Source organism: Phoca vitulina, unplaced genomic scaffold, assembly GCF_004348235.1.
Source record: "Phoca vitulina isolate PV1807 unplaced genomic scaffold, GSC_HSeal_1.0 scaffold21, whole genome shotgun sequence".
Classification (NCBI taxonomy): domain Eukaryota; kingdom Metazoa; phylum Chordata; class Mammalia; order Carnivora; family Phocidae; genus Phoca; species Phoca vitulina.
The window spans coordinates 21,234,326-21,367,882 of NW_022589724.1; the positions used below are offsets into that span (position 1 = coordinate 21,234,326).

The 133,557-nt window shown below is 46.9% G+C and overlaps 4 protein-coding genes across 12 annotated transcripts in view; 2 read left to right on the forward strand and 2 right to left on the reverse strand.

Moving 5' to 3' along the window:
• The window catches only part of MORN5 (MORN repeat containing 5), a 28,731-nt gene extending 25,796 nt beyond the window's left edge, over positions 1-2,935 (forward strand). The window contains exon 5 of the mRNA XM_032419081.1: positions 2,754-2,935. Within this exon, the coding sequence (XP_032274972.1) occupies positions 2,754-2,833 (80 nt within the window). The 3' untranslated portion in view covers positions 2,834-2,935. The remainder of the gene's footprint in view (positions 1-2,753) is intronic.
• Positions 2,936-4,519: 1,584 nt separating this feature from the next.
• Positions 4,520-30,490, reverse strand: LHX6 (LIM homeobox 6). Of its 5 annotated transcripts, none has more exons than XM_032418741.1 (10): positions 30,463-30,490; positions 28,417-28,488; positions 27,841-28,023; positions 27,383-27,504; positions 18,363-18,583; positions 15,230-15,330; positions 14,912-15,007; positions 14,524-14,698; positions 11,334-11,437; positions 4,520-6,715 (listed from the first exon to the last, which is right to left on the reverse strand). In XM_032418741.1, the coding sequence occupies exons 2-10, from the start codon at positions 28,483-28,485 to the stop codon at positions 6,695-6,697; spliced, it is 1,092 nt and encodes a 363-aa protein (XP_032274632.1). In that variant the 5' UTR covers positions 28,486-28,488; positions 30,463-30,490; the 3' UTR covers positions 4,520-6,694. The 5 variants fall into 5 exon arrangements, with proteins under 5 accessions (XP_032274632.1, XP_032274629.1, XP_032274631.1 ...); XM_032418738.1 differs by lacking the exon at positions 30,463-30,490 and adding an exon at positions 29,645-29,859; XM_032418740.1 differs by lacking the exon at positions 30,463-30,490 and adding an exon at positions 28,803-28,928.
• A 9,071-nt stretch (positions 30,491-39,561) lies between these two features.
• Positions 39,562-61,268, reverse strand: RBM18 (RNA binding motif protein 18). Of its 2 annotated transcripts, none has more exons than XM_032418273.1 (6): positions 61,174-61,268; positions 58,126-58,254; positions 50,074-50,200; positions 46,813-46,899; positions 45,022-45,107; positions 39,562-41,609 (listed from the first exon to the last, which is right to left on the reverse strand). In XM_032418273.1, the coding sequence occupies exons 2-6, from the start codon at positions 58,236-58,238 to the stop codon at positions 41,450-41,452; spliced, it is 573 nt and encodes a 190-aa protein (XP_032274164.1). In that variant the 5' UTR covers positions 58,239-58,254; positions 61,174-61,268; the 3' UTR covers positions 39,562-41,449. The 2 variants fall into 2 exon arrangements, with proteins under 2 accessions (XP_032274164.1, XP_032274165.1); XM_032418274.1 differs by having other exon boundaries at positions 58,126-58,244; positions 61,174-61,256.
• MRRF (mitochondrial ribosome recycling factor) lies at positions 61,180-115,413 on the forward strand. Of its 4 annotated transcripts, none has more exons than XM_032418269.1 (7): positions 61,180-61,397; positions 66,159-66,370; positions 73,785-73,940; positions 77,010-77,128; positions 82,926-83,017; positions 102,901-103,060; positions 112,381-115,408. In XM_032418269.1, the coding sequence occupies exons 1-7, from the start codon at positions 61,204-61,206 to the stop codon at positions 112,456-112,458; spliced, it is 1,011 nt and encodes a 336-aa protein (XP_032274160.1). In that variant the 5' UTR covers positions 61,180-61,203; the 3' UTR covers positions 112,459-115,408. The 4 variants fall into 4 exon arrangements, with proteins under 4 accessions (XP_032274160.1, XP_032274162.1, XP_032274161.1 ...); XM_032418270.1 differs by lacking the exon at positions 61,180-61,397 and adding an exon at positions 61,462-62,503 and having other exon boundaries at positions 112,381-115,409; XM_032418272.1 differs by lacking the exon at positions 61,180-61,397 and adding an exon at positions 71,843-72,018 and having other exon boundaries at positions 66,284-66,370; positions 112,381-115,413.
• The last annotated feature ends 18,144 nt before the right edge of the window (positions 115,414-133,557 follow it).

Genomic DNA, 133,557 nt, shown 5'->3' on the forward strand with positions numbered 1-133,557 from the left:
CCCCCCCCCCCCCCCCCCCCCCCCCCCCCCCCCCCCCCCCGGCAGTTGTGCCCAGGGTAATAATTTACAATTGATTAAAGAGTTTGCGGGGTGTTTTTTTTTTCCCCATCTTCCCCCCCTTCCTCTCCCCCCTCCCCTCCTGCCAAAAAGGGGTGAAATTATCTGAGAAGGTGAAGATGTTCTCAGACAATCATATTAACATATTCCAACAATTGCAATTTGCAAAATAGTAATCACAACTCCCGGGCTCTGGGAGGCATTAATCAAAGCTGCAGGTTTAATTCCATTTTAAATATTGATGAAACGTGCTTCGGCAGCCTCACCCTGGCGTGGCGGGGCCAGGGGAGCCTCGGCGTAGCGCAAAGGAGGTGGAGGGAGGGTTGGTGAGCAGCTGCTGGGAGGGGAGGCATCTGTGATTCAAATTGGTGGCTGTACCGCCAGGTAGAGAGCGAGAGGGGTAGTGAAGAGGCTGTTAAGTCCATTGCTGTCAATTTGTAACGATCAGGGAGGGGCCTGAGGGCTGGTTTAGCACAATAAACCCAGTTTGTCTGGTTTCAGGGGTTAGCACTGAAGAGCTTGCAGCTGCACTGATTCGAATAGCCCAGAGACTTCAGAACTGTAATTATCAACCAGGCTGCTCGCGGTGTGGCAAAAGTGGGCTTCACCAGCGCTTAACTCCTTGTGTGCCGCCGCTGTCCCCGCCCCCGGGGTTGACAGCCACGCGTGGATTCCCCGGCAGCCTCCCCGGGAGAAATTGAGGCCCACCAGCTGCCCAGGGCAGTCCTCGAAGGCAAGAGCGTGCCAGGCGTCAAGCCTCTTTCCTGGGGTCACATACAAAGGAGGAGTGGGAAGGAGGCCGAGGAGGCTAGCTCTGTGGGGGCAGCCTCGCCTTCTGGCACCCTTGTCACATCAGCCCTGGCGGGGAGGGGGGGGCGTCAGGCTTTGGAGTCTGATGGGCCTAGGTTTGAATTCCACTGGCTGTGGAGGTGAGGCAAGGCTCGTCACCTCTTTCAAATGGGGGTAACCTCCCCTACCCTCCTGGGCTATCACAAAGACTCCACAAGACGGGTGTTTGTAAAGCTCGGAGCACACAGTAGGCTGTCAGTAAGGCTCCATCTCTCTGAGCCTGGGCCTGGTGCTTTCCCAGAAGAGGAAGGGGGCAGGGGGATCTGATTGGGAGGGCAGGATTTGGGCTAGCCCTCCATGTTCGAGCTCTCGGGGGTGGGGTGCCCTTGATCTCTGGCTACCGCCATGTGTCCCCGAGGAGGACCCGTAGTCCCGTGCTCCCATCCCTTAGGCGGAGGCAGGTCAGGAGAGGACACTAAAGCCGCTCCAGGGTTGTAGCCCTGAGGAGAACAGCTTGAGGGTAGGGGTTTGGGCTAGTTCTCTTTGTCCCCAGGGCCTGACACAGAGGTGAGGCAGGAATGAGGCAGGGACAGCCTAAGAACTCAGGCTTAGCTGGGAGCCTTGGTTCACGAAGCGCAGGCGCGACTCCAAGACCCTCCCCCTCGACGTTCTCCCAGGAGTCCGGGAAGGGGTGGGCCCAACAACGTCTGTCCTGGCAATATTTCTGGTAACTGGAGGTAGCACCCTTGGGTGTCCTGCCCCGGAAGGGCGGATAGTAAAACATCACAGGGAAGCCACCACAGAGTATTAGGCAGCAGTAAGAGGTAAAGGACTAGATGTACATTGAGCAACAAGAATAGATCTTGAAAATGTAGTGTTGAGTGAAAAAAGTAAGACACAATGAAATTCACAGCACAATGCCATTTATGGTGGTAAATTAAAACCACATTCGCACACAAAGCAACAGCACACATTTTACAGAGCTGCATGCATTTTTAGGGGTATATATCCCACCATTCAAGTGGGTCTCTGTCAGGGCTCGGGGAGGGGCTGGGTGTGGGTGTGGGGGATAATGGGGGAAAATAAGTCAGTCCCCAGAGAGATGACTGTGGTGTGGGGGATGGGGGGGGACCAAAGACTGTGTTTCACTCCCTCTCTCCGAGGTTTAAAAAAACAGCACAAGCTTTGTAGTCAGACCAACCTGGGTCCACATTCTGGGCTCTCCCGCGTACTAACCTGTGGCCGTGTGCCGGTGACTTGACCTCTCTGAGCCTGCTTGTTCATGGGCAGAATGGCAGGATTGCTGCCTGCAGGTGCTCACGGGGGTTAAAATGGGGGAGATCAAGGAGCACAGGGCCGACAGGAACATCAGTTCCTTCTCTCTATTCCCCACTGAAAGGACCCGAGTCAACAGAGGTGTCAGGTTCCCCTGGGGAGCCACAGGTTCTTAGAAGGGTCTACAATGGGAAACCCAGAAAGGAAACGAAGAAGAGCTGAGGGCTCCGGCTCCTGCCACTACCGGCAAGGCCTGGCCTGGCTGTTCTGGGAGGTGCCCTTTGTGGGTGTCAGATGGGGCAAATGCCCGAGCAAGCTGCTCTCTGGGTGCGTGTCAGGGCTGCCCGGCTCAGAGTGGCCAGATGACCCCGTGCCTGCTTCCATCAGTGATATCCACCATCTGCAAACCCCTTTGTGTTCAATTTCCCCAAGACCAGGCATTCGCAGGCAACTGAAGGATTCGGGTTTTAGTGAAAGATCTGTTCCTTCCCAGCACAGAGCTAGCCTGGGCACCAAGGCCACACCCCTGTGCTGGAATGCACCCCAGTCCCAAGACCCCACCTGCGGGTCTCCCAGCCCAGAGAAGGCCCAGCAAACACCAGGCATGATCAGCTCTTCCTCTTCCCCTGCAGATGATGATGAGCACGAGTGGATCATCAGGACATGTCGCAAGGGCTGGGACGAGATCGTGGGTCACCGACCCAAACTGTGAGCTCGGCTGGCGGAGGTTTCCTCTAGACTGTTGGCCGTGGCCGTGGCCGTGGCCGGCCCTGGGGGCAGCCTGCAGTTCCAGACCCTGGCTTTTAACTCAGGAATAAAGCCCTTCTGCTCTCAGTGGCCCCAAGTGTACTTTCCTGAGATGGTTTCTTAGGGGATCCTCATTTCACCGGCATCAAAATCACCTGTGAATTAGATATATCTGGACCCTACCCTAGACATGCCAACCAGAATCTCTGGGAATGGGGTCTAGCAATGTGCATTCCCAGCTGCCATTCCCTGATGCATTCTTATTTCCCAGGTATTTCTCAACATCACCCACAAGATCAAGTGTGAGCTGAAAACCAGAAGAGGAAGGGGTGACATGTTCTAGGGCCACACTTGGGCCACAGGCATCCTGGCCTCTGCATAACCGTCCCTCCATAGAGGCTGCTGGATCCCGCAGCCCATCCCACCCCCACCCTCCCATGCTTTGTTCCTGGTTCACCAAGAGCTGCCAGGAGAAGGCGGGCCTGTGAAGGCTCTGACAAGGTCTGCAGGGGTAGGAAAGTGGCCCTCAAACCAGTAACCCAGAGTTGGCAGGCTAGGCAGAGTTAGGAGTCAGAGGGTGGCCTGGGCACACTCAGCTGCTCCATGGAGGGATCCTGGGGGGTTCGCCCTCCCCTCCAGGGCAACAGTCACCTCTGTAGAATGACAGGGTTTATCTCCACAGGGGTTTCCAAACTGTGCTTTGAAAACAGAAGGCACATTCATGTGAAGAAGCACACACACACAATTAAACTAAGCTAAACTATTTTTGAAAGATACACATATATCTAAATCAACATTTGATAAGTGGATTGGAAGAATGGAGAGGGGAAGGGCAGAGACAGGGCCAGGGATGGCAGATGAAACAACTAATAAAGACAGGGGCCCTGCAGGGGTGAGGACCATGTACACCCCGAGCTGAGGTTTATGAGCAACTCTGTGCAGGGCCAGGCAGGGCCACTCCACTCCCCTCCTCGAGAGCTTTGGCTTGAACCAACAGTTCTGCTACTAAAAGAAAAGTGGCCAATGAGCAGAAAGATGTTCTCTCTCACTCCCCAGATTGTGTGGTGGCTCTGGAACCCAGTAAGGCCCAGTAGGAGACCCACACTTGTGTCAAAGCTGGAGCCTCGTCTCCTTGTCTCCCTGCCTCCCATCCCATATTCCCATCCCATATTCCCTTTACTTCCCCAGACCAAATTCTCCCACATCTTCCAAACAGGCTCCCCTGCCCTTCCCCTCCCTGGCCCCGCAACATCTCCTTTTTGCACCTATTCTGTCCCCCACCCCGGCCCCCACAGCAAGTTGGAGGGACCCTCCTGTTACAGCATTGGCCAGACTGAGAGCTCCTCTCGGGCTGGTGGGCTGGGCCCTTCTCCAAGCCTGCAGAGCCAGCGTGGGGCCCAGTAGAAAGTGTTTGCTCAGGACTGATATGGAGCACAGTAGCCAGACCGACTGCCTGCAAAGCTTCGACTGGAGAAGAAACTCACCGTCCTGCCTTGGCAGCGCATGGTTGGGTTTAACTGGGTCCAGGAAGGGGGACTGCACTGTCTAGCAGCCCAGAAGCCTCGGGTGCCGAGGGCCGGAGCCCTTAACCAGAGAGCAGGAAAGAAATGGAATCCCATCGCGTTCTGGATTTAAGTGCCCGCACTTCTACTTGCATTAACTTTATTTATTACACAAATAGGACATTTACAAAGCACAACATGAAAGGTATGTAACAAAACAGACATTGGTTTTACAAAAAAAGTGCTTACAATTTTTTTCCGTGTGTGTGTTTTCTCCCTCTGTTTTGTATTTAAATAAATAGTCTTGGTGGCCTGTGCGTTCCCAGGCTGCTCTAACAGGCTAGTGGAGACATGTCTGAACGGCAACGTGCTACAACCACGTGATCCACGCAAGGAACAGACCCTGGGGGAGGCTCAAGGCAGAGTGGGTACTAGGTGACCCTGGGCAGGGCTCGGCTGGCCACTTACCACATGGCTGTTGTGCTCGGGGCTTCGGTCATCAGGAGCAAAAATCAAAGGAAACACGAGAGCTCCCCAGTCCCCAGGGATCAGGCCCGAGTTCCTCTTGTGAACATCGGCACCCTGCACAGGGCCAGGTACAAGCTACTCACTGGATGAGCTCTGAACCGAGCCGCATTGACCGCATTCTGGTGCTACCTTCTCTTGGCCCTGAGTCCCCTGGAACTGTCTTCGGAAGGGAAAGGAAGCAGGTTCCCTTCTTGGGCTACACCCGTGCCTCGCCCTCCTCCAGGTCCCAGAGCAAGAAAGGCATATAGGTTTTCGTTTTTAAGTGCCAACTTCAAGCATTTGGATTCCGAAACCTGATCCAGACTCCGAGAGTGATACAAGAGGGATACAATCAATCAGCGATGTCTACCACGGGCGAAAGCAGGGACAGCAGATACATGTGTGCCATGAACGTGCTTTCCCCGTCCTAGAGTCTCCTTCCAAAAGCAATGCATCAGGCTAACCGAAGCAGGAGGGAGGACTTGGGCTAGAACATGCTTACTAGCAGCCTCTAGTGGGAAATGCATCAGGACACCAAGTAATTCTGAAATTACAGGATGAGCTTGGGACAAATGGGCGTCCCCTGAAAACATAAATCATGGTCTTGTGTAGCCCAAGCCCTTTTGTTTGGGGTGGAAGAGTTACAGCAGAATAGGGACGTGAGCACAGCTGTGTCTGGCCTCCACTCTCCCGAGTGGGTGTGGCTGGCTCCACGCAGGGCTGGTGGGGAAGCCCCCACGTGCCCCCCTGGAATCCTGGGCTTGGCACACTCACCTAGGCAGCAGGCACCCTCTCTCTACTCAGAGATGGGTCCAGAATTAGCATTCCTACTGCCGTTTCCCTGGGCTCTGTTTCTCCAGCTGCCCCCATGATGGCCCCTCCAAGGAAGACGTGGCCCGAGCAACCCTACCAGGAGTCAGCAAGTAGCCAACGAGGGCCGCCGGTTCTAACCCGCGCAAGCGTTCAGAAATGCCGTCGTGCGTATCAAACAGCATCTCTGCCACGTCTCCTGTATACATACTGGGTAACTAGGTAGGAACAGTCTCCCCCCGTACACACCCCGAGTCTTCTCTTTCCTCTCCTTAAAATAGCTAGTGCCTCCCCCAGCCCAGCATACCACATCCTTCTCTGGTGGGAGTCCTAGCCGCACCCCCCACCCCAGCCCCTGCCTATCCCCCTGCCTCTTGGTCTGGGCAGGCCTCCATCTCTGCCCTGTTGGGCCTCTCAGGGTTGGTCAGTGTCTCTTCTCTCTCTGAATTAACTTGACATAACCAGACAGATGGAAATGATAAAATTAGAACATAGCTTTCCTTTGGGGACATCCCACAAACACTGTAGAGTTTTCCAGACAAAAGCAACAGAGTGGATAACATTGGGGGTTGTCGGCTATTCAGAATTCAGAGATGGTTGCAAGGAAGTAGTAAATAAAGGCCAATACGGGAAGAAAGAAAACCTGTAAATTAGAAGGCTGTTGGCGTTGCACGATTCAATTTGGCCTTTTGCTATTGTAATCAGCTTAAGTTGAAGATGACTCCTGTCTAAATGGAAAAACAGGCCGTTGTTTTCACCCAGATTCCAAATTTCAGGGAGCTCTGCCTTCTGAGAGGAGGACCCCGCAGTGCTCTTGGCAGGTTCTAGTTGTCAGCAGGAGAAGGGAAGGCCAGGCCCCGGGGGCCCGGCTGGTGGCAGTCAGGACGGCGGGTGAGGGGTGGATGCGGAGCGGGTGGATCCCTGGAAGTGGGGCTCGGACACCAGCTTTCAGCGGCTGCGGGGCAGTTGGGGGGTGCCCGTGGACAGATGCACCAGGGCCGGCAGCGTTAGTACTGAAAAAGGATGACCTGCAAGAGGAGGGCGAGGAAGGTAGCTGAGTTGGGGGCCTGCCCCACTGGGTGCCCCCCCCAGCCCGCCCAGAGGTCCTGGAAGGCATGGAGAATGAGGGTCGCTCAGGGCCCAGATCTGGTTTCAAATCCTAGCTCTGCCACTTACTTGCTGTGAGACCCTGGGCAGCTCACTACACCTCTCTGAGCCTGTTTCCTCATCTGTAAAGCGGGGGGGATGACAAAACCTCTCTTTCAGAATGCGGAGGCTTCAGTGAGATCCGAGAGCAGCAACACATGTCTGCGGGGCCCTGTGCCCTGTGCCCAGCACCATGTGAAGTGCCTTACTCACGTTATGTGACAGAAGCCTCAGCCCCGTGAGGGTGTCCCGCCATTATGCCCATTTGACAGGGAGGGCACTGAGGCTCAGAGAGGTGAAAATCAGTAAGCCCGGGATCACACAGCTAGGAAGAGGTGGACCCAGGCCTGGCCCCAGACCACGCTCTCTTTGTTGTAACACATTGCCCTCTGCCTCCGCAAGCCACCAAGACAGTCGTCACCGACACTCGCTACATCCCGGGCCATGGGCCAAGCACTTCACTCGATCTTCACAAAGCCGAAAGGCAGCCAGGTGCCTGACACACTGTGGGTGATCAGGAACGCCTGCCCCTTTCCCTTGCCCTCTTCCTCCTAAAGCACGGGACTGGCTTCTCATCAACCCCCCCACCCCCCACCCCGCCCCAGTCAACTCCCTGGGACGTTCAGGTCAAGGATTACTGGCTGGCTGGTCAGTGGGAGGTGCCTCGTCACAGTAACATGTCAGGAGGCCCTTTCAAGTGGTCTGGGGACATCGAGTGGGCATGGCCATATGGCTGTTCCATTTTCTGATCAGGAACGTTCCTTGCCCAGAGGGTTTACTGTGAGGAGAACCTGGAGGAAAGCAATGGTGACGATCTCCATAAGCATAATCACAATAACCCACATCTACGAGCCCACTCTGTGAACCACGTGCTGTGCTAAACGCTTCCCATGCGTTACCGCATTTGCTCTCGGCAACAACCTTTGGGGGTGGCAGTCGTTATTATCTCCATTTTGTGGGTGTGGGAATGGAGGCTCAGAGAAGTGGATTGTGTTCCCAGGTCTCACAGTGAGAAGGGGACAGAGCTGGGATTCAGAGATGGCCTGACTCCAGAGCTCATATCGCACCGTCTCATCCAACCTTGGGCAATGCTCTCTGACCGCTGGGATGCCAGGCTTTGGGCTCTTACTAAGAGAAGCTTTCTCAGGAGAGATAACTCTGTGGGCCTCAGTCTCTCTGTCTGATCAATGACAGTATGGCCCTGATTTCTAAGAGCTTTCCAAGCTCTGAAACTGTGAAATCAGGGGACAGGACCGAGGAGAAAGGCGGTTCTGGAAACTTTCCATGTGTGGCCAAATGACGATGAGGCGGAGTCAGGGGGTTCTCCCTGCGAATGCTCACAGCCCTGTCCTCCTGGCCAGACCAGCACTGGTCTTGGGTGGGTTCAGGAGCCTGCCCCAGGGGGTACTAAGTCTCCTCACAGCTCGGCCAGGCAGGCCTGGGGGGATTTGGGAGAAAGTCCGTAAGTCTTGCACTGATCACACACAACCCACCAGGCCTCGTGGTTTTGGCAAGAGGTGGACAGAAAAGGTCCCAGGAGCTGGCAAGAAGGGCTGACAGTGAGAGGGTGGGAGGTCATGAAGGAGGGAGAGACTTTTTTTTTTTTTTGCAGAGCTGCTGGATGTGAAGTTGGGGACGAGGCCCAGCAAGAGAAAACTCTGGCTAGGCAGCCAAACCCAGGGGTCAGAAACCTTCTACAGCAAAAGCTGCCAGACCCGAGACTGGCTCATCCTTCAGACTGAACCAGACATAACCACAAGCTTAGCTGAGTAACCAGGAGACAAGGCTTGGCTCCAAGTGCTGAGCCCAGCCCGAAACACTTCCGAGGCTCCCCTCTGCCCTGCAGGTAGAACCTAAGCCCCTCGCTCCACAGTCCAGGCCCTTCATTGTATGACCCCTGCCACCTCCTTGGGCCTCAGTCATGCCAATCACCCCGTGGTCGCTCAGACCCAGGCTCCTCTATGCCTCTGGACCTTTGCACATGCTCTTCTCTTGGCATGGAACGCCCTTCTTCCCATTCCCTGCTTCTCCCTAAGAGCTCATCACCCCCTCTTCTGGGTCCTCAAAGGCCATGTTCACCCCTCACCTCAACTGCTCTGTCACCCTGCTCACCTCCTGCTCTAAGCCACATGCTCCTTGAGGACAGGGACGGTGCCTGCTCGTCTCTGCAGGCCCTGTGCCAGGTCTGCCGGGACAAGTGCCCTTTCGTAGGAGAATGGCAGCTCCGAGGCGGGCAGTCCTGGGACAGAGGCCAGCTCTACCCACACTCACGGTGTGACACTGGTGAGCTACTGCTCTGAGCCCAGGTGTCGGAAGGTGTGACATGGAGTCAGACAGAATCATCCTCCCAGGGAGGCTGTGAAGGGCGAGGTCGGAGAGAGCACTGTGTAAACTGTAAAGTGCTGGGCAAAAGGAAGTTATGGCTGACCTGTATGGACTTCGGAGCCCAGCAGACTCGAGGCATCCCTGCACAGGTCACGTCATCTCTCTGAGCCTCAGTTTCCTTATCTTTACCAGGAGGACGGCCACCCCCACACCCACAGACACCAATCAAAGTACAGAAAACACCTGCTGTGAATGGAGGCATTGCTGGAGGAATAGCAGCTCTTGCTGTGAGCAGGACACCCCTGGCGGGTGCTCCTGGGGCACGCTCGCCCACCACCGGATCTGCGGCATTTTGTACCGCATGCTACCATTTACTTAGAAATCCGTCTGTGCAACCAGGCTGTCTGCACCATATCCCTGCCCCTCGGTGCCCAGCACGGAGCCGGGCACACAGCAGGTGCTCATTCAGGATAAGCAGAGGTGTCCTGCGGGAGTGGCTCCCCACCCCAAGCCTCCCCAGCAGGCTCTCTAAGGGTGAGGCTGGGGAATCTGCCTCTTTACTAGCTTCCCAGATGATTCTGAGGCATGCCAAGACTGTGCTCTGCTGGCCTGGAAGGTCCCTGGGGACCCTTCCAGCTGGAAGGAACTGGCCCAGTCTTCCTGGCCCTCCACACCTGCTGACTCCTGGGGCTCCCTGCCTCCCTGAGGCCTGCTACAGCAATGTTTCCAAAAGAGGCCTCCATTCAATAAAACTAGAAAAATAAAATAAAATAAAATAAAATAAAATAAAATAAAATAAAAGAGGGGCCCCAGGCTGGCTCAGTTGATAAAGCGTGAGACTCTCTGATCTTGGGGTTATGAGTTTGAGCTCCATGTTGGGTGTAGAGATGACTTAAAAAAATAAAATCCTTAAATATAAATTAATTTAATTTAATTTAAAAAGAGGCCTCCAGGGCCTCCCCACTGCCCCAGGACAAATTCCAGACTCTTCCACCTGGCAGCCCTGAGTCCCCCACCTCTCCTGCTGCTCCTCTCCCAGTCCCCCTCCTCTCCCACTGCACCAGCAATGTTGAACTGCTCAGGGTTCCCCAAGAGCCAGGGTGGTTCGTCCCCTCTCTGGTGAACTCTGATTCAGCCTTCAGCCCTGTGCGCAGACATTGCCCTCCTCTGGAGAGTCCTCCTTGTGTTCCTCCTGAGCTGTGCCCCGACCCTCCGGCTCCCTGGGTTCCCCCATCAGTTTCATCACCCTGGGTTGTGAGTCTTTTGTGTCTTCTCCTCCAGACTGTGGCCCCCACAGAGCAAGAGCTCTGCTCTCCTCATCTCTGTGTTCCTGGCCACTGACTCGGGGCTGCCGAGCACAGTCAGTACATAGCAAATGTCAGCTGAATAGATGAGGAAGTACACAGGTTTCCATCCAGGCTCTGGGACCTGGAGCAAGCTGTGCCTCAATTTCTCCGCTCCTAAAATGAGGGGCCGTCCTAGGACAGAGGTTTGCAAGGCTAACTGAGAGGTGCCTTGGCCCTGAGAGGGAGGTGGGGGTCCTACGCACTCTGTGGTTTCACCCGGAGCAGCTCTATCCACTTTTATCTGTTTTATGGGTTCTGGGAAAAAAATTTTTTTAAAGGGCGCCAGTGCTTAAAAACAAAGCTTTCAGGCCATTGGCCTGGGGGCCGTCTAAGCACCCTTCTGGATGTTCAGTCCTGATGCTTGAGGTAACCAGAGATCCCACTTCCACAAAGGAGGCCCTGCCAGTGGACCAAGGTCCCCTGCTGCCCTGCTACCCCGGGGGCCCACCACATAGGGACACTCACTCAACTGACAGGGATAAAAAAAATGAGGAAGGAAGAAGAACAGGTGACAGGGTAGGATGCAAGGTGGTGTGTGATATAAACCTTTCCTAGAACCACAAAATGTGAGCAAAGTAACTAAAGATCACAAATCTTAAAAAAAAAAAAAAAAAAAGGCCAAGTATTGGTGGGGGGGGCGGGCTACAAGGAGGCCTGTGGAGTGGCCGTGCCCACAGAACACGCTGCTCAAGCGACTGCCTTGGCGGCAAGGTGGGGGCTGGAGGATTCTGGGCGGAGAGGGTCTGCCACAGAGCGGCGTGGTGCCTGCCAGAAACCCATCCCTGGCAGGAGGGCTCTGCCCCACCACACCCAGCCTGGCTCCACTTACCTTCTCACCCCGGTTGGAGAGCGGCCCATCCAGATCGGCTTTGAGGTGGACGGGGGGTGCGGTGTAAGGCAGTCGGCAGTGCACCTGCCCGCACTGTACCTGACCTGCAGACGAGAGGGCACCTTGGAACCCGTCTGCCCCGTGCTCGGCAGGCTGGAGCCCTGGGACCAGGTTGACCTTGGCCACTTACTGGCTGTGTGTGGCCGTGGGCAAAACTTCAACAGAGTTGGTTGTAGTGCCCAATGTAAAAATCTTTATAATCTATAAAGTGCTATGTGATAACTGCCCAGCTCACTGATAAACACTCCTAAACAAGTACGTATTTAACACCGCTATGCCAAGCTCTATCCCATTATTAGGATCCTCACTTGGTGCCCTTTACCTCTTATCTCCCAGGTATCACTCAGGCTTTACACTATACCTCCTAGAGGACCCTGCACTTGTATGTCACCTTAATGATCCTGTCCCTGGCCACCCTATTTATTAACGGCAACCCAACACCAACACTCACCCCTACCCTCCCTGGCCTCCTTCCTAGCTTAGTTTTCCTCCTTCGCACTTCCCATCATCGGACTTGCTGTATATTTTTACTGTTGACTTGGCATTGTCTGTCTTTGCCAACTAGAATACAAGCTGTAATGAGGGCCGGAATTTTTGTCTGTTTTCCAGATCTAGATCTTTATGGATTTCCAGCACCTAGAATGGGGCATGACACCTAGCAGGTACTCTTTGAATACTTGTTGCATGAATCTCTGTACCTTATTCCAACATCTAAAGCTGTGGGGGAAAGTCCATCCTTATATCTGACCCAAATCTCTCATGTTTCAGGGCTTTGTCACCACAGGGGGGAAGTCCGTGGCTTCTCTCGTCCCTACCCTTCTTTCTCTCTGGTCACATGGTCCCAGGGGAGAGCCCTCTACAGAGACTTACAATTAATATGTAACTTAGGACAAGTCACTGTGCTTTCTGAGCTACAGTTCCCTCATCGGTAGAATAAAGCAATTGCATAAGACTGGGGATTCTTAACCTGGGGCGTTCCAGGAGTTTATGAACAGCCTGGGATTCACACTGAAAATTATGTGTGTATGTGCATCTTTCTGGGGTCTGGTTCCAAAGCTTTCTATCGGATTCCAAGCTCTAAGGCCCCAGGAAACTCAGAATCATGTGACTTTAGTTAACTGCAAAGCAAACTGCTGAGGTGTCCTTCAGTCCTGCAGCCAGAGGCAGCAGGTCCAAACACCCTCGACACTTCCTGCTCCACGCTGGGTTCCACCTCAAGGGGAAGCGGAAAGGGCACCCTCAGCCCCTTCTCTGAGCATCCAAGACACATCTAGGCTTCATCGACAAAGTCTGTGGGTAGAGTCCTGGGGCATGACTCTGGAGGCCGTGGCCCCACTCCCAAGGGGGTCACCGAGACCCATTACCAACTCCACAGCAAGTGCGAGCTGGCAGCCCGGACTCCTGGCACCTAGAGAGCCCCTGGTCCTTGGCGCCTTTAACAGACGAACTAGATGTTCAGTGGGCTCTGTGCGGCCTGAACGTTAAGTCATTGTTTAGGAAAGAAAGGAAGAAAAGTCCCTCCTCCAGAGCAGATGGTTCAGAAAAGAAACAGTGCAAAGAGACGTGGTTTCCAACTGGCTGCCTGGTGTAATCGGCAGGATTCCGCACAGCAAGCTGTACCAGCCAGAACCACCATCATAACGAGAGCAGCTAATACTTCGCCAGCATCCACTGAATGCTGGAGACTTGATGTCAGTGATCTCATCTGATGCTCACGCACAGCTCTGAGAGAACTATTCTTATTGTCCTCATTTTTACAGATGAGGAAATTGGTTTTCAGGGACGCTAAGAAGCTTGCCCGATGTCACACAGCTAGTAAGCGGCAGGGCTGAGATCAGAAGCCCGACGGTCTCACCCCAAAGCCCACAGCCAACCATTAAGGAATACTGGCTCCCATTACTGTGGACCCTTGGTTTCCTCATCCGTACAATGAGATAGTGATGTCTGACGTTTACACACATGCTTAGTATAGTGTCTGGCCCATGGTGGGGGCTCAGTGAACAGCAGGGCTCTCTCTGACCCTCCCCCTTCTCTTTCCCTTTTACTTGGAGCCCGAGAAGGGAGGATTCATGTTTATGGGTATGTTGTGGTCACGCCCAGCTTTGAGGAAACAAACAAGCTCAAAGGGAATGAAAATCCCTAAAAAGCACCTGCTCAATAGCAGATTCACTGAATGTTCATTCCCCCCAGAAATCCACAAGGCTACCTCCCTCTCTCCTCCAGGTTCCTACTCAAAGGTCACTCCACCACGACCCATTCCATCATCCCCATGGCATCCAGTCCCACTGACATGCCATCCCCTCCCTCCTTTATTAGTTGTCTCTCCACCCATGTCCCACTCTGGAATGTGAGCCCCAGGAGCACATAGACTTTGGTCTGTTGTGTTTTCCATTGCATTCCAGTGCTTAGCACGGAAGACGCTCAAAGAGTATTTACTGTACACATGAGTGGATTCTCACAGCCCTGTGAAGTAGGCATTATTAATGTCCCAGTTTACAGATGAGGATACTGAGATTCAACGAGGGTAGGTAATTTGCCCACAGTCTCCCAGCTGTGGATACTCTGGCCTTCTCCTACAACCCCAAACACACCCATGCCACAATGCTTTCTGGGCCATGGCCTGCCTGCATTCAGCTCCTCTGCTGCCCTGCACTCCTACCTCCCCTCTCCTTGTGTCTCACTAATTCCTATCCATCCTTGCAGTCTCAGCTTGCTGAGAGGCGGCATCTCCACAAGCTTGCATCCAGCTCCTTTCCTATAGCAATCATCACGATTAAAACCATGCTCTCATCTGTCTGGTTACCGTGCCACGTTTTCTCTCCCACCAAAACGCAAAGACTTTACCCATCCTGTTCTCTCCCTAGTCCCTGGGCCCTGGCGCTCACAGTGGGTACTTGGAAAGTATTTCTTGAATGGCCGTATGGCTTTTCTCTACGAAGGGTCCCGTCTCAGTAAGGCCGAGACCGGGAACTTAGCCCCTCTCCCCAACCCCTAAGTCCGAGGGACTGCAGACCCCACGTCTTCACCCACCGGGCTCCGAAAGGCCTCCCCACGCCTCCTCCTCCCGCGCGTGCCCCTGCGCGCCCCCCTCGCCCGTAGGCCCGGCGGCCTAGGAGTTGAGGTCACTTACTCTCAATGTAGCCGTGCAGGGTGACCATGCGCGCCCGCTCGGGGCTGCTGAACGGGGAGTAGTGGATGTCGTCGGACAGGGCGGAAGGGAGGCGGGACGGCGGCCCCCCGGAGGGCGGCACGGGATGCTGTGGTGTGTGCTTTTTATGACGCGCCCGGCAGTTTTGAAACCACACCTGGAACGACAGCCTCAGCAGCCTCAGCCTTGCGGAAAAGGGCTGGACGCGCCGCCGGGAGCCCCCGAGCAGGACTGCTTCGTCGCCTCCCGCGTAATGGCGGCCACGTGCGCCCGGGCCTGCGGCTCCCGAGCCCCGCACGCGGTGGAGGGCCCGCCCCCGACCCCTAGGCCCCGCCCCCGACCCGAAGGCCCCGCCCTCCCTCGGCCCCACCTGGATGACCCTGCGGCTGAGGCCCGTCATGTCCGCAAGCTTCTGCAGCGTCTGTGCGTCGGGGTTGTTGTCCTGCGCGAACTGCGCCTGCATAACCTGCGGGGAGTAAAAGGGGCAGTGAGGCAGGAACGCGCCGAGGTCTCCCAGACCCCGGCCCAATCAGAGAGGATCCGGCCCGGAGGCCACGCCCCAGACAGCTACGGCCCCTCCCCGCCACCCGCGGGCCCTGGCAGAAGGGGCGGAGCCAGGGACCCTCTCGGCCCCGCCTACCTCCAGGGCCCGCCCACAGCCCCGGCCACTCGCAGCCTGCCCGGGTACCTGCAACTGCTCGGCCGTGAAGGATGTCCGCGCGCGCTTGGCCGGTTTGGGTTGACTGTCCTGTTCCGAGGGCACTGCACCCTCCAGCGTGAGGCCGTTCCCTGGGGGTGACAGAAGTGGCTGACCACGCGTCCCCATCTCTTCTAGTGGCATCCTGGAAAGGACGGGGGTGGGGGCAGCTGGTCCCTGGAAGGGTCAGGAGTGGAGTTGGCTGGGAGCGGGGATCCCAGAGTCGTAGTCCCTGAGCTCTGTCTTTTAGAAAAGGGGCTGTCATTTCTGAGCGTTTGCTCAGTATCAGACGCTGCTCTTTCGGTGTGTCCTTTGTGTCTGGCTCACAGCCCCATTTTACAGCAGAGGAAAGAAACTGAGGCTCAAAGAGAAGAAAGTCCCTGCCCAGGACCTTTCTCACCTAGTGGCTTACAGCTGGCTGACCCTAGTGCCCCAAACTGGACTCCCTCTTAGCTAAGCCCGGGAAACCAAAGGCTGGTGGAGGTAAGATGGAAGCAGGTTACAGAACTGTGATTCTAATTTTGTAAAAATGGATGGAAGCAAAAAGGTTGAAAGGATATACACCAAGGTGCTAGCAGTGGTTACTTCTAAGGAGTGCACTTATGGAGACTCCTTTCAATATTTCTGTAACTTTTGAGGTTTTTACAGCAATCATATGTCACTTTATTTCCCTAAGGTTTAATTTTGTTAACTGGAGCATATGTTAGCCATTCTCTTTCCACTTATATTACTTTTACAATCACACTAAATACATTCCCATTTTATTTTTGATACCTCATTTTTCTAGGTAATACATGCTCCTTATCAAAAACTCAGAAAATTCAGATAAGCACAAAGAAGAAAATAAAAATCACCAGTAATTCCACCACGGTTCACAATTAGTTGTATTATTATTATTATTATTTTTAATTAGGAAAAGCGCTATGTTGGCGGGGCGGAGGGGGACCAAACTAACATGGCACCATACATACAGAGAAAAAAATCTGGGAAGATATGAGAGGTGGTAACGTTTAGAGCGATCTTTATTTTCTTCTTTTTGCTTAACCATCTTTCCTAAGTTTTCTATGATGGAAGGGTGTGTGTTTAAGCTTCAAAGTAAAACAGCAGGGGCACCTGGCTGCCTCAGTTGGTAGGGCATGTGACTCTTAATCTCAGGGTCTTGAGTTGAAGCCCCACGTTAGGCATGGAGCCTACTTAAAATTTTAAAAATAATAAATAAATAAATAAATAAATAAATAAATAAATAAATAAAATAAGAGTAAAGGGATGCCTGGGTGGCTCAGTCAGTTAAGCATCTGCCTTCAGCTCAGGTCATGATCCCAGTCCTGGGATCGAGCCCCGCATCGGGCTCCCTGCTCAGCGGGAAGCCTGCTTCTCCCTCTCCCACTCCCCCTGCTTGTGTTCCCTCTCTCGCTGTCTCTCTCCCTGTCAAATAAATAAATAAAATCTTTAAAAATAAATAAAATGCTTTAAAAAATAATAAAATAAAATAAGAGTAAAACAGTAAACTACACTGGGGACTGCTCACTAAAGGAGATCTGAGGCCCCAAGCCTTCAAGCTCCCCTGCATGGTAGGAGTCTGGGGTCGGCCTAGAGGTGAGAGAGAGAGTTATAACTGGCAAGGCTGTGGCTAGGGGTGGTCCTGATTGGTCCAGATATGGAAGGGGGTCACTGATGGGCCATGGTATAGAGGGAGCCTTGACTCCTGGGATTCCATCCCAGTACCACTGCTGACTGGCCACCACTGCAGGTAACTTCATACAACCTCAGCCTCACTTGCTTCCCACCTAGGTCACTTAGTCCTGATCCTGGCAGGAGAAAGTGATGACCTTGGTGTGGCCATGGTCTGGAACACTCTAGAAATTCCTGACTAGTTCCCAGGCTAGAAACTGAGGTCGGGTGGTCCATATACCTCCAGAGAGGCCCTGAGGATGGGAAAGACACTTTGTGGTATTAATATCCCCCTGGGAGAGCAGGCAGGCCAAGGATTGGTGTGCCATTTTTTTCAATGGTTAAATGAAACTTAGAGGGGTGGCCACATCCCAGCAGCCTCCCTTGTTTAATGAGGTCTGATTAAGAGTCCCTGGAGCTTGGGAAGGGGTTGGTATGGTATGGTGGTTAAAAGCCTGGGCTTTGGAGTCAAGCCAACTGCTAGTATGCAACCTTTGGCAAATCACATACTGCAGATAACCTCTGCATGTTTCCTCATCTGTAAAATGGGGACACATCAGCTACTTCTTGGGATTTTTGTAAGGATTGCACAAAATAATCCACATTACAGAGAAGTTAGCAGCTTCCAAAGACCCAGGCAGGAAAATTATGGAAAAGGGTCCCTGACTCTGCCCTCAGCCCAACTTCCATTCTTACCCCTTTCTAACCACCAACCCACCTGTGACTCAATCCTCACAGTCCCCGGAAGATGTGAACCCTGTCTGCTGGCCTCTGTGTCTTGGGAAGACACAGTATTGGAGCCAGAAGAGATTTAGGGATCTTTCTAGTTGACCGTCTATCTTGCACAGACGGGGAGACTGAGGCCCAGAGAAGAAAGGAAACTTCATATGTTTCCCAGAAGCAAAACTGGAGCTCATGTCTCCAGACTGAAAGGCCTTTTTCCTTACAGTCCAGGATGAAACCCCCCAGCCCCAAATCTCTGGCTTGGAGTTGCTGGCAGAGGAGTTGGGAGAACAGAGTGGAATCATCTCTCCAGGACTGGCCCATGGTCAGGTGCAGGCAGCGGGAGGGCCTGAGTCCTCAGGCCAACCAGAGCTGGCCAAAGGTGGAGTAGGCTGCCCCATTATGAGAATCATCTCTAGGGTTCATTTAGTGTCTCCTGGCTTTACAACACATCAGCTCATCTGTCTTTGAGAAGGTGTCTTATCATTAGCTCCATTTTACAGATGAGGAAACAACTGCCGAGACAGACTGTGACTTCCTACTCCCCAGCAAAGGATGGAGCCAAAAGCGCATGCTCCGTGTGTGCAGCCCCACGCCTACGCAGTCTCCGGGTGGTCCACGGAGCGCCTGCTCCTAGAGGAGTGTGGTCAGTTCCTGCGGTGCTGGGGGGCGGGGGGAGAGGGCTGGGCACAGAGGTGTGGCAGGGTGCTGGGCGGGGCGGGTTGGGTACCGTTCTCGGCGGCCCTCTTGAGGTTCTCGATCATGGTGTCGTAGTGGATGCGGCACAGCACCTTCTCCTCGACCAGGCCAAACTCCTCGCCCGTGGACAGCTGGCGCTTGCACGAAAAGCAAGCGAAGCAGGCCAAATGGTAGGCATTGCCGCGTGCCCGCCGCACCCAGTCGCTGGCATAGATCTGTCGACCGCACCGTGCACACTTGGTCCCAAATCGGCTGCGGGACACCGGGACAGGAAAGGGGGGTGGCGAGGCTCAGACAGGCTCCCCCTTCCCCCTCCAAATCCCAGTGGCCCTCCAGCACCCTGCCTCCTGGCCTTTGTTCACCCACAAATTTCCCTTTGCCTGGATCCGCCCAGTACTCCACACCCCTGCAGACACCAGCTCACCTTCACTCTGAGAAGGTGAGCTGGTGGGTGGTTTTTATTTTCTTCTTGGTGCTTTTCTGAGTTTTCCAAATTTTCTACAATGATCCCTTACATTCGTAGATAACTAATCTGTTCATTAAAATATATCGTGCTAGGGAAAATATATAACATAATAACATGCAAGTTTTTGAGCACTTACCACATGCCCAGCAAGATTCTAAGTGTTTTATGTTGATTATCTCAATTAATCTTCATTTCGCAGATGAGGAAAATGGGGACCAGAGAGTTAAAGTAACTTGCACAAGGTCACACAGCTTGCAAGGTAGAAACCCAAGATGAATAAACTGTACCCCAGCGGTAGAGATGCTCAGTGTTTCTTGGAAGCATAGATGGATGTGTACTTACTGGCTTTGTGCCCTTGAGCAAATTGTTTAACCCCTCTGAGTTCTCACTTTCCCTGCCCTGAGCTGAGCTAGGTGACCACGGCAGAGACTACTGCTTAGTACTTTGCAGCCTATTAAGTACCCAGCCAGTCCCAGACTCCGGAGCCCCAGGACATTCTAACAGTAAATATTAAAAAGACAAACAAACAAACAAAAGGCCCAGATCAAATGTCCCCTCCCCCTTAAGCCTTCCTTGTTGGACCTTTTCCCCATCTCCCCCCACCCACCCACCCCCTGCCTTGTAGCCTGGCTATTTGCGTGTGCCTGCCTCCACTAGCCCACTGGGAGGCCCTCCAGGAAGCTGTAGAGTCTGGTTTACCCAGTCCCAGAAGTCAGCGCAAGGCCTGACCCCTGAGCACCAGGGAAGGTTTTTCTTTAAGTAGATGACTCATTCGGTGACCCTGTCCCAACCCTCAGTTTCCTCTGGTGCCCACTCTATTTCAGGGAATGATGCCACCACTCATCCAGCCCCTCAAGCTTAGAAATCTAAATCATGCACTCCTCCCTCTCTTCAGCCCCACATCTAGCCAATCACCTGGCACTGTTGGTTCTTTCTCCTAAGTATCTCTGGGATCCCTGTCCTCCCCAGGGCCACAGCTGCCCTCCTAGGCCAGAATCTGCCCTGCTCGGCCTGTTGCCAGCGCCACCCCGGCCAACAACCGTTCCTCCACACAGTGGCCACAGCGAAGTTTCCAGCATGCGCAGTGAATCCTGTCCTGCCCTGCTTAAAATCCTTTGGTGACTCCACTCAACCCTCGGGATCTGGTCCAAGATCTTTGGCATTTACAAAGCCTGGCGGACCACAACCTCTTAGACTCATCTCCCTAACTTTCCCCACCCACACCCCAGCAGGAGTCCCAGGCAGCCAGGAGGGAAGGTCAGTGCCAGGTCTCTATGGCCCCCTGTGAAGCACCTTCCCAGCCCAGGCCTATGCACAGACAGCGCTCATCGCACACCGCCCCCCTGCCGAGTCCCCCAGTTCCAGCACCAGTCTGGCAGCATTGGTCAGGCGGGTTTGTAAAGGTCAGATTCTTCGGCTCTCCCTCCCACCGCCTGTATTCCTGGGAGAGGACCAAGAAGATCTGCCTCTGTGTCCCCAGGGCCGGCACACTTCCACCCGGAGGAGCACTCGGAAATGCCTGTGAATGTGTGCAGAAACCAGTCGAGCAAAGGCGCTCTGGTTACAGCCTCGCCTGCCTTGGCAAAGGCAAGCAACTGTCAACTGAGTAAACGGTCTTGGTTTAAACCGAGTGCGGGAGCGCGGAGGCCTTGGCCCGCCCCGGCTCCAGACGTAACTCCAACGCCACGGTCTCTGACCAGGAGCGCAAGGGGACCCTGTCGCTGGCGGCGCGGTTTGCTCAGTCGGGCTGTGCTGCGCGCCTCTGCTGGGTCAACCGCCCCCCAAACCGAGGCGGTTCCGAACCTCGGAAACTCGGCTTCCCCAGGGGACAGCCTAGCACAGCCCGTGGTTTCTTTCCCAATCTCTCAGTAACGGGGAGAGGAAACCGCTTAGCCCACCCCTGCCTACTCTCGCCGAAGGGCGGACCCGGGGTTCCGCTGCCCCACTGCTTGTGCGCCGTTTAGGAGCACTTTCTGGCCTTGGAGAGGAGGGAGCGGCCAGTCGAGGGCAGAGCAGATAGAGCGACCCAGGATCCCGGGGCGCAACGTCTTCATTGCACACCCTCGGCTTCGCGCAACCGCGTGAGGTGGAGACTGGCGCGCATTTTGCACACGTGGAATCGGAGGTTCAGAGCGGACAAGTGACTTGCCCAAGACCACAAAGAGCGTGGGGCTTGGGGTCGAGGTCCGCTCTGAAGTGCAAAAGGAACCTAGAACCTGCGGAAGCAGCTGGGCGGGAGGTGATTAGGGCTGGATCTCAGGTGTATTAACTGGAAACGGGCCTGGTCTGACCCCGACGCGTCCCGACTCCCAGCCCCGGGTCCCGGAAAGTCCCGGGCGTAGGGCCCTGAGGCCCAGCGGACTCCGGAAGGCGGGGAGTGCGTTCCCAGGGAGAGGGGAGAGCCGGGGAAGGGAAGGTCCCGGCCTTCAGAGGCCAGGTGAGAGCGACTGCGTCTCCAACCTGTCGTCTCCGTGCGCCACGACCCGTGAGCTGCGCCAGAGTACACGACCCAGATCCTCGCGCGCGGCTGTGCCAGATTCCTTGTCCTTTGGCAGAGATGAGTCCAAGACACCCCGCGCACCCCTGATCTTCCCGCTCCACACGCCCGAGACGCCCCGGCGCCTTCTGCGCCTACACTGTAATCCTACACTCCTTGCTACCAAGCGGACCCCGCGAGTGGTCTCTCAGCAACTTTCTCACCCTCCACGTGTCACCCCAAATGACAAGAGCTGTCCCCAGCCGTAGGATCTCCCCGCGCTCGCCGTGGTTCCTCCCAGTCAACGAAATCACCTTTGCGATGGATTCTTGGATGGGGGGGAGGGGGTCATTATGCAGTTTTGGATGCGTTTGCGGGCCGCTTCTGAAACGTATCCTCCACCCAGGGCAGGGGTCAGTGGCACAAACAAGGGGGCACGAGGAGGCTTACGGATCGAGGCTCTCTGACAAACCGATAGACTCCTTCCCAGGCGGGCTGCGAGGCCCGAGCCGCCGGATTCCGGAAGCAGCGAAATCGGCGGCGAGACAACGAAACTTCAAGAATGGGGTGTTCGGGAGCTGCGAAGGGAGCGCCAAAGGGATTAGGGGGCGCGGCTACCGCCCTCCACCCCCAGCCTTGTGCGCGCCCCTCCCTGGATCCCGGCGCGCGCCGTGGGGTAAAGGCGCAAAGGACAGACACGCTCTGGGCGTGGAGAGGTGTCTGACAGACGCTGCGCATCCTGGCAGCTGCTGAAAGGAGTGGGGTGGCCATGTGGATCTCCTTACCCTCTCTCCCCCGAGTAGGGAACAGAGACATCTGGGTACTCGTGGTTGTGCGGAGGGAGCTGTGCGCCCTTGACCAGGTCAAGCTCACTCTCCTGGCCTACTTCCTCTGGGTACCGAGTTGGTGTTCAGTCATTATTTGTTAGATGAATGAGCCTCAACGAAAGAGCCTTTCAGAGTTTCACTACGACTCCTTTCCCCCTTATTAAGATACCCGAAGCTCTGAATGGGAAGCTGGAGAGTCGGTGCGGAAACTCAAACCAACATTCATGTATTTTGCATCCAGAACACTCACTTGATGGCCTTAGAGAGATTCTAAGAGGCCAACAAGGTGGATTGGAGGTGGAGCCCTTCCTATCCCCTCTGTTCCTTCCTTTCTAGGCAAACTCTTAGGAGAGGAAGCCAGAAAAAAACAGAACCAGCAATTATGAGGTTAAAACGCCCCGCCGCCTCGGAGGTCCCGGCCCAAGGCCCCTCCCCAGAACTCCTCTCTCCGCTCCCCCAACATCTGTCCCCCAACAGCTGGCGGCCGCTGGGCCGCTCTCTGCCGCGGTGGGGGGCCGCTTCCCAGCTCTGGGCCTCCCTGGGGACCCTCGCTCTGGGGGAGGGGTGGGGTTCTCCCGCTGGAGCCCGCAGTTGGAGCTTGGGCTCTAGGAGGAAGGCCAGAGAAGGCTGAGGGCTTGCCCTAAGTCACATGGGCCAAGCAGAGGACAGGAACTTAAGCCGGCTGCCCAGTGGCCCAGCCCAGGACACTCTGAACCCCACCCGTATCTACACCAGGAGCAGTAGTTAACCCTTTACTCCCCACTCCAATGGGCAGAAGGCAAGAGGGCCAGGGACCATGGTGACCTGATCCTGGCAAAGTTGATCTAGTCACAGCCTCTGAGGAGGTCACTCCTGTCCTAGTGCTCCCAGGGCCCACCCAGGAAGAGTCACACACCAGAGCACACTGCTGGTGCTCCTTGTGTGAAGCCAATGAAACTGGGCAGGGGATCTCAGGGCCAGGAGAGAGGGGTCTTTGCCATTCCACGACCTCACCTTGTAGAGAGCTGTGGCTGACATATCTCACCTATAAAAGAACAGTACTGAGTGTTTTAGACACAGGGATGGTGGAGTCGTGTGGCCATGGGGCTTACCCAGGCTCTGCCACTTACTAGCTGCGTGACCTCACCTCTGAGGACCTCAGTTTCCCCTCCTATAATGTGGGGATTATGACAGTATGGTAATCACAGGGTGGACCTGAGGATTCAATGAGATAGAGCATGCCACTAATTAACGCAGTTCCTGGCTTGAGAAGAGCTCTATACATTCTGGTGCACAGTATCCTCACCCCTGTCCAGCCCCTCTTACACTCTCTCACCGAGTGACCCTGGGCTCCACTTCCCTCTCCCCCAGGGCATCAGTCTCCCCAACCATACAATGGGCATGATGCTTGGGGGGTTGAATGAGGAGGCACAGCAGATCAGTCCATGCCCCACTGGGGGGGGGGCAGCAGCTGCAGGTCAGTGGGTGGGAGGAAGCTGTCTGAGGCTGTGGTTGCTGAGGGCAGTGGAGATATGAATGGCCCAGAAAGGAACGCTATTTTCCCCCCAGGACTTTTCTTCACTTCTTGGAAGAAAATAGAAAGAAAAATGGTCTTAACCGAAAAAGCAAAGAAATTAAAAGCAATATCATATTTTCCCTGGTGGTCTGCTAGGACTCAGGGAGTGAGGGTTACTAGGAATCTGGTTGAACCCACAGGGGCTGGTGAGGTCCCTCCTTGGAAGGAGAGTTGGAGAAACTGAAGCAGAGAGGCTGAGCAGTCTTGCCAAGGGCATTCCCCCCCCCCCTTCCTCTGAAGCCTCCCTCCCTGGTGAGTTTGGAGGGCCTTCCTAACTCCTAACTTCCTGAGCCACCAACACCAGGCTTGGCCAAGGGAGACTGTGGGTCTATGGGACGGTGTCAAGAAGAGGCAAGAAGAGGGATGGAGCAGAGGAGAAACCCTTCCCTGAGGGATAAGACCAGAGGCCAGAGGACCATGGAAGACGCCCCACGCCCCCCCCAGTCCCCCACCCCCACCCCCGCCTCCTCCATGAGGTCTTGGCCACTTCCTTCCTCCCCCTGCCCTACTGGGAGATCTTCGCCTCTCCTAGGGCAGAATGCTCCAGTCCATATCCCACCAGACGCTTGACCTTGGGCTTCAGGAAACAGAGGGCTAGAGAAACTCGGTGCATGGCCTCTGCGGGAGCCCCAGCTCTTGAGGGGGACCTCTGTCACCCATGCCAGCATTCATGCTCTCCCCAGGAAAAGCTCCTTTGGAGCAGCCACCCAGAGCCTGGGCTGATGCTGAGAGCAGACAATAGTCCCTGCCGGGCGCTCTGCAGCGGCTTTTTCTTTCCCTTTTTGTGGGTTTTATCATTTTTGTTACAGGTGGGGCTGCCAGGGATGGGTTATGCCTGCAGGGAGACCTGGCTGGGGAAGAAATGATCAGGACAGCCACAATTCTTCCCTCATTCCAGGGAATGTAAGCTTTTATCCCGTCCATTTTCTTAACCAAAAATCTGTTTTAGTTTTGCTTTTGGGGCTTTTGTCACTGGAAAAGGATTAGTGCTCAGAACCTGCCGCCTAGAAATGGCCTGGCCCCATCCCTCCAGGCAAGCCCTGCTCCTCAAACTGTCAGTGGAAATGCCATCAGGGGACTGTGCCCAGCATCCACTCTGCCAAGCAGGATAATGGTGACGATCAAGGCATCCATAGCACCTGCCATTTAGGGAGACTCTACCGAGCCTTCCTCCCTACACTGGCCTCCTTGGCAGCTCAGACAGACAACCCTGGAAGTAGGACACTGAGGGCAGAGAGATGTAGTCACTTGCCCAAGGTCACACAGTGATTCAGTGTTGGCTTGATAGAGCCCAATTACTGCCTGTCCCCACAATAGCTACACCCCCCATCCTCCACCCCACCGCAGTGGGAAGGGGGACCCCAGAGCCAGTGAGGCTCCGAACAGTGGGATCGGGATCTCAGTTTTGACTAATCCTTGAAGGTCTAGTAAAGCACAGCATCCAAGAAGGCTCCATCCAGCCTGGGCACGAGCTGAGGCTGGAGAAGCAGGGAGGAAGCTGCCAGGTCCACCGTCATCAGGAGGGCCAGGAGAGGGGTCTAGCCCTGCCTTACTCTGCAGAAGGAGGCCGACATACCATCCTCCTGGGTTCCTCAGGCTGGAGCCCTGTCCCTGGCTAGCTGATGAGCCCAATGAGCCCTAAAACAGCCGCTGCTTGCTTTTGGGGTTTTCTTGTTTGTTTGTTTTGTTTTGTTTTGTTTTGTACCAAACGGAGGCAGGCATAGAGCAGGGAGGTGGCAAGACAAGGACTCTAACCTCCATTTCCTGCCCTGGCCAGCCAATAGTCAGATGGGACAGTGGAGAAAGACATACCCACTACGCGATGGTAACCCCCTCTGACGCACACATGTGGCAGTCCACATCCACAAATCCACATTCACATCACACCGTGGCTCCTCAATGCCAGGGGTAAGGCCTTCAGCAGGAATGTCCCCTCAGAGAAGTGGGGTAGGAAAGACGGGATTTCAGAATTCTCACCCTGTCACCTCTGGGTCCCTGTCCAGACATAATCTTGTCCCCACTACCTTGCACACATGCACGCATACACACACACACACACACACACACACAAAGTCCCAACATTCACACGGAGACCTACACTCTTGATGCTCACACATAAACTAAAAGACAAATACTTGTCATAAAGGAATGCACACACTGGCTTCGTACCCCTGACCTTGTTCAGTGACACAGTCGTCCAGTGCTACCGCACAGACACACGGACGCTCCTTGCATGTTGAGTCCCAGGCTACCCGGTAGACCCCCCTCTCCCCATGCACACCCCAGGTGCATAGTCTTTCACATCCATACACAGAAGAAGGGAGAGTCCACTTCTGAAACCATCCTTCCTATGGTTTCCCCAGAGTACTCCAGCCCCAAACACTGCAAGCTTCACCCTAGACTCAAGATCCTCTCTTTCCAAGTGCCAGGAGACTCCAAGCCAGAGGTAAGGGGGCAGGCATTACCTTCCCACCCCTTTCCTTGACTATCAGGGCCAGGGGTCTTTCTAGGAAGACTGAAGCCATGACCTCTGCAGAGGCAAGGATGGGAAGGACGTCTGTGGGTTACCAGGTGGTAACAGGGGAGTAGCTTTCTCCACTTCCTGATGAAGCCCTTGGGAACAAGCATCCCTCCCAAGAACCGGTCCCTCTCTGCTCTCCCGGACTCTGTAGGCCTGGTGGCCCGGCCTCAGGTCAGGTTCACGCTTCCCGTCAGCATCAGGCCAAGCGGCCCGCTGTGCCCCTGACCTCGCGGTGACCTCGACCCCGTGACCAGGTCAGGCCTGGGCGCGCCGTTAGGAGCCCAGCGCTCGCAGGCGGCCGGAGACGCGGCGGCGCGGCGGGAGGGTGAGCCTGGCTTGCTGTCGAGAGCTGCAGGGCCGCGGCTCTGCAGCGCGGAGAGCCCAGCCCAGGGTAACCCTACTCGGCGGCCCTGGTGGCTGGGCCCGACTCTCCCCCTTCCTGTCCCAGCGAGCGGCGGCTCAGCGTCAGAGCCTGGACCTGGCAGAGGCTGAAGCCCGAGACCGAAACGACGACGGAACGGAGATTGAAACAGGCGCCTCGGGACCCGGGCAGGACTCCAGACTCCCAATGCGACACTCGAGCGACGCCGGGGTCTGAGTTGAGGCGGAGCCGGAGAGGTTGGGGCTTAAGACGAAGCGTTTGGGTATGGGACGGGATCTGAGAGCTGCGAGGCTAGTGCTTAGGGCCTGACCAGACCCAGACCCACGGAGGAGTCCAGGGCAGAGCCGCAGCAGGAGCCTGGAGGCCAGCTCGGGGTCGGCCGGGAGAGACGCGGGCACGGCTGCGGTCCGAGTGGGGTTGGACCCCGGAGCTGGAGCGCTCTGGAGGCGTAGCCAGATCGCGGCTGGGATCGGAGCGGGTCGGGGCCGGAGCCCGGGATGTCAGAGCTCGACCCAGGCGCTTGAGGTCGGAACTGGAGCCAGACACTCTGCAAGCCCCGAGACGGAGCCAGAGACGCGACCCAAACCGAGTGGGCCGCAGGAACCGGAGGCGGGTCGCGGGCCGGGACCTGGGCCGGCACCCGCGCGCGGCCTGGAGCTCCTCGTTCGGGGCGCTGAGAGCGGGCGGGCTGCGCCGGGAGTGCCCTGGGGGTCGGGGCTTGGGCGCCAGAGGCCGCGCGCCGCCAAGGCGTCCTCCGCGCGCGCCGCGGGGGGGGGGGGGGGCCTGCCTGCGGCGACACTGCTGGCCCAGCGGCCGCAGCCTACCTGAAGTAGTCCATCTTGCAGAAGATTTCCTTGTTCTTGATGTAGCAGCTGTTCTGCTGCCTCAGCGACGTGCGACACACGGAGCACTCGAGGCACCGCACGTGCCAGATGAGGTTGTTGACCTGGGGAGGGGGCGGAGGTGGGGGACGGCTCAGAGCGCGCCTCTTTTCACGCCGGGCCCCAGCCTCCCCGGCCCCATTTGCAGATACTGTAGCTGGAGGTCTGAAGGTGGGTAGGACTTCCCCACTTTTCTGCTGTAAGGTAGAATTACACCCTTCCCATTTTTCAGACGGAAACCCGGGGGTGCGGAGAGACTCTAAGATTTGCCCAAAGCCGCCCAGTCAGGCAGCGGCTGAGCCAGGATTAGGAATTTAGTGGACCTGGCGCCGGCGTTGCGGTCTTCAGGGATGCAACCCACACCCCGCCGACACACACGCAACACCCCGCCCCCGTCTCACCTTGAGCAGGTACCGGTCCAGGATCTCAAGGCCGCAGCTGGAGCAGATGTTCTTGCCGGCGGACGGCACGGAGGAAGCGGCAGAAGGCGGTGAGCAGACGGATGGCGTGCTGGGCGTACAGGGGGAGGCCCGGCCCTCGTCCTTGTCCAGGGCGCCTGCCAGGGCCTCGGCGTCCGACTGAGCCTGCAGGCGGGGAGACAGGGAGAACGGCGCGCTGAGCTGAGCGCCCGGCCGGGGGCCCGGCGTCGCTGCTGCCTCGGAGAGAGATCTGGGGCCCCAGCGCATCAATTGACAACGAAATTCTCCCGACACGCCGTTCCACGGGCTACAGGATAGGAATGGAAGGGCCTACTGTAGAGGAAGGGACGGCCCCAACTTTCAACCCGCGCGTCCTGGGTGCTGGGGACGGTTAAAGTCTACATTTCCGGCCGGAAAACCGAGGCGCAGAGAGGGGCGGCGCCTTCCCGCAGTCCCCCGGCGCATGGGCAGCGGTTCGGGGCCGGAAAGCCGGTCAAGGTCCCCAAGGGCCGGGCAGCCGGCGGACGGGGGAGCGAAGGCAGGGCCGAACGAACTCACCATGGCGGGCGGCGCGGTCCCTTCAAGACAGCGGGTGGTCGCTTTGCAGCCGGACCCTGGCTGGGCCATCACCTGGGGGAGGGGGAGGGAACTCAGGCGGCGGCGGCTGCACAACTGACTCCGCGCAGCCTGAGCCCAGCGCCTCCACGCGCCTGTTATATAAACCGGCGCGGAACAATGAGTCTTAACTTTGTAGTGGGCATTTAAAGCCCTTCCCCACAAAAGCGGTGTCTCTCTAATGAAGCAATTTGAATTTGGATTGGATTTTTTCCCTCTCTCTCCCCCTCTCCCTGCACTTAACCCGTGGCTCTTGAAGTAATCGCTTAGTTCCCTTGCAATCCAAGCCTCTGAGGGGGAAAAAAAACACGCGCACACACACAAACTACCTGCAATTAGAAATTGTCGTGAATGCCCAAGATAAGAGGTAGCCAGAGTGTCAATTCCAACTGTCAATCAGTGAGATCCATCAGGCCGCCCAAAGAATTGCAAATTTGATTTTTTAATGGTAGTAATTAAAAATCGAATTTTTGCTCCCTCCACCCACCCCCCTTCCTCGCTCCCTTCTCCTCCTCTCGACACAAAATGCAAAAAGGAGAAAAGAGAGAAAGAAAGAAAATAAAAAGGAGATGGGGGGGGGCGTTTGAGGAAAATAAAACCCGGAGCGCTGGGAGCATCAGCCCGCAAGCCCAGCGCGCGCTGCGAAATTGATGCCGCGATAGTGACACGAATTCAGGCGCCTTTCGAGGGCCAGTCCGAGGGAAACCCCGAGCAAAATGGGGGCGAGGTCCGGGGGAAATGGGACCAAAAAGAGAAAACGGAGGCGTCCAAGAAGAGGAAAAAGCACCCTCCAGCCCCTCGGCGCGCCCGGGACCGGCCCCGCGTCGGGATTCTCAGCGTTGCGCCAGCACAACCCCCGGCGCATCGACGCTATCAGCGCCTATTCAGACGGACAATACCCGCCTCGCCTCCTCTTGATTCGCCTGTGTCTTTGCTAAATCGCTTTTTGAGAAATTCCTCCAACATTTGCATAATGTGTTCCCGCTTTCCGCGACCCCCCCCCTCCGCGCTCGCGCGCGCTCACACACTCACATACACACACTCCCAGGCGCACCCCCGAACCCCTCCTCCCCGCGGCCGCCCGCCACCCGGCCCGGCCCGGCGGGGTCCCGGCCCCTGCCCGACGCCGGTGGCCCGGGCCGCTCACCCGCTCGCTCGCTCGCTCGCTCACCTGGTCGGTGGCGGGGCCGCCCTCGGCCGGCAGCCGGCAGCCCTCGGGCAGCGCCGGGGCGGCGTTCTCATGCTTCCAGTACATGGGCCGGGGAGCGGCGGGCTCGGCGGGCACGCAGCGCGGAGAGCCGCGCCGCGAGGGGCCACGGCCGCAGCGGGAGCAGAGGCTGAAGCAGGAGCTGGAGAAGAGCCGAGGCGCCGGCCCCGCCGCCCCGGGCCCGGCCCCAGCCCCCGCCCCCGGCCCGCGCGCAGCCCCGGCCTCCCTGGCTGCTGCCGCCGCTGCCTCGGAAGAAGGTCCCGACAAACTTGGAGAGGCCCCCGCCCCCTCCTTCTCCTCCGCCTCCCCCTCCTGGTAGTCCTCCTCCTCCTCCTCCTCCTCCTCCTCCTCCTCCTCCTCGCCCTCCTCCTCGCCCTCCTCCCCCTCCAGCTGCGGCGGCGGCCGCCCTGCCGCTGGAGCCCCGCTCGGTTCAAGATGAGTCATGCGTGACCAATCCCCTCCCCGCCAAGGCAGAGCGAGACACACACAGCGAGGCAGCGACCCAGAGACACACACACACAGACATATAGACACACAGAACCTCAGAGCTGCTGACAGAGACTCACACAGCTGACATACAAAGGCATCAGCCCCCCCCCCCCCAACTCAGCCCTCACTACCGCCCCTCCCTCAGGGGGCACCCACAGCCCTCAGGCACAGCCCCGCTCGCAGGTACAAGAGGGACCCATGGTCACACTGCGGGCCGAGCTGGAGTCCATATACTCTGTTGCTGCGGTCCCACTCCCGGTACATCTGTGTACATAACTGCCGCAAATGATTACCTGTTCACATCATTTACAGGAATACGAGGCATCCGTATGCACACCTGAACAAATGCCTCTGCTCCGTAACAACCAGAGAGTGGACCGGCTCCTAGGGCTGAATGGGATTGGGTTGGGTGGGGGATGGGGAGTTACTTGGTGTGTGTGTTGGGGGGGGCACTTGTTTCCCTCAATTCTCCTGGGAGGGATTGCCTGGGCTATCCCCATTCCCTTTGGGATTTGCTGAGACATCCAGTCTAATGCACACCTCACCTTCCGTAGAGTTCTATTGATAGTCAGAGAGGTGGGGATGGCAGGGGAGCCCAGGCGTGTGGCTAGGAGACACGGCCCCTAAACACACACACACACACACACACACACAAAACCCTCAGACTCAAATGTAGAGGCTTACACACACGAACACTCTCCACAATATCCACACACAAGTGGACACTCACAGCCTCCAGCCCCCTTCTCCACACACAAACTGAGCCTAGAGAGACACATGTAAATACACATCATCTTGGAAAAATAAATATGCACACTCAGACTTAGATCCAACCTTATCGACATCACGACACCCCCAGCCCCCGCCACCATGCATATCATCACAACCCCTAATTGCCCTCATTTACAGATGTGCACCCCACACAACTGTTTTTCCGCCTGGACTCACATCCATACTCAAGAGAGCACACAGACAACTTACAGAGCTCCAAACCCAAGCAAAACCTCATGTCCTCTACTCAGACACCCACAGATATGCACACACATCCCTTCCGATGGCAAAATAACCATTTATGGGCGGAGACAGCATATACACCTCTGCGGACGGCAGGATTCCCGATGGTTACAGCCTCGATCACGCACACACACGGGCACACATGGCAGACAAGGGTACCTGCACACCCATGTCATACAAAAGACCCACACCTATATCCCTCAAAGATACAAATACTGTTCCTTTACAGACACCAAGATACACAGAATCAGCCCCAGCCCCAACCAGTGGCATCTCCCATCCCCTCCTGGACATTTACTGCTCTCAGACACAGAAATTCAGAGTGAAAAGTTTCTCTCTGAATCCTAATCTTTTATACGAAGAGAACGATTGCAATGAGAAAGCTAGTGAGATGTGTGCATATACACACGTGTGCACACACATACACATGCACCCTTAAACATCCACATAGCCACAGATGAACAACCTCCTCCCCCTCAATTATCTCTTTGCACCGAATACACTCAGCTACTGTATTATACTCCTTAACCCTTGCAGCAACCCTACAAGGAGGTTATGTTATTATACTTATTTTTTTTAAGTAGGTTCCATGCCCAGTGTGGGGCCCAAATTCACCATCCTGAGATCAAGGGTTGCATGCTCATCCGACTGAGCCAGCCAGGTGCCGCTGTTATTATATTTATTTTATAGTTGGGGAAACAAGCTTACAGGAGCCTCATTTCAGGCGGTAGCACTCAGACCCCAGAACCCAAACTCTTACCTACTACGCGGTTCCGTTCCTGAATTCGGATTAGGTGCTCAGGAAATCAAAATTGGAATAAGAGGTGTTCATCTCAATCATGAGAGAGACTCTGGAGCCAGACTGCTGTGTTACCAGTCTCAGCATTGCCCCTTATGACCCAGTAACCCCCGGACAAGGTATTCAGTCCCTGGCTCAGCCTCAGCTTCTTCATCTGTGAAGTGGGGGTGACAACAGACTTTACTTCTTATCCTTGTGAAAATTGAGCAAATGATCCATGTCGAAGGGCTCCCATCATTACAGGATGGACTGGCTACATTTTCCAGGTGTTATTCTATTAGATGCCATATCAGGTTTTTTGTTTTGTTTTGTTTTTTTAATGGGGGATGGCAGGGCTTCATTCAATCAAATAATCTAATATTCTTTTGAATAACTTACCTAAGGGAGCTGCAGAGCCCTTATTCCAACCCAAGGCTTGCTTGACCTCAAAAGGGACAGGAGTGAACTTACTTGGGAAAAAAAATCTCTCTTCTAACAACTCTTGACTCCAGCAGGAAAGAGAGTCCATATATGAGTGACTTGGCAAAATCAGGATCAGCAAACTCAGTGCATTCCGTTGGGATACTTGATTTCTTCCTACAGGAGACTGTGGGCAAGTCATTTAGGTTCTCTGAGCCTTAGTTTCCTTACTTACAAACGGAGATACCAACACTTACCTCTCAGGAGTGTAGTGACAATGAACCACATATTAAAAACTAATATTTTTAAAAGTGTCACCTCAGTTTCTGGCACGGTATAAACACCTTAGGTGTATAATGTCATACGGAATCTGTATATATAGTGTCATCAGCATCGTGCATGTATGACGTCATAAGCATCTGGAAGGTACAATGTGATCTAGTCCTTACCTCATTCTTTCTCCTGGTCACTAAACATGATACGGTCATTTCATCCTCCAAGGTGAATTTTGCCATCCTTCTCCACCTGAGTCTAGGTCCAAGGTTTGGGTTTGAAAAGAGGCTTCAATAGTAACTAGATAATTCATGGGAACACCCCCTCACCCCCAGCAGTGGTTCCACCCCACTGGGGTGTAATTCTAGGAAGGTAATGTGAGCCCAGGGGAGGCTAGAGACCCAGCTTCACATTTATTTACTCTGACAGCTAAATTGGTGAGCAAGGGGGGAGAAGTTAGATGAAAGCCATTTCAGAGTAAATACTAAATACAAGATTTAAACATTCAGGTTTGACAAATGGGAAATGAGCAATGGGAAGAGGTACAGGCAGTCCACCCTTTCCCAGCTCAGGACCCAGTCCTCACCTTGTGACCCTCCTGGACATTTCCTGTTTGAGTGGAGGAAAGACCACGGAATGGGGTATGGACTGCATGACCTGGGCAAGCAATTTGCTCCCCTGGCCTCGGTGTCCTCATCAGTAAAATGTGCGTGTTATTTGAATCAGATCACTGCGGAAGTGATGGAAAGAGCACTAGCCTTGGAGTCAAATAGACCCTAGGTCAGTCTCAGCCCAGCCACTTCCTGGCTGGGCGAACTTGGAAAAGTCACTTAACTGAACTTCCGTTTTCTCACCTATGGGGATGATATCAGTCTCAGAGGAGTAAATGAAATAACCAGTCTGAAAGGGCATTTTAGATCTCAAGTATACTGCAAATGCGAGCAACCGTAGTCACCCGGAATCCCCTTCCAGTTCTGACATTCGCTGTGTGAATTCCAGTCAGCAGGTGATAATAAAGCACTTACTCCTTGCCAGGCAAGGCCCTGGAAACACAGAGTGAACCATCCTGGTCCCTGCCTGCGAGGAGCCCAGTCTATGGGAAGAGAAGACAGTCAGCATTTGCGTCTAACGTGACAGGTGCTAGCCAGTGGGTAGCACAGAAGGAGGGGCCATTTCGCCTGGCTTACAGGGTAGGCACGTCAGGAAGGGCATCCTGGAGGAGGTGACCTTTGAGTGAAGTCCTAGAGCATGAGTGACTGTGACTCAGGCCGGGTCTGAGGGGAGCTGGGTCAGGATGGAGAGGGGGTGCGCAGTGAATGGTTTGCTAGATGAGGCTGAGGAGGTCCAAGGGGCCAGATCGCGGAGGGCTGAGTGCTGGGCGAGGAGTTCAGGTTCATCTTGAAAGCTGTGTGTCTTCCAGCCAAACTGTACAGAGAGCAGCATCCTGTCTCCGTCTCTGCAGATGCAGTGTGGCACGGAGACTAAGGATGCTGGGTTTGGAGTCGGGGAGCCTGAGCTCTACCTGACTTTGTTACACACTGGTTGTGAGAACTAAGGCAAGTGACAAACTCTATGAGGCTCAGTTTCCTCGACCATAAACTAGGCATTAACAGAGAACCCACACGAGCTGCGATGAGACTGGAAGACCAAGATACAGCTCCAGGTTGAAAACTTGGCACTGGCCTGGCATCCAGCAGGCACGTGGTCACCCAGTGAGTGTCACAAAGGCATAGAAAGCGCTTATTAAGCGGCGAGTCCTCAAAGGGCTAGATGTTCCCTCCTCGCAGAATTCTGCCCTTGGCCACACTATTTGAAGTAAATCTTCCCTATTAACCTTTTTTTTCCCAGCAGAGGGGAGATAAGGCTGAAGAATGAGCTACACTGAGATAAGCCTTGTACGACCTGCTAGAGAACCTCAACTTTAATATATAAACCGTGAGGGGCCATCAAAGGCTTTTAAGCATGTCGATGACATGGTCAAATTGGGGGTTTGGAAAGATGACTGAAGCAGTGGCTTGAGGATAGATTTGAAGGGGTTGAGTCCTTCACTGAGTCCTGAAGATATTGCAATAATCTAAGGGAGAGGTGAGGAGGCACTTGCAGGGACAGGAAGGATGGAAAGAAGGAATATGATGAAGACATAATTGTCATATGTCACTTTATTATGTTATCTATGATCATATATTATATATATTTATAACTACATATATAACACACCCAGTCTCCTAAATAGTATTTATGCATTGAAGCTCTATGTTATGTAGAACCATAGTATATATAATACATAATACTCACATACATAATACATTATATGTATTATATGGGTCTATATAATATCACATATAACTAATATGTAAAGTTGGTTATTTAGGAGACAGGATGTGAGGAGCGGGGGAGTGGAAAATGTCAAAGATAACTCATAGTTTTCTAATTTTTTACTTATGACGTTGTCTCCCAAGGCATGGAACACAGGAGTGATTGGGGAGGGGCAAGGGGGAATAAGGAACTCAGTTTGGGTTCAACATGCCGGGGGAGTATGCAGGAATGAACTGGATATTAGGTCTTTGGTTCGGAAGACAGCCTGGAGCTGCAGAAAGGAGCCTCAGAGACATCAGTGGAGGGATGGCAGCTGAAGCCACGGGAGTTGAGATTTTTACAGCATCGAGGATTAACTCCATATACAGAAGAGAGTTGACTTGTTTGCTCTTTGTTTTCAGGGTAAAGCAACTTGTCCCCGAGGCTAATCTTATTTTCAATGAGAATGATTTTTGAATTAGAAAAAATTTTAAATAATCTTTAAAATTATTAAAAAAACAGATACATTTTATTATTTATAATCCTGTAAAACATATGGTGATATAAGCTAAAACAGAATCAGGCATTTGAGAAGCAGAAAGACAATTAACTGCCTCAGGGGCAGTGAGGATAGGTAGGAAGATGTCTGTTTGACAAATGGGGTGTGGATGTGCAAAAGGGACTTCCCAGGTAGAAGGACCGTCTTGAACAAGGATATTGCATTTGGGGTGTTCAAGCAGTTGGGTCTGGTTAGGGAGAGAATGTGTTTGGGAACAGATTGTGGAAGGCCTCATACACCTGGTTTATCCTATGGGTGTAGGTGTTCAGAAGTGTGTTTTTTTTTTTTTTAAAGATTTTATTCATTTATTTCAGAGAGAGAAAGTGAGAGAGAGAGAAAGAGAGAGAGAGAGAGAGAACAAGAGGGGGGAGGGTCAGAGGGAGAAGTAGACTCCCTGCTGAGGGGGGAGCCAGATGTGGGGCTTGATCCCGGGACTCCAGGATCATGACCTAAGCCAAAGGCAACCGCTTAACCAACTGAGCCACCCAGGCGCCCCGGTGTTCAGAAGTGTCTTAACTCCTCTTACGATTAGCTCTCACTTCCATGGGCTTCGTTTCTCTTCCTCCAACATTTTTCTTAAACCTTTTGCCTGGCTTGTGTTTAAACATTCTGCAGCACTCAGCTCAGGTGTTGCTTTCTCTGGGAAATGGTCTACGCCCTCACCCGTCTCCACCTTGGTCAGGTGCCCATCTTCCGCCCTCTCCCAGCTCCCAGATCTTGCCTTTATCACGGCACGTGATAGTGCGTAGGGACCGTGCCTTAACATCTTACACTCCCCACGCCTGGCACATGGCAGATGCTCAGCGCATGTCTGAAGAATGAATAACTTTCCTTTTGATGAGATCACCCACCAGAAAGCTTCATGATGGGGAGAGACCTGTTTTTAGAAGAGGAAAACTTAATTTGTTTGATTTTTTTTAAGGCTACATTTTAAATTCTATTTCTAGCTTACAAAGGTTGCAGGACATATTAAAAATGAAATGCCATTCTGTATGATCAGTAATCCTAGCCAAGTAAGACCAAATGCAGAAGGAAGATACAGTCCCACGTCCTGGGATAAATTCTGACAGATCTGTTTTTTATACCTGGGATTCAAGTCTCTCTCCAGAGACCACTAGGGAGAGCCTGCCTGAGAATGAACCAACCCAGATGAAAACACAATCAAGAGATCGATTCCTGACTGTATCATTTGAACACCTGGACTTTTTGGTTACGTGAGCCAAATAAATTTCTACCATAAGGCGGGTTGGAGTAGTGTTTGTCGCTTGAACTGAGTCCTGACTAGCCTACTCACCCAGCTGGAGCTACCAGTCTAGCTCAGGGCATAATTGATGCCAAAGCTCTCTGGGTGTTAGTTTCCCCACGTATACAAGGAGGGTGTCTAGTCTGTACCCATATGGTTTTTTTCAGTGCAGCGATGGTACTAGGCATGGACAGCCAGTTCTCTATCCCAAAAGATGTGACGAGGATCTGACGATGCTCAATGCCCCCCCTTCTATCACTGTCGTGGGAAAATAGCCAGACATGAGAGGACATGGCTATGTTCCAAGAAAAATTTATTTTTACAGACACTGAAATTCAAAATTCATGCTTTTTTTTTTTAATGGGTCACAAAATAGTATTCTTCTTTTTCCTCAACGTTTAAAAGTGTGCAAGCCATCCTTAGCTTTGTGGGCTGTACAAAAAAGAAGGGACATGCTACCTTGCCCGTGTAACAAACACCAAACTGAGGTGTTTGCTGGCCTGGGTTCTACCTGGTGCTCTCCCATTAACTGTGTGATCCTAGCCAAGTCCCTTTTCCTCTCTGGGGTTCTTTCTTTTCCATGTGGGCCATGAGGGGCCATGTGGGTCAGCCTCTCAAGGCCCTGCGGCTCTCAAGTACCACACTTTTGATTTTTCACCAACAAATATTTATTGAGCATCTATTATATATACCACACACTGTTTTAAATGTTGGACATAGAGCAGTGAATAAAAGTTCCTGCTCACACGGAACTTACATTCTAATTAAAAAAAGAAAAAGATAGGGCGCCTGGGTGGCTCAGTTGGTTAAGCGACTGCCTTCGGCTCAGGTCATGATCCTGGAGTCCCTGGATCGAGTCCCGCATCGGGCTCCCTGCTCGGCAGGGAGCCTGCTTCTCCCTCTGACCCTCCCCCATCTCATGTGCTCTCTCTCTCTCATTCTCTCTGTCTCAAATAAATAAATAAAATCTTTAAAAAAAAAAAAAAAAAGAAAAAGATAAATAAATTGATATTTAAAATTGGGTAGTGGTAAATGCTATTAAGAAAATGAAGAAGGGGGGAGATTGGGAAGTGACAGGGCTGTGACTTTAGAAAGAGAGATCGGGGCTCTTTGATCACTGATGTTTGAACAGAGACACGAACCAATGAGGGAGTGGGCTCTGCGGGACAGCTGATGTAAAGGCCTTGGGGTTGGGGCTCCCTCGTATTCCAGAAACAGCAAGGCCAGTGTGGCTGGAGCAGTGAACAAAGGCGGTAACAGCAGGCCCTAAGGACAGACAGGCAGTCAGGGACAGGCCATTCGGGGCCTTGTAGGTCTCGGGATTTTATTCGAGGTGTGATGCAAAGCCACTGAGACTGGAATGACGTGCTCAGATTTTAGAAAGGATCGCTTTGGCTGACAGTGTGGAAAACTGACCCTAAGGAGGCACTGGTGGAGGCAGGGAGATCATCGGGAAGGCACTGCAAGGGTCCGGGCGGGAGACGACAACGGCTTGGACAAAAACGGTGGTGTTGGGGGTGGTGAGAAGCGGTTGGATTCAAGATGGATTTTGACAGGATTTGTTGAGGGACTGGATAGGAGTAAGAGAGAGAGACATCAAAGATAAATACGATGGGATCAAATCACATTTTAAGATTTGAGAGAGAGAGAGAGAGAGCAGGGGGAGGGGAGAGGGAGAGAGAGAATCTCAAGCAGACTCCCCGCTGAGCACAGGGGCTGATGCAGGGCTCGATCTCAGAAGCCCGAGATCGTGACCCAAGCCAAAACCAAGAATTGGACGCTTAACGGACTGAGCCACCCAGGCACCCTGGGATCAAACCGTATTTTAGGAACATAGTGATTACATATAGGAAATACTTAACATTCAATTTATAAGGCAATAATTAATCCTGTTCCTTTTATACGATAGTATTAAAAATTCACAGATCTATTTGCTGATTCAGAAATTAACTGTATGTAACTTAATAAACAGGAGACAGTGCTCTGGAATATTTGGTTTTAAAGAACTTTTGCTGTTGATTTTTTACATGCTTTGGAAAACCTTTCCTCTTACCCAACACGGAGATGCCAGTTACAGAATGTCCACTGGTTCGGGTTATGTTTTGCATTTGACAGAACAGAGCCGAGATTACGAATATAGCTCATACCTCTTTCCTGAATATTTCCTTCAATTCTTCACTCTTGTAATTTCAAAATTTTATTTATTTGAGAGAGTGCAGAGTGAAAGAGAGAGAGAGCACGAGGCAGGGAGAGGCGCAGAGGGAGAGGGAGAAGCAGACTCCCTGCTGAGCAGAGAGCTCAATGTGGGGCTTGATCCCAGGACTCTGGGATCATGACCTGAACCGAAGGCAGACGCTTAACCGACTGAGCCACCCAGGCGCCCCCACTCTTGTAATTTCAAACAGTGAGTCAGCCAAGTTAACCCTGGTATTTTACAACCCTTTCTCCAGACTGCTTTCAGCATATTTACGACACATACATTTATTCTTTGAAACCTCGACTCTGAAAGAAGGACCAAACCCAGTGTGATACTTTCACGGACTTCCACTTATGGCTTCTTTTCAAATGGTCAGGTTTGCTGTGGGAATGACTAGTCTCTTTCTCATCTCTAATAACAGAAGTAGGCAGGCACAACGGGTAGAAAGAACGGTCTCTGAGGTCCGCCTCTAGCCTGAGCCTTCTGCAGAGAAGGCACTTAGAGAAGCACCCTGCCTAGACACCCCAGCCCAAGTCCCCAGGGGAAACGAGCCTACCAGAGGACTGTAGTCTTTATTCCAGAAAATAAACGAGAGAAGACATAACCACACAGACACTATCTTGCATTTATTCACACAGAGGAATTAGGAATCCGTACAAATAATAAACATTGCTTTAAATACAAATAAATAGCTCTGGTTTCTAAAGGAAACAACTCTAGATAATTCAAAGTTAAGTATTTTCTAGGTTCCTATTAAAAATAGAAGACTATTTTGCATTAAGTAAGTCCTACTCCACCACAACCCTTTGAGGACGTAAGGATAAAATGGTGAATTCTGTACTCTTAAGAAGTCACCAGAAAAATGGGAGATAATGCTCCCATCTCCCTGAACTATCCCTCAAATGGAAGGAGAGTTACTTGTATCATAGACCGAGCTAATAAATGCAGAAAGTATTTAATATCTAAAGATACCTAAAAAGATTTACCTTGGGAAAGGGGATGAGAATTTCTCTAAACCGGTTCTGTGAACTCTGAAACCTCACTACGCTCAAGATTTGGTTCAAGTGTCTTCAACTCACTTATGCTCACAGGAAGACTTGAATTCCTAAAAATGAAAGCTTCCTCTTGCCAGGAACGATCATGGTAAGGTGTCCGTAATCACTAAGAATGGCGCCTAGGTCTCAAAATGGTTTACCTGGTAAAGAAGCAAAGGTGCTGCCCAGTGAAAACAGCCTGTCAACCTGGCACCAAAATGACCAAAACTGCTGACAGAAACACACTCCCACATCTGCGGATTTATTTTTCTCTCTCTGTTCTTATGTTTAAGAAATTCCAAGTGGCAAAACGTATCTAGGCAGAAGTATGTTCTACGAAGGAAGAATCATTTTAAAGTCATGCAGTCTTTCAAGCCTTTAAGAACTACATAAAACAGGTCATTTTACAATCTTGGTGCCAGAGTCGGGCCTTCTCCGTTGACTTTCTGTGTCCCCTGCATGTCCCCTCTTCATGCTGCACAAGACAGTTCAATTTCTTCAACACAGACCCCTACATAATTATTAATAAATAGTATGCTTGACAGAGATCAATATAGCAACGATTAGGTTTTCAAAGAAATTTTGCTTTTCTATTTAGATTGACCATGATACAATTCCAAATAGAACATTCTCATGCTATAAAAAACAATCTCATGCAATAAGTGCAATTTTAAAAGTCCCACATTAATAACAACATTTGGTATTATAGAAGGCAGGATTATTTAGATTTTTAAAAAAATGATCACTATAGAATAAAAGCTGGATTTCCAGATAGAACTTCCATTGTGGTATAAAATGCTAAATTTGAATCTACAGTTTTGTTGATGCAAACAATTTTAAGATATACACCACGTTTTCCTAACTGGGATTTTGAAACAGTAACCATAATTCTTAAACAGATTACCACAACATTTGCTCAAAGAATCAGCTCCCTTTTGCCAAGGACGTTTTTAGTCCAGTTGGAGGGATTTCCATAATAAATTCCGGAACAATAGTTCTCAACATGATTCAAAACTGCTCACTTCCCTCCCTCTTACTTTTTCTTTATGTTGTAAAGACATTTGAGCACAGAAAAATGCTCTGTTTTTTTTTTTTTTTTTAAGACGGACGTTAATACATTTAGTTTCCTGACTTAAATAATAACATTTTTTTATGTTTGCCTTTCTCTCTGGCGTACTATATAATGTTTCTGAAGTTACAAATCCAAACAAACCAGCCAACTAGAGCATCCCAGTGTTCGAATCACAATTTTGGATACAATCCTCTTTATTCTGGATGATGCTCAATTCCACACATACTTCAGGGAAGAAACTCATCCAGGAGAACATCCAAACATGTCAAGTTACCAAACGTTAACATGTGATTGTGCTCTGTTGGGTAGTACCATTCACGTCGACAAAGTCCAAAGGCGGAGGATTTCAGGTGCGGAGACCAATTTGCTTTTGCTGCTACAATAATTCATAATCATCATCTTCGAGCTTTCCAAGCTGTTCTAGAATAAGGAGTAGTCCTTTTCTTATCTGGAGGCTTAAAGTAGGAATAAACAGGTGCTGCTGGATATTCTGCGTCAGGATTTTCTGCCATCATTTTCAGCTTTGCTTCGATGGCTTTTATCTTTGCAGTGACACTGGAAAAAGGACAGCGGAGGATCAGAGCGGGCCTAGGTGCATTCAGGAAATACTTGTGTATCTCCTCTTCCTTGTGCCTTTTATGCATATCACAGAAGCAACAAGGTAACTCAAATATGAATATGCAAATATTTCACATAAAACACACACCCAAGTGACATTTTAACAAAGAGATCAAACCTGAACCATCTATTAAATTTTTACTAACAACCCAGACACAGTTAGCTGTACTTCGCATATGGCTACATTTAATCTTCAGACACAAACACTGTTTGACACCTCAGTGCTTGGCAGACAGTAGGGACTCGATTAATTCATGCAGAAACTGAAAGTGGCGTCCGGAAGAGATGTTTGTATACTCGTGTGTTCACAACGGCATTAGTCACAACAGTTAAATTGTAGAAGCAACCCAAGTGTTCATCGATGTATGAATGGATAAGCAAAATGTGGTATCGTATCACATTCCAGAATATTATTCAGCTTTAAAGAGGAAGGAAGGGAATTCTGACATATGCCACAACACGGATGAACCTTGAGGACATTATGCTATGTGAAACAAGCCAGTTTCCACTTGTATAAGGTACTTAAACTATTCAAAATCAGAGACATAAAGTGGAATGGGGGTTGCCAGGGGCTTGGGAGAGGCGGGAATGGGAAGTTAGTATTTAATGGGTATAGAGTTTCAGTTCTGCAAGATAAAAAGAATTATGGAGATGGATGGTGGTAATGGCTGTACAACATTATGAACGTATTTGGTACCACTAAACTGTACACCTAAGATGGATAAGACGGTAAATGCTATTTTATGTGTCTTTTGCCACAATAAAAAAAAATTGGGAAAAATAATTCACGTAGGATTGAAAACAACATTATAAGGTAGGTCGCACTCATTTTGCAGATGAAACAACCGAGGCACAGTAAGGGTAACTTGCCCAGTATTACATAGCTAGTAAGTGGGAGAGTTGAGATTTAAACACAACCAGATTGCAGACCCCATACTATTAACTACTACACTGTACCACTTTTTGAATCACTGAATAATAATGGAAAACACACCCTGGAAATCCTACAAAATCTTTTTTTACTAATAAATAGGTGTTTCTAAATGCAATCATTTATGGAGTGCTTACAGTGAGCCAGGCACTGGGCCCAGAATTTTACCTATATTGTTTCTAATCCTTGTGATAATATCCACATTTTATAGATAAAGAACCAAACGCAGAGGTCGTCATTTGCCCAGGGTTCACACAGCTAACAGCACAGCCAGGATTCAAGCCTGGTGGATTATCACCAAAGCCCTTGCTCTTTTCTCTCCATCAGGTTGGGAGCTGAGCAGCCCTGTATTAGAGAGAAGGGGTGAGGAGACACTGCACAAGTTGGGAGGAATTCCCTTCCGACCGAGGTCACTGCCATCCCTGGACCAGAAGGCAAAGCCCTCAGGCAGGGGGTATTCTAGGACCCATGGTCCCCTGTCCCCATGTCCATTCTCGATGCTGTCAGTGGTCTACAGAGAGGGAGAGAAACTTGGAAGGGAATGTTACAATGGCCTTTTAGAGAAACCTCAAAAAGTGTGCATCTGCTGCACATATTCATAACTAACTATACATGGCCCGTGTAGAATTAACCACCTAAGTTACAATTAAAAAGAACACCGAGGTATTACCAAGATGCATTCCGGCACCTCCTCCATTAACGGGACAGCCAGCCATTGCTCTGCAGGGGACACGAAATGACAACTTTCTCTAATTAGGTATAGATGTTAATAGAAAGATGTAAGCTGAGGTTCTCTGGATTACAAAATAAATGGAAAACACTAGACTGTCTAGGATAAGTGCAAACATTGAAAAGAAAACTAAAGACACGTCATTGTAATGTGTAGAGGACCAAGCATAAATGCAGTGGTCTCTTCCCAACAGGAATCGGATTTATACAATTTTGTGATCACGGAGGTTCAAACTTTATGGGGAAAACAGCAGAGTGGATATGGTTCCCAGTGAACCTATAGAAGTCACCATATATTTCTTTTTAATTTCTGGGAGCAGAAAATATTCAAAGAGCACATAATTAAGAGATCAATTATATTAACTATTACATTTAATACTTACCATAAATATTAAATTTATTAAATTTTATTTGTAATATATACAATGTAACTTATCAAATATTAAATCAAATATTTCAGTAAGTATTACAAAACAATAAGTCCACGATATTAAACTACTAACTATAAAATTAATTTTACTTTGCTAACCTTATTGCTCCTGAAAACATTTCAGGGTCACCTTCCCCTACAGCTTAGTGAGATCTGTTACGTTTGGTGTTTTGTTTGGTGCAGAAAATACACCAGAAAGGTGGTTTGCTTGCTGTCCGGTCCTCCATCCACATAGGCATCGTTTTCCTGACTCTGTGATTGCACGCTGATTTCTAACCCTTATAGGACACTGATGTCCTTCACATAGCTGCTTTCCCTCCCCCGGAACAGGCTTCAGAACTGTATCCTGCATTCACAGCATTAAATTTCTTTGAAGTAGTAACTCAGAGACTGAATTTTGAAGTCCAGGACGCCTAGCTTTGAATCTGGAATCTGCTGTTTGCTACCTGGTGGTCTTGGCCAAGATAGTTTACCTTGCTAAGCGTCAGTTTCCTCGGAGGTAAGATGCCCAGTACAGTGCTTTTACCAGAATTTTTATAATCAAATGACATATGGCATGTGAAGTGTTTAGCACAGTGCCTGATTTAGAGTAACCTCAATAAATCCTGGCTATTGTTATTGTTAAAATTTCTCCCTAGGCTGCAACGCAGGGGAAAAAACAAAACAAAACAAAACCCCAAAACCCTCTACTTCTGCTCAACCATCCACTTAACTTCCCCTTTCTCCACCCAGCCCTTCGTTCCTTCTGTTTTGAATTAACTCCGAAGAAGTAACTGACGATTTGCGCACACTAGAACCAACAGTTGCTGCTGCCACAGAAACGCAGCACAGAGAATGAAAGTGCTATAGACCGACGACACTCTGTAGAAAGGAACTCACGGTGGGGGGGAGGTAGTGGACGATGACAAACGCCAATGAGACTTCAGGTCTCACGAAAATGCTTCTTTTTAGGGTAAGGATTGTCTGACATACCTTTGGATTTCAGGGCCCAGCACACTGGCTGCTATGTGGCAGGTCCAGCCAGCCTTTTTTGAGTGCATGAATTCTGTTAAGTACAGGATCTTAGGGGTATGCCAGCAGAGGGTATGTACACATGCTGGAGATTAACTGAACCCATCTCTCAACATGTCAAAAGTCAGTAGATTCTATCCTAAATTAAGAGTCTAAAGATTCACTGAAGTATGAATGAAGGCTTGGAATGAAGAAGTGGCTCACGCTCTTGGGGAATACTTGTGTCTTTCTACAGTACACCGTCTTACCTTAGGTTAGACTGAGTGGGCTCAGTGCTTGAGGATGGCTCAAGACTGATAGGAAGGATCTTATCATTCTTGTTATGATCGTATCTCTGAAAGAAAAAGGGAAATCACTTGGGTGAGCAAAAACCAGTCCTTGACTGTACTGCGTAAGTTCAGAAACTCCAACCCTACCAGTGTATCATCGGTGTATTTCTAGACAATCTGAGGACTGCTTTACATTTGGAATTAAGGCAAAACTCCACACAGTTTTGGCCTAAAAGCAATAAATTTAGAAAAAGAAGTTTAGAAGAAGCTTCCCATCTAGCCACTAGTCCTCCTTATTTGGTAGGGAAAGAACTTCAACTTTCAAATTCACAGATGGTATAAATATACAATACGATTGCCCTCCTACACTCTTGTTTTAACTGTCACATATCACCTCTTACAATATTTACTTTGCTTTATTCAAAACACTTAAAAATTTTGCTAGAGTTTTGCAAAGTACCAAGCATAACATTCCACTCTCAACAGGCCTGACTGGAGAAGAAAAGTAGTAACAGCTTTCAGCCACTGACAGAGCAAACATCCTATAGCAAAAGGGTAGTTTAATTTGATGTCAGATAATTATACACCTCTTATAAAAAGTAAATTAAATACTAAAGAGTAATCAGGAGTCTGTGGTCAAAAAGACTTGTAGGAGAAGAGAACTACAAGGCATCGAGATTCTCAAATGAAAGACAGGAATGAAGGATGATTTCTCTTGCATGTCTTTTCAATGAGACACAGAATGAGAAAACGACAGCCAGTTTGGCAAATGAGACTTGATTTTCTTTTGAGTAAAAAAGCATTTGGTAATTCTCTGTTGTTTCTATTTTTAAGGCAATGTGTCCTAGAAATTGAGAAGGCTCCGTGATGACCTGAGATCCTCAGGACCCAAAATGTCTGAGCTCTGGTTTTCAGTTTGGACTCTGAGCTCAAGTGTTTAATTGCTGACTGTTTACTGGGAAGCTTGATGGGTAGGGAGTCTCTGATCAAAAGCCATGCTCGTATAGCTAAAGACCAAAGCTCCAAATTTAACTGCCACAGATCTTTTCATAGGCAGGTCTGTCAAGACCCCACCACGAAGGAAGAGAATAAACTCTTGGGATTGCTCCAGTCCACAGACTTCCGCACCTTTGTGCCAGGTAAAACAGATGCCATTCTCTCTCTTTTTCTTTTTTACATGGTCATATCTTTTCCAGTGCAGTCTCCCAAGAGACCAGTTATAAGATGAACAAGGCGACTGGCCAGTTCTTGGGCTTTGGAGACAATACAGACAGGGCAAAGTCCCACAAATAACTCTCAAACTGTCTGGAGTAATGAGATGCTGGTGCTTTAAGCACTCATACAAACTACCCATTTCTCAAGTGTTTAGGATAAACATATTCAAACTCTCCACAGAACCAAGAGGCTGGGAAGAGTCTAATAATGCCTAAAGCAACTAATTTTAAAAATAAATACATTTTTTCCTCCAAAGAACAACCCCCACCAAAAACACGATAGAGGTCTGAGTATACACATCAGCCACATGGAAAAATCAATCAAAAACAGAATCTGTGGGTATGTGGAGAGAAACAATGAAGGAACTTAATCCCTCCTGAGATGTTTCTCAAAAGAAAAATCTGGCAACACACATGGTAAATAGAAGTAGGAGACCAAAGTACGGCTGCTCCAGATGTGAAGAGGCTGGGATGCAAATGGGTAAGTGGACAACTATCTTCTGGAAAACTCATCTCGGGTGAGCTTGATGTTGTCTTTCCAGCCCATGAGACATACCTTTACTTGCGCATGTGCCCACCGCACCACCAGCTTCTTAGACAGAGCCAGCTTGCCATTGAGACACTGGATGGCTTGTTCTGCTTCCTGTCCGGGAAAGGGACGGATGTTAGCCAAAAATTCCAATGCCTAATTAGCTGTATGTATCTCATAGGGCCTCACGAGCTCGGATGGCTGCAATCCTAACCAGACTGCCTTTGATAAACAACTCGCAAAGGGTTTACAATAAAGAAAGAAAGGCAGAATAACAGAAAGTGTATGAGTTTTGTAAAGCTGGTCAAACAAAAATGCCAATCCTGGCTCTCTGTCACTTACTACCAGTTAATCTCTGTGAATATTAGCTTCTTCATCTATAAAATATGGATACTACTACTTGTTCCTCATTGGTTATTGTGAGGAGTCAAAGAGTGCACGTAAAGAAAGCACGGAGCACATGGTAGGCACTCAATCAATGTTAGCAGATTGTTCTTATTAGTTGATACCTTTCTATACGCTGCCGTCTGTTAGGACCTACTGTGCTAAGAAATTTACTCCCCTCCAGGGATCCTGGAACTATACCCCAGACTAGAGCTTATACTCTGGGTCCAAAGTGAGAAACAGTAATGGCTTCAAACGATATGAGAGTGAAGGAAACCAGGTCGGAAAAAGCAGGAGTGAGTCAAAGAGCCTGTGAGCAAGGTATTTGTGTGAGCCAATCTATGCACCTGGCTTTTGGAGCCAAAGGTTCCCTGACCCTTTCCCTATCAGATACAGGAGCAACAACGTTAAAAGGAATTCCTGAAACTGGGTAAGAGTCACTCTATGGACATTCCCAGGAAGCCTGGTCGTACTTTTCCATCCTGCCAAACCTTCTCTGCTCTATTTGTATCCATGAGGCATTCAGCCAAGCATAACCCACGTTTACCGGGGGTGTAGAAGCCCTTAAGGAACAGGAAGAGGAACAAGACGAATCTATCCGAGATCGCAGTGTAATACCAGCAGGCGTTCCAGTCTGGTTTTACTGGCGATTCTCTTATCCCTCCAGAGCTCACCAGCATGACATTCAACAAATATCTGCGTGCTCACTATGTGTCAGCCATTGGATAGTCACTGACATCCTTGCTTCGCAGTTAGAGAGACAGATAAGAGATGTTTTACTCTTCTTTTAAGTTTCCTCTAGTCAAGTAGAATTTACATGGTACTCTCTACTGATTCTACAGCATCAGCAGTCATAAGATGCCAGCAAGGGGATAAATGTTTCAAAAACAAGTTCCTATCTCTGTATGTCACTTCAGAGTTCATGTATTCAACAGCATTATTAAATGCCAACGGTATTTTCCTATATACCCTTGTCTATTCTCTCAACTTCCTGGAAGGTAAGGAAGATATATATATATATATATATTTTCTAAGATTTTATTTATTTATTTGACAGAGAGACATAGTGAGAGAGGGAACATAAGCAGGGGGAGTGGGAGAGGGAGAAGCAGGCTTCCTGCTGAGCAGGGAGCCCGATGTGGGGCTTGACCCCAGGACCCTGGGACCATGACCTGAGCCGAAGGCAGACGCTTAACGGCTGAGCCACCCAGGCGCCCCTAAGGAAGATATTTTTAATCCCCATTTTTAAATGAAAACTGAGGCCAAAAGAGGTTAAGAGACTTGCCCAAAGTTAATAAATAGAAGAGCCAGCAACAGAAGCTAGGCTTTGTGACGTATAGTCCAGTGTTTTAAAACCAACATCTAAGCCCCAGCATGACCACTGATTTTAGCTGTCTGCAAGAATGCTCATCACACTCTATCATTAGGGAAGAATAAAGTATTTAAAAATGCTAACCATACACAGCATTCTTCCAGTTCCTCCGTTTAGGACAGCAATGTATCACTTAGTGCCTATCTCATTTGCAAAAGTTAGAGGAAACTGAAAGAATCCCCAGGATGGATAAGGACAAACAACACTCTCGTACAGTGTCAGAACATACTGATACATCATTGCCTGAAGGTGACTGGCAGTCGTATCAAGGCCTTTGTTGACACGGCTCCATGTCCACAGATATACGTATGCATGAACATAATCAGAGGGATGCAGATATTCACTAGCACACCGGTTACACTTGTGAATCACTGGGGACCACCTAAATAGCTAACAATTGGGATTAGTCAAATAACTTATCATATATTCCTATGATGAAATATTGTGCAGTCAACAAAACTGATGTTGACTCATTTTTAAACCAGGGTCTAAGTTACATATAACAAAATGTATGTATTAAAGCTCTGTATCAGTGAAGTTTTACAAATATGTAGTCACACCGGTGAAACCACAATATCACAATATAGAATGTTATCTGGATGTGTAGTAGAGGACAGAAAATTTTTAACATACTTCGAGTGGGAAACAGGACGATGTGATCTTCTTTGCGTGCTCTAAGCCATACGTGTGCATGCGTGTGTGAATATAAAGAAAGACGAGACTAGAAAGATCTATAACTAAATATTGACAGAGCTTATCTCTGCGTATTGGGCTGATTAAGTAAAGTCACTTATCTGTATTTTCATCTACAATTAACATATCTTACTTTTATAACAAGAAAAACATCCAAATAGATTATTAACGCAACAATAACTAGGCAATGTCCTTCCACATGACTAATAAAGTTATAGAGAGTTTTAAACACTATGTCTGTATTTAATAACATTCAAATTCAATTTCTTTATCAAGGCATGTCCACCCAAAGGATATAATTTTACTGCAAGAAGATACGTGTATATATCCTGGTTGAAGCTGAATGCTCTCCTCCTTCCTGTAAATTCAAATCTGTATGCAGTTGTTCTGAGACACTGAGAAGGGTACATTTTTAAGAAATCAAAATAAAAGAGTTTGTGGGTGGCTCACCACACACAGGGAGGGCTTCTGCACCACGGGGCAAAACTATTGAAAGAAAAGGAGGCTTTGTTGGCCTGCCACTGAAGGAACAAACAAACCAGTAACAGGGAGGAGGATGTCCACGTGCTTAATGTGGGCACCCCAAAGCATCTGGTCAGAAAAGTAGGTCAGCCGCCTCAGACCAGGAGCCTGCGGAGATAGATTTCAAAAATAGATTTTGAAAGCTGTTCACTCATTCGTTTAGCGAGGGTCTCCTTCAGGACGCAGGGCAAGGCACCCAGAGAGGAATCTGACACGGCTCCTGCCCACAAGGCACCACTATTCTAAGTAGTTGAGAGAGATGCGGAGAGAAGCGGGGGAGTATAAGAAGCACCATGAAAGGGGAGAGGTTTCATTACCTGCTTAGTTTCGAAGTTCACAAAACAGTAGCCTCGAGGCTGCCCCTCCAAAGCACCGGACTTGTGAAAGAGGAAGTCAAACTGCTTGACCGTGCCGAACTTCTGCAGGAGCTTGAGGAGGTGGTATCTGCAGAGAAAGCGCGGCCCATGAGCACACTCTGGGGATTGGGACAGCCACTCGGCCTCAAGTGTGAGATAAAAAGGGGGGAGGGGGGATCTCGCACCCCCGCCCCCTGCCTTCTTCCAAACTGCTGCGTCAGTTTATTTGGCAAACACACTTGTTTGCCTCTATCTGGAATGGGAACTCGAATCGTCATGGCTATACGTCTGTCCAGCACAAAAATACCAAACAAAAAACCACACCTAACAAACAGCTGTCTGGTCCACAAGCACCATTTGTTTTTCTTTTGGAGAAAAGCTCAAAAATAGTGTCGATTTATTTATTTTTAATTTCTTGGCAATGAACTAGTATTTGTGAATAACTACAACTCCATCAGGAACGCACACCCACACTCCAAACGCCAAAACCTACCCTATCTCAAAAATAAGTAAAGTAGCAACCACATACACATTCACATAAACAGAAAAACAACCTTGGAGGACTTCTGTAATAGATTTCATAATTAATCATTAGGTCCGAATTGCACTTCTGAGAAGCTCTGCCAAAAACCAAACCACAGCTAGTGGCCCTTCCGTAAGTGCCTGTGAGTTTCAATCCCTGATGTGACTGAACAGTTAGGGACAATGTGGAACCACAACGTGCCTGAGGCTGTTCTCACAGAGGGCAGGGGAACCTGGCCAGTCCTATAAATCACCCAGTTGTGGGAAGCTAATCCACCTCAGTTGCTTTAACACAGTTTACACTTTGGAGCCTGGTCGATTTAAGAATATGGATGGCCCAGGAAGAAATTTTTTCCTGGCAGGAAGTTCACCCCAAGCTCATGTTTGCCATTCCGCCCCTCGTCCTCTTCTTGGATTCCTTTCTCTAAAACTTATTTGGTTTCTATAGAGCTTTTAAGTTATTCAAACAGATGTGGCCTTAACAGGTTGCTGTGGCCAATCTCAATTCCGACTTCCTGTCATCTGATGTAAGGGTGAGACAAACCAACAGCTCTCCCGTTTCCTTTTCCTTTGGCCTTCCTCCTGGCATCCTCCACACTATTCAAATGGAGTCAAGGCTTTCTCTAAACAATGCTGTCCCTGTGATACTAAAAAGGTATCAGCCCACATGCTAAATGTTATTACTGGGAATTCTACCCCACAGGGAGTCCGTAAGGCTGTCCTTATAGCCACATTTATATTCACATTGTTTTCTAGGAGAAACTCATCAAGATTTTATTCTTGAGTAAGAACCTCCTTTGGGAGGCAGAGAGATATGAAGTGGACCATAAGCTATATATATTAAATTGGATACTAATGCACATCAACAAGCAAGCCCATTATCCTGGATCAGGTGCCTGGCAGTGGAGCAAGGAAGACATAACACAGGTCTTGCACTGGGGCAGGCTACAAGGATCCCAAGGCACATTGTGGACATTAATCTGGTCTTTAGACCGGTTTTGAGAGGGAAAACTGTAACCCCCTAGATTTTAAATTCTCAACTCCCACCAGCAGACCTCAGCTGCTAGTGAGGATGGAGGAGGTGATTCTTCAGGGGAAAGGGAGATACCTCACGTGCAAATTTCTGGTTTTACTTGATTTTTGAGTAGGCGTACAATAAGGGTGAGCCTTTCGAATGCACAGACAGAAGGGCTGGAAGAGTCTCCCCTGGGTCTCTAATTAATTTATCTCTATGCCCTAATTAATTAAAGTAATCTCTATGCCCAATTTAGGGCTCGAACTCACGACCCTGAGATCTAGAGTTGCATGCTCCACTGGCTGAGCTGGCCAGGTGCCCCTCCCCCGGGTCTTTAACTCACAGCTGCATCTTCCACTTACTATGCCCATGTGTTAGTTGCCATGAATGGTGGGTCAAACCCATTTTTCCGAAAAACAATCTAGGGCTACTGTGGGCTGGTCATCTTTTCATCAGCTCCATTCCGCTTAATAGCAGGAAGGTAAGGCGATCGGCATTTCCTAGGAAATGAATTTTAATTTACTCAGAAAAAAAAAATGCCGACAGATTATTCTTTGAAAAGCTAACAAATACATTCTGCCCGAGAAGTGCGACCTTAAGATTCCAGGAACATCTGCTTAGGTCTGTGTCTTTCAACTTCTCCAGGATTTCTTTCCTTGTTTGATAATTTCTTGAAATTATCGGAACACCGAAACAAAAGGAACGAAATGTTTACTATTTTGCTTCCTGGAGATGGGGACTGTGAGCTCTGATAGTGAAAAAAGCCTGAAGAATCTTGCTTTCACATCTGCAAGCACTTTCATCTGTTGCTGAAGTATGGGAGGGCTCACTACTCATCAGAGCCTTGCTTCACTTAATGAAACGTGGGCCCTGCGGCTTCAGGAGCTAGTACACCAGCCCCAACATATTTCTGCAACTTAGTGCTTTCTGTATTGGGTCTTGAAAATGGCCTTCCTGCCTAATGGCGCAGAAGTAATTAATCTACACAAATGTTAAAATAGACACCTATTACTTGTCAAAAACTGTTTTAGGCACTTGAACTATCCAGATGAGTACAACGAGGTCCCAGCCTTCAAGGACCTCACATTCTGGTTAGAGGAGAGATATATGCAATCAAAAAATTGCAAAACACTACGATATGCACATAGAGGTATATACTTGAGCACACAGATGAAGAGGCAGGGGATGTGGTGGTTAGTGAATATCAGGTACAAAGACATAAAGGTGAGAAAGAGCCTGCTCCATCGGAAGAGAGTGCAGGTAGGGCAGTTAAGCGGTGAGGCTGAAAGGCAGGTAGCGGACAGACTATGAAGGATGCTGGTGTCCTTAGTGAGGGAATTTCAATTTGATGCGTAGGCATTGGGAAGTCAATGAAATGACATTTAAGGCTGTTTTAAATGCATAATTTGTTTTAGAGAAAAATTTGTTATAAATGTAGAAATTATTATTTGCTAGGTCTTTATGTTCTCCTTTCTGTGGTTATTAAATAGTATTACTGTGTTTCAAATTTAAGTAGCAAACAGTAAAGGCTGATTCATGCAAAGGAAGGCATTAAAAGAAAGAAGCATGAATCATGATGGAAAAATAAGGAACGGGCTGAGAAAACCAGGGTTTCTTTAGGGGTAAACACATTGTTCTCACACATCCATGCACATGCTCTCCTCTTTTGTTCTAGTTCATCTCTGAAAGTCGGCCTCAGAAGGACATTTCCCCCTGGATGGCTCTTCACTGCTTTTAACTTTACTTAGTATAACCCACACTGATCACCCCCCTCCACAAACAGATGCCGTTTCCAGCTATTCCACCAGTCAGTGTTGACATGAGTCTCCATTTCTCAGGCAAGGAACATCAGGGTCATCTTCAACTCTCTGATCTGTAATCATGGTCTTCATCTTTTAGACTCACCTACTGGCTTCCAAGTTCACTCTCTACCTAGGTGATAGACAGGCCTAGTTTCTGGCAGTCTCTTCTAGTTAATCTTCATCGTTAGTCTTTGCTCCTCCAACCCACTCTACATACTGATGTCTCATTTCCCCATTAAAACATCACTTTCATGTTGTCAGTATCCTGTGAAATACCCACAGTAAGTCTCTTCTACAAGAAATTCAAATTTCTTGTCTGAGTAAATTTTAAACACCCTGTATTTATCTGATAGTATTCTATCTATCCAACTACTGTGAAACTGTCACTTAGTATTCAACCTCTCCTTTAGTCAAAAAGGTCCTCCTGATACTCTGCTCACCCACTCTTTCTTATTTCTACTTACACCCTCTAGAATGCTCCTTCTTACTGGAGGATATTTTGCTGAGCGAAATAAGTCAATCAGAGAAAGACATTTATCATATGACCTCACTGATATGAGGAATTCTTAATCTCAGGAAACAAACTGAGGGTTGCTGGAGTGGTGGGGGGTAGGAGGGATGGGGTGGCTGGGTGATAGACATTGAGGAGGGTATGTGCTATGGTGAGCGCTGTGAATTGTTTAAGACTGTTGAATCACAGACCTGTACCTCTGAACAAATAATACATTATATGTTAAAAAAAAAAAAAAAAAAGAAGATAACAGGAGGGGAAGAATGAAGGGGGGGAAATTGGAGGGGGGAGATGAACCATGAGAGACTATGGACTGTGAGAAACAAACTGAGGGTCCTAGAGGGGAGGGGAGTGGGGGGATGGGTTAGCCTGGTGATGGGTATTAAAGAGAGAACGTTCTGCATGGAGCACTGGGTGTTATACGCAAACAATGAATCATGGAACACTACATCAAAAATAATGATGTAACGTATGGTGATTAACATAACATAAAAAAAAAAAGAATGCTCCTTCTTTTAGAATTTCTACTGGCTTTGCTCTTTACTTCTCCTTATGAACTGTGCAGTGGCTATTAATTTGGCTTTCTACATAGCACATTTAATGTTTGAAAAAGAAAGCCGGTATTAATCCTTTCAGAGGAAACCACAGTGTGGAAAATAGATAATGTCTAAGGACATTAACTTTTTTGGCTTCTCTGCTGCAGGCACTAGCAATGGTATTTGGAGGTACTGTTTTTACCCTATGGTTAGATTGGGTCCCACAACAATTTAAAAGAAGTCCTTACATTTTAAAATTTATAATAGGATACTTTAGTTTATGATTGTTCTGTTACGTGGACTACTAGAATATCCGTGCAAAGAGCACAAAATTAGGTGATAGGAGATTAGTCCCATCATTAACTACTTTTCAGTATACTAAGTCAACCCACTTAACACTTTCTGTCCCATAAAACAGGAAGAGGGGCACCTTGCTAGCTCAGTTGCTTAAGTGTCTGACTCTTATTCTGAGTTCAGGTCTCAATCTCAGGGTTGTGAGTTCAAGTCTCGCACTGAGCTCCACGCTGGGTATGGAGCCTACCTAAAAATAAATAAATAAATAAAAACAGGGAAAATATTATCTGTTCTACTTGCCTCACAAGGTTGTTATGAGCTTAAGTAAGAGGAAGTAATATAATACTAGAGCTAGAAGAAATGTTCAGATCATTAGTTGAACATTCTTACCTTACAGGTAAGAAATAGGAAGCGAAATATAGTTGGGAGGAATCAGAATAGTGTAGAAAGAACATGGATTTGGGATCTGCTACCTCCACAATTAATAATACGTCATCATTCCCTTAAATCTAAACCTCTAAGACCTATTTAGTTGTACAGGTATTTTTGGCAGCTAGCATAGCAATGAAATGGTGAATATTGCAACCACAAAATACTGAACACAAATCAACATGAAGTGGAATATCGGAGTGCTAGACAGTCGGTTAACAATGCATATTCCACTGGGAAGAGATTAATGGGACGTCCCAGGTAACTTGAGCAGAACTCAGATTAATAACTAAGAAGCACATACACATAGGAGGACTCGAATTAATTACAAAATAAACTTTGAAAAATTGAGTGGAAAAATCTTTTTTTTTTTAACTGCCACTGTTTTATATACCCCTATAACCATTCATGACAATAAATATACACTATGTATTGTCTTCTAACAAGAGGTGAGAGACCATTTGTATAAGAGCATTCAAATCCATTTATAAAAGAGATCAGGAAGAGGGATGGTAAAGAGCAGGGATATGCACAGGAAAGAGATAAGAAGAGTGTGTTGAAGGGGGAAATAGCAGGAACTAGCAGCAATTTATGGGTGGGGTGTCAGTTTAATTATGAAAACTGGAGTATGATCTGCAAACTTCTCTCAAGAGTTATTAGAGTTAAAGATCTGGATTCAAATACTTTGGGATTGGACTACAAGCCAGGCGCCCCATATTCACGAAAGTTACAACACTCAATCCTACCATGTCTGGAAATGACTATTTTAATAATTTATCTAGGCTCATCATTACCCACCTTGAGAGGAACAGGATCCAGAAGTTTATGTAATTCAAAAACTTGGAAGGAAATCACATATTTCCATAAGACCTACCTTACTAACACGTTAGGTTTCTTTACTGTAATTAAGTAAATTAAATGAGATAATACTAAGCATACCATGCTAACCATAGCTATGATTAGGGGGCTGTATCTTTAAAAAGAAATTTATTACTATTTAATAAATCAGTTTGTTTGGGAGAGAACATGTTTTAACACAAGGAATCCAGAGAAGAAAAAGAGTAAACAAAATCGCAGGTGACCCACTGGTAGGGAAGCCACAGGCAGACCCTGCAAAGCCCTGATCTGCAGTTCAGTACGTGAGGTCCACCTTCAGCCTGATATAAAAAGGGCAGAGATACGAGTAGGAAAGTTTTCTTTCAATGTTCCTGTTAATGCTCTAACTGAAGAAAACATTCATATACTCCAACTTATGACATAAACTGAGGGGGCAGATGCCTATTTGAATCTTCCTATCAAGCAGCAGGACACAATTAGAACAAGTCTCATTACAGTGAATTGCAGCCAAAACAATGAACAGTGTTTCCATGTTCCAGATTTCCATGCACACAAGCAGAGGTGGGAATGGAAACCACTCTTGGGAACATCCCCTCACAGCTTGGGTTTTAGATGATGGAAACAGCTTCTCTGATCAACAGACATGATTGAGAGGTTTGGCTGATTCACACATTCATCCTCAAAGCCACAAGCCATAAAGAGAACCAAAATAAATGCACAGTTCATTCCAGGGCCCCAGTGACCAAGGCAACATAACATGGGGGACAACATATCTTAAATGGCATCATAATTCCTAGAGGGACCAAAATTATCTATATTTAGCTGATCTCAACTTGAGTAGGATTAAAGAACTAAACTTTCTGTTATGATCCTGATCCATTAGTTCACATCCCCTTCTTTCTCCCAATCCCAATCCTATATACACCTCTTCTCATCCTTGATTCAAATAAGTGGATTCTCTTGTCTCCTCTCACCCTGCCTTTAACACTATTCCAAAGAGAGTAACTTTTAGGACTGATGGCATACTCTATGCTTGCTTTAAGCGTTGATCCCATAGAGCCCGATCTACTCACTCCGTAACCATCCTGCCGCCAACCATAGCCCTGTACCTACTGAGCAACTGGGAGAAGAAAAAACCTCTTAATTCTCTCTGCTAAGAAACTGCTTTCCACTATAATGGCCACAGTACAAAGAGTGGGGAGTCAGGACAATTTAATGTGTTTTGTTACCCTGAGCAAGGTACTTCCATGTCTTAGGCCCCAGTTTCCTTTACTTTAGGATAAGGGAGCTGGATCATATCAGAGCTTTTCACTTGAAAAGTGTGCTCCATGGAGTCCTATAACTTACCACCAAAGAAAGGGTGGCAGTTGCCAAAAGGCTTTGGGCGGACCTCTCCCCACCCCCCCACCCCCCCAATAATCAGAGCAGCTCTGAGCTTTTATTTTATAAACAGGTTCTGGTTACTTTAAGACAAGGTTCCTCAGATTTAAAAAAGTCAGAGCACTGCTTAGCATGGCACTCGGCACAAATGGGCACTCGGCACGCAACAGGCACTCACATCATTTCACGACTGAATGAAAACCGAAGGGACTGATGTGATCTCTAAGATGCCTTCCAGCTCTGACCTTCTACGGTTCCGTGGCTGCTTCACATGAATTACAATCAAGTGGTACCGTCTGCCTGTTTGTGAAGGTACTGAGACTTCTCCTGCTTGTTCCTTCATTTTGAGGAACGAAAGTATGTTGTGGGCTGATTCTAGAAAATAATGTCTGTGTCACCGGGTCCAAGGATTCAAATTGGTGAAAACAGGAAAACATCTTTGGCAAATAGGAAAAAAGAGGTATGTGTTTTAAACAATACCCAAGCCTATGTTCTTGCAGAAGAGTTCAAACGTGAGAAAAATGTCAACATAACAGGTTAGTAACAAAAGCACATACCCTTCAAAGATAATTAAAACATAAACAAAAGGGCCAAAATATATCCTGCATCTCTTGAAAATTCTTCTGAACGTTATCAGTGCAAACATCCCAGTGTTGTAGGTAATGACTTAAGAGGACTTAGACTTACTCTGTGATCTTGGGGTCCAGGTTGCCAATCCATAACCGGTGCCCTTCCTGCAGGGAACCCTCGGAAAGGATGGATGCGTTCTCCAGGGGAAGAGTTTTGGTTTCTGCTTCCATCAATCTCTATGAAAAACTAAAGGAAACGTGAACATTCAGGCAGGAGAGGAGCAACACTGTGTGAACATGAGGCTTCAAATTCAATTCAACAAACATTTATTCAAGGAGGGCAAGCTCTGGCCAGTTCTTCAAAGGCCTCAGTCATTCCACAACCAGGGCCCCAGCACCAGTTCCCTTGGGACAGCTCCTCTGGCAGCCAGAGTGCAAAAGCTTCCATTTAAGGTGAAAGGGGCGTGGTTCTGTGTGCAGAAACTACAGTTTTCCTCTTCTGAAGCCAGAGGCAGACTGGGCAGGAGGCCAAAGGCTCTATTACTACATGACTCCAGTTTAAAAACTGTCACCCAAAACAAGTCTTGGAAATCACCAGAAAGAAGAGTCTTAATGGCACTAAAGGAGATGGGTGGGAAAGAGCAGCATACATGTCTTCCTCATGAAAGAGGCAATCTAGGAAATTGAAGACCGTAGATTTTGGAGTTAGAACTTGGTTTGAAAGCCGGTTGTGTGACTTGATGGAGAATAATCTGAACACTCTAGCCTCCGTTTCCTCACGTTATGAATGGAGAGAACAGTTCTTATCTTATAGGGCTGTTGCGAAGATTAGAGATAGTGCATGAAAAATCATTAAACACTGCATCTAACAGCAGTAAGCAATCAATAAATGTTCACTAGAATCATGTTTAATATTTGGGGAGAGACTCAGAAGAAGAGACTAATTCCTCCTTAGTCATTCCAGTTGCACCGTTTATTTGCTGTGTAACCTTGTTCAAGTTACTCTGCCATTCTGTACCTCAGTTTCCTCATCTCTGAAATGGAGTAACACCTCATAAAAGTTGTGTGGATTTACTGAGTTAACACACCCAAAGCGTTAAGAACAATGCATCGCACCTAAGAAGCTTTCAATTAAAGTTAGTTTAAATTATTACTAGTCTTCCATCCTGGAATGACTCCTCTCACAACCAAAAAGGGAGGATGAGGGTTATGATGGAGACAATAGGGGCAAGAGAAAAAACCTGGGTGTCAAGAAGACCTGGTTTCAAAGTCTGGCATTTCCACTGGAAGTCACTTCTCTCTAAGCTTGTTTCCTCATCTCTACATATCAAACCTTGCCCTGCTTGTAACTTAAGGTTGCTGAGAGGGCCAAAAATGAGATGACAGATGTAAAATAAAGCTTTAACAAATGTATAATGTGGTAGAGAAAGAAAAAAGAGCTGGGAAGATGGCAGGCTGTGTCAGACTTCAGAACTAAAATACACATAGGAACCATGTGTATCATGTAAGCAGATGTGCCTCAGAGGTCAGTGCTCCAGGAAATGTCTCAAAAACAACAGGTGACATATACTGAATACTGCCGTTACCTCTTATTCATCTCAGTGGAGCCTATGAAGTCTGGCACACGGTGGGCCTTACGTGTTTGTTGAACATGTTTATCTAGCTCCACATGTGAGGGTATTCTTCCTTTCTCACTCACATGTTCAATCTGTTCAGCAATGCATGATAAGCAACTGCTAACTGCTAAACCCAGGGCTATGTGCTGAAAATAGAGAAATGAATAAGCTATAGACCTTGCTCTTACCTCCTGAGAGAAAGGTGAAACACACAGAAACAGAATCTCAGGAGTGGAAACAGAGGAGGAGAAACATTTTGTCTTCTCCCTGCTTTCCTTTCCTCCTATTTTCTTACAGATCACTCATTCATTAAACAAAACAAAACAAAAATTGAGCTTCTATTTCTAGGCATTGTCTAGATACTGGGGACGGAGCAGTGAACAAACAAGGTCTCTGCTAGGGATGCTTGTATTTGGAAGAGGGGCGGGGAGAAAAAAACAAAAGGAAAATAAATAAGCAATATGTAAGTAACTACTGACAGCTGCAAACACAATTAAGCAAGGTGATTTGACAGGGAGACGGGGTCGGACTACTTCAGAATTAGTGGAGAGGGAAGGCCTGCCTCTCTAAAGGACAAAACATTGAGATGAGGCTTCAATGACAGGACCTCCTGATATTCTCATGTCTGAAAACAGCAATACCAACAACTACTTAATATCACAGGAGGGTACCATGTTTTGGTGGCAAGAGTACAGGATATGGGGCCAAAAGATCTATATTCAAATCCTGGCTTTTGTACCCAGTTATTGCATGATTTAATAAGTGTCTTCTCAGAAAAGCTTTCCCTAAGAGTTGAGCTCCTTGTTAGACTCTATCAAAGCCACCTTTCCTTTCCAGATAATGCTAATTCAATATTATTTCCTATTCCATATTCTGTCTCCCTCACTAGAATGTAAGCTTCTACAGGGCAGGGCCTTGCCTGTCCTGATCATAGTTCTATCCCCAGCACTTAGTACACTGTCTGGCTCATGGCTGGTGCTCGATATTTACTGAATGAATGAACGAGGCTCCACTTGGAGCCTCCGTTTCTTCTTCCTTTCTAGAATGGCCCCGATTATCCCTAACTCATGGGTCGTTAAGAAGCTTAAATGAGACAGTATCTATGACAGCTCAGCCCAGGGCCTTTTGAGGAACGGTAAAGTGTAATGAGATCAAGATGGCATGCGACTATCAAAATCTTTTAGGTCTGCAATGGCGACAACCCCCTAGATTAAGAGAGTTCACAAAACGCTGTTATCTATCCTCGCATCTGACCTGCAACAACCTGGAAGGCAGGAATAATCATACGGGGAAACTAAAGTCCAGAGAAGCAAAGCCACTTGTTCCTAAAGCTAACGGTAACGGCAGGGTCAAGCCTGGAACCCCGGCTTCCCGATTCCTGGCCGCGAATTCCCAGATGCGATGGGTCATTTCTCGGATTGTTATTTCCGGGCTAGCGGCGGGACAATCCGGGGCGGGGCCTGAGAAGCCGTCTTGCTAGGGCAGCCTGCTCTGCGAGCCCCTCGCGGGGCCCGCGCTGGGGTGCAGGGGCGCATGGCGGCCGGACTCACCTCGTCGCCTCGGCGTCGTCCCCTCGGCTCATGCCCCAGAAGCAGATCCCGACTCCACGGCCCGACGGCCCTCCAAACGCGTCCGATTCAACGCCGCCTCCTGCCAGGCCGTCGGTGACGCGCTACGCCTGCGCCGCCACGCCGCCCCATGACGTCATGGCGCCCGCGCCGCCGCCGTCACCGCGGTGGCGTAGGTCTTTTCCTAGTAACCTGGGCGATAGCTGGTGAGTGGCCTCTGCACGGCCCGGAGGCGCGCGCTGGGTCCGGGTGCCAGAGACTTCTATTCAAAGATTTCTGGGGGACCTTAGGGAGTCTGATCGCCGTCCCCCGACCGGTTCCATTCGAGTCCGGCTTGACCTTTAAGGCTGGGGGCGGAACCTGTCGCTTCCCAGAGAGTTTCATGGGGTGGGGGCGGGGCTTGTCTCCTCAGCTAGGAACTTCGAGGATGGCGGAGGGGAAGGGAGCTTACTCAATAGTAGCCACTACTTAGTAGCCCACTATTTGGCAGGAACATTTAGTTTTCACGTGGAAGTAGGTATTATTATCCTCCCCCCCGCCCCATGATGAAGAAGTGAAAGCTCAGAGAAATAACTACCAGGGTCATGCGGCCAGTAAGTGACGGAGCTTAAATTACAAAGCCTCAACTTTTAGCCGTTACTCTGTGTCTTCCCTTGGAGAACAGTTGTCATTTCAGTACTGTTATCTAGTTACAAAGTGTTTCTGCAGCCCTTATCTCATTGGATCGTCCTGGTGACCCTGACAAATAGTATTTTCATCTACATTTTACAGAGGAGATTGAGGTCCAGAGAGTTCGACCTAGCTGAGGTCACTTATCTAGGAAGTGCTAGAACCAGGGCTCTTTCCCAGGTCTTCTCTAGGTTTGGTGCCGTTTTCCTTTCACTACACTCCATTGCACTACCCAGAATCTGGTCTGACCTTTCATTTTACAGTTGAGGAAACACAACCTAGGTGGGAGAAATGATTTGATACAAGTCATATGTCAGTCCTAGAGCTGGCGCAAATGCTTTTTGAGTACAGGTAGTTATGAATCTATAGAGGATGGTTGGCAGGGAGTGATGAAGTAGGAATATTGGGATTCATACCTTCTAGCTCTTAGGCAAAAGCTCTTTCTCCACCTGTTAAAGTGTCTTATCCTCCTTTGGCTATGTCAGGGACATGATTCTATACTATAGTCATGATACTATGAATAGTCAGATTCTATGTAGTCAGTTGCTATAAACACCTTTACATGGCACTGAATTTAGAGAGCATACCCTACTATCTCTATGTGGAAAATCTGGCAAACCAAGAGATCATTGAAGCACTGTTGGTAAGTAGATCCCAGGACCTTCAATCTGAGGCTTAGATTCCAAATCTTGAACCATAATTGTGACCTTGGTTAAGGACCTGCTCTTTCTAGACTTTCATTCATGTATTCATCACTTGTATTCAGTGTCTTCTGTGTTTAGGGACTGTGCTAGGTACTGGAGGTATGGCAATGCACAAGACAACCATAGATCAGTCCTTGCGATGGTTATAGTCTTGTGGCGGGAATTAGGCAATGATCAAATAACTACACAAATATTAGCTAATATTGTTTAAGCACTATGAAGAAGTGTAGGGTGTTAACAAAAATGGGCTACAGGACATTTGATCTAGTTGGGTTGGAGGAGACAGCCAGAGAAGGCATCCTCTGAGAAAGCGATGCTTAAGTTGAAATCTGAAAGAAAAATGGGAGGTAGTTCATTAAAGAGGTGGGGTAAAATCATTCCAAGCAGATTCAACTTCAGCAGTATGTTTGAAGACCTAGGAGCAGAAGGAATGTTCCAGGAAATGAAAAATGAGTGTGCTTATTTGTAAAATGTGGGTGGTAATCACATATCTGGTTATCAGATAATACATGTGAAAGTATTAAAAATGTACATATTATAAGCTAATATACAGCTGAATTGGGAGAAGTTGCTGGGAGAGTGGACAATGGGCTTTGTGTCCCTCATCTAGTTCTTTTTTAAAATTAAAATACACCTATGGAAAACAGAGAAGGTCAAGTTTTGAGAACCTTAACTTTGGAAAAACAGTATGTGCTTCAAATATTTTTAAAAATTACTTCAACAGTTTCAACAATAATGTCAGTAATTGCTCTGAGTGGTTTCAGGTACATAATAGTATAGTATAGTGGTTAAGAGCACAGACTGGAGCTAGATTGCCTGAATTCTAACCTTGGGCAAATTATTTATCTGTGCCTTTCTTTCTTCATCCATAGAATGGGTATACTGATAGTACTTATTTCATAGTGGTATTATGAGGTTCAAATAAGTTAATGTATGCAATGTAGCGCTTAGAATTGTTTCTGGCACATAGTTGTAACTCTGTAAGTGTTGGCAATTGTTTCATTTTTTATTGTTACAATTATCTTCTTAAAGCCTCATTAATATCACCATGGTAAAAATGGGGTGCAAACCAGCTCAGAGAGGCGAAATGATCTACCCAAGTTAATAAGTGTGGGATTCCAGTTCAACACTGTGTCCAAAGCCCAGGTACTTCCTGACACATTTTTCTCTCAGTATAGGTTAATTTTGTTGGATTGGGCTCCTGTGACAGTTCCTTTCCTCGACTTTAATTCTTCTGTGCTGAACTGTTAATATGCATGTCCTTAAGGTAAAGGGCCCAAGGGACTGCCTTTATTGAACTTCCACTTCGAAATTTCCTGACTTCTGTGCAATTAAAATCTGTGCCTAAAACATTTCAGCAATGTGGTTTATTTATAGAGTTGTCTTCCGGTTCACATGTACTGGGTCTCCTTTTGGGTACTGCATTTTCTGTCAAAGGTTGTTTATTTCTAACCCATTTTGATTTCCTGTTGCTTTGTGGATTGGTATTATGACCTGCAACAGGAACACCAGGAAACCTGTCTTAAATGGAGCAGCCAAATTGAGACCCCGTAGATAAAAAAAAAAATAAATTAAAAAAACACATTATTATACAGCCATATTTGGATATAAGTGTGGGTTAGGCATTGGCTATATTAGAAAAATCTAGATATAGAAACCTCACTCAGAGCCAAATTTTGTGAACAGTTTTGCCGAAATAGGGCAGAGCTATTAGTTCCATGCCCTTGGACAGTGACAGTCTCTTTGAACCTCAGTTTCTACATCTGTAAAATGGAGATTACTATACTTTCTTTGTGGCATTATTGGGAGGATTAAGTGAAATATGTACAGGTAAAGCAATCAGCCTGGGCCTGACTTCAGTTAATAGCAGCTATTGATAATAATTAAAGAAGAAGAAAAGATACTTCTTCATTTTTTAATCCAGATTTGCTTTTACTGACTTCATATACTAATCCATGACATCTAGCATCCCTTGCTATTAAAAATCCCATCAGGAGAGAAAAAAATTCTATCAGGAGAAATAATTTGCCTTTGCTCTGCTCATTTGCTTTTCTTTTAAGAAATAATGATAATGATAGCTAGCATTGAATAAGCAGATACTGTATTCCTGGCACTGTGCTAGGTGTTTTCCATACACTTACTATTTCATTTTAAGATCAGGATTATTTTTCTCATTTTGCAGATGAGGAAAGTGATGCCCAGATAGGTGGAGTGAACTGTCCAAAGTTGAAATGTATATCCAAAAATAAATAAAATAAAAGCAGCTGGGTGTTAAGTAGGTGATGGGGATGAAGGAGGGCGCTAGTCATGACGAGCACCGGGTGATGGACGGAAGTGTGGAATCACGAAACTAATATAACGCTGTATGGTGACTAACTGGGATTTAAATAAAAAATTAAAAGAAAAGTACATCCAGATTTGACTGACTAGGCTATCTTGTATAATGACACGCAAGATTTCTTTATTGTGTCTGACCCTTGTGTGAAAGTCTTTTTGAAAGGAAAGGCGATAGCTATCAACAGATACGCTTTTGGGGGCTCCTGCTGTCCGCTGGGCACTGTGCCCATTATTTTACCTGCATAAACTCATTTATTCTTCCCCACCCTAAGAAATAATTATAATTATCCCCATTTTACAGTTGAGGAAATCGAGGTGCAGAGTCAGGTCAGGGGCATTTAGTCAGTGGTGGGGCCGGGGTTGGATTCCATCTGGCTACAGAGCACATGCTCTGATTTAGTTCTACTGCATCAGCATTTTAGGATAGGATTTTCTTTTCTTTTTTTTAATGAAGTGTAGGACAGATTTTCAAAGATAGTAGTGGCTTCCAGGTATTTGATGAGAATTGTTCTTGGTTTTAACTCAGTGATAGCCAGATTCCTGGCAGAGGCTAGCTGTACATTAGCTAGATGCTAGCATTTTTTCATGGTCAGAACTTCAGATGTATAATGTGTAACTTGTGTTAACACTGAGGAGGGTGGCATTTTCCAGAGCTTCAGTTCTGTAACATGGAAGACCTCAAACCTCAACCGTGCTTCAGACTCCCATTAAAGTAAAGTGCATTCTAATTGGTAATCAGTGCATAAGGAACCAAAGAAAATTCTAATTAAATGCTGTCGTGTGAATTTTCCAGTCATTTTATGCCTGTTGAAATGATTTTTTTTTTAATTTAGTTTAAAGTCCTCTTTCAGTGCTCTGCCCTCCTTCTTTATAGTATAACTTTATCAAGATTTTTTGCCTTTTCTCATGTAAGGATTTAATTAGCATCATTAAAGATTTAGGCTGCTGCACATTTACTTACTCTGTGTTCCCTGTGTACTCTAAGAAGCATTTGGTACAGTAGAAAGAGCCTGGCGATTTGGAGTCTTACAGACTATGGGCAAGTTACTTAAATCTCTGTGAGCCTCAATCTCTTCATCCTGTAATATGGGGCTAATCATATTTCCTTGGATGGCTGTTGGGAGGAGATAATATATTTAAATTGCCTAGCACATAGCTCAGTTTGCAGGGGTTGCTTGATAATTAATACAAATTATTTTCTGAAGTTGTAATACAGTCTGTTTTACTTAGATCTCCTTTTTGTCTTATTCTTTTTAGTGAATGTTCACAAGGATTGTCTTCAGTCATGGCCTCGGGTTTAAGGTGCTTCCGCTTGGTCCACCCTGCCTTTTGTAACTCCCTTGCAGCCTGGACCAGACCTATTTCGGAAGGGATGCTGAAGACAGTGAGTGGAAGACAAAATGATCGTGGGCAATCCATGGCCTCTCCAGCTGTACCAGTCCGTCATTTTGCTACCAAGAAAGCCAAAGGTAGAGATATATGACCTCCTCACCGCTTTCTTACATTTAGCCCTTGAACTGTCATAGCTGGAAGGGATCTCGGAGAGGTACTGAATTTCTCCCCTTGTGGAAGAATGAGGACATGGTGTCTCAGACAGTTCAGTTGATCAGCTTAAAAGATATCACAGTGACAGAGACAGTGGTAGAACTGAGGGTCTGTTTGCTCATTACCATGCTGCCTCCCATGTTACCATTGCTTAGAAAATGTCTGAGTTCCTTCTTTTAGTTTTAGAATTAGAGATGTAAGTGCCAAGCAAATAAGACTATTTGTGGCAGAGATCAACATGTTTTCTCCTTATAGCAAGACCTATGTTGGAAGTAAAATTAAAACCAGAAGTTTGTTGGGTGAGGAGGTATTAGAGCCGTGGATTTAGATGGATGATCTTAATGGTTTGTGTCATCCAAGAATGAGACTTTGATATACCGCAGGTCTCAGCTTAAATGGCGTTTCCTCATGGAAGCCCTCTCTGACCTCTTAGACTGGGTCAGGTCCCTTGTTACGTGCACTCATACGCACGGTTATTTTACATTTGACGTCCTTAGCACAGCACTCATTAATTAATCAATTAATTGTAAGATTAATTATTGTTTGTTATATGTCTTCTATGCCAGACTTTATGAGGATAGGGTCTGTATCTTGTTTAGTACCTAAGAGGGCCTGACACGTAGTATGTATCAAAAAATGTTGACTGAATGAAGGAGTGACAGAAAATTGTCAAGCACACCTGCTTTTTGCAGTGGTGGGTCAGGGCGTCCATTCCCAAAGATGGTGCTGGAAAGATGCTGCTGAGTATTTTTTCCACTGGCTTTCCTTTTATCGTTTCTTGTGGACCTTCCCTTTTCTATTAATAGGAAAATGAACAAGTTGCTGAAAGAGCATTAATACTTAGTTAGAAGACTTACATTCTGTTAATAGTGATAATGGCAACAATTTTTAATCTGTATGTTGCACTAATTTTTTTAAATTCACATATTTAGTAAATTGATCCTTATCCAGTGAAAGAATTAGCATTATCCAGTGAAGAAATTTTTCTAATTATCTGGTGAAGCACAGATCTCACCATTTACAAATGAGGAAGCCGAGGTGCCTTTGTAAGATGTTTGTCCATGGTCACATCTAGTTAGTGGCAGAACTGGAAACGGGGGCTCTTGATGCGCACGGCATCACACACATTAGCTACAGCGAGTAAGCAGCATCTTTTCAAATTTAATTGGCTATTTAGCTTTTATCTTTTTTGATTGCCTCTTTAAAAAGTTGGTGGCTTGACATTTTCTTTTAGGTTTATTGGATTCTTTCTGTGTTAGGAATGAGAGTCCTCTGTTGATTTTATGTGTTATAGCTGTCTGCTTTGTTTTTTACTTACCGATATCTTTTGTTGAGCATAAGTTTTAGTATGGTCATATTTTTTAGTCCTTTTCTTTATTGTTTGTACTTTTTATGTCTTATTTAACAAATCCTTACCTATCCAAGGTCTTAAAGCTATTCTTCTATATTTTCTTCTGAATATTTTAAAGATTTTTACTTTTCATGGGTTTTTAATTCATATGGAATTTATTCCTGAATATGTCGTGAGGTTGGGAATCCAGTTTTCTAAAGTTTCTTTTTTATAATGGGTAATAAGTTCTGTCAATATCATGTATTGATTAGCTCATTCTTTACTCCTCTGTAGCATGTCAAGTTTCTTTTTATGTATTTTATTTCTGAGCTCTTAATTTTGTTGAATTACTTATCTCTCCCTACACTAAATTCCTTTCTAAATTCCTGAATCACTGTCGTAATATCTTGAATCTGGTGGTACAGATCTCTCCTCATCATATACACACACTTTTTCATTTTCTTCTTTCTGGCCGTTTGCTCATGTATATGAAATTTATAATCATACTGTGAGTTTTTCTCCATAAAGATTTTACACATTTCTTTAACCAGGTTTGTTTCTGGGATATCATCATTTTGATCACATACGTATATTTTTAAAGTAATTTTTTGGGTTATATATGCAGGAAAGTACATACTTAACTTGCACGTGGTTACAGTTCAGAGAATTCTCATCAAGTGAACACAGCCTTGTAACCATCACCCATATCAAGATACAGAACATCACTCGTACTCTGGAAGCTTTCCGCATGTCCCTTTCAGTTGTCACCCTTCAAAAGATAACCCATTTTATTGACTTTAGCACTGTAGATTAGATTTGCCCTTTTTGAACTCAGTATGGCTTCTTTTGTGTCTGGCTTCCTTTGGTAACAATCTCTTGGTGAGGTTTGTCCATGTTGTTGCATGTAGTAGTTGTTTGTGCATTTTTCTTTCTTTATGGTATCCTAGTGAAGGCTTATACCACAACTTGTGTATGCTTTCTGTAGTTGATGGGCATTTGGGTTGCTTCCAGTTTTGAACTAAAATAAATAATGCTACTATGAACATGCCTGTACATGGATTTTTGTGTCCATATGAATACCTTTCTGTTGGTATACATATACCAAGAGGGGGGAATCTCTGAGTCTTCGAGGATGCATATATTCAGTTTCTCTACATACAGTTCTCCAAAATGGTCGTGCCAGTGTACACTCCTACCAAAAATGTTTTAGCTTTCTCTTTGCTCCACCTACTCATGAACACTTGGTATATAGTCAGTCTTTTCATTTCTAGCCATTCTCATGGGTGTGTAGTTATATCTCATTGTGGTTTTAATTTGTAATTTCTTGATAATGATGGTGAGCCCCTTCACATTTGTTTATTGGCTCTTTGTTTATCCTCTTTCCAGTCTTTTGCCCATTAAAAAAATTGATTTGTGGGAGTTTTAATATATTCTAAAGATAAGACTTCTGTCATGCGTACGTATTGCTGATATGCTTGCCTTTTCATTCCTTTAATGGTGTTTTTTGATGAACAGAAGTTTTTGTTTTTGTTTTTTTAAAGATTTTATTTATTTATTTATTTGACAGAGAGAGAGAAGTTTTTAATTTTAATATAGTCCAATTTATCAGTCTTTTCCTTTATGGATAGTTTTTTTTTTTTTCTATTTGAGAAAAATTTCCCCACCTTAAGGTCATGAGTATATCTGTTACGTTATTTTATGGAAGATTTGTTGTTTTAAATTCATTTCTTTTTAAAGATTATGTGTTCTGTTTGGTTGCTGGTGAATAGGAACACTTTTGGTTATTATACGCCGATCTGGGGTTTTGCAACCTTGAAATCTTTTATTAGATCTATTGTTTGTATAGGCAGTTATAATATTTGTAAATAATGATAGGTTTGTTTTTCCCTTTCTAATCCATATACCTTTTCTTTCTCTCCTTCCCTTTCTCCCTCCCCCTCAACTACATTGACTAAGAACTTGAATATAATTGAATAAACATGACTGATGATAGTAGGCATCCTTATTATTATTTCAGACTCTATCAGGAACACTTCTCATATGTTAACATCAAGAATTACGTTTGCTTATTTTTTCAGTAGTGTCTCTTATAAGCAAATATTTTCTGTCCCTGTTTTGTTAAGAATCTTTCATTTGAATGAGTATTAAGTTTTTATCAAATGCTCTTACTGCATTTATTGAGTTGATCATCTATTTTTAAAAATTTTTTAATCTGTTAATGGGGTGACTCAACATCAAAGCTTTTTCTGATGTTAAACCACTTTTGCATTTTTGATAATGAGCCCTACTTGCTTTTGATACATAATTTGTATGTACATTGCTTGATACGTAATCTATACATATGTCGTTGGATTTGGTTTGCTAATATTAATTTAGGGTTTTTGAGTCTATACTTTTACGTGAGATTAGCCTTAATGTAGCTCTCTGATATTGATGGGCATAACTTTCTAGCATTATCCTTGTCCAGTTTTGGTATCAAGACTGTATCAGTCTCATAATATGAGTTGGGGAATTCATCTCTGTCTCAGTCTGTCTCTCAGTGGGATGGTCTGATAAGATCAGGATTAATTGGTTCTTTACATGATTGGTAGAATGTGCCTGTGAAATCATCTGGACCTGGTATTGTATGTGGACAGACTTTAAATCATAGATTCAATTTCTTTAATGGTTATGATGCTGCTTAGATTTTCTCTTTTTTCTTGAGTTAGTTTTAGTAAATTATATGTTTTTAGGAAAATTTTCATTATTTCTAAGTTTTCAAAGTTGTTGGCATAAAGTTGTCCATAATAGTCTCTTAAGATTATTAAAATCTCTAATGTTTTGATAACTGTCTCCTCCTTTTCTTTCTTAATATTGATTTGTCTACTTTCCTTTTGAAGTTTGTTGGTTTCATAAGCCTTATTAAAACGAGCTTTTAATTTTGGTGATCTCTCTTTTCTTAGTTTTATTGATTCCTGCCCCTTATTTTTTATTTTCTTCCATGTCCTTCTTTTTCTATCCTTTGAACTGGACAGTTCATTAATTTTCAACCTTTGTTCTTTTCTTATAAGCATGTACAGCTATAAACTTCTATCTAAATACAACTTCAGGTGCCTCCTAGAAATTTTAGATATACAGTATTTTTATTGCCTTTTTCTAAATAATTTAAGTTTTCATTATGTGTTTCTGTAGTCCATGAGTTATTTGGAGGTGTTTAAAATTTTTCAAACATACGCTTTTTGGAGAGTTAGCTTAATCCCACTGTGATCAGAGAATGTGTCCTATATGATATAGATTCTTTGATATTTATTGAGATTTGCTTTGTGGGTTAGAACATGGTTATTTTGTATAAAGGTTCAAGTGTGCTTGAGAAGAATGCATGTTTTATTGCTGGGTACAGGATTATATATATGACCATTAGATTGAGTTGGCTAATTTTGTTGATCAAAAATTTTCTATTTATTTTTTTTATTTGCTCAATTTATCAGTTATGAAGAAAGATATTTTGGATGTCCTTGTATGATTATAGATTCATCAGTTTCTCCTTTTCATTCCATTAATTCTGAGGCTATGTTATGGGGTATATTTAAGCTCAGAATTGTAATATCTTTCTGGTGAATTGTTTTTACTGTCATTATGAAATGGTCTTCATTTTTTCTAATAATGCATTTTGTCTTAAAATCTATTTTTAGGTATTAATGTAATTGCATCAGCCTTCTTTTGTTTAATATTTGCCGGGGCTATAATTTTTCCATTCCTATACATTAAACTTCTGTAATCTCATGTTTTTGTAAAACCTCTTATGTATTGTATATGACTAGACTTAAAAAGTTCTTACTGAGAATCTCTAACTTTTAAATGATCATCTTGGTCTGTTTATATTTCCTGTGTTTACTGAGTATTTGTGTATCATTTTATGTTGTACTTTATCATAGTTTTCTTCGTTTCTTTTTTTTCCCCTCCTTTCTATTGAATTAATCAGATTTCTTTATTTCTCTTTTTTCATCATTGCTGATTTGGAAGTTATACATCTTATTTTTTATTGTTTTAGTAGTTACCCTTAATTTCTGTTTTTAACTTTTTATAGAAATTAAAAAGCACCTATAGAAAAGTGCAGCTGTCGTAGGAAACAGCTTGATAATTTTCATAAACTGAAAACCCTTGTGTAATCAGCACCCAGATCAAGAACCAGAACGTTTTCAACATGTCAGAAGTCCCCTTTATGCTCCCTTCTAGTAACTTCCCACCTTCTACTCCTTGCAGGTAACTGTTATTCAGACTTTTAATGGCATGGGTTAGTTTTGTCTCTTGTACTGTACATTCTTGTATCTGGCTCTTGTACGCACACTCTGTATTCTGGTGTCTAGCCTCTTTGCTCAACGTTATGTTTGTAAGAATCATTTTCTTCTGTGTAGTTGTAGATCTTTCTTTCTCATGGCTGTATACTATTTCGTTCATATATCCATCCTGATACTGATAGGCATAACTTAAAATTTTTAACATGCATTCTTAGTTTAAAAAAATCTAAAGTTGCAGATACTATTTCCATTGTTTCTAGCTCCTGTTGTTCTTTGAAAGTATGCTGTTGTTCTGAATTTTGATCCTTTATGGATCACTTGTCTTTTATCTTGGGCTGTTTTCAATACCTCTTTGTCGTTGGTTTTCTGCACTCACAGGATGTCTAGGTATGAATTTACTTTTATTATCCTCTTCGGAACCTGTATTTGTGAATCTGAAGATTCCCATCTTTCATCAGTTTTGAAAATTCTAAGCCATTGTTCTGTTAAGAGCAATAAGGTCTCAAGCATGGTGGTGACACAAGCAAATACATGTTTTTAAAAAATCACTCTGCTGCTTACTGGTTGGTACTTGGGGGAAAACATTTAAATGATTTGTGCTGTAAATTTCTCATCTCATCTCCCTGTACAAGGGGGACAATAATAATCTCTGTTCTTCCTACCTCGGGGAGCTGCTCTGACTCTCTAATAGAAGAATGTACTTTAAATTGCATTGCAAATTGTGATGTGCTGTACAAATATCACAGGATTTAGCTCACTGTAGATGTTCAATAAACTTTGTTATGAATGAATCTCAATAAATATTTGTTGAGTAGTTAACAAGCGTAGGATAGTATTACTTAATATTTTTATTCTTTTTTCCCTTCACTCACCTTCCATGAAGAAAGGCAGGAATATTTGTTTTACTCATGGAAGTGATCTATATATATAGAACATATATGAAATAGCACCATGGTGGCTTAGGCATAAAATCTAATTTTATTCAGCCCCCATTGCTGTTGATTTTCTGAAATATAACCATTTTTATTACCACTGGTGGTTTTTAATGTTCGTTAACTACTGTTGTTCGTTCTGTCCATCCCAGCTATCAGATACTTTGCATATCCTGTCTTAGTATTCATTTTAAAATGACTTAATGTATTTCCTGTGTCTCCAATTAGATTTTTTGGAGACAATCTAATGGAAAGTTCATGGGTTTAAAATTAGGCAGATCCGGGACCAAATCTTGGCTTTACTATTTCATGACCTTGTGACATTAGGCAAGTCACTTTACCTTTCTCATCTTCTGTTTATTTTTCTAAAAAATAAGGAATTCATTTATGGAGTGCCTGCCATATGGATAGTGCTCTTTTAGGTATTTGAATTACTTAATTTGTATCATAGCAACCTGGCAATATAGGTATTATCCCTGTTTTACAGGTAAGGAACCTGATACTCCACAAAGTAGAGTAACTTGCCCAGAGTCATAAAACTGGTGTGCATCATAGCCAGTGTTTTCACCTGAGGTGTTTCATTATAAAGCTTGTGCCTTCACTAGTATCTCAGAAAGTGATTAGCACAGTGTTGGGTACCTAGTGGACAGTCAATGTAGGCTCTCTTTTAGGGCATTGACAATGTATAATTTTTTAGCACTTGGCATTTTTCTCTGTACTTAGTGGCACTTCTTCAGTAGTTGTTTATTGTCTCTGTGTATGCTGCTGTTCTTTTATTCACTGATTGTTGACTTCCTAGCCAAAGGGAAAGGACAATTCCAAACCAGAGTGAATCTTAATGCTGCCTTGGTTGAGGATATAATCAGCTTGGAAGAGGTGGATGAAGAAATGAAGTCTGTGATGGAAGTACTCAAAGATAATTTCAATAAGACTGTCAATATAAGGACCTCACCAGGTTAGTGGCTGAACCAATGTTTTGGAGAGGGGCATAGTGGAAAGATCATGGCTTTGGCAGAGCTGGGTTTCAGTCCCGGTTTTATTACTTACTCACTGATGACCATGGGCAGTTACTTTACTTTTCTGGTCCTCAGTTTCCTTGTCTAAATTCCCACTTTATAGCTTTGGGGTAGGTATTAAAATAAATGAGGTAACATGCGGAATGGTTGGAGCACAGTGCCTGGCTCATCGTTAACACTACTTTATTCATCCATTTAGCAAATATTTGTCTACTGTGAACTAAGTATTGTGCTGGTATACAGTGGTGAACAAAAAATAGGCATAGTCTTTGCTGTCACGGAATTGCACTCTCAAAAAATGGGAGTTTTATTAAGATTGTACTATATAAGCACTTCTAGGTATATAATCTCACAGTAACCGACATCTTTGGTCTGATTTTTGCAGTTTGTCCTATTTGGCCATTCTTATCCCTTACTGGGAACCAAGTGGCTGCAAACCTATCCATCTGAGGCATTTCTGTACCCCTGAGCTTGACCAGGAAGATTCCGTTTGGGTTAATAACTTCCTGAAAGTGGCTTTTCTAAGTGGGAAATGTCAGAACTGTCTAGGAGAACTGTTTGCAGATGTGATGGAAGAAGTGAGTTGTCAGCTAATGGTGCAGGCAGGCAGGAAAAATCCAATTGCTGCTAAATTGGCCTTTTGGAAACTGTCATCATCCTAGAGTCAAGCCTGGGACCCCCTCCGAATGTATCTATGGGAGCTTGGGCTGCTCCTACTCACATCTTGGTTGGGATCGTTCCTAAGGAAACTAGAAAATATTTCGTGAGCTTGTTCTTAAGAAAACCAAGTGAAAAATATACAGCTCCATTTATAAACACCAGCAGAAACATACTGAGTTCAGGGAGACGAGATCCTATGTGAAATCAGAAGACCATTCCGTCATTTGTCAACCTTTGGACTGGGGCATTTCTGCCTTTGCTGACAGTAGAGCGTGCCATTCAATCTCTCCCAACTGTTTACTTTAAACTTGCTTATTATTTTAGGTATGAAACTGATAAAGTGCTTTGTCTCCCCTGTGCTTTCTGGCCTGTTAACATTCTGCAGCCGAAACCAGAGAGCAGTTTGAGAGGAGCTCAGGGAGAAATGTGATACTTAAAATTAGCCAGCAAGCTCTACTCTTGTTGAACTTAAAAAGATGATGGGCCTGGAAAGAGGTTGGGAGTGTAATTTGTTAAATGTTAACCTCTGAGAAAATGAGGGGCAGGAATGAGGCTGAGGGAGATTCTCGCTGGGGACAGATTGAGGGAAAAGGATTTGATGCATTATGTCGCTATGGATTTAGGGAACGGGAAACACCACAGTTGCATACTGAAAAGCCCATGTTGCAACTTCTGTGGCACAGGATCTTATGGCAAATCAGGAAGGCTGAGTCAAGATCCATTTTCAAAAGGCCTCCCGTTGGTATTTCCTCTTTGCCTCTTTCTCTTCAAGGTTATGTTTGTGTAACGTTCTCCGTAGAACTTGGGGCCATGAAGAGACTGGGTGAAACTGAACTCAGCCAGTCTTTTCTGTGCCAGATTCTTCCATATCCTCTTTCATTACTATCTGAGCCAGCAGGCGCTTTTCCTTTCACACCTCCGTCCGTCTACCAGCAAGTTCTGTCTCCAAGGTAGTTGATTGCTTTTGATAGTTGTCTAGGTACAGATTTATCCACGTGTTTGTTCTTGCCCTCTTCCATTCATTTGCCCATCTACACACTCATGGATTCACCAAAGCATTATTGAGCACTTAATGCTGGGCTGGTGAATAGGTGCCGTAGATAGAGAAAAGGCATCGTTCCCACCTTTCAAGAGCCTCGAGCCTAATGTGAAGGGATAGACAAGTAAACCAACATGGACAAAACCATATAGCAAAGCAGAGTGGTGAAGACCATGCCTTTAGAGTTAGCCAGACTAGGCTCCATTATTAAGAGCTGTTGTGACCTTGAGCAAGTTACTGTTTGGTCCTCAGTTTTCTCATCTCAAAAAATAGTGGTACTGTTTCATAGTGTTACTGTGATAATGAAAGCAACCAAATTATAGAAAGCATTCAGCACAATGTCTTGCTCATAGGAAATGTTCAGCAAATACTGATTATTATAGAAGAGCGCATAGGGTCCTTGGGAGCTCATAAGGGGTTTGTAATCCGGCCCAGAAGGTCAGTTAAGATTTCTGAGATTGGATACTGTTATAGCTGAGTGTTAAAGAATGAGCCCAAGTTACCTGAACGGAGAAGGACATTCTCAATAGAAAGAAAAATATATATTCAGAGTCCTGAGGCAAGAAGAAGACTGTATTAGAGAAATTGGAAGTAGGTTGGTTTGGTTAAAACTTAGGAAAAAGTCAAGAAATAATTTAACATTTATTGGGCACTTGTATATGCCAGGATACAGTTACAAGTGCTTTCCAGAAACTCTTTCACTGAATCCTCATTAACAACACTATGAGAGAAGTACAATTTTTATGCCCCATTTAGAGTTCAGGAAACAGGTGCCGAAAGGTTGAGGGGATCTGCCCAGGGTCAAAGAATCAGGAGATGGCAGAGTTGGTATTTGAACCCAGATCATTGGTCTTCAGAATCATAGAGACTTTTACCATTATACATCCTGGACTCTTCCAGATTGAAGCCCGTGGTATCAACAACCTCCTTGCTTGGGATGACATTAAACTGGTTGAATACTTCAAATTGGATCTTTGGGCCATAAAAGTACCGCATTATTCTAACAACAGTTTGCTGGGACAACACCCAATTTGTCTAAAAGGACTCCTCCCTACCTTTCTTTTTGTGTCTCAGAATGAGCCATTTATGGTTGGCCACCCTCGTGGATGGTAAGGAAGTCCTCATTCTGTCAACATGTGTGAGCCCTTTCCATCATGTGACACTGCTGCTTCTACAAAAGCCCCTTGAACAGTCTTGCCACGTTGATAAGGGATCCCAGAATATTCGCTGAATCTGAATTAGGTAGGGACTTAGATGTGGGGCTGTTAAAGTCCTTCTGAATTCTAACACCCTGTGACTCTTCTTCTAGGATCCCTTGATCATATCACTGTGGTAACTGCTGATGGGAAGCTTGCTTTAAACCAGATTGGCCAGATCTCTATGAAGTCGCCACAGCTGATTTTGGTGAATATGGCCAGCTTCCCAGAGGTGAGGTGGCTTTGCCAAAAAGGATTCTTCTTCATGGTCTCTTTTGGAGTGGAGGAGGCTGGGTCAAGTCAGGAGGAGGTATTCCCTCCAGCTTGGGAAGAAACAAGAGAGAAGGCACAATAAAGGGAACTTCAGGATTTAAGGAAATGCTCTTTTCCTGTTTCTAAATTCCTTTTCTGTTAAACTCAAACACTAAAAGGCCATGCAAGTAATTTGAATACTGAAACAGGCTCCATCTAAGAAAAACAATAGTGGCGATGCAGTGATTGGCGCTTAGCCAGATGGAAGGGGCTGGAGTAAGCAGGAGAACCTGTGCCCTGTCTGAAGGGAGCAGCCTCTGCCCAGCTCCTGCTGATCGTTGCTAGGCAGAAATGTAGACCTGGTCGTCAGTGTTATCAGATATTAAGGTTTTTATTTCTAGATGAAGCCAGTAACTCAAATTTTTATATAAGACCTTTGTTAAATGTTGATAACTGATTCACTTTTTTTTTTTTTTTTTTTAAAGACCATGAGACAGAACATATTCATGGGCCAGATTTGGCCTATGGGCCTCCAGTTTGTGATCTTTGCATTACCATTTGGAGCAGACCTTCCGGAATTCATATTCCCTTCAAACTGGACTGGTCATTGTAGAATTGCACAGAGCTTCCAAGGTGTAAAATGGGTTGCATTAGATCATTGCAACCTTGAGGCTATGATTTAAGTCTAGTTGAGGAAATAAATGGGCTTTTACTTGTTGGTCCAGTAGGAATTGACCTGGATTGGGAGTCCTGGAGAACCTGGAACCCGGTCCCACCTCTCCTTCCAGCTGACTGTTTGACCTCCATTTTCTAATCTGTTAATATGAGGTGAAGGAATCTGAGGTCCCTTCCTGTTCCGATGGTCTCTTTCAGTAGTTCTATTCCAGAGACCAAAGTAGAACCTGTTGGATTTGACAAACTGGATTAGAAGTATGAGTAAGGGAAAGCCCTTGCTATGAACAAACTGTTTCAAATCAGAGGGCTACTGTAGCTGATGTTCCAGGCACACTTGGGGGGGGGGGGGCTGTTACCACTCCCCCATTCCATTTTCCATACCTCAGCCAGAGTGAACTTTCAAAAATATATATTAGATTATGTGATTATGCTTTAAATTTTTCAGGGGCTTCATGTAATCTTTAAGAAAAAAGTTATTGTGGCCTAGAAGGATTTGCATTATGATGTGGCCCCTGCCTGTCTCTCATCTCTCTAGTCTCATGCCACTGTCGTCCCTGTACACCTCTCTAGGCACATTGGCCTTTCAGTTCCTCAAACACACCACACGCTTTGCATTCTCAGGGCCTTTGCATATGCTCTTCCCTTTGCTTAGAACACTGTTGTGTGGCTAATTGCTACTCATATTTTGGATCACAGCTTAAATGGCACTTCCTCAGGGAAGCCTTCCCTAATGTGCTTAATCTAAATTATTCATCCACACTAACCTCTTTTACATAGCTCAGTTCTTTTTCTTCACTGCACTCATCATTAACAGTTAGGCATTTATTTACATCTTTATTTTCCATCTCACTTCCACTAGATTGTAAGCTTGGAATGTAGGAATCATATCTAACGTTGTGTCCAACACCTATCACAGTGCCTGGCACATGGAAGCACTCAGTCACTTTTCCTCAGGTGCATGAATACTGGTCATTAGATTGATGGAAAGAGGCCACTTTTTCGTGGTGTTACTGAGAAGCAGAGAAATGGACGAAAAGAGAATTGTCAACTCTTTCCCTTTCTGGCTCCCTCTGAGTGGCTGAGGCCTTCTGCCTTGTTCATCTGATCCCATAGGCACCACGGGCCAATTTAGGGAATAGCCTCCTAATTACACAGCTTGAAGATCTCATCAGGCAGACTGCTTTTCAGAGCCAGCCACTTCTGTTATTAAATAGCAAATGGCATTCACAGAAGAAGCACCTGATTGGCCACCAGAGCATCTTATGAGGCAGGAGGAAGTATTAACAGTTTAATTTTTTCTTAGGAAGTTGGAGTATATCTTCATTTTTCAACCAAAGCATCTTTGCCATTTCTCTTAAGTTGAAATGCTGTGAGTTTTGAAAAAAAACCAAAACCTTCATAATCATCTCAGTAGAGAGGTTTTTTACAAGGACAGAGTGAGGAAGTGTGAGTTACATTGTCTTTTGAATTCCTTTATCTCATCTGGTGTATATATTAAACAAATAGCTCTAACTAAACATTTCCTTCCTCCAGTTTAGAAACTGTCCATAGAGTACCCAGGTTCATAGCTTCAAAATGCTGAGCTAATCCCCTCTGTGTTTATGTAATTCCTCTCTGTTTCAGATGCGGTTGGCTTTCTTTCCAGACCTGAGCATTTCTGTGTCGTGCCGTAGTGACATGATGCAGATTTACATGCATAATCTTTTCAAATGCATTGAGGACAGAAAACTGTGTTGCATTTGTTTAACATGTGTCCTGCTTGATAAATGATACACACAGTTGCTGCCTTCCATAAACTTGCCTGCAGCTAGAGTTAATGATGGGAAAGGAAAGAAGGGAGTCAAAACCACAGCTTGATTTGAACAAAGCAAATGAAAAAAAAAGAAAAAATCTACAGGCTCCACTCCTGCTCTTGTGGAAGGAAGAAAGCTAATGTGTATTGAGTGTCTACTATGTTGCCAGGCATTACTTTCTCCTGTTTTGTTCAGTGATCGACGTAGGTCCTTGCTAAGATGAAGCATTATTTATTCCATTTTATAGATGAGGCCCAGAGAAGTTAAATATCTTCCCCAGGTTCACACTGTAAGGATAGAGTCAAGATTTGAACACAGGTCTGTTTGACACTAAAGCCTGTGTTCCTTTCACCATTCCTACAGTAATTCAGCAAATACTTAATTGAGTTTCTGCGAGTTATTAGGCTCTATTTGAGGTGTTGGGAATTCACTGATTAAGACAGCCAGGGTTCCTGCCTTCATAGACCTTGCACGTGAGGGACTCGTTGGGATATAAAGAGAATGGAAGGCCGGTAATTAAAATGGCCCTAGCAAAGTTGACTTGGACCCACATTGTCAAAGTTCTTATTCACCTGTCTACAAAACTTTTATCATCCTTCATCCTTTAACCCAGATTAGCTTAAGAACAGCAATAACAGACATTGCTAATTGATCACAGCACTCTTTCTTGCCTGACCCTAGATGGGGTCGATGAGCTTTCTCCACACAGTACTCTAAGCAGCTACAACCAGTTGGTCAGTGTTGCTGTTTGAGAAAAGCCCATTTGCTGGTCAGCATCCCTTCAGTAAGGGGGTGCAGGCTGAGATGCAAGTGCAGTAGAAATAAGTGCCTTTTTCTCTGAGCCAGGAGTAGTTCAGAAGTCATGTTGGAAAAATAACTGATTCCCTGAATTTCTGTATCCTACCATATCAAATGAAAGTTTACATATTTAGAATATTTTAGAAGAAGTACCTCTTTTAATAGTTTTTTTGCAAATGAAACCTCTCTTGATTCATAATTTTTCTGCATATGAAAGGACAGAACAAGTAAAGTATAATATAAAGTTTTAGGGGGGTTATATACATGAAGTATAAGTAAGGAGTTGAGTTTTTCTAACTGATCTAAGCCAGTTCATTATCTACCTATTCAACGTGTGTTTACTGAGCACTTACCATGTACCTGGCACTGTAATTATACTGGGAAGACGTACATATTGAGGCATAGTTCCTGCCCAGCTTGGAAGCAGCTGTGGGTGTTCCCATGCCTATGGGGGAAGGTTGTATGGAAAGACTGGGGACCAGACGGCCAAAGGCAGTTGGTGGCGGTGGGATGTGACAGCTGAGTTCTCGGTCATTCAGGGAGAAGCTTCAGAAGAGGGGGATTCGGAGACTTGAGATCAGGTCACTTCAAAGTAGAGATTCTCCCTTTATTGCCAGCTTTAGAAATGGAAGAAAATTTCATTTCTTTATCCAGCTCTTTTATTTACCTTGACCGTTCCCTTTATACACCAGACCAATTCCAAATTATTTTTGGCTACTTTATTTATTTATTTATTTATTTTTAAGATTTTATTTTTAAGTAATCTCTGCACCCAACGTGGGGCTCTGATTTACAACTCCAAGATAAGAGTCGCATGCTCCACCAACTGAGCCAGCCAGGCACCCCTATTTTTGGCTATTAAAAAAAAAAATCAAATTCCCCGTGTCTCAATTACTGAATACAGTGAGCTAATAGATCTGGAAGAAAATTCGAAGTAATGTCATTGGATGGAGAGTTGAGGTGCCCGGAGTCTCCTCCTAACTCGGCCAGTAATCGGAAGTATGTGGGCAAGGTCCTCGCTCCCTTGTTCTTGGCTCTCAGGGAAGACCGCATATGTGTGGAGGGTCCCTGTATACATACGGAAGGAACTGTACTTGATTATGTCAGAGATCCCTTCCAGCTCCAGTAGTCTGTGGTTAGAGGTACCATTTTAAGAATTTACTATTTTAAGCAGTGGTTACACTGTTGTATTCTGTGTACAGCCTCCGAAAGGGATGATTCATCTGCATGTGGACTTCCGGTTTGTCTTTTTGACCTTATGGTAACACCTTAAGTCCCTGTAGAGTTAAGGTCATGTTAAGATGAAATGGATAAGCTTTTTAGGTACTCTCAAAAATCAAAACAAAACCTAGAAAAGTAAAATAGGTGTGCAGTCATTAAACCACAAAGTCTAGGGAGGAACTCGAGGTCAAGAATTGGCCCTGTGAATCCAAGTGAAGTAGATTCGCTTTGGTCAAACGTGAAATTCTTTGAAAATGTCAGAGGCCTTTTTTCATGAATTCCACATTGTGATGCCAATGAAAGTAACTTTCTTCCACACTGCTTTATTTTATCCTTTAGGATTTCATAGCAGGTGTAGTTATACTGTTGCTTGAGGTGAGGTGACCCACACCTTGGGAAATCAATGTACCATTGTGCCACCTAGCCCAGTAGAGAGCAAGACTGTATCGGAGAAGAACCTGAAGGATGTCAGGTGGGACAGCAGTGCATCAGCTGAGTGATGACATCAACTCAGCCTTGTTCGGAGGATTTGTGCATTCTTACCTTTATATAATAAGTTTTATGATAAGGCCCCTTGCCTGGGTGTCACTGTGTGCCAGGCACAGAGCCAGGGCATTGTTCATGTTATCTCATTTAATCTTCTGTGAGGTTTAGGTGCCTTGTGGTCTTAGATTACAACATGGAGACTCAGAGAGGTCAGGATTGTTGGCCCGGGTCACATGGTTAGTGGAGCTAGGATTTGGACTGAGCTCTTTCATGCTGCCTTTCCTAGAGCACCTACCAGCAGAGACTCATTGCTCATTCCAAAACGTGAGTGAGGTTGGTGTGAATGTAGATGCGAATGAGTTAAATTTATTTACTCATTCCAAATCGGCACTGGTATATTTTGAGTGTAAGATGTCAACTGGAATTTTTAATGTATAAAATCTTTCATCTGTCTTTACACCAATCTGCACAGACCAGCCCCCCTCCCTTGAGGATTTATTGTGGTTTTGATCTGTGTTGCCTCAAACCATTGAAATCTTTTCAAAGAAGCAGAGCTGTTTTCTTTTTATTTTTTCCTTCTCTTTGCTTTTCTTCCCTCCCGCAGTACACTGGTACTAGGAGTGGACATAGTTTGCTATTCAGCTTGATCAAAGCACTCTACACCAATGTAACTTCCTGATCTTACTGGTAACAGAACTAAATGTTTCCATGTTCTGCCAAGATGGGTTGCCAGTTATCGACAGAGGGCTTGCATCTGGTAATAATTATTTACTAATTCTGTTTACCTTTTGATCTGGTTTTCAGTGTACAGCTGCAGCTATCAAGGCTATAAGAGAAAGTGGAATGAATCTGAATCCAGAAGTGGAAGGGACGCTAATTCGGGTACCCATTCCCAAGTAAGTTTGGTTAAAATTCACATATTTTGGTGGAATAGAGTGGTTGTCCTTGGAAGGAAACCAACACATCAAGATACTGTTAGGCTGGTAGCATACCTTACCTGTACTCTCATTCTGGCAAACTCCAACATCTTTTGAGATCCAGTTTACTGATTCAGAAATATTTACTGAGTGCCTACTATGTACTAGGCGCTGGAGATGCAGCAGTAAACCTGCGAAGTCCTTGTCTGTGCGTGGGTTCTGGTTGGGAAGGTAGGACACGTAAATAGAGTCGTTCCAGATAATGAAATGCTGTGAGGAAAGAAAAGGTGCTGGGACCCAATAGAGCAACTTGATGAGGGTGATGGTGGAGGGATAACTTCAGCCTGGGAAGACTCTTTAAGGAGGTAAGATTTTTGCTGAGCTGAATGGTGAGGAAGAGCCAGCCTCAGGGAAGAGCTTTTCAGGCAGAGTGAACAGCCAGCACAAAGGCCCCAAATCAGAATAGACCTCAACACTTGTCATCTCCAACCCATGCTCCTTGAAGAGTTATTTTTTTACATTAGTCCTTGTTTGTTGAAAAATTTAGGCATTAGAACAGAATATTGTTAATTATATAAATAGAACTTAGAGTTTTGAGTGAGTAAAAATGTATGTTTATTTTTAAATTAGAAAAGAAAAGAAATAACAAGACCTTGGCATGTTTGAGAACGCGAAAGCCAGTGTTTCTGAAACTCAGGGAGGGCGGCAGAGAGAGTGGTAGGAGGGGCTTCTCAGGCTGTGGTAAGGAGTATGTGGGCTTTACTCTAATTGAAATGGGAAACCACTGGAAGAGTTTAAGCAGAGCGATCTGATCAGATGTTGACTTTTTGGGGGTCTCTCTGGCTGTGGACTTAACAAATGGAACATGGGGCGACAGGGTAGACACAAGAATAGTCAGGAGTCAACCGTGATGGCCCAGGTGAGTTAGGAATCTTCGAAGATTCCAAACCTGTGAAGATTCCAGAGCAGGCAGATGTTTCTCCTTCTGTCATCTTGTCGCCTAATTATCTTTAAGTCCCTCTTCCTACACAGTGCCTCACAGACAGCAGATCCCAAATGAACATTGAATTAATTCATTTAGTCATTCAACACATATTTATTAAGCACTAACTACATGCCAGGCACTTTTCCTGGTGGCTGAGCCAAAGCAGTAAACAAAATAAACAACAAAAAGCTGCTGTCCTCCTGGGCTTACCTTCTACTTGAGTAGGCACAGTAAACAGAAAGACAGATAAATACATGATGTAATGTCGTGTGATGATAAGAACTATGAAAAAGAATAAGAGGGGTATGGGGATAGGGAATCGGGGGGTTTTATTGTAGATAGGAAGGTTCAGAAAGGAAGAGGCTTTTTTTTTAAGGACTTACTTATTTTAGAGAGCAAGAGAGAGAGAGCACACATGGGGGCGGGGGCAAAGGGAGAAGGAGAGAGAGAGAATCTCAGGCAGACCCCATGCTGAGCGTGGCGCCCGAAACCTGAAGTGGGGCTTGATCTCATGACCCTGAGATCATGACCTGAGCTGAGATGAAGAGTCAGACGCTTAGCTGACTGACCCAGCCTGGCGCCCCAAAAGGAGGTGACATTTGAGCAGAGACCTAAGTGAAATTAATGAATGAAGCCTCCAAGTAATTAGAGGGGAAATAGGGTCTTTTTATGCTACACATCGTCCTGTATTTCTTTACATATATTACCTCACTTCTCACACAATCCCTGTTTATTGCAGGTATGGAAATTTAGGCTCAGAGAGGTAAAGTAGTATCTCTGAGATCAGTCAGCTTATGCTAAAGCTGGGACCTAAGCCCAGGTTTCATTGATTCTAAAGCCCCATGATGTACCCATGCTAGCAACAAGAATCAATCCCAACACTTAGAGTCCACTAAACTTTTTTCCTGCTTTATGGCCAGAAAGTGGCTGTCTTATTCCATTGTGTTCTCAGTATTCTGTAAGTCAGAATTAACACTATGCTTTGAAATCTGTGAATTTGGAGCAACATAACCTAGTGTTTAAGAACCAAGTAGACCTGAATTCCAAGTCCAGTACCTGTTTGCTTGGTTAGTTCATTAATTTGCTCAGCAAATTTTTACAAATGGATCATGTGTCAGGCTCTGTGCTAGGGGCTGGGGATATATGAACCTAATGTTTGTCTTCATGGAGGTCACAGGCTGTGGCCAGGCCCCTTCTTTATATCATCTACAGCTTATCTGTGGTGTTTACTATTACCTACAGTTTATAGATGAAAACATTAAAATTCAAAGAAATTAAGGGACTTGCCCAAGATCACATGGCCAGTAAGTTGCAGTCAGGATTCGAATCCTCAGTTTTTCTGTTACTAGAGTACATGCTCTTGATCCTGCACTGTCTTTATAGATGGGTAATTCTGGAAAGTGCTAAGTGTGTTCATGGACATCAGATGTAAGACTTGCAACTGGAATGGATAGTAGTCAGCAGATTTGTTTTTTAGTTCTTGTTCTTTTGTTTGTGAAATCTTGGAAAAACCACTTAACCTCCTTGAGCTCAGTTTCCTTGTATACCAGCTGAAGAGATTATTCTCAGTGGCCTGCCGCGTCCCTCTGGAACTTTAAAATTCTGTGGATGCTATGAATTTATGCTGCTAAATGCTCATTGCTGACTTGGATTCTTCTGAGAGTGGCCCGGTTGTGTATCATATTATTCTTTCAAAGATCCAGTTGACATAATGTGCACCTCTGCAGCCCTACAGAGTTAATGATTGCCCTTGTGCATTGTATGTAAGTTTGAAGGATCAGTGAGTTTTACTTAAATTTCCAAAGACTTGGGGATCTGTTACATTGTATTTTACATTATTTTATGTTGGTTAATGGGAGTAATCTAAGAGAAAGTTGACGGACCGAAACCGTCTGCTCCTGCAAACCTCATTTTTTATATACTTACTTCCCTTTGACAAGGTGGTAAGGTCATGAGGCCCCTTACTGAATTATACGTTTGGTAGTTTTCCAGATAAAAAATGAATGATCTGTTCTTCATTATGGAGGCAGTGTCATATGAGAGGATAAAGGTTGATTTAGACATAAAGAAGGACGAAGGTTTTTATTTGGTTTTGGCAGTGACTTCCATATGACCGTGGGCACGTCACCCTAGCAGCCTGCTGCCTTCTAGTTCCTTACTTGTAAAATAAGTGAAATAATACATAATGATAGGTAGAGATTTGGTGGGATTAGTAGAGAAAATAGATTAAGTCGTATGATCTCCTTAGAGGAAAGAAATTATATAAATATAAGATATCGATATTATTTCAGTAAACTTAATTTTCTAGATAACATAATTGTAGTTTAGGAGAAAGGAAGAAGTGCGGAAGGGAACTAATATGTTGAGTACCGACTATGTCTCAGGACCTGGTGGGTGCTTGACCTACGTGGGGAAAGTATCATGGTTAAATTCCTGCCTTGGTACCACGGAAGCATGCAGTTGAGTTCATCCTGTCCTACTTTTTAGCTGGGTGCCAATGGCAGCTGTCCCCACCTCTCTGAGACTCAGGGAGGTCATCTGTAAAATATTCACAGGACCTGCCTTCTGTGGTTTTTGGGAGATTTCAGTGAGATCGTGTACACGAAGATTTTGATGCTTAGCCAGTCCCCAGTGAATGCTAGCAAATGTTCCTCCATTCCCTTTCATAAATAGGCAAGAGCACCGTTCCCTTTTAATGATGAGGAAGCTGAGATCCAGAGAAGAGGGCTGTTGGTTCCGGGTCAGATAGCTGGTAATTGGCAAAGCTATGAAGAGGAAAATAATACGCCAAAGCTTCTATTAGGAGGTTGGGAGGTGTGAGGGAACCAGAAGCATACGTATATTCCGAGCATCGGATTCTGATTATAAAATTTCAAGTTTAGTTCTAGGAAAATTTGCCTTTCCTGATCGATCTTGATTCTTCCTCTGCCTAATGATCAGTCTGCAAGTTTTCTGGCCTTAACTCTGGCTGCCCAGAGCTAAGTTTTATTTGCAGTTGCAGCAGATCATGGCTAGGACCCCGTCCTCGTTACACTCCTCTGATTCTTAGATTCTTATTTAAATGAGTCTACGGAGTATGTGGCTCATACTAGAATCTGCCTCTGATCCTTTTGGGAAAGAGGGAGAAGATGAATCCTAAGTTGGCAACAGGTCAGACTTGGAGCCCTCTTTCACCGCCTCTGGGAATGCAGCCCCATCTGGCTGTGCACAGGTTCTTCTAGTGGCTGTCCTCGGTACAGTGACACTGAGCCTCAGAGGCTGGCTTCTGTCTGTACCCACGGGCAGTGTGTACAGCTTTTGTTTTCTCCTCTGGCCAGTGTTCTTTCATTTAGAGAAGTCAGCTGACTGGATAGATTCTTTGATCATTCCTGTTAATGTTTCAGATTCAGTGAAACCGTTCCTTCTACTTTTTCTTTCCTATCTATGTAATCACATTTGGGGTACTGTTTATTAATCACCTGCTCTGCACGTGTAGTGCCTGAGGGTGCTGTGCTGGATGCCTTATAGTTTCTCCCCGAATTCTCACAACACTCTGATGAGGTCAGGAGACTGTTCTTATGCCTGTTTGACTGGTGAGGTGCCTGAAGCTCATGGAAGTAAACACCCATCATCATAAAGCTGTAAGTGGCAGAAGCAGGATTAGAACTCAAATCTTTTTGGGGCGCCTGGGTGGCTCAGTCGGTTAAGCATCTGCCTTCGGCTCGGGTCATGATCCCAGGGTCCTAGGATCGAGCCCCACATCGGGCTCCCTGCTCGGCAGGAAGCCTGCTTCTCCCTCTCCCACTCCCCCTGCTTGTGTTCCCTCTCTCGCTGTCTCTCTCTCTGTCAAATAAATAAATAAAATCTTTAAAAAAAAAAAAAAAAGAACTCAAATCTTTTTTTACTGCCTTTTTCCCTGTTCTGGTCTCCTGATGGCAGGTCTCTCTGGAATATCACTCTTTCACTGCACTGAGTGAAGTGATTGGGGACCCTGAAAAGTTTTGAGCAGGAGATCTTTTTCATCAGGCCAGATTTCCGCCCTGACCCCATTCACATCTTTATTATGCCCCCAAACAAGCACACAGACCCACGTTCCATTGCTCATCAGTTTACCAAATTTCAGTGAGAAAACCACACAAAGTAGAATGAGGCTGCTTGTTGGAGAGTGCTGACCTCATGTCTGCCTTTGGAGAAACCTGTAAGGAATCATGAATTCACTGAAGAAATAAAAGTACGTGTGATTGACTCACTCCCTGCTGAGGTTGCATTCTTCCTTGATTGTCCCCCTCTGTCGTTATTTTTCATCAATGTCCGCATTGATTTTATTTTAAGTAGAATTAAAGAAAAAATTAAAATACCTCCATCCTGTTCTCCATGGGGAACCACTCTTAGCACCTTGATTTCCTAGACTTTTTTCTATGCAGATTCAAACACGTGTCTCTATCTCCTCCATTTTTCCTGTAATGATAAGGGATTAAATTACATACACTGTTCTGCACTTGTTTTTTAACTTAACAATGTGTCATTACTCTCTGATGAGAATTCCTCCGCACTCTTTTTAAAGGATGCATAGCAGTTGCATTTTACACACAGCATTAACTAGTTCGCAGTTGTTGAATGTGTTGGTTGTTGAAAGTTTTTCTCTTTTACTAACCGTGTCATAAGGCTCTTCAAGGTTTGCTTCCGGTTCTACTGGGAGTAGGAAGTGGTAGGGCGGGGGGACTATAATCTGGAAACAAGGGAACGGGGGAGCCTTAGTATAGCTTAGTACAGCTGTTGCTGCTTGCTTGTCTCAGTGCTCGTTTGCAACAGTGGGCTGCATATTGCTGAGCTTCTTAGCAACGTGGACATTTCAGAGCCAGACAGCCATCTGCAGCGCACGCAGGTGACCCTCCAGGGCTGCTCAGATCCCCAACTGCTTTACTCAGTCTATTGATTTAAATGTTAAATTCATCCCAAAACACCCTCATGGAAACTTCCAGAATAATGTTTGACCAAATATCTGGGTACCCTGTGGCCTAGTTAAATTGACACATAAAATTCGCCATCATAGTTTTATAGACCGTTATAAGGATTTTGGCTTTTGTTTGGAATGAAATGGGAAGTCACCGGAGGGTTTTGAGCTAGGGAGTGACATGATCTGAGTTAGGTTTTGAAAGGCTCATACCGGTTGCTATTTTGAGAATTCTGCCGTAGGAAGGCAAGGATGAAAGCAGGGTCCAGTTAGGAGCTATTGCAGTAACCCAGGCATGATGATGGCCTGGATAGCTTAGTAATGGTGGAGTTGGTAAGAAGTGGTTGAATTCCGGATATGTTTTATAGAAAAAGCTGCCTGGATTTGCTGGCAGGTTGGTTGTGAATTTAGAAAAAGAGGACTCAGAGATGCCTCCAAGGTTTTTGATCTGAGCACCTGGAAGGATGGAAGTGCTACTCACTGACAGGGCAGATTGTGGGAGGGCCAGTTGGGGGTAAGCGAAGGACAGGTTTTGTATGTGTTTATTTTGAGATACTATGAGATCTAAGTGGAAAGGTCAAGTAGGCTGTTTGATCTATAAGCTTAGAGTTCAGAGGACAGGTGTGGGCCAGAGAAATCTGGGCGACGTGAGCCTATAGAGGAGGCTGTGAAATTAGGTGAGATTATTTTATAGAGTAATGTAGGTCATGAAGAGAAGGGATTTGGTGGATATGGCCTTGATGGTCCACTTCAAGATTTATGGGTCAGGGAGGTGAGGAGGAGCCAGCAAAGGAGACTGAGACGAAGCGGCCAGAGAACCCGGAAGACATGGGTCCAGGAAACTGAGCAAAGCGTTTTAAAGAGGAGGGAGTCATTGGCCATGCTGAACATGGCCGGTGAGTCCAGGGAGAGAAGGTGTGAGAATGATCACTGGTTTTAGCAACCTGATTTATCCACCACTTAATCTCTAGGTATAAAGGAAAGCACAAGGGCTTTGGGGTTCAAATCCCTGTTCTGTCACTCTGTGTACGTCAGCTTGGGTCCTATGAGAAGCAGATGCCAGGACAGAATCAGATGTGTAAGAGGTTTATGGGAGGAAATGCCCGTGAAAGAGAATACAGGTCTGCCACCAGTGAAGAAAGGAAGAGTGGGGGATTGGGTGGGAGGAGACCCCCGGCAGTGCACCTCTGAGAAAGTCACCCAGGCTGAAGGGGCGTTCCTGAGCAGATTGCCCGTTAAAGGAGCACCTCTGTCATGTATGGCCAGTGCCTAGCAGTCTGGGGAATGTGCCCACTGCTTAATTATTAGAAGCCTCAGCTTCCTTATCTGTAAAATGGGAATCATTTCTATGGTTGTGAGGAGTAATGGGATATCATATGTGGTACTCTCAGTGTGGGGCTTGGCATGTCATAGGTACCTAATCAATTTTAATTCCTTTATCTTAGAGTATGTGGCACTAATTCTCCTAATAAAAGAGTTCTTGGAAACATTATTTTTCTGATTATTTGGAAGTGAGACCAATGATATGTTACTTCTGTTTAGTGATTGCTCTTTTGGTCCTTAACTCTCTCCCTCTTCCTCACCAACTCCCTCCCCCAACCTCATGTTCATTTTTTTCTATCTTTTCCCCCACTTTTAGGGGTGGGAGGAGTTGCGTCATGATGTAATTATTTTGGAACTTCAGTTGCTCAGGAATACTATAGTTTGATTGTTAATGAGCATTCATTTTGTTCTCTGAATGTGAATTATGGCAAATAAGACCTCCTAGAAGGTATATCCTGAATAAGAAAATCTGAGGACCAGTCCTGGCTGTGGTGTGAGATTTGCTTTGTGTTTCTGGTGAGCAGAGGGACCTTGGCTCTTCTTAACACCCCCAGCCCACTGAGCTGCTTGGCAAGGTCTCCCAACAGTCGGACAGTTGCCATCGTCAGCTCCCACTTTTCCTTCGGGCATCATCGGGGATGATAGACCTTATGCCCAGGTAGGCTCCTTCCCTCAGACTTCATTCTGAGGTGACAGCATGGAGGAGAATTCTGCTTAGGCTCAGACCATGGTGTTTCACCAGATTCCAGTAAAAAGCCCTGCGTTACAGTTCTCCTAGCCCAAATCCCCTTTCCCAAGTACTTTTCCCCCACTATATCCTGACATATGGTTTCTCATGAACGATGACCAGGTTTCTTCCAGGGAGAGCAAGCCAGGTAAGGCAAGGTAGGATGGTCCCCAGGCTGAGTTCACCAGGGGCGGGGAGCCACGGTGCAGCCAGGGAAAGGCAGCATGGAAAGCTGGGGGAGCCAAGGTTACCGTCAGAAAAACCGTGAAAAGGAAACCAATGAAGAGAGTTATGTGACCTTACACTGGTTATTTCAGTTCTCTGAGTCTCAGTATCCTCATCTGTAGAATGGGATAATAGCCACATTTACTTTGGGGCAGATGTACTGGGGGACACTCCTGAGACGGATAAAGGGGAGGGTGAGCAGGAGTAGAGGGGAGAGCCTTTGGACCGTGACACAGGCCTGACACCCGTGAAGAGAGGAAAGTCAGGCAGTGAGGGTGAATGTTAGTTTTTAAGTGGTCGCCGTCAAAGTAGCTGGTGTCACAGAGCATTCCTGTGACCTTCCCTGCGTAGTGATTGCACACTGTCGCAGGGAGCAGTGTCAGCACTGCCGATCCCCAGGTGAGGAAACGGGCGTGCCTCCTGTCCTGACGCTTTCCGTCCAGGAGACGAGCACTGTTCAGTGACAAAAACCAGAGAGGCATAGGACCTTCTTCAGCAGCTTTACTGAGATACAAGTCACCCACTTCAACAATTCAGTGGTTTTTGGCGTATTCAGAGAGTTGTGCCACCATCACCACAATCAATTTTAGGACATTTTTCATCACCCCAAAAAGAAACTCTGTACCCGCTAGCGGTCACTCCCAGCTTTATCGTCTAACCACCCTGCCCCACTTGGGATTGCTGTAGGCAACCACTAATCTGCTTTCTGTCTCCGTGGATTTCCCTGTTCGGAGCATTTCATAGAAATGGAATCACACATTATGTGGTCTTTTGTGACTGGCTTTTTTCCCTTAGCATAATGTTTTCACGCTCATCCATGCTCTAGTACGTGTAAGTACTTCATTCTTTTTATCGCCAAATAATATTCCATTGTAGGGGCATATACCACGTTTTATTTATCCATTCGTAAGTTGATGAACATTTGAGTTGTTTCCACTTTTTGGCTGTTAGGAATAATGCTGCTGCTATGAATGTCATTGCACACACTTTTGTATAAACAGATTTTCAGTTCTCTTGGGTACATACGTAAGAGTGGAGTTGCTGGGTCATATGACAGCTCTTTTTAACTTTTTGAGGATCTGCCAAACTTTTCCACAGGGGCTGCACATTTTACACTCCCACCAGTAATGTATAGGGGTTCCAGTTTCTCCATCTCCTTGCCAACACTTGTTTTAGTTCATTGTTGTTATTACCACCATTCTAGTGGGTAAGATGTGGTATCTCATTATAGTTTTTTTTTTTTTTTAAAGATTTTATTTATTTATTTGACAGAGAGAGACATAGCGAGAGAGGGAACACAAGCAGGGGGAGTGGGAGAGGGAGAAGCAGGCTTCCCCGCGGTGCAGGGAGCCCGATGCGGGGCTCGATCCCAGGACCCCGGGATCACGACCTGAGCCGAAGGCAGACGCTTAACGACTGAGCCACCCAGGCGCCCTATCTCATTATAGTTTTGATTTGTATTTCCCTCATGATTGCTGATGCTAAGCATCTTTTCATGTGTTTGTTTGGCATTTATATATCTTCAGAACAATGTCTATTGAAGTTCTTTACCCATTTTTTAATTGAGTTGTTCTTTTGTTAAATTCTAAGGGTTCTTTATATATTCTGGATACTAGACTTCTAGATATATAATGTTCATCTCTTAATTGTAAAAATGGTACACATTTATTGCAAAAACTCAAATCCTATAGAAAAATAAAAAGTTTTTACTGTTCCCCAAATATGCTTCCATGAAATAACTTGATGAGTTTGGTGTATATCCTTCCAAATTGTAAAAGATGCATATACAAACCTATATGTGTATATATATTTAAGTTTACATAAATGGGATTGAATATCTGCTTTTTTTTTTTTAAACCGTGCCTTGTGTACATATCTTCATGGTGATCTCATTGTTTTGGCCACTGCAGAGAAATACCCTTTTGAAGTGGGTATAATACCGATAAGGAAACTGGGGCATGAGGAAGTTTAATTTGTTCAAGGTCACAGATTAGTCAGCAGAGGAGTCATTATTCAGATCGAAGCTGTCTGCTTCTAGAACCCATGTTCTTGCCACAATGTCATGTTGTTCGTCGGGCTGCCGACCGGGAGCCCGTCTTCCAGCTCTGTGGCCTCCTCGTCTAGCTGCTGTAGGGCCTTGTGAACCTTTACCTGAATAGTGGGTCTGATGTGTGCATTCCAGGAAACACCCTTTTCTTATACAACCCACACACAAGCAGACCTTCAGCAGTCCCGAAAGGGAAAAATAGAGAAGAAGGCCTAGGGACTTTATTTGGGCTGGGGCAGCCGCACACTGCATTTGAGCAACTGCAGTCGCTTTTCCAGCCCTTTCCTTCTCACCACCTGCTTGCCACCGCTACTTGCTCAGGGCCACTCGTTCTGCTGGCTGGGTTCCAGTCCCTTGTTTCTTCCTGCCTTCCAGGCCCGCGAGGGCCTCCGTGCACTGTTAGGGTGCCTGCCTCCTCCTCTACGGCGTGGCTTCCCACCCAGCCTGCAGCTTTTCAGGCGCGCCTCCTGCTAGTTCAGGATCCACATGTGTGAAACGAGGGCTCCCTCCCAGCACAGGTTCTGGCTGAAACACGTAAGAAAGTGCAATCAGGAATCAAGAGTGGAGCATGGACAGAGGAGAAGGTGCCACCAACACCTGTGCGAAAGCTGCATCCCAGAGGACAGGCTCCTCTCCTCCCTGTCCTCCCCGCTTTGTGTCCTGCACCTGTCTACAGAATGCGGCAGCTGACTGCTACAGGTCAGATCACTTTTCCATTGCAGTCCTCTGTAGATTCCCTTTCTCCTTTCTCCCCACTGCACTTGGACTTGTAGGGGAGCTGGAGGGGTAGTAATGAACTATATATCTAAGCAGGCCTTAATGTAAGAGCGGTGCTGTTCTTACCACTTCCACTAGTAAGAAGAGCTGCTTCGGTTTGTCCAGCACCAACAAGGGAGGTCTAGAATGCAAGGGTCAGCTGCACGGGGCTGTGAGGATTCACGGAGCTAATGCACGGAGAGTTATCACCTCAGGGCCTGGCATGGGGAAAGAGCTCTGCAAATATTAGGTATCATTATTATTATTGAATGGGAGCAGATGACATCCGAGTCAGATGTGTAGGCAGACGCAAGTGGGCCCTTAGTGTGACAATAATAAGATTCTTCCATGTCTCACTGTGGTGTTTTATTTTCTTCATGGCAGTCACGTTTCATTTTATATATTTACTGGTTTTTCTCTTTCACTAGAACATGGATAGGAGTTGCTCTGGCAGTTTTGTTCATGGCTGTATCCCTAGCCCCGGAACAGGGCCTCCTGTGTAGTAAGAATGCAAAAATGCCATCAGGGTTTATGGAATAAATGAATACGCACTTATCGTATGCACACTGCTATTCCAGGTGCTGTTTGTATTCACTAATATATTCATAACAATCCTTTGAGGTAGGTAAATTATTACTCCTCCTTTAGAACTGAAGAAACTGAGTCCTAGGGGAATGGGGTTCTTTGTGCCCCATGTCACACAGTAAGTGGAGAGAAGCAGGCTGTCTTTCTCAGAGCCAGGGCTTGGACCTCCCTCCCTCAGTAGGAGACTTCACCAATATTTTTATTACTGATAGCATTGACAGCTTTTAAATAGTTAATATGTACATAGGCAGAGTTCTTTAACCATCTGCTCATTTGCTCCTAACACTCACTGTGGAAGAAACGTAACATTTTTATTACTCCCCCTTCATTTGACAGTTGAGGAAATAATAACAGATAATGTTTATTGGGCACACTACCATGTGCCACACATGTATTAACTTTGAATCCTTACAACAGTCCCATTAAGTTAATGGTATTATACACATTTGACAGATGGGAAAATTGAGGCAAAGAGGTAAAATTACCCACCCAGGGCCATACAGTTAAGACGTGAGAGATCTGAGCCTCAAACCCCAACAGTCTGGCTTCAGGGACTGTTCTCCTAAGTGCTTCAGTAGATGTCTTCTCAATTCAGAGAGGACAAGTTACTTGTGCCCAGTCACCCAGCTCGCAGGGGGCGGAGCCGGGATTGGAAACCAAGTCTGCCTTCACCACCAAACCTATGTTTTTTCTCCTGTACATGAGAGCTGAGGGAAGAGTTACCTGCACTCATCTTTGCACTTGGGTTTCCGTCCCACTCGAGTGACAGGGAAGTCGTCGGCTGACTTAATCAAGGTCACTCTGCTAAGAATGTGGAGATTTGAGCCCCGACCTCAGCCTCCTTTATCTCTTCATCCTGCTGGGCTGTACTTCAGCATGGTATGTCTGGCTTAGCCAGGCCTTTAAGAGTCACAGGACTATCGTCTGAAAGCGGGGGGCCAGTTGTGTCCCGAGAGAGAACTAAAGTGACTGTGGGTGGTAGAAGTCCCTGCAAAGTGTGGGTGTGATTTCCTTTGGGCTAAAAGGACACCTGATGTCTTTATGAGAGATTAGTGTGTGTACAACAGGGCTGGTGAGCTGGGGGTGGTGGGGGTGAGGAAAGAGGGGAGGGGGGAAATTGTATACCTAGAAGCATAGGAAGTCTGGCTGGGCTATACAAACAAAAACATTTCCTTCGGGGCCAGTGGCCCCAAGGCAGCGGGCAGCGCCCACCAGCGAACAATGAAGTCAGGCCTGTGTCTGCTGCTGATTGCAGGCTGATGCTCCTCCTGGGGGGAAGTCTCCCAGAAGCCGGCGAGGAGGTGGCGAGGTTTGTCTCTGTGGAGCTGTCAGAGATGTGTTTTGATGGGACGTTCCCTGGAAGTGCAGCTTTCTTCTCCCTCAGCCTGTCACCCTGTCCTGCTGGAGGAGAGCGCCTGCCCCCCCCTTGCCCCACCGCCTGCTCTCCTGTGTTCCCCTTCTTTCCCTCTCTGCTTACCATCCATTCAGCAGCCCAAGCTCAAGCTACTAAATCCTTTTGATGGTTTTCTCCCTCGCCGTTCACTTCCTGTTAGTACCCCCAAGCCCGGGAGAGTTTGTGGTGAGAGTAAGAATGCAGCCACCCAGTAGTGAGCTTCTCTAGTGCACACGCGCGGCGGCGTGCCAAGCCCTTGCTACCACCGTTTCACTTAATACTGGCTTCTGCCCTCTCAGTAACATTCTTCCTGCCACTGTCTACACGAAGAACCAGTTTGGAGAAGTTGAATAGCACGCTTACGGTTCTGAAGCTGAGAAGTAGCAGAGCGGGGGTGGGGGGATTCCAACTTAGGTCTTCTTGGCTTTGAAGCATGTTTTTTCCACCTTTTAAAGTCCCCTCTAAGTAACCAACGATCCTTTTGAAGTCGAGCGTCTGACATAAGTGGGTTTTACTGTAACTGCCAACGCTGAGCATAGCTTCCTCTGATATACACCTGGTGAATAGCTTTGTCCATGTGTCCCATTCTCAGGGAAACAATAGGAAGTATCAGTGCAGTCCGGGGGATTCTCTGCTGTGCGAGTTACCATCAGGGCATGCCCTCTGCTTATTGTTCATGGGAACATGCTCAAGGAATTTTTGCAGGAAGGCCCCCATCCAGGATGTTACTGGAAGACCTGCCTGGTGGAGTATGTACAAACAAAGTGTGACCCTGCCAGCTCAGCCAAAACCCCTGCCTTGTGCTGGGAGGCTCTCTGACCCTAGCGGAAAAGGCTGCTGTCTTCATCATCCAGCCAAGAAGCTGTTACAGGGCGGCTCCACAGCCTCCCAGTTGTGCCTGCCTAGAGGCCCTTGGGTAGACTTTTGCCAGGAGCTTAGATCTCGTTTGTACATTGCTATCTACACAAGATACAAATCTGATCATGTTTCCTGGGCCTCACTCAGACTCGTGGGACTCCATGTTGTTCCTAGGAATAATCTACTAGGACTCTTTTAAACTTTTTTATCGTGGTAAGATGTACATAAAAAATTTACCGTTATTTAAAAATGTATAGTTCAGTGGTGTTAAGTACATGTACATTGTTGTGCAGCCATCTCCAGAACCCCTTTTTCATTTTGCAAAACTCCAAGTCTATACCCATTAAACAATAACTTCCCATTCCCTTAGCCCCCTGGTGAGCTCCCGGAAATTGCTATTCTACTTTCTGTCTCTCTGAATTGGACTATTCTAGGTACCTCGCAGAAAGTGGAATCATACCATATTTGTCCTTTTGAGTCTGGGTTATCTCACTTAGCATAATGTTTTCAGGATTCATCCACGCTATCACATGTGTCAGATTTCCTTCCTAGGCTGAATGCAGTTGCACTGTGTGTATACATACCACCTGTGTGTCCGATCACTTGTCAGTGGACCTACGAAGCCTCAGTGTGACATCGAAGGGCTTGTGTGCATACTCTCACGTTTGTCAGGCTCACCAGCCTCCTCCTTTGGGATAGTCTTTCTTCTCCTTCTGTCCTCAGCCTCACTGCCTTTTTCAGTCCCTCAGAGAGCAGTACCCACCTTCTGACCTGGAAAGATGCCTTTACGTTACACAGACCATTCCCACGGGTGGAAATGATCTCCCCCAGCCCCTCCACTCTTACACAGCTTTTTTTTTTTTTAAGATTTATTTATTTGACAGAGAGAGAGAGCGCGCATACAAGCAGAGGGAGAGGCCAAAGCAGACTCCCCACTGAGCAGGGAGCCCTACTCGGGGCTTGATCCCAGGACCCCGGATCATGACCTGAGCTGAAGGCTGACGCTTAACTAATTGAGGCACCCAGGCACCCCACCACTCTTACACATCTTAATTTAAATATCACTTAGTTTAAGTGTCCCCACATTTTGTTCCTGGAGTCCCACAGGGGACCTCGGTCAGACTCCCCTCCCCTGCTAATTATTTTCATAGAACTCTGTATGTCTTTATTGTGCTTATTAGAACTGTAACTTATTGATCAATTGTGCATGTGTTTGTTTAATGACTGCCTCTGTTGCTAGACAGTAAACTCATGTGTTTAATGCTACATCTCTCATGGCTGGCATCGGGGCTGGCACATAATATGTGCCCAGTAAACAGCTGTTAATGAAACTACAAACTAAATGAATGAATTAGTACCGAAAAGAAAAAATTTCAGGGCTACATGGTGGGAGCATTTGGATTATAAAATGTACACGAGTTGTTAAATTCCTAGTAGGATCTCAAAAAGTCATCTTGCTGAAGCATCGATTGTTTGCCCTGTCATTTCTCTGTTGATCAAAACCTCCAAGAATAAACTCTTCATTACTTAAAGATGCCTCAGTGAGTGCCAACACATAAACAGCAGCAGCAAAGGCAACTGACACTCTCTGATTGCTTATGCTCTACCAGGCTTTTGTACTGTGTACACTCCACCTAGTCTCTCATGGAATCCTCACAAGAACTCTGAAAGGTAGATGCTGGGGTTTTTTCGTTTGTTTGATTTTCATTTCTATTTCCAGATGAGAAGACCAAGGCCCAGAGAGTTTAAATAACTTGCTTGAGGTCCCTCAACCAGCTAGTGGTAGGCCCAGAAGTAGAGGGGAGTCAGGGTGGACTACACTTTGTAAGCCCAGGAAAGAGCACCACCCCTCCCCGAGTGCCCTTCCCCTTAACTGGAAGAGCTCTCTTTTCATTTGTTTTATACATTTATAAATGGAGCGTCTGCCATGGTTTTCTTTAAAGCCAGAGTTTTGTGGCTAAAGGAGAATTTGAAAACTCCAGGCCTGCAGAACAAATTTGACCTTTGCAGCCTCCTGCCCTCCTGCCATTTGATCTCCCACCATGCTTCTGCCTGAAATGCCCTCTCCTCTCTTCTTCAGCGGACCAAAATGCTTCTAAGGCATTTTCCAGATCTCGAGGCAGAATGAGTTGTACTTTTCTGCTTGCTCCTCCTGCGGAAGGCCCATCCCTCTGCCCTAGAGGCGCTCATGCTCTTTCTAAGTAGTGGCTGATGAGTTTGTCTCCACCACTGGGCTGAGCCTCTGGGAAAGTTAGACCAGGCCTGCCTTCTCTCCGGAGCTCCTCAGCCTGGCCCGGGATCTGGCACAGAACTCAGGGGCCTCAGCCAGTGCTTGATGAATGAATGCACACCAAGTGCAGAGGCGGGTGCTCAGAACCACCCAGCTGAGTGCAGAAGCCTGAGAACAAACTAGCGTGTACTCAGAGAACCCCATGAATGTGAGACGGAGATGATCAGATGTATTAATCACTGGTTTGGAAAGGAATTAAAGTATTTCCATAATATAGTATGTTTCTTTTCTAAAACAGATGTGCCCTCGTTGTTTCATGAGGAAGTAATTAGGTGTATTTGATTAAAACATTCATAATTGTTATCATTTATTCAAGGCTACTATATGCTGCTCTCTTTATTGGTACTTTGTGTATGTGTTGTGTCTGCTTCTCCCCGTCACCCTGTGAGGTGTTTTTATTGTCTTCATTTTAGAAATGAGGAATCAGCTTCTGAGTACTAGACATAGGAATGCAACAGGTCTCGCTGACTTCATAGCAGTGCCTTTCCATCACCCCAGCTGCTCCTGAACTTGTTTTTGAGATACCTTTCAGCCCAACACCCTGAACCAGCATGCATATTCCCTTCCCCTCAGCCCTCTCTGTGCCCGCCCCCACCCCCGCATTCTGCTCTCCATTCCCTTAGATTATTGCCCCTGTACTTGCATTCTGAAACTGAAATGTTTTTGTCACTGTCAATAATTGGATACTATTATGTGTGGAAACTGGTGTTAATAGTATACTAATGTCACCTTTATATTAATAAATACAAAATAATATGTTGTATTAAAGCCAAATTACATATATTGTGATTTTGTTTTCTTTATACAGCGTTTTACAAAACTCCTAAGATTTTTTTGAGTCCCAGTGTATATATTTTTTAAAAGATACGTTTTTTTCTTCATGTAAAATGTAAATGTAATAATGTAGTGAAAGGGAAGTTTGTTAGATAAAATTTTTTATCTTATTAAAGGTTGTCTAAACAGTGGGATATCTATTTCAAATTATATATGAAATATAAGATTGAAATAGCTCTCTTTAGAGAAGTTTAAGAGGTTTTTTACAGACTTAGATTCATTTATTTTCTGTCCCTCCTAGTATTTCAGCGGGATTAAGTTTTTTGAATCAGTGGATCAAGTTTTAATTTTCCTGTTCCTTCCTTATACTGACATATGCTTTAGCAGAACAAAAAAGAGACCTAAACATGTCAGCATGATTTTTGTTCAATGAATTAAAAACCATAAAAGTAATAAGATCTGATCCAAATCCCTAAACTCCTGACATGGTGGTTTTGTCCTTTTCAGTCCCAAGATTCATATTACTGACTTGGAAAAGCTTTGAGCGTGGAAGCAGCGGTGACGGCAGCAGTGCATAATTTATTTGAAATAGATTACAGGGGGTGGGCAGCACAGAGGAGGGGAAAGCACACAGGCCAGAGAGATCTGGATTTGAATCCCAGGCCTGTCACTCAGGCCCATGTGCAAGTTGCTCAACATCTGTGAGCCTCAATTTCCGCATTGGAAAATGGGGGGATGAGAATCTAGCTGGAAGAGATGTTGCGAGGGTCTGTGAGGCGCAGTACTTACAGTACTCACCTGGCAGAGATGGGCTTAATAATGGCAGTAGTCAGGATCATTTCTATTTCGAGAATACGTTCAAATAGCTGAAACCAGAAGGATTGATTTATAAATGCAATTGTCCGCTTTGTCCTCAGAGCTCATCTTTTCTCAAAATTCTTTAATTTTTTTTCTCATTCTGTCAGGGAGAAAAATAGCGGGTAGATGCCACTAAATCTTTTAACACCTGCTTGTCACTGCTTCACATGGAACATATACCCAGAACGTGGGCTCGTCCTTACCAAGTAAGAAGCACACTGATTTGAGGGTCGGGAACCATATGCCAGTGATGTCCATTTCAGGACCCAGGGGGCAGGGGAATTTTGTCATACTAAGAATGTTGCCATTTGAGACAGGTCAGCCTGGGTTTGGCCCGAACTTCTTGGGCTTCATTTTCTTCATCTGTAAAATAGGGCTCAGGATCTTGCAAGACCCTCCATGATACGGCTTTCCAGCCTCTTTTCTTGTCACTCTCTTGTTATCCGTGCTCCAGTAATTCCTCAAATGAAACATAGTCTCTTTACAGCTTAAAGCCTTTGTACGTGCTCTTTCTTCCTCCTGGAAGCCCCCCTTGCCGTGCCAGCATGGGCAACCTGCACTCATTCTTCAGATCCTAGTGTGTGTATTAGTCAGGACGGGTGGGTTATGCTGTAGTAACAGGCAGCCCCCAAGTCTCCGTGGCTTAGCACAGAAATCTGCTTCTTGCCCAGGCCGCATGATGGGCGCTGTTGATCATGGTCGCTCTGGGACCCACGCTGATGGGCGCCCCATCTCCACTTGTATTGCAGCCAACAGAAACAAATGTGGCGGAGCCCACACTGGCTCCTAACGCTCCTGCCCCGAGGTGACCCCCCTCATTTCTGCTCACATTTCATTGACCAACGCAAGTCGTGGTGCCACACCAAACTTTAGAGGGGAGAGGAAAAAATGCCTTCTTACTGGAAAGAATAAGAACCAGAACACTAGTGAGCAGACCCAAACACTCCCACATTTAGGGATTATTTCTTCAGGAGAGCCTCCCCTGCTTGCCGCCTGCCGGAGCTCAGACAGTTCCTGGCAAGTTAGCAGAGCTGCTTTAGTGCTCCCGTGGCGCCTTGCACGTCGCTTCCCTTGCCACGGCGTGTCCCACACTCCCGTTGTAGGTGCCTCTTTGCTCACCTCTCTCCCTGGCTGAACTCCCTAAGAGCCGAGCCAAGCTCAGTCAGTGTTCACCGTAGTACCCTCGTGCCCGGCCCTGGTTGTGATAGGTGAGTAGCCCTCACTGTGTAGAGGACGAAGAAACAAAGGCGGAGCCAACTCGCGGGGTTACTTTGCTGGGTTGTTGTGATGAGTAAAGGTAAAATAAGAATAAAGTAAGTGCCTTGTGTAATGGTAAGGGCCAGCTTAGGAGGTGCTTGTGCCAGGGGTTTGTAGGAGGCCCTCCGTGTGCTCGTGGTGGTGCTGCGATGGGGAGGGGAACAGTGGAAACGCTGACATTCAGTAAGCACTGACACGCGCCGGACCCTCTTGTAGCTTCTTTGTGGAAGTTAACTGTGCAGCAGTGGTTCTCACATGTTGGCACTCAGGTTGTGTCTTAGTCAGTCTTGAGGTGATTCATAAGTAATTTGCTATAATAATTACTAAGATTCTGAAGATTGCTACTTAACTTGGGTGATTTAGAGATTGAACGGAGCAATTTCTGTAGCATCATCCACTCGTTTGTGCTGCATCTTTAGTGGGAGAGAAGGGGATAGAGTTAGAGCTAACAGTTGGTTCCTTTCATTGAGCCCTAAATTCGGGCCAGGGTCAGCGCTAAGCAGTTTACGGGCACTGCCTCTTAATCACCTTACCACATTTCACAGATGGGAACTCTGAGGAGACAAGTCAGTTACGCACGCAGTAACTGGCCAGGTGTGGCCAGGACGCTCTGGCTCAAGCTTTTCAGCAGTCCTCTTACTGGCTGTCCTCACCTAACTCACCAGGAACTTCACTTGGCCCCGAGCACACCCCTGGGCATGCTTCAGGACCATAAAGATCATCACCGATGGAGAGCAGAGCTACTAACTGCTAAGCTAGTGGACAGAGTGATGTTAAATTCTCAGCTAGCAGCTAACGTGTGGGATGATTTTGTTGAATGTTTTTGTTTGTTTCTTTCTTTTTTTAATCAGAGTAACCAGGGAGCACAGGGAAATGCTGGTGAAACTGGCCAAACAGAACACCAACAAGGCCAAGGATTCCTTACGGAAAGTTCGTACCAATGCAATGAATAAGCTGAAGAAATCAAAGGACAAAGTCTCGGAGGACACCATTAGGCTCATAGAGAAACAGGTACTGCTGCGAACAGATGTAGTACTTGTGTGTCTGACCCAGGGAACCACCTGTTCATGGCTGAAGAGAGGAAAATTAAAACAGAATATCCCCGATTCTTTCCTTGACATGATGAGGATTGGATGAGTCTCTGTTCTGGGCTTAGCCCTGGGAATGTGGAGGAAGAGAAGATGCTGTTGGCTCTTCGCTGGGTTCCAGGCTCCATGCTGAACACTTTCTATCATTTCATTTATCCTTGTTGCTGCAGAGTTGTGAAGGAGGTCCTGAGGAAACTGAGGTTCAGGGCAGCTAATTAACTTGCTCAAAGTCACATGCTGGTCAATTAGAAATGGATCCCAGCGCAGGCAGACTAACTTCAGAGCCTGGACGCCGATGCCCTCGTGTGTGTGGTGGCTTGTCTGGGTGCTGGCAAGTGAGGCCTTAGCAGTGTTCTTACCGCGCTGAGTGGTGGCACTTGAACAAACTGCAGTGAAATAGTGAGAGACTGGGGGCAGGTAGAATAACACGTGCAAAGGTGTGTTGTGTAAAAGAACGTTATGCAGGTGGGTAATTGCAGTGTGAAAATGTCTGAGGCTGGGGAGTGGATAGACACAGCAGCCAGCCGGGTTGGTCAGAGCAGGGCCTGGAGACCAGGCTGAGCAGCTTGACCTCCAGCCTGTGCAGACACTCCCACGCTGGCCGTGCAGCTCTGTCAGTCGTCCGTGGCCACAATAATGCTGCATGACAGACCACCTCACAACTCAGTGATTTACAGTATCAGGTTTTATTTCTTAGTCTCATTTCTGTGGGTCAGCTGGGAGTCGCTCTTCTAGGCTGGGCTCAGTGGGCTTGGCTCCAGATGTTGGATTGGGTTCAGGTCTGCTTTGTCTCTCTCTCAATCTTCTGGAGTCAACAAGCTTCCCAGGACATCTTTTCTTTTTTCTTTCTTTCTTTTTTTTTTTTTAAAGGTTTTATTTATTTGACAAGAGGTAGAGAGAGAGCACGAGCAGGGGGAGCAGCAGGCAGAGGGAGAAGCAGGCTCCCCGCTGAGCAAAGAGCCCGCTGCGGGACTTGATCCCAGGACCCTGGGATCATGACCCAAGCCAAAGCCACCGACTTAACCGACTTAGCCATCCAGGCTTCCCACGAGGACATCTTTTCAACAGCAGATGCCAAGAGCATAAGCCCAACCATTCAAGTACATTTGAAGCACCTGCTCTTGGTACATCCCACTGGCCAAGCAGATCACACAGGCCAAGCCCAGTATCACCGGGACAGAGAAATATATATGTTTGTGGAGGTCCAGGGGAGGGCATGAAAATTTTTGAACAATAATCGAATCTGCCACAGCATCACGGTCACTTAAGGAGCTTATAAAAATACAGGTTTCTGGGACCCCACGCCCAGAGATTGAGTCAGTGAGTCTAGGGTGGGGCCTGCAGATCTGCATTTTTAAATGCTCACCATGTGATTCTGATACAGTAAGTCCCTGGAAAGATTTTTTTTCCAGACAGTGGGGAGATCACATCTGTGTTTATGAAGGATGATTATGGTGGCTTCGTAGAAAATAGATTGTAAGGATCAAGAGTGGAGGCAGGGAGGCCAGGGAGGCTGTTGCAGAAATCCATCCAGGAAATGGTGGCCTGAACCTGAGTGATACCAGTGGAAGTAAGATAGGAAGATGAATTTACCAGTATTTAGGAGATGGAATAGTGTTTAGCATAAGATAAGGGGCTTGCCCAAGGCTCTGCACCCACCACAAAAGCATTATTTTAGGAAGATTGAACATGAGTATGGGCAGGATGGGGAGTAAGGAGGGAAGAGGCTAGAGGCAGGGAGCATGAGCACTGTTAGAGGGACATCTGGAGGAGGCCATAAATTAACTAACTGCTCCCTTTCTCCTAGACCAGCAGTTAGAATGCCATTTGTAGGCCAGCCCTAACAATCACCTAGGAAAAAATTTTAGATGGATGCCTGGGCTCTGCTCCTGCATTTACTGATTTTTAGTAGGTCTCCCCAGGAATGTATATTTTTAAAAAGCTCCCCAGATAATTCTGCAAAGCAGACACAGATGGTAATTAAGGACCTAGAAGCCTTACGATGTTTCCCTGTGATGGTACCAGAGTTAGATCGGGGTGGTTCTGCACATGATGTCCTGTGACCTTGGGGACGTTACTTGACTCCTTCTGTAAAAAGGGATTTGTAATTCCTACTGTAAAGGGTTGCCCTGGACATGCTAGAGGCACCATTAGAATGTCTGACACCTGGACCCTCAGAGCTCCCTTTTTGCCTTCCTTGAACCCTCCTCTTGCCCTGCATCAGCTAAAAGAGGTTCCTAGATTAGGCTGGCCTTTTCTGAGCACCAACCAGGCCTTGTAGGAGTCTGTCCTTGGCCCTAGCTGGGCCAGCTCCTTGCACATCCCCAGGAGATTCCATCTCTGCAGCCAACACTTGACCTTTCCCTTGCTTCTTTGTGGTAAGCCCATGGACCTCGGGAAAGTGCCAGGCACTCCTCACTCAACAAGACTGGGCCACTGCCTCAGGGACCAGAGCCCATGTTCCCTGAAAAGGGAAGAATGATCGGATAAGCAGTACTCTTGATCAAACCCACTTGACGAAGACATTGCTAGAAGCCTTCACATTAGCATCTCGCTTTTCACCTTCCTCTTCAGATTAGATTTGTTTCTTCAATGCTTATTACTGTTGATTGTTATTATTTTTCAAAATGAAAATAACTTTATTAGTTTTTTTCTGATACTAAGCTATACATGTTATGTAAATTTTTTTTTAATTAAGAAGGAAGTAATTGAAATTTCATCACCCAGAGATGACCATTGTTAACATTCTAGTGCAGACCTGCATGCTCTCTCTGTGAGGACATGTGTAATATTACAAGAGAATAGATCACAGTGTATGTACATAACATATCCAGTGCAATAATCTTTATTATTTAAGATATTATCATTTGAAGATGAGTTCTTACCATTACTGTTAATAAGTGCCTTTATTGTCATATGGTTAAAAGTGGAGGGAGAAAATCTTCAGGAGACAGCCTTGTGCGCACTTTATTTTGTTCTTTTTCCCTGACAGAAGGCACTAAGCTGGAGTTTTGGGTATGTGATTTTTGTTTTTGTTTTTTAAATAAGCAAGGCAGGGGGCTGATTGTTGTTTTATTAGAGTTTTTTAAAATGTATTTGTTTACTTTGTTCCTGATTATCCAAGTAATATATGCTCACTGTAGAAAACGTGGAGAGTTCAGAGGACTGTTTTAAAAAAATGGGGAAAAATTCACACCATAAACCCACATTGCAGAAGCAACTGCTCTTAACATTTTGGAGTATTTCTGCTTTCCTTCTTTTTTTTTTTTAACTACATAGTTTTTAACATGCCTGAATATGTAGTATGCATATGGTTTTGTACTCGGCTTTATATTTTCTGTTTAGCATTAAAACTATTAGCATTTTCTCATGTCTTAAAAAACCGTAAACAGCCATTTCTGATGGTTACAAAATAGTCTGTTTTGTGGTTATACCATAATTCACTTTCATAAGCCTCTTGTTGGACATTTAGTTTGTTTAAACTTTTTTGTTATAAATAAGGTTGCAGTGAATATTTTTATACATGAATCTTTGTTGGGATGATTTCCCTAGGATAGAGTCCCAACTGTGGAATTATTGCACAAGGGGAATGCATATTCTTAAGATTCTTGGTATGTACTGCCTAAATCACTTTTTTAGAATATGTGTATTTTTAAAAATTTTGCCTTTTCTAATCCCCAACATTTGAACCCAGAATTTTTAATGTGAGCTTGAAATGCTGCTAATCTTGGAAGTATTGCTTTTAGTTCTACACTCCACAGAAAAGATTAAGTTATTTTTTGTATAAAGCTATACAACCTTTCTAAAGGATAATACAGCAGTGCATACCAAAATCCATACATTTTTGACTCAGAGGCTTAAGAATTTATCCAAAATAAATTGTCAAGAATCTTACCTACAGAGGTGTCTGTTGATGTATTATGTATCATAGTAGAAAATTAGAAACTGTCTAAATTTCTGACAGTGGGAAAATAAATTGTTTTACCTCTATTTACTGGGATCTATATAGAGACAGTTATAAAAATATTTTGCAGGGGCACCTGGGTCGCATAGTCAATTAAGTGTCCGATTCTTGGTTTTGGCTCAGGTAGTGATCTGAGGGTTGTGAGATCAAGCCCCGCGTTGGGCTCTGCACTCAGTGTGGAGCCTGCTTGAGACTCTCTCCCTCTCCCTCTGCACCTCCCCTCTGCACTCTCTCTCTCTCTCAAATCTTTAAAAAAAATATTTTGCAGAGGCACCTGGGTGGCTCAGTTGGTTAAGCGTCTGCCTTCGGCTCAGGTCAGGATTCAGAGGTCCTGGGATTGAGCCCCACATCCAGCTCCCTGATCAGCAGGGAGTCTGCTTCTCCCTCTCCTTCTGCCCCCCACTCATGCTCGCTCTCTCTTTCGCAAATAAATAAAATCTTTAAAAAAATATTTTGCAGACATGGTAAGTTTCTTTTGGAATTTATTTTTTTAAGGTAGGTTACACAACAATATTATAATATGATTCCATTTTTATAATGAAAATTTTCATGTACATAAAAGGATTGGCAGCTTAGGAGTGCCTGGCTGGCTCAGTCAGTAGAGCATGTGGCTCTTGATCTTGGGGTTGTGAGTTTAAGCCCCACATTGGTTGTAGATATTACTTAAAAATAAAATCTTAAAAAAAAAGATTGGCAACTTATCCACTTGAGAATGGTGGTCATTAATGGTGGTCATTTCAGGCAATGGGATTATGAACAATTTCAATATTATTCTTTGTGGGATTTTTTTTTAATGTTCCAAAATTCTTTTGAGGTCAGATTTTTTAAAAACTATATTATAAAAATAAAGAGATTGAGTTATAGGTTCTATCCCTATAGTCACATCTGACACCCCCTCCCCCCCACACACACACCCAGCTTCCCAGCCCCAGGCCCAGACCAGCTCTGCTAAAGAAGGACCGGGGCCTACCCACTCGGGACTCTGACATCTGCCAGCCTGCTGTTTCACCTTTGCTTCAGTTTACTATAAATGGGCCTGCTGAGCATTAAGGCGCTTGGCAGAAACCACCAGTAAATCTGGCCAAGATCCTTTCACTGCCGCCTTTTTCTGAGCAACAGTGCTGCTCTGAGGTGAAGCTGGGTGCGAGCAGGCTGAGGGAGGGAGGGGCTCCCGGCGGCCAGGCAGGCAGGGAGGCCGGCCTGGGTGAGGCAGTGGGCGTTCTGAGCCAGGCCTCTGGGAGGCTGGCTTGCTACCCGCCTGCCCCAGCCCTGCACTGTGTGCTCCTGCCTTCCCCTGTCCTGGCTCCGCCTCCCACTCTCCTGAACAAGAAGGGAGCAGATGTGAGGATGACGACGACCATGATGATACGGTCTTCATGGGCAGTGGATTAAAATGGAAAGGGCTCTTGCTGTGGAGGCAGGCAGGCCTGACTGGTTCACATCCCAGCTCTTTCACTTCTCGGCTGCAAAGGTTAGCACATGGCTTCACCTTTTTGAGCTTCTGTCTCCTCATCTGAAAAGTGGGAGGAGGGGTGCTTATCTCACAGGTTTGCTGAGAGGACCAGATGACACACATACTTTAAAGTGGCTGGTGTGGTTGCCAGTCCTCAGTAATTGTCCACCCTGTTTGTCCATCCCATTGCTTTCCCCACCCTTCTCTGACTTTGAATTCGGGGCTAGGATTGACGGTTGGAATGACCCCCACACAGCTTGCCTGGAGTGAGGAAGGACGAGGCCAGGTGCTGGGGGCGCCTCACAGCGGGTAGCAGCACCAAACTGGCAGTAGGGGTGGGTGACTTCCTGGCTCAGTCACACCACTGACTTTTTAACGTGACCTTGGGCAGATTAGTTAACATTTACGCCTTGGTTTATTCCTCTGTAAAATGGGGATAATACCTGTCTCACTTGCCTTATAGAAGTTACGTGTGGTTGTTGGATTTGGACAAAACCCCTTTGCATACCATGTACGACTATGCAACTGTCAGGTGAAATAGTTAAATATTCACAATGTATTAAAGGGACATAGTAACAGCATTTCATAGGTTTTGAGGATTATGTGAAATAATGCATATGAAGTTTTTAGCCTCGTGCCTGGCACCTAGTAATACTCGGTAAGAGAGAGCTATTGGTGCTGTTGTCATTGTTGTTAATCATCATTATTTTATTTTACTATTTTTTAAAGGTTTTTTATTTCTTTATTTTAGAGGGAGAGAGAGAGAGTGCATGTGTGAGCAGGGGAGGGGCAGAGGGAGAGGGAGAGAGAGAATCTCAAACAGACTCCCCGCTGAGTGCAGAGCCTGAGTTCGTGCTCGATCTCATGACCCTGAGATCATGACCTGAGCCAAAATCAAGAGTCAGATGCTCAACCAACGGAGCCACCCAGGTGCCTCATGTTAATCATCATTATTTAAGAAGTCTGATAAAGATGGAAAAGATGAACTTGCAGGCAGACTGTCCCCAAGGGGACTTTGTGCCTATAATTTGGTAGAAAGTTAGTAAATATTTTCATTAATTGATTAATTTGAAAAGAAGTCAGGAAGTGATAATAAAAATCAGAGTAGCACAAGCATCATTTGCATAGCAAATAACCAGTTTAAACCCTGCTTGCATATTCATGAACAAGTTCGACTTGCACAACTACTCTCTGAGGAAGGGACCGGCATCCCCATTTGATAGATGAGGAAACTGAGATTCAGTGACTTACACATTGTCACCCCACTGAGAATTTAACCCAGCACCCACATTATCACACTGTTACTTTAGGTACTCTTCCTTCCCCAGTCCCCATTCTTGTCCCCAAACTGCCCTTGCGCCATTTTTCCAGAGTAGGCTTGCCGGAGTGAGTGCTGCTGGGCATCATGCCACCCGCCATGCAAGGTAGCTGTTCTGGGCGGGGGCGGCAGCATCTGAAAGTCTGTGGCTGAGCGAGGAGGGACCCAGCAGCCATTCTGAGCCCAGCCGCTCTTCTAGCATGCCCAGCAGCCCCCGAAGCCCTGCTTTCCCCCCGGCTACAAAACGTGCGGCTGTTGATAGGTGAGAGCCTGGTTGTCTCCCTGCCTGGGACCAATTGCTCCAAATCCTTTTTCGTTTCTACCCTTCCCAGTGCATTTGGGCCAAGTTCTTGGCCAAGGCCTGTGGTCTGCAAATAAAGATGTCAAGCAGCCACTGTGCCGCTGAGCACACGGATCCTGGGCACCACACTTCAAGGCTTCCTGTCTTTGGTCCCTTTGAGACGTGGGAGGGAAGCTGCAACACTTATTAAATTGTATTGTGTTTTCTCACTTTTAGTACATGTTTATTTTTGAAAATTTGGAAAATACAGAAAAGCACAGAAAACTTTGATAATTATTCATTTAGTAAATATTTCCTGAGCACTTGCTACGCACTAGGTCTTTTGCAAGATGTGGCAGATAGGGACATGAGTAATATATTACCTATCTTCCCATCACTAAAAGATAAAGACCATTAATATTTTCACATGTTTCCTTCCATTTTTAAGAAGTATGCATTTTTTTTTACATACTTGAGATCATTTCTGCTATGTATATGCACAATTTTGTATCCTGCTTTTTCTTTAACTCTAAAGGTAACATGAGCATTTTCCCATATTATAAAGAATATCTTAAACATTATTTCCTTTTTTCTGATTACAAAAGCAATCCATACTTGCTATAAACATTCAAACATTTCAGAAATATGTGCTAGAATGTTATTCATATTTATACCCTTTCCATAAAAAGTAGATAATCTTAACCATTTTTTTTTAATCTTAACCATTTTTAATGGATATATGTATTCAGCTACTTCCCTGTTCTGTCACTTTAGATTTTCTGATTTTTCATTATTAAAAATAAAGCTTAGGGGCGCCTGGGTGGCTCAGTCGTTAAGCGTCTGCCTTTGGCTCAGGTCATGATCTCAGAGTCCTGGGATCGAGCCCCGCATCGGGCTCCCTGCTCAGTGGGAAGCCTGCTTCTCCCTCTCCCACTCCCCCTGCTTGTGTTCCCTCTCTCGCTGTCTCTCTCTGTCAAATAAATAAAATCTTTAAATAAATAAATAAATAAAGCCTAGATAGGGGCATCTGGGTGGCGAAGTTGTTTAAGCGTCAGACTCTTGGTTTCGGCTCCGGTCGTGATTGGTTTTGGCTTGGGTTGTGATCTCAGGATCGTGAGATTGAGCCCTGCGTCAGGCTCCACACTTGGTGTGGAGTCTGCTTGAGACTCTCTCTCCCTCTGCCCCTCCCCACTGTCTTTCTAAAATAAATAAATCTTTAAAAAAAATAAATAAAGCCTACATAAATATCTTTGCATATGGAACTTTAGAAATTTTTTTCAGATTCCATTCATGTGGTAATTTCCCAGTTGAGAGATTTAGGCGGTTAAAAAATGGTGTGGACATTTGCATCAATTTGAATTCCTATCATTTGATATATGAGCTTATCCATTTTACCATAGCTTTCTGGCATTGAATATTGTAATTAAAAGCTACAACATCAAACTTTATTAACTACGATAACTGAATTATACCTTATTTTAACTTGCATTTCTTCAGTGTCTGTTGAATTTTCCATGTTTGTTAACCAGATGTATTTCTTCTTTTTTCAAGACTGTTTTTTTGTTTAACTGCTGGGATCTTTTTTTTTTTTTTTTTTAAGATTTTATTTATTTATTTTTTAGAGAGCGAGCGAGCGAGAAACAGCATGAGAGGGGAGAGGGTCAGAGGGAGAAGCAGGCTCCCCGCTAAGCCGGGAGCCCAATGTGGGACTCGATCCCAGGACCCTGGGATCATGACCTGAGCCGAAGGCAGACGCTTAACCATCTGAGCCACCCAGGCGCCCTAACTGCTGGGATCTTAATAGTCTTTATACACCAGAGTGTCAGAGGTGTAGGAAATTCTAGAGGGTCATTAAGTGACCGATAAGGCTGGCCTCTCTGTGTTCTATAATAATAGTTAAGAATTTTGGGCTGTGGAATCAGACTACTGGGGATTAAATTTTGTCATTCCTACTTTCAGCTGTGTATCCTGACAGGTGATCTAACTGCCTCAATTTCCTCGTCTGTGAAATGGGGATAATGATGGTATCTATCTCATGGGGCTACTGTTGGGAATCAGTAAGAGTGTATATATAAAGTTCTTAGCACAGTGCCTGGCTGGGACTAAATAATGTGAGCTTCTGTCACCATCACTATTTCCCAGATAACTTTTCCATAGTTTTGGAATGTTTGTCCCCCTACCCTTCCCCAGCGCCAGTTATCGGGCTGTCTCATTTTGTGTTCCTGCAGATCAGCCAAATGGCCGACGACACCGTTGCAGAGCTGGACAGGCATCTAACAGTGAAGACCAAAGAACTCCTTGGATGAGAGTCCACCCGGGGCAGCAGTACCCAGAGCCCAGTTTCTGGTGGATCCCATGGGTGGCAAATTGCCCCCTCTCTTCTCTGTCCACACAGAAGGCTGTCACCATGCAGCTGTCAGTCTTTATGAGGCTCAGCCTTCTAGTGGGACACCCAGACTTGTGCATTCTCTTCCTCCTTTACCCTGTCCACCCCATTCTCCTCTGGCCCTCTGCCTTGGCTGGCCCTCAGAGAGTATCTGCTGTGACGGATGGCCTCTACTTAGGGCGTTTGCCCTGATCGTGACATTGCCGAGCAACGAGGACTATTGGCAGGCTCAGCACTGCCTGCTTCTCATCGCGAGAGCCTCCTTTTCAATTAGTTGGGCCCCATCCCCAACTTTGAACTCTGGGTTGATGTGGGCCTTCATCTGTGACTGGATCTCTTTGCTAGAGGCCCATTTTTACCTAACAATAAAATCAAAATAAATTGGAAAGAATAACCACCACAAGGGAATGGATAGAGTCAGTCTGGATTCATGTTCTCTAAGGACCTGTATGTAAAGCCACCAGAACAACACTTTTGCCTCTGAGCCATCCTCACACATGCTCTTTCCTCTGCCTGGACCATTCTGGCCCTGCTGACCTACCTGGCCAGTCCTGTTCATCCTTCAGGTCTCAGCTTGGGTATCACCTCCTCTGGGAAGCCTTCCCTTTTCCCCCAGCCTAGGACTCCTATCATTGGCTCTCAGCACTGTCCACGGCTTTTAACTGAACCTTCACTATTCTTTTTGATAATTAGTCTATATATCTTTATTTTCCTCAGAACTTGACATAATGCCTAGAACATAGGAGGCATTCAGATGTGTTGTAAATGAATTGTACCAAGTAGCTGCTCACAAATACTGGCTTCTTTTCCTTTCTTTCCAGTCGTAACACCACCACTCTGTCATTTTCCACTCTTGCCTTTGTCCTCAACATTTACTTGGTAATGAGATACCTTTCCCCCAGAGCCTGCCTGTTGTTGACAGACAAGTGGTTTGTTGTGGCTTATCTTTGGGTCCTGGGTTAAGTAAGGTATTTTTCCTCTAGTAATATTCTTTTCTTTCTTTTTTTTTTTCTTTATTCTCTTTTCTTCTCTTTTCATTCTCTCATTCATAATATACAGCTAGATACAATTCTAGGCAGTATCTTTTAATCTTCATGGTAAACTTACAAGATGTGTATTATCTTCATTTTATAAATAGGAAGACTGAGACTTGACAATATTAGAGAACTTCCCCAAAGTAACAAGCCTAGTAAAGTGATAGAGGGTTTCATTATTCATTGTCAGACTCATTTTGCAGAGAGGGAGGAGCTCAAGAGAGGTCAAATTTCTTGCCCAGGGTTACATAGCTAGCAAGTGGCAGAGCTGGGATTCAAACTGAGGCCTGAGCTAAAGCTTGTGCTTTGCCCACTGCATCCTGCAGCCTTCATGAACATTTCGTGAGCACCAGTTGCATGTCAGGTACCGTGCTACATGCTGGGGATGCAAAAATGGGCAAGATGTGACCTCTGTCTTTGAGGGGTGCACAGCACGCTGGACTAAGTCGTTATCCAAAATGTCTTGAGTGGAAGGTCGGAAGTTCATTCCAGTTTTGCCAGATGTCTGCCTTTAGAGTGGAACCTCCTTGGGCAGCTGCGGGGCCTGGCCTCCCTCCTTTGAAGCGGCATCCAGCTTCTCTCTGCTGTCTGACTCCTCTCAGATCGCGTCCCTTGGGGGAGGTCTGCTCTTCTCCCTCTGCTTGTACTGGTAGAGCGCAGTGTACACAGCCAATGAGGAGGGTTCAAGGTCAGAATCAGGTCAAAAATGAAAGAAGCTAACCTAGTCTCCGCCCCACTTACCTGTCCTCAGCCCAACCCCACTCACCAGCCCTGAGTAGCCATCACACGATCAGAAGTCAGCTGGGGGAAGAACAGGGATAGACATAGCAATCAAGGAGCCTTTTTTGGGGTAAGCCACATGGCGGGGCATTGCGGCAGTCTTTCGTGAGTGGCTGAAATCCCCCACTCACAGCAAATGTGCTTCTCAAAGATGCAGGATTTTTTAATAAACAGAGGAAATGATAAATGATGTTGTAACTCCACTCCAAAGGCATTTGGTTCTTAACAGCCAAATCCTCTGTAGTCTTTAAATAAACAAAAACTTATTGGTGAACAGACGGGGTTGGGGGGTGGGGTGGAAAATGAAAGATTTTCTGTACTTGGGTCCCACATGTCAACAATTTCTCTCCTGTGTGTATGTTGGCCAAAGCTGTGTATCATGATAAATGAATAAAGGAAAACCTCGAGCCCAGGGCAGTCAGACAGCTCAGCAAATGGCTTTCAGCTGATTGCTCTATTTCAGTTGACATTTATCAAAGAGTTTCTCCGTTCCTCTGTGTCGGGCTGTGGTGGTGGCAGGGACCGGGATGAGACTACCTGTTTGGATCTGCTGAGTAATGAGTAATGCTGGAGCAATGCCTTCTCCCTCTCTCCTTCCTTGAACCTCTTTCTTTCAAAAGGAAAAGCCGGGGATGGACATTCCTACCCTCGCCAGAAGGATTAACCACCTCCTCCATTCAGCTCACCGGCTTTCCAAGTCCCATGAAACATACAGGCCAAAGAGAATTTGAAAACTTTTGTCCTGTTTTTTTCTTTTTTACATGCTTGTGTGTGTGTGTGTGTTTGTGTGTGTTAGAAGTTACAAAAGAAACTGGAATATAAAAAGTTAGAAGACTTCTCGTTAAGTTCCCAATCTTACTCCCCTTTAATGATGAGATGTGTATTCTTCCAGACATTTATACGTACATAATTTTTAAAAAGCAGGGAAGGGAACTATTCTGTTCATATTCTGAAGCTTGCTTTTTTTTTTTTTAACCCAACACATGATGGCCATCTGCTCATATGTGAACAGGGAGATACAACTCACCCCTTTTTCATTGCAGTGTGGTATTCCATACTATGGATGTACCTTAACTTACTTCACTGCTACCCCTATGATATTTTTTAAAATCATTTTACAGGGGTGCCTGGGTGGCGCAGTCGGTTTGGGTGTCTGACTCTTGGTTTCGGCTCGGGTCATGATCTCAGGGTCGTGGGATTGAGCTCCGCGTGGCCTCCATGCAGGAGTCTGCTTGGGCCTCTTCCTCCCTCTCCCTTTGCCCCCCGCCCCCCCCCCCCCAAATAAATAAATCTTAAAAAAATCATTTTACATGCATTGGAGGATGCTTTTATTTAAAGATTTTTTTTTTTTTTTTTTTTTGCTTTTTGAGAGAAAAGAACCCCTATTCTAAGTTTATCTGTTTTGGTGAGTTTTACCTACTCTTCCTCAACCTCAGACTAACCTTTACTGAATGCCTACCTTAGAGCAGGCGCCATGCTGGACACTTACGAGAGTTAAACTTCTGAACAGTGTTAGCTGGTGTAAGTATTGCTCTTATCTGTTTACGTATGAGAAAACCGAGATTCAGAATGGGCATTCAACTTGTCCAAGGTCACACAGCTAGTCAGTGCCAGAAGTTTGAAACTCAGATCTGACTTTGAAGTAGGTCCTTAATCAGTGCACTTCAGTTCGTAAGTCTTCACCAAATACTCAAAATGCACTGCTCCAGGCCCTGAAGGTGATAGAAGAGAAGCAGAAAGCTCACTCTCATAAAACAATGAGCTATTTCTAATAAAGGTGTGTGTTGAAAGCTGCACAGGAGGTCGCACATGGTAAACACTGAAGGGATGATGGGAAAGGTTTGTATTTGCATATTTCCACCTTCTACCTGTTTGGCAGACTCCCCTAGAACTTGTAAGAGAACCAGTGAATAATGACAATAACGACAGGAATAGTGTCGATGGCACCAATAACTCATATTGGCTTGGTCCCTTCTAGTTTTCAAAGTGCTCCTACCTCTAGCCCATTGAAACCACTGAGCAAAGCTTTGCAGTTTCTTTTGCTCTAATACGTGGTCAGTTTCCATGATGTGTACCAAAAGGTACAGTCTCTGGGGGGGCACAAATTTTGATACGTACACAGGAAATGTAGTTTATATTGGGTTTTCTGTATTATTTTTTGGCCTTTTGGTGAGTGTGGGACTGACTAGCATTCGTATTTTTTCTTGCACTTCCTGTAGTTTCTGCTGGATGACTTGCTGCCGGGTTGTCCGGTGCCCAGAGAGTCTGGCTCTTCACTCGTCTTCATCTCACTCCGTGCTTGGAGTCTGAGTTCTGTCTTGTCCTCTATCAAGCTCACAGTCCGTGCTTGCTTTTTGTTTACATTTGCTTGGTGTAGCTTTCCCGTTCCTTTATTTGTAGGTTTCCAAATGACTATTTTAGGCGTGGTTTCTGTTTTAGAGCTGGGTTTTGTTCTATGATCCATTTGGAAACTCCTTTTAAAAATGACCTCTATTTTTAATTGTGATAAAATACCCATGACACTTGCCGCCTTAATCATTTGTAAGTACACAGTTCAGTAGTATGTACATTCACATCGTGCAAGGAGGAGACCTCCAGACCTCTCTTCGTTTTTGTGTCTGGTTTCTTTCACTCGGCACAGTGTCCTCCAGGTTCATCCGTGTTGTAGCAGGTGTCAGAATCTCTCTCCTTTTTAAAGGCTGGATAGTGTTCCATTGCATGTACGTGTAAAACTCCTTTTCTTTTAGGAGGTGACCTAAACTCGTTCACATTTATTGATTATCCCGAAATGTTTAGTAGAAGCCTACAGTTACTCTTTTTTTTTTTTTTTTTTTGCATGCAGTATTAATGCTAGGTTGGTTGGGTGTCTGAACCCTTAGCAGATGAAGGGCTAGATGTTAGGTTGAGGAAAAAGGTTTCTTCTGCACAGAGGAGGCTCCCTGCTTGGTGAATGAACAAAGAAGTGGCGATCCCTGTCCCTCATATTCCTCTGTTTTGGTCTTTGTTTTAATTCGTCATGTGCCGTCAGGTTAGCTCAAGCTGAGACGTAGCCTTCATCACACCCCTCTTCTGCTCCACACCCTTCAGTGGCTCCCTATTGCCTGCCGAACTGTGTACAGACCTCACCCGGCCTAACTTCAGAGGCTAAGCCTCTCTACCTCTTCAGTTGTGATACGCCTCTCACAACTACCCTAAGGCAACCAGTGCTTAAGCTCAATGCTATTACTACCTTTTCTGAATTTTTGTGCCGCTTTCCTCCCCCTCCATGTCTTGTCTCCAGCTGTTTGCCTGCTAGGCACTCCCTTAGATCGCTGCCCCACCCAATAGGCAAAATCTGTCTAGCCTTCCCAGCTCTTTTTGGTCCCACATCCTCGCACTAACTCATTTATTTCTTTGTCTTGACGTTTCTCCTGATCCCTAAATGCGTGTATGTGCCCACTGACCCGCATATGCCTCAAGCACCCCCAGACTCAGCCAGTCCCCTCTGGAGTACATGTCCCCGCCAGCCCTGCTCACTCCCCTGCGTTGCCTCTTGGGAATGCCTTCGCTGTCCACCCAGGTGCCAAGCCAAGACATTGGGAGCCACCTGCGCCTCCCTCTGCCTCACACTCTCATCCAGGAGGTCACCAAGTCCCGTTAGGTCTGCCTTCAAAGTGCTCTCCTTTCTGGGCACATCCTCGAACCAGGGAACAGACGTGTCAGATGTTTCAGGCTGGCCTGGCCCGTGTCTCTGGCCTTTCTCGGAGGCAGAGTGCTACCGGCACTAGGTAAGCCTTGTGTCCCTGGAAAGAAAGTTCCCTGCTCTTGTCATCTTTGCATCCCCTGCCTAGCACTGTGCTTGGCTCAGAGCAGCTGCGAAGGAAATGTTTGTCCAATTGTAACAGGCCTGCCTGGCCTTGAATACAAATGAAGTCAATTTACATCAATAACCCAAAGTTTCCCTAATTACTCTCACCTGCTTGCTCAGACCTCCAACCTCATCTGCTGAGTCGACCTCCAGAATTTCGGGGCATCTCAAGGCTGCCTCCCATGGTGTCCATGGTCACTGGCATCCACCCGGCTCCTCTGCTGTCCCGGTTCCCCTTTGCGGCATCTGCGGCCGTGAATGCCACCTGGAGCTTCACCTTTGCTCCCACTGGGAGTGCCCATGTCCGTGACTGGAGTGCCGGCTCCTGGGCTTGGGGTGCCTGAACGAGCGAGGTGGGGTCCTGAGGAGGCAGGGGGCCACCCTTGGCTCCTGCCAAGCAGCCTTGCTGGGGTCCAAGGCCCTAAGGCTCCTTCCCAGGCCGGTAGCCACCCCTGACGTGCAGCTCACGGCCTGCACCCCCCGGCCCCGGGTGGCGGGGTGCACGTGCCTTCTCTCCCTTCCAAGGCTCTAGCCTCAGCCCAGATTGCCCCCCGACTTTGTGATAATAACACTAATAGCGGCTAACAGTCCTGGACCTTTGCTGTGTGTGAGGCAGCTCTAGAAAGCTAGTTATTATTTTGCTCATTTTACAAAAGAGGAAAGTGAAGCACCGCAAGGGGTTAAATTGTCCATTGGCACACAGGACCAGAGGAAAGCACGAAATGCAGGGGGTCTGGTGTGTGACCCCCAGCCAGGCAGCCTCCAGAAGTTCTTTCAGCGAAGAGACCAGAGGGGCCCCATGGGGTGTGGGAGTGGCCAGCGAGCTATGGGTCCTGTCCCAGCTTTGCCCTTTCTGCCCAAAGTAGAGGTCACTCCCTTTCCCCACGGGGCTTGCACAAGACAGGGGTTTCCAGCTGGGCCGGTCCCTGACAACATCTTCACCCATTTGGGGCAGAATAAGTAAAATACACGTAATGTTGCAAATGTTGTCATAAAATTAAATTGATTTCACTTAAAGGACTATTCTATTATTGTTAAATCTTGTTCTTCCTACTTTCAGTTGGTGTTAAAATGTTCTTTCTATTATGGAATGAGAAGAAGTTGGTGATTCTAGAAAAAAAATTCCCATTTAGAAAGATAAACAGTGACCCTCTGTTGGTCACCTTCATTTTTTTTGTTTGTTTTTAACTTTACAGATGCATGAATTCCAAAGTCTGGTAGCTAGGGGACCTCATGCCTACTCCCAGCAGTGCCGTCCTGAGGCTGTCATCCAAGGGAAGCTGGAGCTGTAACCAGGGAGCGAGGCAATGGAGGGAAGCAGTCTGACCTGTGTGGGTGTCGGGGACCCAGTGGGTGAGCAGGCGGTGGGGTTGGAAACAGGACAATAGTCAATCAGGAGGGTTCAGAGACCCATAAGGAAGGAGGGACGGGTAGGGAGAGGTGCGTCAGAGAGAGGAGAGAGAGAGAGAGAGACAGAGAGGGAGAGACAGATGCACAAAGGCCAGAGGGAGGGAGAAAGAGGCAGAATCAGCGAGACAAAGACACACACACACACACACACACACACACACACGCATGCACACACCGCGCATGCAGACGTACAAGCACAGAGTCAGCCCGTAGTGACAGATGAGAGACGGAGATAGAGACAGAAGGAAACAGAGGGTGAGAGCGAGACTGTCATCCCGAAGAGATTTTCCAAGAGACCCAAAGAGAGACACCCTGAGATAGAGACAGAGACACAGAGGGAGATAAATACATGTGAAGAGAGAAAGCGGCAGAAATCCAGGGAGAGAAATACAGACAGTTAAGGGAGAGAGAGGAAGAAAGGAAGGAAAGAGAGAGAACAGAAAACCGGGAAGAGACGCACGTAGACAGAACGGAGACAGAGTGAGGCAGAGGGAGGCGAGGAGACGAGCGAGCTAGGAGCTGGTGGTGGCTGCAGGGCCCCAGGACCGGCCGGGCCACGTGTGCAGGGTGTGGGTGGAGGAAGAGGCGGCAGCAGTCGGGGCCAGGGCTGCAGGGACCAGATAAGGACGCCTGCCAAAGGAAAGCGGGGAAGGAAAGACGTTTACAGACCCCCCGGGGGAGAAAGCTGGGGAGGCTGCCCCAGGCCCAGAGAACAATGGGTACTTGACTTCAGTGGGTCATTAATGAGACAATTAATGGAAAGAGTAACAGAGGCCTCCCCAGGGAGGACTTGGAGGGTGGATAAGTGGAATTATTGTGGAGGGCGGTTCTAAGGGGGGTAGGTCTGTCCCCACACTCCCAGATGTCCAGCAGGCCAGGGGTGGATTCCTGGCCTGGGGCTTGGGGGCCTCCCTCAGCTCCCCCACACATGCCCGGTGCTCCCTCCACCCTGGACCCCAGCCAGCCCCCCAGATGCGCCCCCCGCTTTTCCTATCCCCGTGCTTTTGCTGCCACCACTTCCTCTACCTGGAATGCCATCCCTGGATGACCTCCATCCTTGGAAGCCCTACCCACTCCAGGGGTAGGTAAGCATGGTGCATCCATGGGACGCCATGGTAAGCCCCAGCCATGTGTTTGAATAAGAAGAGAGCCCCCCAAACATAACGGGCAGCAGAAAAAGCAAGCAGGGCCGTAGACACAGTGTGCCACCCCTTACGTAAACTGGAATGACACCAACAAAAAGTGATTTAAAAAATTATTCCTGACTCTCTTTTGCATTATAAATTCATTTTTAAAAGGGAGGGTTGTGAAATTCATTACACAAATTCATAATGGCGATTGCCACTGGGGATGGGGGGAAGAACTTAAAGGTACCCGAAAGTCATCTCATATATGTGGATTGAAATGAAAACTTGACCGAGTGTTAATTTGGGGTTGTGAAAATAGGACTGGTTATTCCTTTGTTTTCTGGTTTTGTTTTGTTTATTGATTTTTCCCAGACAGAGGAGAGACACATCTTAGCTATCCTTCAGACCTAGCTCAATGCCACTTCCTACAGGAAGCCTTCCGGGAATCCATCCACCAGTCAGATGTGGTCTTCTTTTTCCCTGGTCTCAGTCTCTCAGGGCTCAAAGCACTTTCCCTCTTGTGTTTCCCTTTGTGATGTTCATGGACTATCTTCCCCACTGGACAGGCGCCCCAGGAGGACAGGAACTTCCAGCACAGGGCCGGCACAGAGGCAGTGCCCAGGGGTGTCTGTGAGACTGGACTTAGCTCTCCCATCCACCACTGCAGGAGGCAAACCACCAAGGCTTGACGACTTCTTGGATCCAATACCCATAATCAGTTTTGGGGAGAGAGGAGTGGACTCCTGAAATTCAAAGCATTCCTTCTAGAATGGGAACCTGCGGGGCAACAGCTGCTACTCAAAAATGTTTAGGAGGTCTTGTTTGCCGTGACCAGGAAATCACCTGATCCTAGTTAGCTAGTGTTTGTAGCACCATTGCTAATAAAGCCTGAAGCTAGAGTCCCAGTAGGGTCCCATCTGTCCCCTCCCTAGTGAGGCAGAGAGGCATTTAGCTCCTCCCACCCAAATCTACCTGTTAAAAGAATCCCTCTGGAAAACAGTATGGAGGTTCCTCAAAAAGTTGAAAATAGAGCTACCATACGATCCAGCAATTGCACTACTGGGTATTTACCCCAAAGATACAAATGTAGGGATCCAAAGGGGTACGTGCACCCCAATGTTTCTAGCAGCAATGTCCACAATAGCCAAACTGTGGAAAGAGCCAAGATGTCCATCGACAGATGAATGGATAAAGAAGATGTGGTATAGGGCGCCTGGGTGGCTCAGTCAGTTAAGCAGCTGCCTTCGGCTCAGGTCATGATCCCGGGTCCTGGGATCGAGCCCCGCATCGGGCTCCCTGCTCAGCGGAGAGCCTGTTTCTCCCTCTCCCTCTGCCTGCCGCTCCCCCTGCTTGTGCTCTCTCTCTCTCTCTCTCTGTGTCAAATAAATAAAATCTTAAAAAAAAAAAAAAAAAAGAAGATGTGGTATATATATATACAATGGAATATTATGCAGCCATCAAAAGGAATGAGATCTTGCCATTTGCAACGACATGGATAGAACTAGAGGGTATTATGCTGAGTGAAATAAGTCAATCAGAGAAAGACATGTATCATATGACCTCACTGATATGAGGAATTCTTAATCTCAGGAAACAAACTGAGGGTTGCTGGAGTGGGGGGTGGGGTGGGAGGGATGAGCTGACTGGGTGATAGACACTGGGGAGGGTATGTGCTATGGTGAGCGCTGTGAATTGTGCAAGACCATTGAATCACAGATCTGTACCTCTGAAACAAATAATGCAATATATGTTAAGAAAGAAAAAAAGAAGATAGTAGGAGGGGAAGAATGAAGGGGGGGAATCGGAGGGGGAGACGAACCATGAGAGACGATGGACTCTGAAAAACAAACTGAGGGTTCTAGAGGGGTGGGGGGATGGGTTAGCCTGGTGATGGGTATTAAAGAGGGCACGTTCTGCATGGAGCACTGGGTATTATGCACAAACAAAGAACCATGGAACGCTACATCAAAAACTAATGATGTAATGTATGGTGACTAACATAACAATAAAAAATAAAAGAATCCCTGAATTCCACTGGCCCCCAGTGAATCCCAGTTGCTGATAAAACGGGGCTCGTTGTAGAGGCCGAAGGAGGAAGAGGGACCGAATCTTGCCCACCCGTCCAGGCAGCCATGGCCCAACCCTAACCACAGCACCCATCTCCTGGACATTTAGTTCATGCTCTGCCCCAGGCTACAGTATCTAATTTGATTCTCACAGACGCCCTGTGTTACGGATGAGGACTCAGAGAGTCCAAACGACTTGCTCAGGGTCATAGGGTGGTCCTAAGTGTTGGAACTGGGTCTCCAGTCTGACCTGTGAGGTGGAGGGGGTGTGTCTGGTGTAAGCAGTGGGGACGCATGGCTCTCCCTACTTCTAGGCAACTCTCCCGTCCCCCGTTTGTTTTTGAAGATAGTTTCCTGGAATTCCATTGTACTGGGGGTCTAGTGTGGGCCCAGAAGGATCCTTGTATGCCAGTCTAAACCCTTACCCCCCCCTGCCCAGGAAGGAGCCAGGAGCTGGGCAGAGACTGAGGCACAGAGAGGGACCAGCTCATTCATTCACAGCAGAAAAAGTGAGTGGCAGGGCAGGGCCGTGAGCTCCCCTGGCTGGCCATATAGCAGGGTGGACTTCACCTCGGGACTTTCAGTCCCCTGGGATTTGTGGTGTCAGAATGCCTTCATGGGACATAGAACTACAGAGTTTGGGGAACAGGGAGGGAACCAAGAGATCATCTCGTTTGGCTCTCTCTCTGTAGCGATGAGGAATTTAAGGCCTAAAGAAGGCAAATGACTCACAAGGCCTTTTTGATGTCAGGAAGTCCAGGCCAAAAAAAGCAGCCTCATAATCCACAGAATCTCTTGGATTCTCAGAAGCTACTGACTCCCAACTTTAGAACCCCTTTTAATAATAGGTAACCTGGTAGGCAAACCCAGAGCAGATTGGAAACTATAGATTAGAATGTGGGGAAGGGCAGCTTACACTCAGTTGTCTGTTGAATGCTGAATGCATGCCTGCATGCCTGCTTGAATGAATGAATGAATGAATGAACGGCTGCCTCCCACCTGGTTCCCCTTCTTCTGCTCCCTCTCTTGCTGTCAGATTCATCATCTTAAAACCACCTTTGGCATGACATGGCCTTGCTCAAAGGCCCCCCGAGATCTCGCCATCGCCTGGGTAACTGAACAGCCTCCGACTCAGTCTCGTTTCTCCAGAGCTGGCCCCTCTGACCTGTTCTCCATATGGTGACAAAATGTAAATCACTCTGCTCCCCCTCAGAGGCCCCCAGTCACCTCCAGGAAAAAGCCCCATATTCTTACCACAGGTTCTTAACTGCAAGGTTTGACTTGGACCGTCTTTCCAGCCCCATCTCACACCAGGCTCTGCCTTGCTCTGGCTCCAGCCAGCTCCGGCTCTGACTTCTTCCTTCGGGTCCCCACAGATGCTGGTCACTCCAGGGACTGCGCTTCCCTTTCCGTCTGCCGGGGGCACTCCAGACCCCACCCTGCCTGGCTAGCTCCTGTCTGTCCTTTAGGTCTCCACCTCATTTCCCTGCTTCCTGGCAGCCTTCCCTGACCTCCCCCAGCTTGGGTTCATACCCTCCGTCTGCTCTTCCTACAGCCACTGGACTGAGCCAGTCCCATGGTGTCCCATTTGGTTATAGGTAAAGCTCTTCAGTGTCTGCCTCCTACCCAGACCGTGAACTCCAAGGGGGCAGGGACTGCATTACTCGTCACGCACTGTGCACTCAGCAAGTGTTTGCTGAAAGACTGAGTACATACGTTTGACTGCCCACCGAAATGGACTCATTCGGTCACCATTTATTGAGCATCTACTGAGTGTCAAGCCCAGTTCCCCACACTCCACAGTGGTGAACAAACTACGGTAAAGTCCCCGCCCTCACGGAGCTCACAGTCTACTTGGAAGAGGCAGATATTAAACAGATGAAGGAATAAAAATGCCAGGCAGAGCTAAGTGCAATGAAGGAGAACAAAGCAGGGGTGAGGGGTGGAGCATCGTGTGTCTGTTTGGTGGGAGTTGCCAATGTCAAGGGAGCAGTCAGGGAATGCTTCCCGGAGGAGGTGACACTTCAGTGCTGAACCAGGGCTCCCGAGAAACACAGCCCCTCTCCCCAACTTGGGCTGGCTGGGCGCTAGAGGTATCCAGGTGTGACAGTCCCAGAGACCCAAACCCTCCCTGCCTTCCAGGGCAGGAGCAACGAACCCAGACAGGGCCCCTGGCCAGGCTTCAGAGGCGGGTGCGAGAGCCCGAAGCCGCTCTTCACAACAGCCGTGATTGGGCTCTTTCTGCGTGGCAAGAGGTGACGATTGCTTTGTGCACGGAGGACTCTGCTGATTGTGGCCTGGCGATTGGCACCCAGAGACCGTGGCCGCCAGGCTTTACCTCGCACTCCAGCGCTGCGGCGGGCCGTGCGCAGCGCGCCAGCCCAATCTCGCCTCCTATATTCAGAGTTGATTAGACGCTATTTCTGCCTGGATTTTCAGAAGGCTCAAGAGCTTTTTTAATCACTACAGTGGCTCATTACGGTTTTGCAGTGACACTCATGTCCTTCAGTTCTCTTCTCAGATTAGATTCTATAGTCAGATGAATATTGGATGATTTCATTACATACAAATGCAATCAACAGTTTTGCATAAATTTCTTCTCTTTTCTTGAGTTTCAATTGACCCCAGCACCCATGGTGGCAGGCACGATCCACATGCAAATGAGCTGGGTTTGCAGCCGGAGAGGGGCCCGGAGGAGGCGGGCACTTGCACCAGCCCAGGGAGGGAGCAGGCCTTGATTGCTCAGGCTTTGGGAACGGGGCCCTGGCAGAGGGGGTGCCGCCCAGGGGGCAGCCTCTACGGCTGAGGCAGGGCATCTCCGTTCAGGATGATGTTCCTGCAGGTGAACTAGGCACGGGGATGCTCAGAGTCAGGCAGGCCTTCAGGGGCGGAGAATGGAATGTGGACTTAGATCCTGGGCAGGCAGCTAGGCCCCTAGGGGTGCGCTCAGGACACTTGGGACAGAGGCTCCTTAGCAACTGGTGTGGACGCAGTTCAATATTTTAACAACCCGTAGGGCCTCAGCAGAGCGTTCCTGCTGAATGTTAGCTCTGCCCCAACGGATGCAATTGTTTTCATTATTATTGCCTTCATAGTCCTCCTTGTGGGCTTGAGCTACAGCCAGCAAAACTCAGAAGCTAGCCAAGACAGGTGAGAAAGTTCGGAGCCCGGGCAGCTACCCTTCACACCTTCTTGATTTCTTGTGCTCTTTTTTGGGTGGAGAGGCAGGATGTTCTCAGAATTGGGTCTCAGAAAGCTCCTGATCCCTCATGTATCTGGCGATGAAATCCTTTCCACCACATTCCTGCGGAGAGGTATAGCATCTCTTGCTTGTTCTCCCCTGGGGATGAGGAGCTCCCTCTCTGCAGTGAGCCTCTGCCAGCTTCCTCAGCTCCTTGCTGACCAGGTGCTGTCCACAAGCGTGAGCCCTCCCAGCCCTGACCCTGTGCTCCCTCGTGACACCCCCTGAGGCCAGCATTTTGGACTGTGTTCTGCCGAGTCACCTTTCCTACAGCTGGCCTTCTCAATTCCTGCAGCTTCTTGCCGGAGGTGGCCTCCAGCCTCCCATCTGGGTCTGTCCTCCAGATGCTCCTGGGGACGTTCGTAGTCCAGGCCTGGACTCAATACCAGGCACGAGGCTGGAGGGTAATGTGGGGAGTAAGCTGTGTGTGGTCAGGAGACCAGGGCTGACGTCTGTGCACTTCACAGTGGGCGGTGGGAGGAGAGGACCAGGGTGAGGACATCAGACCTGAGGATCTGCCACGACAGGGGTCTGTGCATCCCAAACCTCATTTCCTTCAGGCGGTTCTTTATTAAAGCTCCCCAGGTAAACAGAGAGTGGAGGATCAGGGACCCAGAGAGAGACATGCGGATGCACAAGTAGTCAGGGACCCATCAGGGATGTGGCCCAAGCGGCAGTCATCACCACGGACACAACGGAAGCCTGAGGTGGACAGAGCCACAGCCACAGCCCTGGGCATGAAGGAGACACATGTGGGCCGCCACGGCCCCAGGCGCAGGCCCCTGCCGACCACTGACCTCAGCTCCCTAGATTGGGGTTACGGAGATCCGGGAATCCGAACTGAAGCAGGGGCGCACAGTACTGCTCCCACGTTGCTGGTGGGACCACTGAGTCCAGAGAGGGGAAGGTGGGGCTCAGAGCCACCCAGCATTGACGCCAGAGCCTCCTGAGGCAGCCCCTGAGGACCGGTCTGCTTTGCTGCTTCTCGGCCTCCCCGGGCTCCACTTTCTGTTTGCATCTCTGTGTGCTTTTTTCTCTCCCCTGTCCGTCCCTGTCTCTATCCCTGAGTCTGTCTCTGTGTCCCTTCCTCGCCTTTCTGTCTCTCTCTGCCCCTTGCTCTCCCCGTCCCTCTCCTCATGTCCGTGACTGACTGCCGGCTCTCTCTGCCAGGCCACAGCTGCTCTTCGCTCTCAGCTGCCTGAGTTACCGGAGCTGGCCTCTGTCTGGGATTGGTAGACCTGAGACCACGGGGCTGCCTCCCTTAGAGCAGTGGCCCCTGGAAGGAGGAGGGGGTGCTGGGGGTTGGCTTCTGAACCCTTCCTGCAGTGACCGGCATTGGGCCATCCATTTTCCCGTCCTGGTCAGGGAGAGCAAGAAAGCAGCCATCACGGACCTATTCTCACACCGGCCTGGGAAAGGGGGGCTGGGAGGTGGGGGTGGGCAGGGTGGAAGAGGACTGCCATTGACTCCTCAAGCAGACTGGGATCCTCCCAACAAGGCCCCTGTCATAGAGCTGGGTCCAAATCCCCACGTGGAAGCTCCCCTCCTGCCCATCCTCCCTGTAGCAGCTGTTCCCCCAGCCCAATCAAAATCTGGTCCCCAGCCCCTCGCCACCTCCTCTCCTTTCCGCACTCAGCCCTCGCTCACCCAGGCACAGAGGACTGCTTTCCAACCCTGGGCCTTGGCACATGCAGGGCAGAGAGGAAATTGCTGGGCTCCAGAGGCTGGCAGGTCTTGGCCACATGCTAGCTGGGTCGTCTCAGGAAAGTGACATAACCTCTCTGAGCCCAGTTTCCTCCTCTGTAAAATGCAGATAACCTCCTTCCCTTGCAAGGCTGGCATGAGGACCGAGTGAGGTAAGTTACATGAAAGTACCTGGTCCAGAGCTGGGCACGAAGTAGATATCCGGTAAAGCATTTGTTGTGAATGAATAAAGGTCACAGTGAGTAGCGAATGAATAGTAGAATTTAGAATGCATAAGTGGGGCATGGAGAGGGAATGCCTGGTGTCCCAAATGGCACAAGCAAGGGCATGGAGGTTAGAAATCTTGGAGAGGGAACACGGAGCCATGAGGGCTTAGTAGAAAGGCAAAATCCAGAATCCCAAAGGGAAGTCTAAGGAGATGAGGTGAGAGAGACCTGGCAGGCTCAGGGCCAGGCTCAAGACTGGGTTCTTTTGTTTTGGTTGAACATCCCTTGTAGCAGGGAAGGGAGCGACCAGAGGACAGGAGTTTACTGAATGTCAGCCGTGCACAGGCTGCTAGGAATACTTGTAGCTGGTAGTAGCTGCCAGGAGCAGAGGGCCCGCACAGAGGCATTTTGCCAACACGATCTCACTTCACCTTCACAGTGACCCCGTAAGAGAGGTGCTATTATTATTATTCCCATGTTGCAGATGAGAACATTGAGTTCTGGAGAAGTAAAATGATTGTCCACGGTCAAATCCAGCCAGGATTTGAACCCTGGTCTAGTCTGACTCCAAAGCTGGTTGTCAGTCCTCTTCCAAAGGGAGGACCCCACAATCCCTGGGCAGGTGAGGCCCTGTGAGTAAATAGTTTAAAACACTGAAGGAGAGTGAAGAAGGCATGATTGGAGGGCTCAAATATCAAGAAGCTGGAAGCCTGGCTCAGATGGATCCGGGAAGGCTTCCCCGAGTGGGGCTGGGCACGGACGCCGAGAACAGGCAGAGGAGGGGTGAGGTCAAGGCAGCCCTGCTGGGGGTGGAGGTGAGGTGGGGGCTGTCACCCAGGGTGACACCAGGGCACCATGTCTCTGCTACTGGGCAGCCCGGGGCTAGGGCTCCTGACTGGATCTACTTTTTACTGGGGTCCCCTTCCTCGGCCCCACCTGGCCCAGCTTATGCTTTCTTCTTGCCCGTCCTCAGGAGAATGGGAAGGCCAGGTTTCTGGGGACTGCAACCCCGAGCCCCCTTCCCTCATCTGCGACTCTCTTGCTGTAGGACTTTGGCCAAGATGGCTCCCTTTCCCGATCCTTGCGCTCCCTACCTGTGAAATGGGACTAACGATGCTCACAAGCTGGCGCAGCTGAAGGTCAGAGGCCAGCAGAGCTAGCCCAGGCCAGACTCGTAGCACGTGCGTGCTGAGCAACGTCCGCTCTCCCTCCCTTGCACAGGACCCTACTGTCCCTCCAGGCAGGCTCAGACCCCCATTTCAGAGCATAAAAAGCGAAAAGACAGGATGTGTGCTGTTGTGGTCAGACTCTGAAACCAGACTGCCTGACCCCGTCTTGCTGTGTGATCTCGAGCAAATCACTTCACCTCGCTCGGTACAGTTTTCTCATCTGTGAAATGAGGATTCTAGTGTAAGCCTGGAGTCCTTATGGAAAACCTGTGTAGTCAGATGGTTTCAGAGCTTTTCCGAGAATAAAGTCTAATAGAGAACATAACCCGTGCACTGTACCACCTCCCAGTGGGGTCTGGGGCATTTCTTATAATGAAATTCATATTTTTTTTTCAACAAAACATGCATATTCACACCAGGCAGGGAAATGAACAAAAACAGCTTCTGCTTGGTTCAAGTCACTTTTGGCACCACACAATTTGACACCAAACCTATGTAAAACCTTTGGGTCATTGAAGCTTTTAGGATTTCAGTATTGTGGGGAAGGGATCTTGGGCCTGGGGTATTTGCCTCACTCGTGGGGCTGGCATGTGGATAAGCTGAGTTGCTACGCATGGGGCATTCAGAACCATGCCTGGCACACAGCAACTACTTAAAATGTTCCTATGTGCTATGCGAGGGGTCCCTCCAGAGCCCTCCCACAGCTCTGGGTCTTCAGGGTGAAGCGCCAGCAATTTTAAGCAAGGCCCTTTATGATCGGGGCTCTGGCGACCTCCATCCTCAGTCTTCCCTCTGCCCCGCACACCCCAAACTTGAACTTTATTATCTTTTCCCAGTTCCTCACACACACCAGGCTCTCTCTCTCTCTGCAGGCTATTGCACGGTGTTTTCTGCTTGAAATGCCTCCATCCTCACCCCCGCCTTTTAAAGTTTATTTATTTAAGTAATCTCTACACCCAATGTGGGACATGAACACACGACCCGAGATCAAGAGTCACATGCTCTCCTGACTGAGCCAGCCAGGTGCACACCGTCCCCCCCTCCCCACCTTTTAAAGTTTATTTATTTTTTAGTACATCCCTACACCCAACATGGGGCTCGAATTCATGGCATGCCGGGCGCCCCAGCCCAACCCCCTTTCTTTTTTTTTTTTTAAAGATTTTATTTATTTATTTATTTGACAGAGAGAGACACAGCGAGAGAGGGAACACAAGCAGGGGGAGTGGGAGAGAGAGAAGCAGGCTCCCCGGCTGAGCAGGGAGCCCGATGTGGGGCTCGATCCCAGGACCCTGGGATCATGACCTGAGCCGAAGGCAGCCGCTTAACGACTGAGCCACCCAGGCGCCCCCCAACCCCCTTTCTTAACTCTCTGTCCTCCTGTAGGTCTCCTGCCCTCACCTGAGCATAAACCAAGCACTAGGAACCTGCCGGGCTTCCCCGCTAGACTGTGATGTCTGGGAAGCAGGGGCTACGTGCATGCTCCTTTCTGCCATATAGTCAGTGTTGAATGAACGAACGTCCTCACCCATCAATGCCTTTGCCATTAGCTCAGGAATTGGACACATGTTTGTTGAATGAAAACACGAAACAAGGAAGGTCACTCTCCTATCTGTACCCCGGGAGAAGAGTCTTAGAATGCTCTTCCCTCCCTTTCTTCAAATTCCTTAAGTGATTGTTTTTGGAAAAGGGTCCTAGTCCTTGCAGGGGAGCCAGGAGGTGGGGGCTTCCATGATTGCAGGGCCTGGGGGAGGTGGCTTCAGTACATTAGGCAGAAACTACTTGTCCTGGGTTGGTAGAGGCCTCCGGGATCTGGGGAGCAGGGGGTGGAGCAAAGGGGGCCTCCAGCACTCCAGAGCAATTGCTATAAAATAAACTCCATAATCAGGTAAATGCAGTCGTGCTGGGGGATGGTTCCCGTGCAGCTGCGGACGGCCCGGCCGGAGGGGACCTGTCTAATCTCAAAGTAATGAAAACGTGGGTCCAATTACGACGGAGGGCCGAGGCTTGGGCCATGGCCGGAGTTTGGGAGCTGGGCCCCTGGCAGCGGAATTAGAACATTTAAGCTGTCAGGCTGAATCCGGGAGAGGCCTGATTACCTGGTCCGCTAAGGGGCCGCTTTGGTTTGGTGTCGACTGTAATTTCCTGGCCGCCAGCCGTGAAGCCATGGGCCACCTTCTCTCCCCTGCGATGGGGGGGGGTCCAGGCCCTGTCTTTCTGACCTCCACCCACCACCCCCCCAAGACCGGCCCAGAGGGGCTGACCTGGGCCTCCCAACCTGCCCATATGGAGCAGAAAGGGGAACAGGTACATGAGTGACACAGGGTGGTTGTGTGTAATACGTGGACATAGGTTAAGGGCAGTGTATACACTGGCCACGTGTGATGACACATACATAGGAGGTCTATGTGTACACATGGTATGGAGATACTGAGTACGTGTAAATGACGTAAGACCTGTGTCCACGTGGGTTAGCAATGAGGTCAGTCAATGGGAGTAAGTCAGACACTTGGGCTCTGTGTACAGGATGTCCGCACGTGGACATGCGGGTGATGTGCAGTGTGTGTTCACAGTTGTGTGTGCCGGTCCGTAAGGGCCATGAGAGCAGGGATCAAGTCTGTCTTGCCGACTTGCCCAGCACCTAGATGGCTGCCTGGCTGGGTGGATGGAGATCGATTATATAAATGTTGAATGGATGCATATCTATACCATGGGAGCTATGTGATGCATGCACATGGAGTCTGCAGGGCATGTGCTCTGTGTGTGTGTGTGTCTGTGTGTGTGTGTGTTGGTGTCTCTGCTGTGTAATATGGAAGCATGAGCAACGGAATACTTCAAGGGCCTGAACTCTGTGGTCACACAGACCCGTGCTCGAGGCTTGCCTCCTCCACTTATAGATTGTGGGACCTCAGGCAAGTCATTTAACTTCTCTGAGCCTCATTTTTCTCATCTGCAGAATGGATAATAATAGTCCCAGGTAACATTTATTGAGCACTTACTATGCGCCTGGTGTCGTACTATACGGTTCTCATGCATTAGTATCTTACTGACTTTCCACAATAACCTTTAAGTAAGGATGACTATTGCCCCCACTTTACAGACCGAGAAACTGAAGCTCTCAGAGGTGAGAGAGTGGGGTAGCCAGGACTCAAGCCCAGGCATTCTGATCGCGGTGTGAGCTTTGAACGCCTAGGCTAAACAGGTACTACCCGTAGCATAGAGCTTCCTTAACGATTGAATGAAATAATCCAAATTAGGCACCTATTGACTGTGCCGCACATAGTAAGTACCTGTAAATGTTATTACTATTATTTGCACATGGTACGTGTAAATGGGATGTATAAAATAGGTACAGGGAATATGTGGGAAATGTGTTTGTATGAGCAAGAGAGGCACGTGCAGGTGTGTTTGTGGGTGTGTAGAATGTAGGCATCCATTTACCCAAGGCTCGTGAGACATGCGCTTGGGTATATGCGTGTGTGATGTATGTTACGTAATGGACACAAGACATGAAAATAAATGTCGTATGGTGTACTATATTGACAAGTGTCTTATGAAATTAGAAAAAACATATACTTGAGGGTATGCGATATGTGAGCCTGACACAGGGCTCTGTACTTGTGAGTTGAAGAATATATGGAAATGGGGGTGATGATAGATATCTGAGATGCAGGCATGGCCATCAAGGTGCACATCTGGGCGTGCACAGAGGTGATACGCATGTGGCGGATATGTATATGGTACAAATACAATGCATTGCATGTGGACTGGTAGGCTCTCATGTATGTGAAGGGCTTATGCACGTATGTGTAGGCACATTGATGTACACAGTGTATATGTTTGCGTAATGCATCTACTTGGGGCGTACTGCACATCCTTTTGAGAGGTATATGTTTGTGATTCGTGTCCTGTGTGTGTTTGCTCAAATGTCACCTCGGTTAAAATATCCATAACCACCCTATTTAAAACAGACCTCATTTCCCGTATCAGTCAGTCCCTTCTTTATTTTTGTCTAACAAAGTATCACTTTTAAATACACTGTGTGATTCAGGAATTGAGGGTGTTGTTTTCCCCGTCACTAGAACGTTAGCTTCAGGAGGCCCAGGGCTTTGCTGACTTTTGCTCACTGCGGAATCCCCAGTGCCTCGCCCAGGGCCGGGCCCGCCGCAGATGGCCGACCACAAGCCGATCAACAAGTGGATGTCCGCGCGCCCGCAGTGCAGCCCGGTGGGGGTGGGGGCGGACGGAGCCGCGACCGGGGCGCCGAGCACAGCCAGGCGGCCGAGACCCGGGGGCGGCCTGGCCACCCGCCCCGGCCAGTGTGCGCACGCACACGCGGGCTGCCCCCCCCCCCGCGGAGTGGGCGCACGCACACGCGGGCTGCCCCCCCTCCCCGGCGAGTGTGCGCACGCACACGCGGGCTGCCCCCCCCCCGGCG

What these genes read in the sequence shown, in the direction of transcription:
- LHX6 (XM_032418738.1), bottom strand. Translation starts at nt 29,728, where the DNA reads ATGTACTGGAAGCATGAGAACGCCGCCCCGGCGCTGCCCGAGGGCTGC. An exon ending in TCAGCCGCAGGGTCATCCAG is followed by an intron (nt 14,699 to 14,911) that starts GTGGGGCCGAGG and finishes CTGTCGTTCCAG; the next exon opens with GTGTGGTTTCAAAACTGCCG. An exon ending in TCTCCAACCGGGGTGAGAAG is followed by an intron (nt 6,716 to 11,333) that starts GTAAGTGGAGCC and finishes CTCCTCTTGCAG; the next exon opens with GTCATCCTTTTTCAGTACTA.
- RBM18 (XM_032418273.1), bottom strand. Translation starts at nt 58,238, where the DNA reads ATGGAAGCAGAAACCAAAACTCTTCCCCTGGAGAACGCATCCATCCTT. An exon ending in GGGCACATGCGCAAGTAAAG is followed by an intron (nt 45,108 to 46,812) that starts GTATGTCTCATG and finishes TTTTTCTTTCAG; the next exon opens with AGATACGATCATAACAAGAA. An exon ending in CCCACTCAGTCTAACCTAAG is followed by an intron (nt 41,610 to 45,021) that starts GTAAGACGGTGT and finishes TCCTTTTTCCAG; the next exon opens with TGTCACTGCAAAGATAAAAG.
- MRRF (XM_032418269.1), top strand. Translation starts at nt 61,204, where the DNA reads ATGCCCCAGAAGCAGATCCCGACTCCACGGCCCGACGGCCCTCCAAAC. An exon ending in TGCTACCAAGAAAGCCAAAG is followed by an intron (nt 66,371 to 73,784) that starts GTAGAGATATAT and finishes TTGACTTCCTAG; the next exon opens with CCAAAGGGAAAGGACAATTC. An exon ending in CAATATAAGGACCTCACCAG is followed by an intron (nt 73,941 to 77,009) that starts GTTAGTGGCTGA and finishes CTCTTCTTCTAG; the next exon opens with GATCCCTTGATCATATCACT.